Genomic DNA, 121,896 nt, shown 5'->3' with positions numbered 1-121,896 from the left:
AGCCTCAGACACTTGACACTTACTAGCTGTGTGACTCTGGGCAAGTCACTTAACCCTCATTGCCCCACAAAAAAACCAAACCAAAACAAAAACCAAAAAACTTTTTGGGGCAGCTAGGTGGCGCAGTGGATAAAAGCACTGGCCCTGGATTCAGAAGGACCTGAGTTCAAATCCGACCTCAGACACTTGACACTTACTAGTTGTGTGATCCTGGGCAAGTCACTTAACTCTCATTGCCCCACCAAAAAAACCCAACAACAACAACAAACAATAACAACAAAAAAAAAACCCAAAAATATTTATAGCAGCTCTTTCGGTGGTGGCAAAGAATTGGAAATTGAGGGGATGCCCATCAACTGGGGAATGGCTGAATAAGTTGTAGTATATGATTTTGATGGAATACTATTGAGCTATAAGAAATGATGAGCAGGACGCTTTCAGAAAAACCTGGGAAGACATATGAAAACACATACATGTACATATATGCATATACACATACATGGTTATATAGTATAATTATATATGTGTGTACATATATAAACATGTATATATGTATATATTTATAATATATAATTATGCAGGGATTTGTTTTGCTTGACTATGAGTATTTGTAACAAGGGGATGACTTTCTTGCCTAATGGGGGTAATGGGGAAGGTGGGAAGGAGAGAAGGAAATTTTCTTTTGAAAAAAAAATTTAATAAAAATAAAGTTTAAAGAACAAAAATAAAAATAAAGTTAAAACAATTCAAATACAAGAATTTGAAGGAGGACAAAGATCTTAGAGAAGATAGTGCTAAATCTTACCAAGTAAGAGATTCTCTTAAAAAAAGATAAAAGAGGGGCAGTTAGATGGCGCAGTGGATAGAGCACAGGCCCTGTAATCAGGAGGACCTGAGTTCAAATCCGGCCTCAGACACTTAACACTTACTGGCTGTGTGACCCTGGGCAAGTCACTTAACCCCAATTGCCACACACACACACACACACACACATACACACACACAAGAAGAGGAGGGCCATTGAAACATTTTTTTTTTTTTTAAGTTCAGGGGTACTGAAAGAAGGAAGTCTGGAAAGAAGGAAGCCCAGAAAAGAACCATTTTGAAAATGCCTGGTTAACTTTCTTGTATACCTCTTTAAAAAGTGGTATGAACTAGAGATGGACGGTTATAAATGCAATCCTCTTTTAGTGCTCTATTTTGTTTGTGGAAATGCTCATTCTAGGGTGCTTAAGTTCAGATTTTTGTAAAAAGTAAAGATATAATGAGTAGAGAAAGAGATAAGAACAGAGATAGAGTTAGAGACAGGGCTGATCATGTGGTAGAGAAGCGTCAGCACATGAGGCAAAGAACCTTGTGGACTTTAAGTGATCCTTCACCTTTCTTTCTGGTTGTTTGGTCCTCTCCTTTCCCTTTTTTCCTCTTCTTTTTCTTTTGTTTATTAATTCATATATCGTTGTTGTTGTTGTTGTTGTTGTTGTTGTTTGTCCTTCATTCTCAAAGAGGACCATGACATTAAGGTGATGTCATTACTTGCAGTGATTTGGATTGAAGTGAGGGAGGGCTGTGCAAAGTCACCAACCTCATTCTCTCCTCCAGAGTCATCTGGGACCAGTGGCAAGACATATATCAGGATGACTGGAAAGGATCCCGGATGTTTGAGGCAATTGGGGTTAAGTGACCTGTCCAGGGTCACACAGCTAGTAAGTATCTCAGGTAAGATTTAAATTTAGTATTTTATTTTTTCCCCAAAATTACATGTAAAAACAAATTTTGACATCACTTTTAAAAAAATTTGTGTTCCAAATTCTCTTCCTCCCTTCCTCCCCCCTGCTAAGAACTCAAGCAATTCAATATAAGCTGCACATGAGCAGTCATACAAAACATCTGAGGTAAGATTTGAATTCAGTTCCTCCCAACTTTAGGGCCAGTGCTCTATCCACTGTGCCACCTAGCTACCCCAAAATTAATATGTCAAACAGCCAGAAGAAAACCATCTATTAGATGACCCCTGAGGTCTCTTCTCATTCTCAACCTACCATCTGTTCCAAAGTATATTCAGAGAAAGAGGAAGATTGTTAGAATTTAAGGGGTAGGTGGAGGTTGGGCTGGCTTTCTGGGAGAGGTGGAATTTGAGATGGACTTTTAAGTGATGGATGGGAAATCAGTCCATGAAGAAGGGCAGGGGCAGGGAGAGCAGGTATTGCAGGCATTGAAAACAGTGTAAGGGAAGACCAAGGGGTGAAAACTTTAGGGGAGGACGATGGTGGGAGAGTGGCTGTTTGGCTAGACTACAATGTGTGTTCATATTAGGCACAAGTAAGGTTGAACAAAGCAACAAAGCTACTGCATAAATTTAAGGGTGGGGAGGGGTATGGGACAGGGAGGAGAGGGGGAGGGCAAGGAAGCAGTCCTTTAGAATGCTTGCCCCTAAAGTCCTGCCTCTTTGAAGCCTAATATGTAGGGTCTTGTCTTCCCAAACTCTACCCCATATCCTAGCATTCCCCCAAAGTGCCCATCCCGATCTGGAGAAGAAATCCAACCAAGATTACATTTTTATTTACAGAAAATGACCATACTCGGTCATCTTTTCCATAGAGACTAGAAAATGAGCTGAAAAGCAGTTCCTAAGTCCCCAAGATCCCCTGTGATTTCATCCTGACAGTTAGCCCAGAACTGTGCCATCCAATTTACTTTCAATCCCTTCAGTTACAGGACCTTTTAAAGAGGAGTTTGGGGAGAGGGGACCGTATCCAAGTATCTTAATTGGATTTTGTCACCCCTTGAATCTACCAGCTCCTGAGCAAAAATCAATGGCTTTAACATGAGGCTTAGGACAGGACACGCCGAAGAAGTAAGGGGAGTCAAGCAGCCCCCAAGACAGAGATAACTCCAGAAGTCAGGACCACCATCCCTCATTCAAGCCTCACCACCTATTTCCCCAGTGACAGCTTCAATGAGAAACCAGCTCCAGACTTACCTCTGGGGTGAGTGGGCAAATGCTCTGACCTCTCTTGGATTCACAGGCAGCTCCCTTTTGTGACCCAGAGCTTCTGCTGCTCAAATGAGACATGTGATTTCAGGACTCATTCCAGATTCAGTTCCCACTCATACAGTGTGGTTTGTGTATCCAGAGATAAAGCTTTCAGTTTCATTTTCCCAGAAAAGACAAAATTCTTATAAAGGGATAATATGAAAGATGGGTAAGAAGGTTTTGAGATCACCGACCAATTCCTAAGTGAACAAGCAGGTGTTCTCTTTCTCCTCTCTGTTCAAAGTTTTTAAAATGACTTCATTAAGCACCTACCACATGTAAGGCACTGTGCTTTGTTCAAAGAGCAAGGGTTCCTGACTTCAGGGGACTTTGGATGTGCAGAAAGAGACACAGGCAACTCTCATAAGCCACAGGAGTTGCAGACAAAGTGTTGGGAGATAAGTGGGGTCCCTTCTACTGGAAGGATCAGGGGAGGCTTCATGGAAGAGGCTCCTTAGCTGGGCCTTGACAAGTGACCAAGCTAAGATAACAAACATTTGGGGAATGGCGAGTTGGTCCATTTGGGAGGATTATGAAATAAAGTTGATAGAGGAATGTCAAGGTGAGCCTCTTTGATGCGGCAGCAAAGAAAGGACAAGGACAGGGATAAGGAGATAATGATAATAGCCAGCATTTATGTCACCCTCTAAGGTACACAAAGGGCTTCACCAATATTGTCTCATTTGATCCTCACAACAATGCTGAGAGGTAGGTACTATTATTTTCCTCATTGTGTAGATGGGGAAGGGCAGCTAGGTGGCACAGTGCATAGGGCTCAGCTTAGAATCAGGAAGACTCTCTTCATGAGTTCAAATCTGGATTCAAACACTTACCAGCTGTATGACCTTGGACAAGTCACTTCACCCTGTTTGCCTTAGTTTCCTCATCTATAAAATGAGAGGGAGAAGGAAATGGCCAATCACTCCAGTATTTTTGTCAAGAAAACCCCCAAATGGGGTCATAGAGAGTTGAAGATGACCGAATAACAATATATGGGGAAACTGAGGCTTACAGGGGTTTTGACTTGCCCAGTATCATACAGCTAGTGTCTGAGGTAGGATTTGAATTCAGGCCTTCCTGACTCCATGTCCAGCATTATGTCCACTGTGTCCCCTCCTGGCCATGTATTAAGCTGAGGTGGTAAGGAGAGTCCCTTTCCAGTGGGATTGAATCCTTGTATACTTTGCCAAAGATCTAAAGGTCTGAGTAGCTCATTGACATATGAAAGGGTAGGAATAGATTTGGCCTCAGAAGATAGATTTTTCCTTATCTTTTTTCTGTTCATTTAATCATTTGCGTAGACCAGCAGAAAAACCTTGGAGTAGGAGTTGGGGGGAGGGGGACAGGAAGTGTAGAATCCTGAAGCCTTGAGCTGTTCAGTAATGATTGGATATATAACCATTACAAGGTTATCATCTAGCTGGGAGAGGTATTGGATGTCTCCTAGTGATGAGAATGGGGTCACTGGTAGAGAGAACTCAACTCTGGACCTAGCAGAGTTATCAAAGCCAAATCAGTGTTCTCCCACCCCTGATCTGGGGGGTGGAAATCCCCAGAGCTCCTGAGGAAGCAGAACTGAAGAGGCTACTGCTAACCCACAGTAGTAGTTCCTACCTCAAATTCCAGGCTGCATATTTAAGTGAAAGTAAAAGCAGTTGCCCCAGAAAGGGTATGTTGCTCTGAATTAACAGTAACCATATTATGTACTCCTGTATGAGTCTGCTCCTAATACTGTAGCTCATGAGCCCCCACTGGTGTGTTTCCCACTACTAATCAATCAGTGGAATTAACTAGCTCTTGGAAGAAACGTTTTATCTGCATGGCATGGGAAAAAAAACTGACAAAAACACTATCCCCCCCCCCCAAAACTGGAGTGGACTCTTCCACAAACACACACTTAAAGAGAGTGGACACAAACTTAAAGGCAAATGATGATAAGGCACATATGTAAAGAGAATATGTAGCCAAAACAACTCTCAAGTTCTGGTGCTTAGGGGCATTGATGTCCTTTTTTCCCATAAATTCAGGACCATGATGTACTTTGGAAAGTGTTCATGAGGTTCTCTGCTTCGCTTGGCATTTGTGCTAGGCAGGTCTCCCTGATGGCATCTGTGTTTCCTCCTTACTGGGCTCAACATCTCCACTCAACTAGTCACTCATCTGAGCTTGTTCCTCACAAAACTCAGCATTGTTCCTGGACAGGGTAATCAATTCAACTCCCTGGGCTTGCTCCTCAATGGGTAGCTATCATCTTCACTTCCTATAACTTCAAACAGTAATGCTGTCTTGTTTTATTCTTTGATGAAATGATCTATTGTTTCTGGGATTTATATTTGTTCCACCTATTCTTGGAATCTGAATTATTTAGTTTCCATTTAAATCATATGATAAATATATTAAAAGAACATGGAAGGAGATATTTTACATAACAATTGGTAGGGGAAGAATTCTTGATCATGGAGGATCACAGGAGCTTAAATGGGACATTTTGATTACATAAAATTTTAAAGCTTCTGCACAAACAAAATAAATGCAGGCAAAAGTGCAATCAGGAAAAAATTTTGTGGCAATCTTTTCTGGTAAAGGTCAAATGTTCTAGACCTAAAGAACTGGTTAATAGCTAATTCTATTATATATTTTTAAATTTCCAAATTAATAAATGCTTAAAGAATATTAAAAGGAAGCTTTGAAGGGAAGAAATACAAGGAATCAATAGCCAACTGAAAAAAATGCTGCAAATCACTATTAAAGAAATTTAAAATAAACTCTGAATTTCTCATCACAAACATCTGATTAGTAAAGATGACAAACTCAAACCCACTTAAGAGATGATGGTTAACATTTTTACTGAGAGCATTTATACCTCAGAAAGGCGGCAGTAGCTACAAGTTTGGGCTTGATTTATTGTTTTGTTGACTGTCTACACTTAACAAAATGTTAATGATGCAGAATGAACTTAAAAGTGTGTGTATGTATACATTTCCTCCCCAGGGAGATGGTTGTTAAACATTAGCCAGCTCCCCACTGTACTGCTCTATCACCTGTAAGAAATTAATTGTTATTTGGGTTTTCATAACCCTATCTTTGCTTTATTATGAAAAAACATAAGCTTAAAAGCCTAAGAGAAGATGGGTGTGTACTTTGAGAGAACTGAACAAACAAGAGGAACTCTGACCACAGGGAACATTTATTGAAACTAAGTAACTAAAGTCTTCTCTAATAACTTCCCCACGCACATGGGTCTGGCAAGATTATAATGGGGACAGCCCATGTGGGTGTGCTGAGCCGATTGTCCCTCCCCTTCCTGTGGGGGAGTCAGTTAGATTTAGTTAGATACAGTTAAAGAGGCGGTTAGAGAGGGAGCTGAGGGAAACTGGGAAGGAAGGAAGGAAGGCAGACAATTAGAGGAGCTGCTGGTGTTTGACTGTTAGACAAAACCAGAAGAGACTATGCAGCTAATTCTCCTTAGAGCTACAGATTTTGGGTATTGGTGAGTTTGTAGGTTTTTTTAGGCAGAGCTAGCTGGGCTGGAGGCAGGTTCGGGTGCCTGGGGCCTTTTTACCCAGGGATTTATACATTGTTTCTAGTTCTATTAATCTCACTTGTGTTTTAAACTTGTTACCATTAATAAACCTGTGTTCTGTGTTTTTGAAAGAGGCTGTTTCTTTTCTTACCCCAATATTAAGGTGAGCCATCCAATGAACTCTTCTCATACTAAATTTGGCCCTTATAGACCATTGAAAAGCTCAGACAAGGAAGTTTCAACCAGACTGGAGGCCTGGGGGCTGAAGGCTAATAATAATATAATAATTTGTATTGCACTTTAAGGCTGACAAAGTGCTTTACATTCATTAGCTCATCAGACCCTTACCCCTGCCACCCAGGCTCTGCCAATGAGCCAAAAGTCCATGAATCACTTGGGCTGGGAATTATTTTTTAAGGTAATCTTGGTATCTTCTGATCTGCTCCAACCAGGGTCAAGGTCTACTTGCAGCCCATGCCCAACTTCAAACTTCTATTAAGAAACACTTGAGGGGCAGCTAGGTGGCACAGTGGATAGAGCACTGGCCCTGGATTCAGGAGTACCTGAGTTCAAATCCGGCCTCAGACACTTAACACTTACTAGCTGTGTGACCTTGGGCAAGTCACTTAACCCCAATTGCCTCACTAAACAAACAAACAAACAAAAAACAACAACAAAAAAAATGTTCTGGATTCTTCTCACCAATACAATGGTACAAGAGAGTTCCAGGGGACTCATGATGGAAAAGGCTCTCCAAATCCAGAAGAAAAAAAAAGAACTATGGAATATGGATGCTGATTGAACCATACTATTTCTTTTGTTTTTGGTGCTGTTGTTTTTCTATTTTGATGTTTTTCCTTATTGCTCTGATTCTTCTCTTATTGCATGACTGATGCAGAAATATGTTTAATGTTGTTATGTATGTGTATATGTGTATATATGTATATGTGCACATACATACATACACATACACATATATACATATATATGTATGTGTATATATATATGTGTGTGTATATATATATATATATATATATATATATATATATATATAAAACCTATATCAAATTGCCTGCTGTCTGAGGGAGGGGAGGGATGGAGGGAAATTGGAAATTGGAAATCTTATGTAAACAAATGCTGAAAGCTATCTCTACATGTAACTGGAAAATAATAAAATACTTTTATTTTTAAAAAATGCTCTAAATCAGCACCTATTAGAGAAATGTAAATTAAAACAACTCTGAGGTACCACCTCACACCTATCAGACTAATTAATATGACAGAAAGAGAAGATGATAAATGCTGGAGCGGATGTAAAAAAATTGGGACACTAAGGCACTATTGGTGGAGTTGTGAACTAGTTCAACCATTCTGGAGAACAATTTGGAAAGTACTCCAAAAAAGCTATAAAACTATGTATACCTTTGACCCAGTAATACTAGGTCTGTATCCCAAAGAGATCAAAGAAAATAGGAAAAGACTTATTTGTACAAAAATATTGGGCAGCTAGGTGGCATAGTGGATAAAGCACAAATCCCTGGATTCAGGAGGACCTGAGTTCAAATCCAGCCTCAGACACTTGACACTTACTAGCTGTGTGACTCTGGGCAAGTCACTTAACCCTCATTGCCCCACAAAAAAACCAAACCAAAACAAAAACCAAAAAACTTTTTGGGGCAGCTAGGTGGCGCAGTGGATAAAAGCACTGGCCCTGGATTCAGAAGGACCTGAGTTCAAATCCGACCTCAGACACTTGACACTTACTAGTTGTGTGATCCTGGGCAAGTCACTTAACTCTCATTGCCCCACCAAAAAAACCCAACAACAACAACAAACAATAACAACAAAAAAAAAACCCAAAAATATTTATAGCAGCTCTTTCGGTGGTGGCAAAGAATTGGAAATTGAGGGGATGCCCATCAACTGGGGAATGGCTGAATAAGTTGTAGTATATGATTTTGATGGAATACTATTGAGCTATAAGAAATGATGAGCAGGACGCTTTCAGAAAAACCTGGGAAGACATATGAAAACACATACATGTACATATATGCATATACACATACATGGTTATATAGTATAATTATATATGTGTGTACATATATAAACATGTATATATGTATATATTTATAATATATAATTATGCAGGGATTTGTTTTGCTTGACTATGAGTATTTGTAACAAGGGGATGACTTTCTTGCCTAATGGGGGTAATGGGGAAGGTGGGAAGGAGAGAAGGAAATTTTCTTTTGAAAAAAAAATTTAATAAAAATAAAGTTTAAAGAACAAAAATAAAAATAAAGTTAAAACAATTCAAATACAAGAATTTGAAGGAGGACAAAGATCTTAGAGAAGATAGTGCTAAATCTTACCAAGTAAGAGATTCTCTTAAAAAAAGATAAAAGAGGGGCAGTTAGATGGCGCAGTGGATAGAGCACAGGCCCTGTAATCAGGAGGACCTGAGTTCAAATCCGGCCTCAGACACTTAACACTTACTGGCTGTGTGACCCTGGGCAAGTCACTTAACCCCAATTGCCACACACACACACACACACACACATACACACACACAAGAAGAGGAGGGCCATTGAAACATTTTTTTTTTTTTTAAGTTCAGGGGTACTGAAAGAAGGAAGTCTGGAAAGAAGGAAGCCCAGAAAAGAACCATTTTGAAAATGCCTGGTTAACTTTCTTGTATACCTCTTTAAAAAGTGGTATGAACTAGAGATGGACGGTTATAAATGCAATCCTCTTTTAGTGCTCTATTTTGTTTGTGGAAATGCTCATTCTAGGGTGCTTAAGTTCAGATTTTTGTAAAAAGTAAAGATATAATGAGTAGAGAAAGAGATAAGAACAGAGATAGAGTTAGAGACAGGGCTGATCATGTGGTAGAGAAGCGTCAGCACATGAGGCAAAGAACCTTGTGGACTTTAAGTGATCCTTCACCTTTCTTTCTGGTTGTTTGGTCCTCTCCTTTCCCTTTTTTCCTCTTCTTTTTCTTTTGTTTATTAATTCATATATCGTTGTTGTTGTTGTTGTTGTTGTTGTTGTTTGTCCTTCATTCTCAAAGAGGACCATGACATTAAGGTGATGTCATTACTTGCAGTGATTTGGATTGAAGTGAGGGAGGGCTGTGCAAAGTCACCAACCTCATTCTCTCCTCCAGAGTCATCTGGGACCAGTGGCAAGACATATATCAGGATGACTGGAAAGGATCCCGGATGTTTGAGGCAATTGGGGTTAAGTGACCTGTCCAGGGTCACACAGCTAGTAAGTATCTCAGGTAAGATTTAAATTTAGTATTTTATTTTTTCCCCAAAATTACATGTAAAAACAAATTTTGACATCACTTTTAAAAAAATTTGTGTTCCAAATTCTCTTCCTCCCTTCCTCCCCCCTGCTAAGAACTCAAGCAATTCAATATAAGCTGCACATGAGCAGTCATACAAAACATCTGAGGTAAGATTTGAATTCAGTTCCTCCCAACTTTAGGGCCAGTGCTCTATCCACTGTGCCACCTAGCTACCCCAAAATTAATATGTCAAACAGCCAGAAGAAAACCATCTATTAGATGACCCCTGAGGTCTCTTCTCATTCTCAACCTACCATCTGTTCCAAAGTATATTCAGAGAAAGAGGAAGATTGTTAGAATTTAAGGGGTAGGTGGAGGTTGGGCTGGCTTTCTGGGAGAGGTGGAATTTGAGATGGACTTTTAAGTGATGGATGGGAAATCAGTCCATGAAGAAGGGCAGGGGCAGGGAGAGCAGGTATTGCAGGCATTGAAAACAGTGTAAGGGAAGACCAAGGGGTGAAAACTTTAGGGGAGGACGATGGTGGGAGAGTGGCTGTTTGGCTAGACTACAATGTGTGTTCATATTAGGCACAAGTAAGGTTGAACAAAGCAACAAAGCTACTGCATAAATTTAAGGGTGGGGAGGGGTATGGGACAGGGAGGAGAGGGGGAGGGCAAGGAAGCAGTCCTTTAGAATGCTTGCCCCTAAAGTCCTGCCTCTTTGAAGCCTAATATGTAGGGTCTTGTCTTCCCAAACTCTACCCCATATCCTAGCATTCCCCCAAAGTGCCCATCCCGATCTGGAGAAGAAATCCAACCAAGATTACATTTTTATTTACAGAAAATGACCATACTCGGTCATCTTTTCCATAGAGACTAGAAAATGAGCTGAAAAGCAGTTCCTAAGTCCCCAAGATCCCCTGTGATTTCATCCTGACAGTTAGCCCAGAACTGTGCCATCCAATTTACTTTCAATCCCTTCAGTTACAGGACCTTTTAAAGAGGAGTTTGGGGAGAGGGGACCGTATCCAAGTATCTTAATTGGATTTTGTCACCCCTTGAATCTACCAGCTCCTGAGCAAAAATCAATGGCTTTAACATGAGGCTTAGGACAGGACACGCCGAAGAAGTAAGGGGAGTCAAGCAGCCCCCAAGACAGAGATAACTCCAGAAGTCAGGACCACCATCCCTCATTCAAGCCTCACCACCTATTTCCCCAGTGACAGCTTCAATGAGAAACCAGCTCCAGACTTACCTCTGGGGTGAGTGGGCAAATGCTCTGACCTCTCTTGGATTCACAGGCAGCTCCCTTTTGTGACCCAGAGCTTCTGCTGCTCAAATGAGACATGTGATTTCAGGACTCATTCCAGATTCAGTTCCCACTCATACAGTGTGGTTTGTGTATCCAGAGATAAAGCTTTCAGTTTCATTTTCCCAGAAAAGACAAAATTCTTATAAAGGGATAATATGAAAGATGGGTAAGAAGGTTTTGAGATCACCGACCAATTCCTAAGTGAACAAGCAGGTGTTCTCTTTCTCCTCTCTGTTCAAAGTTTTTAAAATGACTTCATTAAGCACCTACCACATGTAAGGCACTGTGCTTTGTTCAAAGAGCAAGGGTTCCTGACTTCAGGGGACTTTGGATGTGCAGAAAGAGACACAGGCAACTCTCATAAGCCACAGGAGTTGCAGACAAAGTGTTGGGAGATAAGTGGGGTCCCTTCTACTGGAAGGATCAGGGGAGGCTTCATGGAAGAGGCTCCTTAGCTGGGCCTTGACAAGTGACCAAGCTAAGATAACAAACATTTGGGGAATGGCGAGTTGGTCCATTTGGGAGGATTATGAAATAAAGTTGATAGAGGAATGTCAAGGTGAGCCTCTTTGATGCGGCAGCAAAGAAAGGACAAGGACAGGGATAAGGAGATAATGATAATAGCCAGCATTTATGTCACCCTCTAAGGTACACAAAGGGCTTCACCAATATTGTCTCATTTGATCCTCACAACAATGCTGAGAGGTAGGTACTATTATTTTCCTCATTGTGTAGATGGGGAAGGGCAGCTAGGTGGCACAGTGCATAGGGCTCAGCTTAGAATCAGGAAGACTCTCTTCATGAGTTCAAATCTGGATTCAAACACTTACCAGCTGTATGACCTTGGACAAGTCACTTCACCCTGTTTGCCTTAGTTTCCTCATCTATAAAATGAGAGGGAGAAGGAAATGGCCAATCACTCCAGTATTTTTGTCAAGAAAACCCCCAAATGGGGTCATAGAGAGTTGAAGATGACCGAATAACAATATATGGGGAAACTGAGGCTTACAGGGGTTTTGACTTGCCCAGTATCATACAGCTAGTGTCTGAGGTAGGATTTGAATTCAGGCCTTCCTGACTCCATGTCCAGCATTATGTCCACTGTGTCCCCTCCTGGCCATGTATTAAGCTGAGGTGGTAAGGAGAGTCCCTTTCCAGTGGGATTGAATCCTTGTATACTTTGCCAAAGATCTAAAGGTCTGAGTAGCTCATTGACATATGAAAGGGTAGGAATAGATTTGGCCTCAGAAGATAGATTTTTCCTTATCTTTTTTCTGTTCATTTAATCATTTGCGTAGACCAGCAGAAAAACCTTGGAGTAGGAGTTGGGGGGAGGGGGACAGGAAGTGTAGAATCCTGAAGCCTTGAGCTGTTCAGTAATGATTGGATATATAACCATTACAAGGTTATCATCTAGCTGGGAGAGGTATTGGATGTCTCCTAGTGATGAGAATGGGGTCACTGGTAGAGAGAACTCAACTCTGGACCTAGCAGAGTTATCAAAGCCAAATCAGTGTTCTCCCACCCCTGATCTGGGGGGTGGAAATCCCCAGAGCTCCTGAGGAAGCAGAACTGAAGAGGCTACTGCTAACCCACAGTAGTAGTTCCTACCTCAAATTCCAGGCTGCATATTTAAGTGAAAGTAAAAGCAGTTGCCCCAGAAAGGGTATGTTGCTCTGAATTAACAGTAACCATATTATGTACTCCTGTATGAGTCTGCTCCTAATACTGTAGCTCATGAGCCCCCACTGGTGTGTTTCCCACTACTAATCAATCAGTGGAATTAACTAGCTCTTGGAAGAAACGTTTTATCTGCATGGCATGGGAAAAAAAACTGACAAAAACACTATCCCCCCCCCCCAAAACTGGAGTGGACTCTTCCACAAACACACACTTAAAGAGAGTGGACACAAACTTAAAGGCAAATGATGATAAGGCACATATGTAAAGAGAATATGTAGCCAAAACAACTCTCAAGTTCTGGTGCTTAGGGGCATTGATGTCCTTTTTTCCCATAAATTCAGGACCATGATGTACTTTGGAAAGTGTTCATGAGGTTCTCTGCTTCGCTTGGCATTTGTGCTAGGCAGGTCTCCCTGATGGCATCTGTGTTTCCTCCTTACTGGGCTCAACATCTCCACTCAACTAGTCACTCATCTGAGCTTGTTCCTCACAAAACTCAGCATTGTTCCTGGACAGGGTAATCAATTCAACTCCCTGGGCTTGCTCCTCAATGGGTAGCTATCATCTTCACTTCCTATAACTTCAAACAGTAATGCTGTCTTGTTTTATTCTTTGATGAAATGATCTATTGTTTCTGGGATTTATATTTGTTCCACCTATTCTTGGAATCTGAATTATTTAGTTTCCATTTAAATCATATGATAAATATATTAAAAGAACATGGAAGGAGATATTTTACATAACAATTGGTAGGGGAAGAATTCTTGATCATGGAGGATCACAGGAGCTTAAATGGGACATTTTGATTACATAAAATTTTAAAGCTTCTGCACAAACAAAATAAATGCAGGCAAAAGTGCAATCAGGAAAAAATTTTGTGGCAATCTTTTCTGGTAAAGGTCAAATGTTCTAGACCTAAAGAACTGGTTAATAGCTAATTCTATTATATATTTTTAAATTTCCAAATTAATAAATGCTTAAAGAATATTAAAAGGAAGCTTTGAAGGGAAGAAATACAAGGAATCAATAGCCAACTGAAAAAAATGCTGCAAATCACTATTAAAGAAATTTAAAATAAACTCTGAATTTCTCATCACAAACATCTGATTAGTAAAGATGACAAACTCAAACCCACTTAAGAGATGATGGTTAACATTTTTACTGAGAGCATTTATACCTCAGAAAGGCGGCAGTAGCTACAAGTTTGGGCTTGATTTATTGTTTTGTTGACTGTCTACACTTAACAAAATGTTAATGATGCAGAATGAACTTAAAAGTGTGTGTATGTATACATTTCCTCCCCAGGGAGATGGTTGTTAAACATTAGCCAGCTCCCCACTGTACTGCTCTATCACCTGTAAGAAATTAATTGTTATTTGGGTTTTCATAACCCTATCTTTGCTTTATTATGAAAAAACATAAGCTTAAAAGCCTAAGAGAAGATGGGTGTGTACTTTGAGAGAACTGAACAAACAAGAGGAACTCTGACCACAGGGAACATTTATTGAAACTAAGTAACTAAAGTCTTCTCTAATAACTTCCCCACGCACATGGGTCTGGCAAGATTATAATGGGGACAGCCCATGTGGGTGTGCTGAGCCGATTGTCCCTCCCCTTCCTGTGGGGGAGTCAGTTAGATTTAGTTAGATACAGTTAAAGAGGCGGTTAGAGAGGGAGCTGAGGGAAACTGGGAAGGAAGGAAGGAAGGCAGACAATTAGAGGAGCTGCTGGTGTTTGACTGTTAGACAAAACCAGAAGAGACTATGCAGCTAATTCTCCTTAGAGCTACAGATTTTGGGTATTGGTGAGTTTGTAGGTTTTTTTAGGCAGAGCTAGCTGGGCTGGAGGCAGGTTCGGGTGCCTGGGGCCTTTTTACCCAGGGATTTATACATTGTTTCTAGTTCTATTAATCTCACTTGTGTTTTAAACTTGTTACCATTAATAAACCTGTGTTCTGTGTTTTTGAAAGAGGCTGTTTCTTTTCTTACCCCAATATTAAGGTGAGCCATCCAATGAACTCTTCTCATACTAAATTTGGCCCTTATAGACCATTGAAAAGCTCAGACAAGGAAGTTTCAACCAGACTGGAGGCCTGGGGGCTGAAGGCTAATAATAATATAATAATTTGTATTGCACTTTAAGGCTGACAAAGTGCTTTACATTCATTAGCTCATCAGACCCTTACCCCTGCCACCCAGGCTCTGCCAATGAGCCAAAAGTCCATGAATCACTTGGGCTGGGAATTATTTTTTAAGGTAATCTTGGTATCTTCTGATCTGCTCCAACCAGGGTCAAGGTCTACTTGCAGCCCATGCCCAACTTCAAACTCCTATTAAGAAACACTTGAGGGGCAGCTAGGTGGCACAGTGGATAGAGCACTGGCCCTGGAGTCAGGAGGACTGGAATTCAAATTCAGCCTCAGACACTTAACACTAGCTGTGTGACCCTGGCCAAGTAACTTAACCCCAATTGCCTCACCAAAACCAAAACCAAAGAAAAAAACACTTAAGGTCTCAGTAAGACCAAATGAGAGACAGACAGATACAAAGACAGACAGACACGCAGAGAGAGACAGAGAGAGAGACACAGAGAGACAGAGGTAGAAAGAAAGACAGAGAGATTCAGAGATTGAAAGATATATATATATATATATATATATATATATATATATATATATATATATATATAGAGAGAGAGAGAGAGAGAGAGAGAGAGAGAGAAAGCCAGAGAGATTCAGAGTCAGAGATTCAGAGAGAGAGAGATTCAAAGAGAGAGACAGACAGAGACACAGACAGGTAGACAGAGACAGAGAGAGATTGAGACAGAAACAAAGAGAGAGAGAGACAACGGGAGAAAGAGAAACAGTAACAGAGACAGAAGCAGAGAGACACAAACAAAGGCAAAGAAACACAAAGACACACAGAGAGACAAAGAGAAACACAGAGACAAATACAGAAAGGCAGACACAGTGACACAAAGAGAAGCACACAGACACGGAAAAAGAGAAACATAAACACAGAGGATGGAGAGACAGAGAAGACAGAGACACAGAGTGAGTAGGCTCTTGACTGACTGCCCAATTCAGCTTCTAGCTCCATGCCCAGCATTCCCAACATCTCTACCATGAAGGTGGAGGCTGAGGCCATGAGTGACCTCATGAAGATTTTTCAAGTTGCCAAAGACTTGAAACAACTTTTCTTGCACAAAGTACCATACACTCTCCTGTTAACTGGAGAGTCCTTTTTTACCTTCCCTCTCCCAAAGTCTGTTCATTCCTCTAGTAAGATGTTGCTTTAGCTAGTTTAAAAGGTTTCCTAATAGTTTTCATATGTGAGTCTGCAAGGTGACATGATATTCTGGGATGTGAACTTAGAGAATCCCAAAGCCTGCCGGCATGCAAATATATCCTGTCTGTTGAAATGTGCTCAGAAAACTGTGCAGATCTCTACTGGTGTCCGACCCTCACATCTACCTTTGCAAACTTTCATTGATTTCTGTTTTGTAGGCTGTCAAGAATTTCAGAACAAAGAATTCAGTTAGGAAAACCAAAATAAAACATTTGAGGACTCATCCATGTTTACAACCAGCAAGAAAAAACAGAGAACAGACTACACTTCTCTAAGGTCAACAGATATTCACCTCATCTTCTAAGCCCACTGCTGCTGCTGACCTAATTTCTGACTGGATATTGGGTGGCAGCCAATGTGCCTCGACCCAAAGCACTGGCTGGCTCTTTTCTGTGTTCACATCTCAACATGAATTTAGCTCCTATTTTGCCTTGCTCTTAAATGTCTGCCAGCCCTGTCCTTCCTCACTGTATCCCCGACTGGCCAAGCTACCCATGATCCAGTGTGACCCAATCCTATTTCACTGTGGACTCCCCCTCAAAACAATTTAGAAAAGTGTTGGGGCATGTCGGTCCTGGGGGATTCCACTGTGTATATACACTTCTCTAAACAAATATTTGCCTAATCACCCCTTATCTTTCTTCCTTCTCTCTAAGCCAAATTATCTAACAATCTCTTAATACCTTAAATAGTCCCTTGTCCTCAGATTCAACTTAAAAAAACTATTTTATTTATGCTTTTAAAAAATCACCATTGTTTCCGAGTCCCCCAAATTCAGATTCCTTTCTGGCTTCCAACAAGAAGCCTCCCTGATAACAAAGAAACAAGGTTAAGGAAAACAAACCAATATATTGGCCCTATCTGACAACATGTTCCTAATTCTGCACCCCTAGCCCACTTCCTCTCTACCAAGAAAAGGTAACCATGATTCACCCAGAATCCTCCAAAGCAAGTCTGGTGACCTCATAGATCTTTCTTTTCAAGGTCATTCTGTTTTATATTTTCAGAGTCTTTGTACAAATTGTTCTTCTGTCTTGGCTTATTTCACTCTGTACTACTTTATACACACCTTTATACATGCCATCATATTGTCCTTTCTGATAGGTTAGCTGTGTTTCTTCATGTTTATATAAGACCATTTATTCAGCCATTCCCCATTTAACAACTATTCACTGAGTTTCCTTTTATTTGTTATCACACAAAGGGCCGCCATGGATGTTTTTCTGTGTGTCAGCTCCTTTTCTGTTTTTGACCTTCTTCAGGCATATCCCCTGTAGATTTCATTTTAAAAAAATTAAATATAAATACATATGTGTGTATGTATATACATACACATCTATGTGTGTGCATGTGCATGTACGTGTGCATGTGTGTGTGCATGTGTGTGTGTGTGTGTGTGTAGTTAAGAGTAGGATCTTTCAAAATCACCATATATGACTAGCTCTGATAAATTTTCAAGTGAGAGAGAACACACCTGTACTGTTAACTAGACATGAACACATTTCTATTTTTTTTTTTTTTGGTGAGGCAATTGGGGTTAAGTGACTTGCCCAGGATCACATAGGTAGTAAGTGTCAAGTGTCTGAGGCTGGATTTGATCTCAGGTCCTCCTGACTCTAGGGCCAGTGCTCTATCCACTGTGCCACCTAGCTGCCCCTACACATCTCTATTTTTAACTAGGTTTGAACAAGGCCTAAACACCACTAGAATAGGTAGGGCTGGACTCTTCAGATTGGCTGAGGAACCTGGCCACACCCTCTGGGGCCTGTGTCAAACCTACTTGGGGTCTGAGATCCAAGCATCTGAAGGGAGAAAGGAAAGAGAGTTACCACTGAGACACTATGTCTTCAGAGGGAGGAGAGTACTTCAGGCTCTGTTTTCCTTCTCTCATTCTCCCATCTGATCAGAGGAGGACTTTATAAAACCTTTGAAATTCCACAGGATTTAGAATTTTTCCCATCTTGCCATCAGAGCCCTAATAGTATTCCTGAAATAGCCGTTGCTAGTGTTTGCATTAGACAAAGACCCAAAGCTCTACAAAGATGACAAGCAGACAAACTGCACCACACTTGAGAGGGACATCTTGGGCACTCAGCAAAGGGACTCTCTGGACCCATCCCTTGACTACAAGTGCCACTTAAGCTTTAGCCCACTTTCCACTTGACTCTGTATGTTCTTGGAGGAAAGTGTGCCATTTCCATCAGCTGTTTTTAGTACAATACCCTAGTAAATACCCCCTTCAAAAAAAAACCCCAACCAACAAGCATCCACCTCACTCACTGACATCAACTGATAACCATGGTGGAAAGTATACTGGTGGGGGCTTGTGACTCATAGTGCTAGAAAGATTATCCCCAATTCCTCAGGGCTCCTGCTGGACTTTGAAGAGACCCACCTCAGGCTTGCTCCGGGGAGCCAACCTGTCAGAGTATGTAGCCCCAGAACCTGAACTAGAGATTATCTTATGCTGTTACAAATGGTGCTATTAGGAATCTTTCATACAAATAAGTTTTGACAGGAAGAAAAGGCATATCTGTATAAAATGTTCATAGCAGCACCATATGTAATAGCAAAAGGTTGGAAATAAAGTCTTTGCCTGGTGATTAGGAGTAGGTTAACAATAGAAAAAATAATAATAGCACTTATATAGTACTTTAAGGTTTGAAAAGTCCTTTATAACTATTATTTCCAAAAAAATCCCAAAACCCATTATCTCCATTTGATCCTCACAATAACCCTGGGAGGTAAAGGCTATTATCTCTATTATTTATTTTTATTATTATTATTTTTTAATGGGGCAATGAGGGTTAAGTGACTTGCCCAGGATCACACAGCTAGTAAGTGTCAAGTGTCTGAGGCCAGATTTGAACTCAGGTACTCCTGAATTCAGGGCCGGTGCTTTATCCACTGTGCCACCTAGCTACCCAAGGCTATTTATTATTGAGCAGAGGATATTATTATCCTCATTTTACAGATGAGGAAACTGAGGCAAACATTAGGGGATTTGCACAGGGACACACAGTAAGTGTCCGAGGCTGGATTTGAACTCAGATCCTCCTGACCCCAGAGCTGATGCTCTTATCTATTGCACCACCTAGCTGCCTTAGCATATATCAGTGGGATATCATATAATGGGATATTTCTGACACATATCGGCAGTGATCAGATCTAAATCGCTGAAACTCTGAGGATCCCAGGCATTGCTCTTAGATTACATATTATAGATGAGAGATCGATTTACATTGGTACAGTGGGTATTCAATATGATAATAAAACCAAAAAGAAAATTCCCATTTAGTATTTTGGAAAGACAGTTATCCCAAGTAATCCATTTTTACTTGCAGGACTCCTAATGACATGAGGTGCAATGTTAGGGTTCTACAGAGGTGATGATGAACCTGGAAAAAGGAGTAGCTCATGTCCTTATGCCAAGGTGGGTAGAACCTCCTTCTTGGTGTCAAGAAGCATTTTATGAAACTCACAAAATGTGCTTATCAATTGCTTTATTTACAGCTGTGGTTTTGCCCACCAGACCAGTGGCATCAAGCCTCAGGTCCAAACCCACAAGCTCCCTCCATCACTCCATGATACGGCGGAAGGATTGAACAGCTGCACATGGGGAGCCCCAATCCACAGGCTTGCGGTATTCCTTCTTGTCCAAGAAGTACTGTCTGCCATGATAGTTGGGCTGCTCATAGAAGACCCAGACCCCATCCAGGACCTTACAGGACTGGATCTCACGGAGGTGGAACTGTTCCATGATGGAAGGGCAGTCCTCGGTCGTCTCATACATCTGGCCGTTGAAGTCTCCCCTCTCAAAGATCTGAAGTTTATACTGGCCTCCACTCGACTAGAAGACAGATGCAACAAGGAGTGCAGGCTGTTAGGGAAACCCTCATGCAGAAGAAGTGGCGGGGAGGTCAGTGACCACCATTGAGAAGCTAGATCGCCCACTGGATACTGACTCCCAAGCTTCACTGACTACAGGGTTGACTAGACAGAAGTGACTTAGCCTCCCTGAGGAAATGGTCCTGGTAATAAGAACTAGTTACCTTTAGAAAGACCAAGTCTGAGCCGAAAGAGATATGAGAACATGCCTTCTTCCCATTTTTGCAGAGGTGGGGTGCTAGGGGTGTGGAACACTGAATATAATGTTGGATTTGGTTAATGAATTGGTTAATTTTACTCAATTTCCTTATTTTTCTCTTTCTTTTGAATTCTTGGTGGTTCAGAGGCTAGAGGGTTGGACTTGGAGTCAGGAAACCTGAGTTCGAATTCTTGTCTCAGAAATTTACTAGCTGTGTGACCCTGGGCAAGGCACTTGGTCTCTCTCAGGCTGTCTCCTCATCTGTAAAATGCATATAATAATAGCATTTATGCCGCCCCACCATGGTTGTGAGGCTCAATGAGATAAAATGTTCACAAACATCAAAGTGTTAGATAAATGTTGGCCATCGTCTTCATCTTTGCTCTAAGAGATGACTCTTTGGGTGGGGGAAAGGTTAGAATACATTGGGAAATGGAAGGGCTGTGAAAATGAAAGATATCCATAAAATTTGGAAAAAAATATTCTCCATACTTGGCAACCCAAAAGGACAATGAAAATGTTTGTGAATAAGAACTTCCATCTCAGATTCAGGCCCAGAAGAGAAAGCCTAGTATAAAATGACTCAAAGATTTTCTTCAATTGAAGGCAACAAATATTTAGTAGGTTTCCACTCTGGGTAAAGTATTGTGTCAGGTTCTGAGGATAACAAAGACATTCTCTGCCCTCAGCTTGCTTATAGTCTACTGGGGAGGCAACAGTGGGTTTACAAGAATATATAAAGAATATACAAGGTAACCCAGAGTCATTTCCAGAGGAAGACAAGCTAATGACTTGAGGAATGCACAAAGGCTTTGTGTAGGAGTTAGTACCTTAGCTATGCTTTGGAAAGACTTAAGCATTCCTTCTATAAGGTGGAGGGGAAGGAACAAGTTCCAGAAAAACTGGGGCAAAGACATGGAATGTGTTTGCGTGACTGCAACTGAGAAAAGATACCCGCCCATGATAGCCTGTGATAAGAAGGCTTAGAGAATTGGGAACTCTGATAAACACATTGACCAACCCCAATTCCAAAGGTCTCATAAAAATGCAACCTCCTTCCTGATAGAGAGCTGGGGGGAGGCTCATATTCTCTTTCTAGCTTTTCCCTTATTTTTTTGTTTTCTTCCAGAATGTGGCTAATGTGGAATTTTGTTGTGCATGACTTCCGTTTGTATTGGGTGTTGTATTTCTTGCCTTCTCAATGGATAGAGGAGAGAGTCAAAGGAAGGGGAAACTTTGGAATTGAAAATAAGATAAAACTGAATTTAAAATGAAGAAGAAAAAGAAAAGGAGGAAGAGAAAGAAGAAGGAGGAGGAGACAAAGAAGACAAGAAGAAGAAGAAGAAGAGACTTATTATCAAGCCTTTTCCCCGAATGTCCTTGAGAATCATGGACTCACCAGATGGATGACCTTGCAGGAACTAAGTCGGTCATTGAGCCCCCTCCAATGGTGGTAATCGGGGTATTCACCCTGAGTTAAGATGTACATGTTCCCAGCAAAGTTGGGCCTCTCATAAACCACCCAGGCCCCGCCAGCCACTCGGATGGAGTTGCAGCAGCTCAGATAGGTGTGGAAATCGGCACAATCACTGTCACACTCATAGTGGTGACCTTGGAAATTCTTGTCATCGTAGAAAGTAATCTGAAACACAGGCCCACCAGGCCAAGAAGTAAGGGATGGAACTTTGCTCAACTATGTCACAGAAGAGTAATGGAAGTATTCTCCTTAACCATGCCTCTCTCCCTCTCTCTCTTGCAAATTCCTTTTCCTAAAAGGCAGCCAGGTAGCACAATGGGTGGAGAGCTGGAGTTGGGGTCAGGGAGATCTAAGTTCAAATACTGCCTTAGATACTTACTCCCTGTGTCTTTTTCATCCTCAGTTTCCTTCTCTGTAGAATGGGAATAAAATAGCACCTACCTCCCAGAGTTGTGAGAATCACAGGAGATATTTGTAAAGTGCTTTGCAATGCCCTAAGAGCCATTTAAACAATAGCTACTATTATGGTTGCGAGGAAAAGATAACAGATTACTTCTCTATGCAATTTACTTCCCTGGGCAACTTCCCTATGTGTCAATAACATCCAAAGTTCTTCTGGAGGCTGGCCCAGAATAGTCCAAGCAAGCAAGGATAAAACTGGGATCTCCAATCCAATTCTAGAAGGGTTTAGAACAGGGAGCCTAAATCTGGGTTCCAAGGGGTTCTATGAAGCTGGGTTGGGGGGAAGATGACATATTTATTTTCGTTAATGTCTAAATGAAATTTATCATTTCCTTCAATAACTTAAAAACCTGATTCTGAGGAGGGATCCCCAGGCTTCCCCAGATACTGCCCAAGGGACCCAGGACACAAAAATGAAGGTTATAGACTCCTGGTCTGTAGCACAGAACATTGATGGTAGGTCTAGAGCTGAAAAGAATCATTCGTGATGTGTCTGAGAGAGGGGCAGAGAGAAGAAGCATGGTGAACAAAGCCCATGGCCAGAAACCGGGGCTCAGAGTTAGAAAGGCTAGGCTTCTGGTCCCCACCTCTGACACATACCAGTGGTGTGATCCTGGGCCAGTCACTTAACCCCTGAGAGTCCCAGGAAACTCCCTATATTCTCTTATTGGGCACTGTTTACAATCATGGTCAGTCATATGAGCATTTATTAATCACCCACTATGTTCCAGGCACTGTACTAAGGGCTTAAGTTACAAAGAAAAGGAAAAAAAAGAAAGGAAAAAGATTGATTTTAAGGAATTTACACTCTAATTGGGAGCAGGGAACAGCCTGCAAAAGATGAGGTACAAACAAGATCAATTGGTGATATAAGAAGGAAGCACTAAGGAGGAGTAGGAAAGGCATCTTCCAGACAGGTAAGGGTAGCACAGGTCTGGCAACAACAACAACAATAAAAACTTAATATGGCATGGGGCATAAAAAGACAGTACCTTTGTCCACAAGTTTACATTTTACTCCAGGGATTAAAAAAAACCAAATCTGTGATTTCAGTGGGGCAAGAAATAACACAGATGAGCACCTTCTCTGCAGCTTGTGGTCTTGGGTCTGACTGCCTGGGGGCACTCAGGGGGGAAGTGACTTGCCCAGAGTCACACAGCCCGGATGGGTCCAAGGTGGGACTTGAACCCGGATCTATCTGAGTCAGTGGCCAGATTGGTATCCATAATGCCCAGCTGTCTCTGCTGAAGAGATGGGCACTGATGATTTAGGGAGGAATGAGAGGGAAGGGCCAGCTAACTGGAGGAGGAAAGGCTTTTTGCAGGAGATGCCAGACTTCATAGGCTCAGAGATCTAGGGCTGGAAGGATGGAGGCTATCTGACCCAACTCCCTCATTTTACAAATGATGAAACTGAGAGAGGCCTAGGTCACAGGTTGCAGGCTTAAACATCCGCCATTTACTGAATGCCTGCCCTCGTGTGCAGACAAGTGCATGCATCATGGATCTAGAGAGCATCCAGGGCAAGCCCCTAATGTCAAATAAAGGATTTGAATCCAGGTCCTCTGACTCCTGGGTTGATGTTTTTGACCTTATACCAAACTCTTAGGATCCATACAAGGGAAGGGAATAAGCATCGATGAAGCACCCACTGTGTGCTAAGCACGTTGCAAATATCATCTCATTTGGTCCTCACAACAGCAGCTGGTTTTATCATCCCCATTTCACAGGTGAGAAAACTGAAGCAGAGTCATGCAGCTAGTAAATGTGAGTATGGCTAGGAACTCAGCTTTTCCTGACCCTAGATCTGTATCCACTCCACCATCTAGCTGCCTCTAACGAGCATTTGTTAAGTGCTTCCTATGCACCAGGCATAGGAGACAGGAGGAGCGGCCCAAACTGCGCTTGCTCTCATGAGCTTACACTCCAATGGAGGAGACAACGGTGGCAAACAGCTGCACACATACCCGGTAGAAGCAGGGTAGGTTGGAGGTCATCTCAGAGGGTAGACACCAGCATTGAGGGGAAGTGGGAAAGGCCAAGACTTAGAGGAAGCCAGGGAAGGCAGGAGGACGTTCTGGACATGGGGGACAATCTGGGGAAATGCATGGAGGTGGGGGGGGGGCTTGCATGGAGTTGGGGGGGGGGGCTGGGGAGGGAAGAGGAGGAGCAGCAAAGAAGCCGGTGTCCCTGGATTTTCAAGTACGTGGATGTCACAGGCTTAAAATTTCAAGCAGAGAGTTTTGTTTGATCCTGCAATTGATAGGGAGCTAGTGTCCTGGTTAGACCTGAATTTGAGAAAGATGGCTTTGGAGCAGCCAGGTGGTGTAGTGGATAGAGCACTGACTCTGGAGTCAGGAGGACCTGAGTTCAAATTCAGCCTTGGGCTGTTACTGGCTGTGTGACCCTGGACAGGTCACTTAACCCGGATTGCCTAAAAAACAAACCAAAAACTCCAAGAAAGATGGTTTTGGCAGCTGAGTGGAGGAGGCACTAAGGGGAGGAGAGAACAGGCTAGGTAATGAAGGTCTGCACCAAGGTGGTGGGCCATGTCTGTCAGTAGGGAAAAGGGGATGTATCCACAAGATGTTACAAAGGGAGAAAGAGCAGGAGCTGGCCAGAGATTGGCTATGGTAGGGGGGGGGGTGAGAGTGAGGAGCCAGGAATGGCACCTAGGTTGGGAGCCTGGATGAGGATGGTGGTGCCCTTGACAGTAAGAGGGAAGTCTGGGAGAGGGGAAGGTTTGGGGAGAAAGATAATGAGTTCTGGTCTGGACATGCTGAGTTTAAGATGTCTACAGGAAATCCAGTTGGAGATGTCCCATAGGAAGTTGGAGATGGGAGGCTGGAGGTCAAGAGAGAGGTTAGGACTGGATCAATAGATCTGAGAGTCACCAGCATAGAGGTGACAGCTGGTTCCTTGGGATCGACAAGAGAACCAGTCCAGAGGAAGAAGAGGAGAGGGCTCAGGATAGAGCTAGGAAAATGACGCGGTACTTTTTTTTTTTTTTTGCGGGGCAATGGGGGTTAAGTGACTTGCCCAGGGTCACACAGCTAGTAAGTGTCAAGTGTCTGAGGCCAGATTTGAACTCAGGTACTCCTGAATCCAGGGCCGGTGCTTTATCTACTGCGCCACCTAGCCGCCCCCTGACGTGGTACATTTTGAGAAACACACTAGATTTGAAGTCAGAGCTTCGGGGTTCTGAGAAAACCGTTATAGGAAAAGAACCCCCAAGCTCTCTCCTGGCCTTAGGTCTGTGAGCCTCAGTAATTCCTCTCTGGGGGACTCAGCTTCTGGATCAGTAAGAATTCTGAGCTCAGCTCAGACTGCTCATTTGCATTTCTAGTGCTATCACCCCCCCCCCCCCCCCCCCCCCGTGGAAAGCTTTGCTTCATTTAAAGCAGGGACAGTTGTCCTTGGTCATTTACATTCACTAGCAGCCTCAAAATAGGCTTATTGTCCACTGGGGACAAAGCCGAGCTCTGGGGCTCCCTCTGAGCACCAGGAGAGGCTGGGGAAGCCAGAGTACAAAACTTGGGAGGGCCTGGGAGATCAAAGCAGAGAGAAAATGAGAAGAGACTCATTTTAAAGGACAATTTCTTTTTAATTGAGACAAGGCACTAGACTTGAAAGAGGCTGTGGTGCAGTGGAAAGAATGCTGGACTTGGAGGCAGAGGACTTGAGTTCAAATCCTTGCTTGGCTGCTTATTGCCTATGTGACATTGGGCAAATTGCTTTATCTTTCTGGGCATTTCCCCATTTCTAAATGAAGAGATTAGATGACAGCCTCTGAGGTTCTTTCAAGATCTAGAACCCTGTGAGTCTATACTCTGTGTGACTCTAGGAAAGTGGCTTCCCTTCTCTGAGCCAGCTCTAAATCTTAGGATCTGTAAAAACTCTCCTCCCCTCCCCCAAATTAGGAAAAAGGTCAACGACAAGAAAGCAAATAAAGGAGGTAATAACCATGAAAGCCTGACCCGACAATACATGTGTCTGGGAATAATAGTAATAATAATGAAGGAGGAGTGACCCTGGGCAAGTCACTTAACCTGTTTGCCTCAGTTTCCTCATCTGTAAAATGGGGGTAATAACAACATCTACCTCTCCTTGGGTTGTTTTGGGGACCAAATGAGATAGCATGTAGCACAGTGCCTGGCTCATAGTAAATGCTTATGTGAACGTTAGCTATTAGCTATGAGCCTAAGTCACTCTCTGAGACTAATTTGCAAAGCAGGTGACCATGTAAATTGGTAGAAGGGGTTTACTCACTGGGAGGAACCTATACAATGAAATCACAGACCTAGTACTTAATTTTAAAAAATAAATAAATCCAGTCCAAGAGTTCTGCTTAATTATTTTAATTGAATGAGAGAGGCAGGATGGCTTTACGGTCAGAAGCTGATCTTGAAGCCATCAAGATCTGGGTTCCAGTCCTGCTGTCACATCTTAGTTATGTGACTCTGGGTGAGCAGTTTAACCTCTCGATGCCTCAGGCAACTCACCGAGTCTATATCTTCGAAGTCAGCTTCTAAACTCAGAGTTAACCCTCACTAACAAAAGAGTACGATGGAATAAGAAGACACTACTTAACGATAACAGCAACAATAATGATAGAAAGCACTGATGGAGCACTTTGAGACTTGAAAAGCTCTTGAATATTACCTCATTTGATTCTCACAACCACCCTGGGAGAGATAGATGCTATTTTACAGATGAGGAAACTGAGGCTTTGAGAGGTTAAAGTGCCTTGCCCAGGGTTGCATAGCCAGAGTCTGAGGCTGCATTTGAACCCAGGCCTTCTTGATTTCCGGAGCTCTAGCCACTGCAGAAATACAGAAGAGTTTTCGCTGCTGAAAACTGCACTAAGAATTTGGGGACGCCCCATCTAGCTGGGCAGGACAGAATCGCTGTGGCTATTTATCGGTTCCAAGATTTTGTCAAGGGGAGGCAGCTCCCAAGCTGTGGATGATACAGACGGTCAGCAGACAGTCAGAATGGAAACCTTTGTTTGTTTATCAGGGTTTGGGAAGAGCAACTAAGTGGAAGGGTTTAAGATAATAAGCTTGAGGAGAAAGGTGACTAAGTGGGGCAGAGAGAAACTGGAAGATTCAGCTTCCAGTTTTCAGCTCAGGGGACTGAGTTCCCTAAAATAACAACGGGTCTTTGAGAAAGAAAGAGGAAATTGACCCTCTCTTACCGTCTCTCAGAGCTGTCAGTAAAAGGATGCACCAATGAGAATGACGGGAGTTTGGCTGAAGAGGAGATGAGAAAATTGCAGGTCCTTCCCTTCTTAGCAGAGGTGGGGGGACATGGGGGTGGAACTTTGCATATGCCGGCAGATGCAGTGCATGCGTTGGCTGTTTTTGCTAAATGGGTTTCTCTTTTCTCTTTTGTATTTTTGTTATAAGAAATGACTTTCTGGGTGGGGAGGGGGGTATATACAGTAAAGATGATGTTCAAGCAAAAGATACCAATAAAATGAAACTTGACATTTAAAAAAAGAGGAGATAGATTTCCATTCATCTGGGATGCTTTCAGTGAGAAGAGAGGGACCTTTGCTAGCATAGGAGTCTGTGACCCTGAATTCTCTGGGACGAAAGTTTCTACAAAATCTCTCTCCTAGGAACTGGAGGGCACTTCTTAACCCCTTATATTGTCCCTCCCGCTGTCCCTGGAAACCGAGTTACGTCTACGGTGATTATTTTCATATTATAGATGGCAACAACCAAGTGCTCAAAATTGGTGACTTTGTCTGCCACTCCCTACCATTTCAGTAGGAGCACACTGCCAGCTAGCTAAGTAACCATGTGGAGCCAGAGGGCCCTAACTCAACTGATTCCAGCCTCAAAGTCACCTACTCTCCCTCGGACTCAGTTTCTCATCTGAGAAAATGAGAGAACTGGCAAACTAGATGTTCTCTATCTAGCTCAAAATCTGTGTTCCTATGAACCCCTATGCCTCCATTTCTTCTTCTGTAAAATAAAAGGGTTCTACCACATGCTCTCGAAGGTTCCTGCCAATTCTAAATGTTAGGATACCATGAAAACAACATCTCTTAAGCGACACTTTACATAGGAGGCTGAGGCAGGGGCAGGAGTGTTGGGATGTCTCACCAAATGCATTGGGCCAGTCTCTCTTTACCCAATCATATCTTTTTGGAAAGTTAATGGTCCCAGTCAAGAAGTCATTCCAAAATGTAATATTCCAAACTTACCAGTCCGTACAAATTTTAACTATCTTGTCTTCTCCCCTTTGGAAATATCTAAGTACGAGTCTACATTAATTAGAATACCCAATCTGGGCCCGGGAAACAGAGGACAGAAGCAGCGGCCATTTATGTCTCTTTTTCTGAGTACTAAGTAAGGCCAGCAGTGAATCAAATCAGCCTTATTTATTCCCAGTCTCAGCAGAAAGTACTAATCACACTAAGCCAAGTGGGCAAAGAGAGCAGGGACAGATAAGCGAGAGTAATTAGTATCATCATCTGTCTGTCTGGGCGCCATCGAGAAGGAGAAGCGGGTGAGTCAGAGGGCAGGTCTGCCTGTTCACTTACCTTGGCTACACTTTTAGACATAGTGGTGGCCCAGGTTGGTTTTTCCCAGAACGAACAGAAATTCGGAAACAGCTACAGTCGGCCAGGGCCACCGAAATGTTTTATACTGGGCTGGATTCAAACCAAACATTTGCTTGGTCATGAGAATGGGAGGCAAATATTGAGTCAGTTGTTTGGAGGCTACAGATACTTTCTAGAAAAACGCCTGGGATTATGAAATAAAGCAAGGCTTCAGCGCCTGCTTTATTGCTTACTAAGGCCTGATGCATTATGGGTTGTGCTGAGTCAGGGCACTGAGTCGGGGGGCCATCCCCCCCAAAATGAAAATTGAAAGACTGAGCTCTCCCTCCCTTGGGATTGGAGGGGGATCATAGAAACTTCTCCCCCCTAATTTTAGAGATGAGGAAACAGGCCCAGAGAGATTAAGTGACACCAGAGTCAGAGCCTGTTCCACTGTGATACAAGGTCTCTCTCCTGAGGAAGGTCCCATACTCCTAGAATGGTAAATTCCACAAAGCTCTCCCCGATGCCCCATCCCACTGTGTGGGCGGCCCTGGGCTCTCAGAAAATGTTCGAGGTCTAGCAAGGTCTAGCAATGTTCAAAGTCTTCTAGCAAGGCACCAGGATTGCAAGGATGCCTGTCATATAAGGACCAGGCCCAAGTAACTGCAGAAATGCTCGCTAATAGGGTTGGCTGAAGGGCAGCTGGGGGCCACAGCAGACCTCAAAGACCTTTGGCTAAGTTAGAAAGGGACTGGGATCCACAGTGGTGGAGAAAGTGATGGATTTGCCAGGACAAGATTGAGGATCCACGGAATTGCAGCATTTGGGAGTCGGCAGCAGGTGTCAGTAGCCAATGAGTCCAACCCATGCACAAAAGCACTGGGATTTAAGATGGCAATGGATTCTTTTTCTGGCATCCTTGGGTCTTCCCTTCTGAAACTGTCCACAGAGTTAGCTGCCTTTGGACATGTCATGACACATGCAGGAAAATGTCCCTCCATTTGCATCTCAAATGTTGCTGTTTCCTGGTGAACTGTTTAGGTTTGGAAACAGGCTAGACTTCCTGTCTGTTCTCCCCACCCTCCCAATGCCCAATCTCTCTCTCTCTCTCTCTCTCTCTCTCTCTCTCTCTCTCTCTCTCTCTCTCTCTCCCTTACGCACACACATGCATTTACACATACATGCACTACACACATACATGCACATGCATACACACATACACATACATAGTTACACACATATACATGCACACACACACACACACACACTCTACCATAACCTAAATCTAAACTATATAAAATTTGATCATAGCTTTTCATTTGTGTCATTTTCAACGTGCATTTGTCCGTGTTTTTTTCCTTTCAAAGAGACCGAATTGAAGAGTGGTCTCTCGGGGGGCCTGGCCCCTCTTTGGACCTCTGGGGTCAGATGCGGAATGATGCTGATATTTGGGGTGCAGCCATGAAGGAGACGGGGCCCACCTTTGCTCTCTCTCCTTTGGTTGGAAGAGAAGGGGGACTCTTTAGACCTCCTCCCCTTCACAAAGGCATTGTGGCTGCCTGGTTATTCTTTCTCTCAGATGTTCCTTGATTTGGCAAAGTGAAATGTCCAGGTGGAAATCAGTGGTTTCACTGTCTGGATGGAAGAACTGAGAAAAGAAAAGAAAGAGGAGCTGTCCTTGGTACCTATAGCCAACCACCCCATGTGAGAACGAGGACTGGGTTCTTAACAGGGGCCTTGGAGTCACAGATTCAGAAAAGGAAGGTCCCTTCCTTTTGACCTATGAGGCCAATTAGTCCAACCCTGCAGTTGAGAAAACTGAGGCTGAGAGGTAAAGACACTTCCCCAAAGTCACACAGGTAGTGAGGGGCACAACAAGGATTTGAACCCAGGTCCTCTGACCTGGTGCTCTTAGTCTCATTAAAACAAAAACCCAAAGGCAAAGTAAAATTGCTTGTAATGTGTGTGAGGGAGGAACCCCTTACGACACCCAGACCGAGGAGGGACCAGACTTATTTCATGGAAGGAAGGAGCTCTGGGGGAGGAAAGGGCTCCTGGGAATGCAGACTGACTCCTCCCCTGCCAGGGCCTCAGAGAGTTGCCCCGGGTCACTGATCCTCAAGTGACCCTGTCCAGTCTTCTTGGCTCCAGCACCGGCTCTCCGCCTGCTCAGCCACTGCCCCTTGACTTGGAAAAATAGTCTCCCGTTCACATTTTTGTACAAAGAAAACAAACAGAAGATCCTCATGCCTTGGTCCCCTCCCTGTGCCTTATTGTCTTGGAGAGAGAAGCAAGCAAACCAAAGTCAGAGCAGAGCTGGTCTCTGATCTGATGCAAACACATGTCAGCCAATCAGTTATATAACTGCTCCCCAGACTTTTGCTGCCCAAGTCCTCCTCTCCTTCCACCCTTGTCTAACACACTAAGCCATCCCCATTGTCACTTCTGTCCTGGGTAGGGCCCAGCTCAGATCATCTGGTCTGAAGGTCCCAATCTGGGCCCTTGGCGAGCCGGACTATCCTCATATTTGGGATAAGAGCATGAAATATCCTCGTTCTCCCTGAGCATTGTCGTTTCCATAGCCAACTGTACTCCTTTCAAAACACCAAATCCTCTCTTCCCTCCACCGACACAAACAGGGCATCCCGCAAACCATTTTTATTAGAATACGAGGAAAACAAGCATCTACAGAGTGTCCTGGGTGACTGGCCCTATGGAGTCTGTGGAGATCGGAAGCCAAAAGCAAAGCTATCACAGGGTCCTGGATTCAGAACAGGAAGGGCCTGAGAACACTCATTTAACAGATGCAGAAGTGGAGGCAGAGAGATTGTGACTCCCTGGATCATACAGCTGGTGGCTGAGGTGGGGATCCGAACCCAGGTTTGCCTGACGCCAATTGCAGCATCTCATCTACTATACCAGGCCACTTGGCTCTTCTTATCCCGCACTGGCTGCACGTTGTAAGTATCAAGGGTTCCATGTAATGAGAACGATCAGATGGGGAAAGACTGAAGGCAAAAGGAGAAGGGGATGCTGGAGGAGGAGATGGATGGATGGTGTCAAGGAAGCAACAGACATGAGCTTGGACAGTCTTTGGGAGATGGGAGGACAGGAGGGCCTGGCCTGCCGTGGTCCACGGGGTCACGAAGAGTGCGACATGACCCAGGGACTGAGCAGCCGCCTCCCCCTCCAAGCTGAGCCTGTCTGTCACCTCTCTGTCAGGAGGCGGGCCGCATACAAGGTGGGCTTTCCAACCACACCCCAGAATCATTCTCACAGCTTCTCACTCCAGCCCAGTCTGTTAAATTTGGTCTGCAATGCCACTCACCAGCTGATGTGCAACCTCAAACAGAAAGGTTCACTTGACAATACCTTGTTAAAAACCTCGCCCAGAAAGTGATGAGCCCACGTTTTGCCACTCCTTTTATTCGCTGAGGCACAAACAACAGGCCTGTCTATGTCATCACCCAACCCTGAGTTTTGCAAGACAGTTCCAGGGCATTTGTGCCTACCTCTAAATCTCACTACTTTGGGGAGATTACAGTAATCTATTGCAGAGACCATGTTATGACCAGGTGGGATTTATACCAGGAATGCAGGGCTAGTTCAGTATTAGGAAAACTCTATGCAGAACTGACTATATCAGTAAGAAAAATAACAAAATTCCTATGATTATATAATAGATGCATACAAGCTTTAGACAAAACACAATCCCGATTCCTGTTAACAACTCTAGAAAGCAGAAGAACCAATGGAACCCTTCTTAAAATGATAAGTAGTATCTATTTAAAACCAAGATCAAGCATTATCTGTAATGGGGATAAACTAGAAGCCTTCCCAGTAAGATCAAAGGTGAAGCGAGGATGTCCAGGGTCACCGGGATAATGTTTTGGAAATGCTAACCATAACAACAATCAACATAGCATTCCAAGACAATGCCAAAGGACTGATAATGAAAAATGCTACCCACATCCAGAGAAAGATCTGATTAACTCTGAGAGCTGATAGAAGCATAATTTTTTCCCTTTTGTCATTTCTTGCTTATTAGTGTTTTTTACAATATGGCTAATATGGAAATATATTTTGCTTGATTTCACACTTATAATTGAAATCACATTTCTTGTCTTCTCAATGGGGAGGAGAAAGGGGCAGGAATGGGGCAGGAGGGAAAGAGAGAACTTGGAACTCAAAACATTTTTTAAATGAATGTTTAAAAATAAATAAAGAGGGGCAGCTAGATGGTGCAGTGGATAGAGCACAGGCCCTGGAGTCAGGAGTACCTGAGTTCAAATCCGGCCTCAGACACTCAACACTTACTAGCTGTGTGACCATGGGCAAGTCACTTAACCCCAATTGCCTCACTAAAGAAGAAAGAAAGAAAGAAAGAAAGAAAGAAAGAAAGAAAGAAAGAAAGAAAGAAAGAAAGAAAGAAAGGAAGAAAGGAAGAAAGGAAGAAAGAAGGAAAAATGGAAAAAGAACACTAAAAAAAGAAGTGCTAGGTATAGCAATGAAACAAGAAAAAGAAATCAAAGGAATCAAATCTATCACTTTGCATAAGATATGATGGTGTGTACTGAGTGAGGGGGAGAGAATTAACCAAAAAACTAAAACAATTAACAAAGTTACAGGATATAAAATAAACACAAACAAATCATTCTATATACTACCAAGAAAACCCAGAGGAAGAGACAGAAAGAGAAATTCCATTTAAACTAACTGTAGACAATACCAAATACTGCCACCTGCCTAGGCACACACAGGAAGTATATAAATATAAACATAAACATGGTTACAAGATAATTTTCATACAACTAACAAAAACTGAGCTAAACAATTGGAGAAATATTAATTTCTCACAGGTAGGCTGAACTAATATAATAAAAATAGTATTACCTAAATAAATTCACAAAACCACTTTATAGAGCTAGAAAAAATAATTTTAAAATTCATCTGGAGGAACAAAAAGTCAAGAATATGAAAGGAAATCAATGAAAAAAATGTACAGAAAGGAAATCTATCAGCATTAGATCTCAAATTATATGACAAAGCGGTAATCATGAAACCAACTTGGTACTGGATAAAAAAGAGATTGATCAATGTACTAGATTAGGTAGACAACACACAGAAGCAACTGAGCACAGTTGCCTGGTGCTTGATAAATGAAGAACCAAGGGATTGGGAGTAAGAACTCACTATTTGACCAGAATTGGAAAGCAGCCTGGCAAAAACAAGGAACAGACCAACACCTCACACCATATATCAAGATGAGCTCAGAATGATTACATGATGTAGATATAAAGGGTGACATAAGCAAATTAGGGGAGCATGGGAAAAATTACCTGTCAGACTTAGATAGGGGAAGTTTATGACCAAACAAGAGACAGAAAGGATCACGGGAAGTAAAATGGATAATTTGGATTACATTAAATAAAAAGTTGTTTCAGAAACAAAACCAATGCTGCTAAATTTAGAAGGAAAGCAAAAAACTGAGAAAAAAAAATTATAGCAAGTTTTCCTGATAAATGCCTCATTTCTCTAATGTGTAAGGAATTGAGCCTAAAGTTATAAAAATAAAAGCTCCCCAGTTGATAAATGGTCAAAGGATATGAACAGGCAATTTTCAGAAGAAGAAATCAAAGCTATTAACAATCGTATAGAGGGGCAGCTAGGTGGCACAGTGGATAAAGCACTGGCCCTGGATTCAGGAGGATCTGAATTCAAATTTGGTCTCAGGCACTTGACACTTACTAGCTGTGTGACCCTGGGCAAGTTAAACTCCATTCCCCATTGCCCTGCAAAACCAAACCAAAACCAAACCAAACAAAACCAACCCCCCCCCCAAAAAAAACCCAATCATATGGAAAAACACACTAAATCATTACTGATTAGAGAAATGCAAATTAAAACATCTCTGAGGTACCACTGCATACCAAGAAAATGGACTAAGATGGCAGAAAAGGAAAATGACTAATGCTAGAGGGAATGTGGAAAAATTGGTGGTGGAATTCTGAACTGACTCAACTATTCTGGAGAATAATTTGAAATTATTCCCCAAAAACAATAAAACTGCATACCTTTTGACCCAGCAATACCACTACCAGGTATGTATCCCAAAGAAAGAGAAAAAGACCTATTTGTACAAATACTTACAGCAGCTCTTTTTGTGGTGGCAGAGAATGGAAATTGAGGGGCTGCCCATCAATTGGAGAATAGCTGAACAAGTTGTGGTATATGAATGTGATGGTACACTATTGTGCTATAAGAAATAATGAACAGGATGCTTTCAGAAAGACCTGGGAAGACTAACATGAACTGATGCAAAGTGAAGTGAGCAGAACCAGAACACTGCACACAGTAACAGTAATACTGTAACAATAATCAATACTGAAACTTGGCTACTCTGATCAATACAGTAATCCATAACAATTTCAAAGAACTCATGATAAAAAATGTTATCCACTTTCAGGGAGAGAACTGATGGATTCAAAGTGAAGACTGAAGCATATTTTTTCTTTATTTTTCTTACAACATGACTAAGGTGGAAATGTTATGCATTACTTCATATGTATTTCTTGCCTTTTCAATGGGTGAGGGAGAGGGAAATTTTGGAACTGAAAATAAACATAAAAACAATTTTTAAAAAATCTTGCATTTGGGGCAGCTAGGTGGTACAGTGGATAAAGCACTGGCCCTGGATTCAGGAGGACCTGAGTTCAAATCTGACCTCAGACATTTGACACTGTGGTGAATAAAACTATATGTGTGGTCACCTTATTCCTGTCTCAAGTATAGGGAAAGCTAACTAGGGTTTACTTATAAATTAGAAGCTTTAGCATTACAAATGATAAATTAGAAGCTTTGGGCATTAAGCATTTATTAAAGCATACCAGGTATTAGGGAAAAGAGAACACCTGGGTCAGAAAGTTAAGAAAAGGCCTATCAAGCCTAGAGCTCCAGCCTGGTCTGCTTCTTCCTCAAGTCCTCCACCAGAAGTCTGTCTGAGCACCAAACTGCTGAGTAACTGTGTGTGGAAGCTTTTTATGGAAATGGAGGAGAGGCAGTCCTTACACGCTGCTTCAAGCTAATTGGCTAGCATCAAACATATCTATTGGTTCACAGGACTTGAGTGTGGTCCCGTGTTGAGGTCAGAGTTCACACCCTCTGAGAACACACCTTCTTGAGGGCCAGGAAGGTGTGTTGTTTTAATTGAATTAACTTTAAGTGAGTTAATCAGTGAAGCCAGTCAATCCAATCAATCTTAATCCAATCAATCCCAGCAGGGGCCTTTGGGAGTTGGCAAAGCCCATTATTTTCTTACAACACTCACTAGCTGTGTGACTCTGGGCAAATCACTTAACCCTCATTGCCTTGCCTCCTCCCCCCCAAAAAATCTTGCATCTCCCTCCCCCACTTCTTTAAATGAAGGAAATAAGCTTCTCTAACAAAATGTAAACTTTATTTTGACATCACAGAATAGCTCTACTTGAAAATCTCAAGCATAAAGGTAGAAGCTCTATATTCTTACAAGGAAGCAAAATTACCAATTACAATTTCCAACAGATAAGTAATAAACATTATTTTTTTTAAATTTCATTGTTTCACAGATGAAAGGCTAGAACAATCTCTATACAAAAATATTTCTTCTGACTTTTGTACACCAAGAAATAACAACATTATCTATAGCTATATGTATATATATATATATATATATATGCATATTTCCATCAAAAAAGTTTTAAAGGCATACCAAATTTCAGTAGACATATAAAAATATCTTTCTTTAGCTCTACAAGGGGCAGCATCTATTTGCTTCCAGATAAAGGCTGTTCATTTCTAACCCAATAGCCTGACACTTCAGTATAAAAATAATAACATGGTACTGTTGTCACCAACTTTTCCATCTTCAAAATTATAAAAACTGGCATTCTTTGGTTTGTGAGACCCCTTGTTTATATGGCAGATTTTGTCTCCAATTCCTTTAATTCTATAAGAAGAGAGTAAGGGACTAAATCAAGCCAAAGTCTCCCATAGGATAAACCCAATGGATTCCAGTGCTAACAGCTGCCCCGATAATTCCTTTAACTTAGCCTTGAGGTACTAAAATTCTTCAATATGTTGTCATGTCTCCTGCACCCTGCTAGTAACAGAACAGATCACACACATTTCCTTAGAAAGGACAGGAACGTGCCAGAATCATTACAATTGGTTTTCTGTGTTAAAATTCGCGATAAATTTTATTCTGAGGTGTGTGGAGAAAGAGGCAGGGCTCACGTGCAAGTCTTTTTCCTGCTGGGATCCTCCATTCTCCTGCGCTGCCTTGTCCATTGACATCAGACATCCCTCTCTTGACACCTAACAGAATGAGACAAAATTGTGTGATGAGTAAGCCCACTTCCAAGCCCTCTTCCCTGTGTGTTAGCAGGAAAGGTCCGCCTGTGTTTCTGTCTCCACCAGTGTGGTCCTTCATTTCGCCCGTAAGCCGTGGGGAAGCAGAAATCAAGTGCTCTGTGGGGCTAAGTCTGGAAATGTACTAGGCACATATGTGTCCCTCAGAAGCCATCGCTCTGGAGCAGCTAAGGAGAAGAGGGTCAGAAAAAGAGTCATAAAGGTTTAGAAACGGAATGTAGTGGGCGTGTCAGCTATGAGTGGGGACGGGAGCTCAAGAAGACAGTTCTGCTGTGATGGCTGGCCTTCATCTCTCTGGCTTCACTGCAGTGTTTTTTGTTGGGTTATTCCTTGCTAACATGTAGAAAGTGTTTAAAAACATCCCAGACCTACCATGGCTTTGTCTGACGTCTTATCCTGCGGCCTGTTTGGAACCTGCTGCGGGAGGCACAAGACTGTCAAGCTGCTGGCTCTGTCCTGTGTTAATCAACCATTCATAAAACTTGTTCTCAACCAGCACCTGGAACTGCTTCCTTTGATCCCTAAAATGTGGAAGAGGGAAGAAAAAACAATCCGGGTATGATTAGCTCCTAGGATAACAACCTTTTTTACTCCAGATCATCACAAGTTACATGGATATCGCTATCCGCTGAGGAGTTTCTCGCCCCCCCAAGCAGCCCCCATGCCTGGGACATCTACACTACCAGAAGACAAAGACAAAATTCCAGCACGTTACAGCTATTTCTTCTTCCTCATTCACAAGACTCATGACTTGTTTACCAAAAGGAAACAGATTGGTCAGAGAGAGTTCTCTTTACAAAGAGACCTGAGTGTTACTGTTCCTCGTTCTGCTATTGGTCTGCAGGAAGATCACAGTCTAGCATCTCTCCAAACAAGGCACTGCTTTGTCTCCTCACTTCCAGTTTCACTTGGGACCGATCAAGACACAAAAGTCTTGTCCAAGAAAAGGCATCCAAAGAGCCTTTTCTGGCCTTACTCTGGACTTGGCAACCACGCCTCAGCTGCCTTCTCCCTCCATCCCCACAGAGCCTGCTTCTCGAATGCGTGCCCAGGAGATGCCTCAAACTTGACACATGCACAACAGAACTTATCATCTTCTCCCCTAAACCCTCTCCCCATTTACCTTCCCTCCATCACCCCAGGGGTCATCCTGGCTTCCTCACTCTCTCACCCCCCACATCCAATATGGTGCCAAGGCCTGCCAATCCCACCTCTGCAGAATCTCTTAAACATGCCCCCCTTTTCTCTCTGGCACTGCGCTCATCAGCTCATGCCTGGAGTCCGGCAATACCTGCTGGGGGAGGGAGGTGGGGGTCTGCCTGCTTCAAGTCTCTCCCCACTCCAATCCATCCTTCATTCAGCCACTAAAGGGATTTTGATTATGTCACCCTCCCCCCCCCCCAATAAACTGCATCGGCTCCTATTGCCACTAGAAGCAAATAAAACCCTCGGACTACACCCCCAGGTCCCTACACAGGGTCCTTGTCTTGGCCTTTCTTTGCCTCTCCAGTGCTCAGCACCGTGTGGCACGGGCGAGCTGTCAATGAATGCCTGCTGACTGATGGCCGACCAACGACAACTTCAGGCTGCTGGAATCAGCAAAAAGAAGGAGCAGACGCGGACTGAGCGGCCGCCAATGGCTTGGCAATGTCACCCAAACTTGCCAAGGTTACCAATCACCAAATAATAGAAATGGATACAAAGAGGCACATTCCTCGGGGATTAGGGACCCAGTGCAAACTCTCAGTGGCTGAAAGCTGAAGTCCTCCGACAACTGGCCCCACCGACCTGATTTCAGCTTCTCTCTCTCCTCCCCCACTCGCGCTTGCTTGTGCTCCTGTCCCCCTCCCTGGTCACACCTTTTTTCACTGCCTGCTGGCATCCGTACCCCCAGCACTCCACGCAGAGCCTGGCATGCAGCACATTAATCAATGCTCTTTCAGGAGTGCCCCCAAGTCTTACAGCTCCCGCTCATTCGAGCTCGGCCTCTACCAGATGACATCTCTGATGATTAGGCTAATTTCTTTTGCTGAATTCATCAGCTGTTACCGTCTAACAACCCAGCACTTGACTTTCTATTGTTTTGTATAATTCCCGGGTTGCTTCTTGGGTGCCAGCCTTATTTCCCCACCCACATCACCAACCACTTAAGGTCAGGCCTGGGCCTGGCACTGCCGTGGTGTTCCACACAGCACTCAGGGGAGGTGCTACACTGAAACAAATGGACACAGAGAAGTCTGAACTCCAGAACTTGAGGGGAGATGCGGGTCCTCTGAACAGGAAGATTACAGTGTTGACGGTTTGCAAAAGTGTTGGCTTTTGGCCATATTTTAGGCAGCAAATATATTTCTGTCACTAGGAATGACTCACTCACTTTGTCAAGCCTGCCTCCTTCACCGTCTTCTGCCAGATCTGTATCTTTTGTTCTCGCTGGCCCAGGGCCTTCTGATAGGCTGGGGGGAGACCCCCTGGAATATCTGTGGTGTCCCCTTCCATCTCAAATGGGATCACAAACACATAGAACTCACAGGGGGGCAAGAGCCGGAAGACCCTTGCATCATTATTCTCCCTGCACACAATCATTGGCTTGTCCCAGTAGTTGGGCACTGTGGCCAGTCCGGTCCTGGCCATGTGGTCTTCAAGCATTGGGTAATGAGTGTGGAAAGGTGCAAATGTCACCATCTGGTTTCCAGAGAGGAGAAGAGGGCGTGTAGGTGTCAAAATGTGAAAGGTGCAGCCTGTGGTGGAAGAGATCGATAAACGATGGCAAACAGCAATGACCTTCACGTTGTCACAGCTGTGGAGGTGGAGCGCTGTTTGTATGGGTCCCAGGACAAGAGTGCTGCTCCTGCACTTCTCGACTGTCACAGACCTGAAAAGGAGAAGGCAGGGAGTCAGTGGGGATGCTTTCCTGAACTGGACGGCCCTGCTTTGTGAAGGCAGAGCTGGGGATGATGTAAAATGTCATAAACGAAGAGAACCCTCCTGGTTCCAAGGAGCTGCTTACCGTAAAGGTGACAGCAGGTATATGAAAGACTCGTTGCATCGGTGAATCTTCACGTGGGCACCAACTAAGGTCTCAGAGCTCTTGGCCAATGTCTGCTTGTACACCTGGGTCATCACCACAATGCGGTGAATCTTGGGGGCCACGTGCGTATTGCAAGCAATCTTGGCTCTCTTGGTAGTTCCTTCAACTGCAAATACACACATGCATGCACATAGACGTACACATAGACACATGCACACATACACAGAAACACATGCAAACAAGAATTAAATACAATTTAATGAAATTAATGGAACATTAGTATCGAGAGACATTCACGTATGTGCGACAAGCACACTTGACAGTTAGGTGAAACAAGGTCACCAAATGTGACCCTGAGCCCACCAGAAACCATATTTCATTTCCCGACAGAGGCCCTGGGGTTCTTCTTAGAGCCCTACAGTCTCTAGTTCCTGGAGGTCCACTCTCCCCAAGGCCAATCTGACCAGTGGGGTCACCATCTGCTCTCCCTGTTATTGGGCTGTTTGGCATTGCTGGAAAAAGCCACAAAATCACATGGATTTGGCACATGAAAAATTCATGAGCCTATGCTGAAGTGGGCCTTCCCCACTGCCAAGCAGTGCTTTTGAACAGCTGCTGCACTCTCCCAAACATTTTCTTTATTCCTACTCTCACCTCCAACTTTACGGAGCTGCTTCTCCTCTAAACTTGAGACTCTCGCTCAATAATCATCAAATGAACATACTATGATGGGAAATGAATCTATCGACTTTAACATGCTTGCTAAAAACAAGACCAGAAGACCAAAGTGAGCGGTAATTAGACAGTGTGGCCCACAGGTTCTCTTTGCAGGGGCAAACTAGGGCGCTGGGCTGATCCTGCCTGAGGGCCACCAGAAGCATAAGTTCCTGGGACTTGTTGATTCTTGCGCACTGCAGGGCTCCTGGTAAGCGCTGTGAAGGGACCCCATGAGAACAGCTGCCCAGATCACCGCGCGGGCTATGGGGGGGGCTTGCCTGACTCAAGTCTCTGCCCACTCCAGGCACTCTCCATTTGGCCACTACAGGGATTTTCCGCAAGCACAAGTCAGTGAACTCCAGGGACTCCCTCGGGCTTCCAGAAGTGAGCAGAAAACCCTTTGTTTGGCATTCAAAGCCCTTCACAACCTAGCTTCCTCCGGCCTTTCCATTCTTTGTACATGACTCCCCAGCACGTACTCCTGGGTGCAATGACGCTGGCCTCCCGGCTGCTTCACCAGTGAGACTCTCTAGCTCTCAGCTCTGAGCCTTTTCACTGGCTGCCCCCCAAGCCTGGAACACTCGCCCTCCTGCTCTGACTACTGAGCCTCCTGCCTTCCTTTAAGTCCCAAGTAAGGCCCTGCCTTCCACAGGAAGCCCTTCCAAGCCCTCTTATTTCCTATTTGTCCAGGATATTGCTGCTTCTGCTTCTATTTGCTGGCATGTTCTCTTCCTCAATAGATTGAAAGCTCCTTGAGGGCAGGGACTGTCTTTTGCCTCTCTTTGTATCTCCAGGGCTTGCCACAGTGCCCAGCACACAGGAGGTGCTTCATAAATGCTTACTGATTGATTATGTACATACACCCAAAGAAGCAGATGAAAAAGCGGAGAAATTATGCACAGACTCTGAGAAGAACATCCAGATTAAATCAACCCACATTGTGATACTCGGTAACATCCGTATGAACAAAAGTGGATAAAAGCAATGACTGAGAAACAGCGAGTTGGGAAATCTTAGTCATGAGTATGGCAGGGGAGAGGCCACTGTATCAAAGCCCCGGTCCAGACACCATGAAGATGTTCTGTAAAAAAAAGCTTTGCCAAAAATCAATATTGATTATGTGAAATGATTCATTATTCCTGTGGGTATCATCCTAAAATCAGCTATCTGTGTACAGTCAGACTCCTGACTTGTTAGAGAAAAGATCAAAATTAATATGGAAGGAGAAGCATAAAAATGAGAAAAATATGAGGTAATGAAGGCACTTGCAGCTTGACCTATTTAACCAGGTCACTGACACTTAAAATGGGAAATGGATGAAAGACAGGATATAGACATCGATTAAAAGTTTCAAACAAAAATTTATCCAATATAAATCAAAAGTCACAAAGAGCCTAAAATTGGCTTCCATTGACAAAAATCATGAACTACCTGCCAGATCAAGAAATACAGCATCCAATGACACCAGTTTAGAACAGAAACTTTTTTGCAAAATCTCAGAAAAGGATGATGGAGGACACTGAACATGATTACTTCATAAAGTAGGAAGAAGCAATTGGAGGTGATAAGCAATATTGCTTCAAAAGAAGGAAGAAACAGGGAAGATAAGAGAAAAAATTAGTTGAAATAAAGGTTGATGAGATAACCAAATAGCAAAATCATCCCAAGGGCATTTAAAGATGAAACTGGAAAAGATCAATACTAAATTAAAAAAATTAGTCAATTCCTTTCAGCATCAAAGGCAAAGCAGAATGTTATCTCATTTGAACTCTAGCATCACTGTCCCAGATAAGTTTCTGGAGGCAATAGAAATGGAATTGAACGAACAAAAATAGGAAGAGCAGAATAACATACATCTATTTAAATACCTTCGACCATCTCTTTGAGGTTGGTGTCACTTTAAGACAAAAGAAGAATATAGTCCTCTTCATTGTCTCTCCTGAGTTTCTTTCTTTTTTAAGGTTAGACACAGAAGAAGCAAGGTCATTCAGACCCCAGAAACAACAAGTCATTCCACTGGGGATGCTCCAGAAATTAGAACTTACCTTGCTGGGCCCAAGCCAACTTCTTTCCGGTCTTGAGGCAAGCAGATGTGCCAAAGGGGTTGGCAGTCAAACAGCATCTGAGCCAGGCTTCCAGCTTCGGGAAGGAGAAGGTTTTGGAAATCTTTGAGAAGCCGCTCTCTGAATGCAGAGGCTGCCACAACGCAAGCTCATGGAGCGGATAGACCTTCCTGGCTTTGCTGACTGTGCCTTCAATGAGAAAGCTGAGGGCCTGGACAGCTTCGGGAGAGACCAAGCTTTTATGGGTGGAGTGGGAGGAATCAGTGAGCTGCTCTGGGTCCAAAAGAAGCTCCAGTAGATAGGACAGGTGATTATAGACAAAGGCTTGGTGGCTGTAATCATTCCAGGTCTGAGAAGTCAAAAGAAAGCAGTCTTAGTGAAGAGCTTTCCTAAGACATAAACATTGGATTGGAGGCATCTTGGTGCCAGCTTTAGAGTCAGGAAAACCTGAGTTCAACTCCAGCACCAGAGCTGTGTGACCTTGGGCAAGTTCCTTAACCCTGTTTACCTCAGTTTCCTCATCTGTAAAATGAGCTAGAGAAGGAAATGGCAAAAGTACTCTAGTATTTTTCCCAAGAAAATCCCATAGACAGTATGGTTCACGGGGTCATGAAGAGTCAAACATGATCAAATGACTCAGCAATAACAACAACAAAACATTGGATCAAATAAATTCTTTCCAAAGAGTATCTGCAAGACAGGGAGGAAAAGTCAGAAGATGGATTTTCTCTTTACCTTGGCTTTTCAAGGCACCCTTAGTCTCAGATCAAATATACCACAGATGTGATCACATCAGACATTTGGCTAGCTTAGATCGTCTAAGAACAGATACTTTACCATCCTTTGGAGGAAACCATGCAGCATGTAGATTAAAAGGGCAAGTTACCCCTGAACAAAAGAATGCTTTTGAGAGGAAGTCATAACAAAACAGCATCTCTTGTTTCTAAGAACACTTCCAAACACTACGATAGTTCTACCTGACACATCCCTGCATTTTCTTTCTCAGGGGGATCTAGACCACTAACATCATCATGCTGATGCAGATTGGGACTTCATAGGGAAGCCGTATTCTGAGAGGACCATCTATGTCACTGGGAGGATGTGATTTATTCAGAATGACACAGGTAGGACGTGTTAGAATTAAGATTTGAAACCAGGTATTCCTGACTCCAAAGCTGGCACCACGCTGCTTTTCATATGACCATAAAATGAAGGATTATATGCTTTATTGGAGGTCATCAGGATCTCTCAGACATCTACAAAAATAGGAATTATGCACAAGAGATAATGCCATTTTGTCTGTCTCTGTGGCAACATCTGGGCCAATCACCTGAAGACTGACATCACTCAGTCTATCCCAGTGCCTAGCATACAGTAGGTGCTTAATAAATACTTCTTGATTGACTAATTGATAGTAAATGTATTGAGTGGCATTCAAAGCATTTTGCAAATATCACAATACTTTTATCAAATATGTAAATGGCAGGTATTCATATATTTTTAAAGGATGGGAAAGTTAAATGCATGGGAGCGTGGGCGGCTACTTCACAAAGTAAGCACAGGAACACTAGGGACTTACAGTCTTCTTCCTCTGTCACCGGCAGATTACTGACTCACAAAGGAATCCCAGACTAATGGATCAGTCTGAGAGATGTGATCCCTTCACAAGGGAATTGTGATGTCTGGACCACAGTACCTTATTATGACAGATGGATTTTCCAGTCAAGTCAGGGGATGGAGATCTGTTTCTGGGACTTGGCCACTCTTCTCCAATCAAAGATGTTCTTAGGGAGACCTTGTTTAACTGCTGTATATATAAAAATAGCAGGAACTGGAGGGTATCTACTGAAAGCTGTCCAAAAAGAAAATAGGAAACTTCAAAATGTTGATCAACAAAATCAACGACCAGGCTGCGAATAAATAGAGCACAGCTACATTTCATTTTACCAGAAGATAAAGAACCCAAGCGTGAGAATCATTCACCAGGTGTATTTTGGTTAAAAAGCTGCAGCACTTTCAAAAATTGAACCAATTATCTAAAAACCATGTATATAAACGGCTGAGGAGCTTCCATGGCCACTCCCTTAAATGACAATAAAATGTTCTATTTAGTACATTTTCAAAAACTTCTTCGTTTTAAAAGTTATAAACAGAAATCCCTCTAACAAAAGCTGATTATCATTTTAAAATCAAATTCTATATTATGCATAATTCATAGGCCCCATTAACAGTTAAATTTAACCACAATTGAAAAATACAAAGAAAAAATAAAGGAAAAATGCAAGGAAGTCTGAATTTTCTGAGAAGCCTGTCAAGATTCTGGTAGAACAGAAACAAACAAAAAAAAAAACCAAAAGAAGATGAGCTGGCCAAAAGGCCAGATTTTTATGATCCATTCAAATTTGGTTAGTCAGATGATAAAGCCAAATTTGCATTCGTACATAATACTTTGGCCATTATTTGCTTTATCAGATGCCCTGGAAAATGGAGCACACATTTTCACAATTTCATGGTCCCTGGTCTGCTCTTCCAGGGTATGTATCCATCCCTTTTGATTTGGTTTTCCAGAAATGGTGACAGGTTCGTACAAAGTCATTCCCAAAGGTGCCTGATGCCCCCTAGAGACCAAAGGCTGATACCTGCCCATGTAGCTGATACCTGTAGAGAACAGTCCCTTCCTGAAAGTTTAAAGGGAACAAAAGGTTGATTCTAAAAAGAAGAAATCGAGCATTCTTGCCATGAGACAACCAAGTTATGGAGTAATCCTGAAAAGTCAAGAGGTATTTGGGAAATGGGACTTTTAAAAATGTGAGTATCTCTAAGCTCACCTGCTATACAGACTAGCAAATACCTGACATAAATCCACAGCATCTGGGTGGTACCTGACTCTAGGGTACTCCCATTTCCTCCTCAGGAGTTTTCTTCATTTCAGTTTCCTAGTCCAAATTCTAAGCTGGCATCCTGTTCTCTTTTTTGTAGCTCACCACAAGGTAGCAAAGGTACCTTCACCCAAAGCTTCTTAAACTCTGGGTCTTGACCCTATATGGGGTCACGAAAAATTTGGCAGGAAATGTTTGATTGGTATACCTATTTTTAATATCTATATACCCAGAGCTGCATAACAATTTCTCAGGTGAAAAGGGGTCATGAATGGAAAAAATGTAAGAAGCCCTGCTTTAGGTGAATTCCCAGTGTAAATTATTCCATATTTGGCACGTTGCAAAAATAGGGCATATTAATTTTGTGTGCGTGAGGAAACACGAATTCTAAGCTCAGCCTGGCCTTTTTGGGAGGCCTTGGCTGGTTACTTTACCTTGCCCACAGAATCTCCAAGGCCCCTTCAACCTGACAAGCTGGTCGTGCCACTACCAGCACTAGCCTAACGCTTTCTGCCTTTTATCCACCCTAAAGACTGAGAAGTGCGCAGAAGTGTGGACAGAGCCTGCCTCGGAGTCAGAAAGCCGGGACCTGACCTGATCTGGGCATCGAAGTTTCAGTTCAGACACATATTTGCTCCTTCAGGGAAATCCACGTCTCGGTGCCCCCGGAAACTCCTGAAGACAAGGAGCAGCACCCAAGTTTCTTCTATCAGTGAAAGCACAGCTAGGGCTGGCCACGCTCCCAAGGATTAAGCTTTTAGAACAGTGTGATTTGAAAAAGGTTAACTAGTTCTTCAGCCTCCTCACTTCACAGAAAGAATGGCCAGTCTTCCCTCCTGGGCTAAGAGGCTGCTTCCCTTCTCTGTGGGATTGCTGCGGTGCTTCTGCTGGAGGGGCTGAGGCTAATTCAGAACCACAGACACTGGCTCTCTGAGGCCACAAGGGGCCTCCCTAAGCTCTCCAATGCCACTGCACAAACCATGGCTTCTACCCCATCTGAACCACCAAGGCCTACCTTACTCCTCTGTTTCTCCACATCCTCCTCACACGTGCAGCTCGATACCAACTCTGCCCACTCCAGACGTTCCTCTGGGGTTCTTGCCACCAGGCTATCAAAGATCTCAAAGTAAAGCCATGCAATATCCTTGGCCAACTGCAGCTTCCCGCAGGCAATATGTCTCCACACAGGCCAGAAGAGGCGTGGGTAACCTCCTTCCCTGGCGCGGGTTCGAACATAAGTGGATATCTTTCTGAGATAGTGAAGGCTGAATTTGGCTGGAGGAGGTAGAGGCAGAGTGCCCACTATAAACGGTTCTGTTCTCACCCACAGGTGGACCGCTGACTGTTCCATTTTAATTCAGACACCATCTGTGTCTTAAGAGGCTCCTCTGCAAATCTAGGAAACAAAGTGTCTGTATAAATTAACTAGAAACAAAAACATGCATACATTTACCAGTGAGGCACTGACAACATATTGAAATGAACAACAGACTGAAGTAGCACCCAGAGGCCTGCAGAGTTTTGGCAATATGGAATTAGAAGCAGCTGGTACTTCTTAACAAAACAATTCCTACCTGTACGGTTCTGCTCGATGTTTTAGAAGAAGCAAGTGCAAGAAGTATGAGTTTGTGCTTGTCTGTTGACTTTTTAAAAGTATGTGATTTGGGGGCAGCTGGGTGGCACAGTAGATAGAGCACCAGCCCTGGAGTCAGGAGGACCCGAGTTCAAATCCGACCTCAGACACTTAACACTTACTAGCTGTGTGACCCTGGGCAAGTCACTTAACCCCCATTGCCTCTCAAAAAAACAAAAACAAAAACAAAATAAAATAAAATGATCCTAACAGCACCTCTGGGGCCTGTCTCCTGGTGGCATCGGAAGGATCAGATGAGACCTGGTGCTTTAACAATCTTCTAGCATCTTACAAACGTTAGTTGTAAACACGGAAACTCCCAAATCATGATTGAGCCTGGCCTACTTTACCAGATCCAGAACATCCACTATGCTAAGACTAACCATTGGGCTCCATTTTAAAAGGGGCCCTGAAAAGAAAGGGCAATCTGTGACCTCTTCTGGTCATGACGCAGGGTCACCTGGCTGTCTGGAGAATCATGACCTTGTTCCAAGACCAAGTGCATCACCAGGACTATGAAGGTGTAACAAAGTCATGCGGAAGGGGCCTTGAGGGAGCTCCAACAGACACCCTCACTGAGGACATGGCAGTGATACTAGGGAAAGCCGTGTCACTGCCAACAGAGAGAAATCTAGCAGACCGTCGGCATATCTACAAAATGGAAACGGCCTGAATGATGCACGTGGAAAGTCACTGATGCCAACGAAAGTGATCCAGAGTCAGCTCCACAGATTTCTTCTAAGAATTTAAGGCACAGGGAGTTTGTTTCTCCTTTTCCCAGCCCTGCTTTATCTCGCCACCTCCACGATCTCTATATATTCGAATAGAGGCATGTTAGCATTTACCTGCGTGGGTGCTGTCCATAAAAGTGTTTCTCCTTGCTACTGTGTCTCCTGGATAAATGAAAAATGCCACAGGGCTGTATTGATCATTCTGAGGAAACTGGGGGCCAGAAAAACTTCAAAAACCACCCATAGAATGTTATGGACCCTTTCTTCTTTCCCTGTGGGAAAAAGTAAGAACCATAGTGTGTGTGTGTGTGTGTGTGTGTGTGTGTGTGTGTGTGTGTGTGTGTGTGTGTGCGCGCCTGTGCGTGCTTTTAAAGTCCCTAGTATTATTTTGAAAAAGTCATCTCTTCCTTTTCACTGAATAATTCCCCAAACTGTTAATAAAAAGAAATCAGGTGAAATTCATGCAGTTGGAATAAATTCTTCCTCTGAAGTACACATCAAAAAGACCATTGTGCTGAAATCTTTCCCCACTGGAATCCTTGGGAAACAAGCCAACTTAACAATAAGGAGAGTAAAGGAACTGGAAACTATGTCTGTCACATGAGGCTGGATTGAAGAAACCAGAGATGTTTATTTTGGAGAAGAAAAAACATAATGGGAACAAGACAATTGTCTGCAAATACTTTAAAGGCTTTCATGCAGAAAAGGGATGAAACTTGTTTAGTTTGGTTCCCGAGGGCACAATTTTGACAAGTGGGTGAAAGTAGAAGCAGATTTCAGGTTCCATATAATAAAAGAGTTCCCTAATTAGTTTCTCCTGGCTTTCAAGCACAGGCTCCCCTGAATGTGAGGTTTGACCAGCTAAGGTCTGGGGTCCCCAAAACTCCAAACTTTCCTCCTTTTGTTTTGTTTTGCTTTTTAAAATCTTCCTGGAAATCAAAAGGAGGTGGGTTTGGGGGCTGAAGAAGCAAGTGGTGCAATCAAAGCATCCTCTGGGGACCCCCAGCTTCCCACCAGTCCTCCCTCTCCCCCTGCCTTTAGGATCCAGCATCTGCTTCACCCTCCAGACCCCTGGGGTCACAGGATTCCAACCCGTATTAAGCCCGGGGCCACAACTCCCAGGGCAGACAGAGCTGGGTTCAGTGTTTGGGTGGCACTCACTGGGACCCTCCCCATTCCAGTAGGCCATGTGACACCGCCCCCCCACCCCCCATCCAGAGAGTAGGCCATGAACCTTCTAAGGAAGCACTGAACCCCCTCCCGCCAAAAAAGGGGAGGCCTTGGGATCCCCTCCAGCAAGATGGCATTCACTGCACCCCAGACCTTTCGACCTTTCCCACTGGGGAGGCTGCATGACCCCCCCCAACTTTACAAGGGGAGAAGCTGTGATGCCCCAGCAAATGAGGCCATACGACCCCCTCCCCAAATGGGCACAATCTGGGACCCTCAAATGGATAGACCCTCGGATTCCCCTCAAAAGGGGAGGCCGGAGGACCGCCCCCCCTTAAATTGGAGGGCATGGAATGATCCCCCCCAATACATGGGGGGAACCTGAGACCCCTCTCAAATGGGGAGCCCTAAAGCTCTCCTCTCTTAAATGGGGGGAGGTGTCAGGGGTCAACCTTTGGCTTCCAAAGGCGTGTGTGCCCCCCCTCCTCCCACTAGCCCTGGCCGTTACCTGCAGTCAGCGCCCGGTCAGAGCAGGGGGCGGGACCCGAGCGGCTTCCCTGACACACGCTTGCGCCTGCGCAGAGTCTTTCTCTGCGGATGCTTGAGGTGAGCCACTGCGCAGGCGCGCAGACACAGCGGGAGAGATTCGAGTCCGCCGGGAGGCCTAGAGCGGCCGCAAGAGCCTCCTTCAAGGGGCTGCTAGAGATTCGGACCGCCCGGGCGCTAGATCATGTGGTGCTTCTCGGCGTTCACGTTGACAACCCCCGCCTTGGAAGTATAACACTGAATTTCATTTAGTTAAAATCAATGGTGAGGGGTCGGTAAAAGATCCAGTTGCAGTTGACCTCCGATTTTGAAAAAACCTAACCCTTCACTTCCCCAAGCAAGGCCTGCTGTAAAACTCCCGGTGATTGGTTCGGGATTAGGGCAGAGGAGCCACCGCTTCTAGGGATTGGCAAAGCAAGGCAGGAGGCGAGGCTCACAAAAAGCGCTACTGCCCGCTATTGGCCAGTAGTCCGTCATTTTGCTCCAATCAGAGTGCCGCGTATAGCTATCGGGAAAGGGAGGGGCCGCTGCGACGCCGGTGACGCTAAGGCCTGTGATTGGTCGGCCTCAGGATGCCGCTCTCCCGGTCCGTCCCTCACGGGAACGCGATCTAGGCGTTGAAGTGTCCGTCGGTGATTGGCCGCAGCGCCGGCACGGGCTGATGCCCAGGGTGCTGATTGGTCTAGAGCTGCATGGGCCCCGCCTCCCGCGGGGAGCGGGGACTCCCGGGATAGGGGAAGAAGGTGCGGGCTGTCGCTGAGGAGACGGACCATGGCCCCGCACAGGCTGGGTGGCCTGTGCCTCCTGCTCCTCTACATGCTCGGAGCCGTGATCGCGGGGTGAGGAGAGCGGGGCCTCGGCGGGGAGGGCGTGAGGAGGCGGGGGCGGAAGGGTCGGGGAGGATGAGGCGGGGAGGGAGGGAAGCGCCGCCGGTGCTGGGGGGTAATGGGGGAGGGGACGAGGGGGGCTGAGGACCGAGGGGAGGCAGCGCCGTCTGTGAGCGGGACGCAGGTGTGCGGGGGGCGGGGAGGCGGTGCTGGTGGCGGAGATTGGGGGGCAGTGTAAGGGGGGGAGTCCGAGGAGTGAGGGGTAAGACTGTCCGTGCTGGGGGGCTGATGGGGGAGGGGGTGAGGGGCACGGAGCTTGGCGTGGGGCGAGGACTGAGAGGCCAGCGCTGTCTGTGATGGGGAAGGGGACGAAGGGGCTGTCTTGCTGGGGGGCCGGGGGGGGGGGTGCCAGGAGGAAGTGAAGGGGCTGGGAGAGAGTGATGGAGGGAGGGGGCGAGAGGGGCAAGACCGTCTGATGGCGGGGTGATGGAGGAAGGAACGTCTGTGCTTGGGGCGTCTGATGGGGAGATGGGGCTCCTGCAGAGGACATTGCATAAGGGAGGAGATGGAGGGCACCTGGGGGTGGGGGGAGCTGTGCCGAGGGTCAGCCTGGGGACAGGACTGGGCAGGTTGGGTGGATGAGGGAGAAGGCATCGAGCAGGGCCTTGGGGGGAGGTGGGGGTGAAGGGGCGAAAGGGGAACCCTGATGGGGCGGGGGGGGGGCGGAGGGGAGCAGGGCTCCTCTGAGAAGGGGTCGGGGACTGGGGAGCGTCTGGAGAAGCTGATCAGGGATGGACGATGACCATCCCTCAGGTGCGAGGGGAAGATCTGTTTTGCTTGGCCCCAGAGCAGCGGATTAGGAGCCAGCAGGTGGAAGTGGCAAAGTGGCCGCTTTAGCCCTGAGGAGAAAGGGGGAAAACACGAATCAGAACCTCATAATTAGATCCTCCAGAAGTGGTGTGGGCTGGCTCGGGATGTAGAGGATTGCACACAGCGGGTCTTCAAGAAAAAGCCCAATAACCAGATTTGTAAGTTAATGTTGCAAAAGAGAGAAGGGTTCTCATTCAGTGGTGGGTTAGACTGGACCAGGGCTTTCTCAAACTTTTTACACTCATGACCCCTCTTGGCTCAAGAAATTTTTACTGGACCCTGGGTACCCTGGTATAGATATATAAAATAGGTGTATGATATAGGTGGTCATAACCTTTTACTGTAGGAGTGTCTTGCAACCCCCCACATTCTGTTACATGACCCTATGGGCTCGAGACCCACAGTTTAAGAAGCTTTGGACCAGATGACCTCTGAGCCTGTCTATAGATAGCCCTTCCAACTCCTGCTCTGTGATTCTGAGGGAGGGGGGAGCAAGACCAGTAGAAGAGAGTGTACAGTGAGACTAGGTAATTGATGGGAGTGTCAGAGATCAATAGTGCTTTATTGGAGGAGTGTGGGCCGACTGAATGAATGAAGACTTGTGGTGTGGGAGAGGGAAATGGAGAGAAGAATCAATGTCATGCTTCACCACTGATTGAATGCCTTTTAAAAAAACTGAGTGAGGGGTGGACTTTGTCAAGTATGACCGGGGTGTAAGACTGTACTGAGGCAAGGGAAGTGAGAACCCCTGGGAGTCCTTGTTCTTTCCAAACCCAATGGAGTTTGTTGGACATCATCAACATCTTGTGTTCCTTGTGTCCCTGTCTAGGGTACCTCCTTGAGTACCAGTGTGAAGTAGTGGAAAAAGCACAGTTGGAGGAGAAGACCTGGGTTCTAGTCCTCCATCATTTATTAACTGTGTGTCTTTCTAGATGTTACCTAACCTCTCTGGCCCTCAAATTTATCTTCAAAATGAAGATAATAAGGTATCTGAATGAAGACAGGGGACTGGACAATATGATCTATGAAGGGCTCCTACAGCTTTAGGATTCTGTGAGAAGATTAGCGGTCATAGGCAGTCATTTCTTTGGTATTATGATGCAATTTCCTCCCAAGTGCTTTATTTTTCAACTCAACTAGCACTTAAGAAATGCCTGTGCTGTGTGAAAAGTGCTCTGCACTGGGAGTTAAGAAAAACAACAACCTGCTCCCAAGGACTTTACATTCTCTTGGGGAATAAAAAATGCAAAGAGAAGTAAAAATGGATAATTTGAGAAAGAAGAGAATATGAAAAACTAAAGGATTCTAGGAAAGGCTTTTGGAAAGAGATGGTGCCTGAGCACCTTGAAATTTCGTCACTAAGGCTTCTTGTCTTTATGAGGAAATATAATCTCACTACTACTTAGAAGTAAAACATTGATATATCTTGAGGCTCATGTCATTGACATATTGTGGACGTGTCTAGAAACTGGGTGTTTCTTGCACTTTATGTCAGTCATACCTAACACAGTAGTTAATGTTCTATCCTACCTGCTGTCTCATAATTGAATTTTTTGAAGTGTTACTGCCAAAACAGATCATGTGAGAATACTTTACACTTGCTTTATTCTGAATAATTTTTATTGGCATGTTCTGGTCAAACTTGGTTCTAAAATAGGATTAAGATTTGTGTTAGTTATAACTATACTTTTATAGTTCCTGTAGTTGACCACCTGCAAATACTTTTATAGATTTTCAAACAGACTACTCATTAATATTATAAACACCTTTGTGTTTGTGAGACTGATTCAGTTCTTTTACTTAGAGTCTACTGGGCAAGGGAGTCTTAGAACTCCTAGGTTTCAGGTGTTCTGTACCATATGTCCTGGGATACAGCAATTTTATCTACCTTCACACCTTCATTTCTACTTTTCCAGTATTATTGTCACCTACAGCTGTCAAGAACGACCTGACCCTTCCATAGAGATGAGATAGGGAGGTATTTAGAACTTATTCAGAATAATTTGTACCTGGGAGAGGAAGTCGTTCTAGGAGGAAGAACTCAGCCCTAAAGTATCTTTCCTTCCCAGCAGTGAGGTCCCTGTGACTTTAGCAGCCACTCTTTGCCGAAGCCCTAGACTATCCGTAGACTTTTACCAATTCTTGTGAGCTGCATTTGGTCTACTAGGAGTAAGTTAAAATGTACCTTTTTATAAAGCTGTAAGGCTTACATAACCCTTTTCTCACAAGGCAGGAATTGTATTAGGCTCATTTTATAGATGAAATTTAGGTGATCCAGGTCCTCTGTAGGCCACATGTTGACTTAGAAAACCACAAATTAATGTTGCCTATGCTGTATTGTATTTTTATTTATTTCCTTTCCCAGTTATATTTTAATCTGGTTTTGGCCAGCACTGAGAAGTTTTGTGGGCTGCTTGCAGTGACATCTTTGGTTTAGATGATTTGCCCAAGGTCACACAACTAATCAGTGTCAGAGTTATTGAACCCAGGGTTCTCTTCACCCTGAATCTAGAACACTTAATCACCTTGTTATAGACTGAACATGCCAACAAGCAGCCAGTATTACTCAAGAGGTATGATAATGATCCTGTTGTTTTTTCCATTATACAAGAACGTCAGAATTCAAAAATTATAAAAAATGAATGTTGTTCCATTCAGAGTAGTCAAGTCACGCTGGGAAGCTCCATATGGATTCCAGTGCTAAAAGGGGTTGGAACCTTCTCTCTAGGACTCACTAAGTAACATTTGAACAAAAGTAGAATTCAGGGGATCATAAGCAGCAGTGGAAATAGTCCTAATGATAAGTGTCTTATATAGGGTTTTATTTTCCATTTTTATTTGATCTCACAACAACCATTGAAGGTAGATAGTACAACTCTTTTTGTCCCCCGTTTTACAGATGAGGAAACTGAGGCTCAGAGAGATGACATGAAGTGCCATATAGCTAGGAAGTGGCAAAGCTGGGGTACAGACCCAGGGCTCCTCATTCTATTCCCAGTGTTCTTTCCACTACCTGAGACCGCCTCTCCAAGTGTGTAGCCTCTCAAGGTGACTATTTTAAAGGGGACAACATTTATTTGTATGTGTAAGTTCTGGTTTGTTAAAAATTAAATCTTCTAGTCACGCCTCTGGTACAGTCTTCCTCTCCATCACTCAGGCACAAATATGAGAAAAGGTTTAGGGAGTATTTTCCCACAAAATAGTCTAAAACTCTTATAACCAAGTGATTTCTTCTCCCCAGGCGAGATTTCTATAAGATCCTAGGGGTACCCCGGAGTGCATCTGTAAAAGATATTAAAAAGGCCTATCGGAAACTGGCTCTCCAGCTTCATCCTGACCGGAACCCTGATGACCCGAAAGCCCAAGAGAAGTTCCAAGATCTAGGAGCTGCCTATGAGGTCAGTCAAGAAAATGCATGTGTCACAGTTGTGAATAGGCCCACACAGCTGTTGAGAAAGCTGTCTGACGTTGAGAAAGGCTTGATCTCTTTGCTTAGGGGGCTTCCATTTTAAATAGGTGAGCTCGAAACATAAGGAGGATTTAATGCCAAATCAAGTGTGGCCACCATACTCATCTTCCTAATAGCTAACTTACTCATTCTTTCTTTTCCTTCATCTCCTTTGGGGAGATGAAGGTGAAGAAATGAATGGGGCCTAGGTACACATCTTTAGGGAGCTGGAGCTAGAAAGAATGGAAACACCTTTTCCTCTAATGAAGTTATAGTGCTGGTCAAATGTGCCACCTCACAGTGTTGTCACTACTCTCAGGGGTCCTTTTTCTCTTTTAGCAAAATGGCCTAGGTGGAAAGTAAGTGAGCTGAACAAGTGGTAGAGTGAGAATTTTTAAATAATTCTCCCTTCTTTTTGCTAAAGGAAAGAATGGAAATCAAACATGAAAACTGACCTTGGTGGTAGAAGATGCTTCAAAGGGGAAGGTCTTGGTAGCCACCAGTCTTTTTTTTTGTGTGTGTGTGCGGCAGTGATAGTTAAGTGACTTGCCCAGGGTCACACAGATAGTAAGTGCCAAGTGTCTGAGGCTGGACTTGAACTCAGGTCCTGAATCCAGGGCCAGTACTTTCTCCACTGTGCCACCTAGCTGCCCCCCTACCACCAATCTTTTTGATGCTTATGCTTCTCTCTAGCTTAAGAGAGGGTTCTTGTATTACCTTCTTGGTTGTAAAAGCACATCCCAAGTAACCAAGCATCTGTACATGCTTGAAATAATGGTTTGCTCCTCAGTGAAACTCAGGGCAGATCTGGTTCCTTTAGTACTGCCTTCCTTAACTTAAGGACCCAGGTGCAAGTGAAACTTTACAAAAGGCATCCGCAGTGCATGGCACTATCTACATTTGAGGGTCCAAATCCTGGCCCTGCCCCGTACTAGCTGTGTATGACCTTGGGCAAGTCACTTTTGGGCCTTGGGTTTAAAATTTGTAAAGATGAATTGGACATGCAGATTTCCAAGGTCTCTTCCACTTCTTAAAATTCTGTAATCTTCCTTTTTTTCTTTTTTTTCTTTTTAGGGCAGTGAGGGTTAAGTGACTTGCCCAGGGTCACACAGCTAGCAAGTGTCAAGTGTCTGAGGCTGAACTTGAACTCAGGTCCTCCTGCATCCAGGGCTGGTGCTTTATCCACTGAGCCACCTAGTTGCCCCTCTGTAATCTTCCTTTTACACATAGTTCAAGGAAATTCTATGAGTTATCTGTTGAAATAAGCACTTTTGCCCTTCTCTGCAACCCTGTTTACCTTACCTCAAGGCTAGAAATCAGTTGGATGAGTATCTTTCCAAAGAAGAATTGCATAGAAGCCCCCCATCAGCTCTTCTCCTAATGACAATCTACACTTAGGCTGTTCACACCTTTCTTCCAGGAGCATTAAGTTACCTATGTTAGTAACACATAGGATTCCATTAACACCGCATTTCCCCCAATTCAGTGCATGACATCATTGTTTCCCATGAAAATAAAGAGGGTCTTTTCTAAGAAGTCGCTGGGTGTCAGCAGCTTTAGGGCAGTACAGCCCTCTGGTCCTTAGGCAAAGGGGTTCCCCATAAGTTCATGGACCCATAGGGTTTTAGAGCTGGCAGAGACCTTGTGGATCCCTTCCTTCAGCCCTCTCCTTTTGCAAATGAGAAAACATGTTGAAATGTTAAGTAACTTTCCTTGGCATCATCACATATAGGATTTGATCCAGTTGAATTCTGTGTCCTCATCTCCTAAATTTAATCAAATTTATAGGATGCTCTTCCCCTGGCCAAAGCTCTAAGCCATTATTATCTTAATAATCTCAGGGTCCACATATTTGACTCTTTATTCATTAAAACTTAGGCATTTATTCCTCTTTAAGACCTTCTTGGTCCTTAACCCCTTTGTCCCTAAAGTGAACACCTATATTCTTTAATTATGTAGGGGCCAAATTTTAATTGGGGAGTGTTAGTTAGGCAGCTGGCCGCAATATTGGGGCAAGGAAGGAGATTTAACAGCCTCTTTCAAAAACAGAACAGGGTTTATTAACAAGAGCGAACTTAAAAACACAAGTAGGATTAGTAGAATTAAGGGAAAGGAAAAAAAAAAGAAATGGGGGAAGGATAACAATACAACCTGAATCACACCACCACCCAGGGCTCAGCAGAACACACAGCTGCGTCCTGTCTCTTTCCAGCTCCAATGCCAGAATGTTGAAATTCCTCCTTTCTCCTTACCAGCAACCTCCGGGGCTCCCAGGAAACGGGGCAGACAGACACACAGCCCCTGGCAGCCCTGATTGACAGAATTAACCAGCCCCTCTGCGACTTCCAGCCCCCCTTTAGCTTCCTGATGCTGGAGATCACCTGACTGCCTTCACCCAGCTTCCAGTCATGGCAGGGCTGCCCTCATTATAATTTGGCCAGGCCCATGCAGGCACACGGGTGTGCCGGAGCGAGGTCAGGGCGCACAGGCGCACGCCAGGGTCAGAGTGCACGGGGTTTCTAATTTTAGGCAAAAATGGGGTCATAGAAACCTCAAATCACAATTCTTTACAATTAGAATCTTCTGGAATAGATACATCATCTTGGACTAGGAGCATCTAGTTTTTGAAATTTGACATAAAAAACTTGTTGTCCGTTCTCTTTCAGTTAGATTTTATCCAGCCATGATTCTCTTTCATTCTTAGAAAGTTTGCCGGAAAGGAATGTTACAGAGTCCCAATAAATGAATATCTAACTCTTGGATCTGCCACAAGCAAGAGTAGCTTTTTCCTTGAGAAGATGTTACTTAAGCTACGTTAGTCCATGCTGGTCACGTTTATCAGTATTATTATTGAAGATGCAAAAATGCAACAATTGATATTCTAGTGACTCATTTGCTTCTAGCATTCATAGGCCAGGTAAGTACTCATTCCTTTGTGAAGGGAGGGAGTTGGCCTAAAAAATAGCTGCTTTTAGTATTGTACAGTTTCCAAGCACTTTCCTTACAACCTTGTGATGCCATAGCTTTATAGAGATAGAAGGCCTTCTGAGCCCTTCAAATAAAACCTCCTTATTTTAGATTATGGGAACTGAGCCCAGAGAGGTTTAGCACCTGGCCTAGCATCACACAGATAATAGGTATCAGTGGCAGGATTTAAATCCAGGTCTTCTTGACTCCAAGCCTAGCAAGTTAGATACATTTCACTGTGTCTCCCCATGTCTTTAGATCCCTTAATTTTAGACATATTGGTGGATTTAGGAAACACAGACAAAGCTCAAGGGATAAGTTAAGGGAAACTGGGACCACCTAAGGCTTGAGCAGGTGTTTGATCAACAGGCTACTTGGGCTAGCCCATCCACTAAGTTAGAAACGTAACAGGAGGAATCAAAAAACCCAGAGGGAAAGGAAAGGAAAGAAGTGTCTAGGCACAGATTCCCTAGTAGTCAGAATAGGAAGGTGGCTGTGACAGCTGAGGTGGCCATCATTTTACATACGGGAAGTGGGGCTGAGGATAGGCCACCAGCGGGGTAGCAGGAGAGCTCTCCAGGTCTGGGCCCTGCTCGGAAGTGCTGTGATTCTGTTATAGAACTGAAAACTAAATGTACTCTAGTACAAACTTCTCTTGTTTATTGAAGTGGGATCGGAGATAATATTTTAGGGAGTTGAGTATTTGTGGTTTGCTTGCCCAACCTGTGAACAAACCATTCTGGTGACTTTTCCCTTTTTTCTTTCCATAATAATAGTAATAAAGCATTTTTAAGACTCACTATTAAGAAGTAGCATGGCCTTAAAGTTAGGAAGACTTGGATAGACAGTCTGTCAATGGCTCGACAGCTGGCCAAAGAGTTAGGAAGACCTGGGTTCGAGTCTTGCCTCTGATCCATCCTGGCACTGTCACCCTGGACAGAACAATTTACCTCTAACTCAGTTCCCTCTGGGCTACTCTGTAAGACTGAAAGTTGTAGCCTGCTAAGCAGTCTACATTAGTAGAAGTCTTTTCCTCTTTGGAAATCTCTTATCTCTCAAGTTGTTATTACTGATAACAACACAGATAATTTACTCATGATAGCAAGTTGTAGTGTTTGTCCAGTTCTAGCTCTTCCTTCACCTCTTCCCCTATCAAATGGAGGTGAGTGTTCTGGCCCTGCCAACCTCGAAGCCCTGTAGAAAGAGAGACACCGATACTGAATTCACTTCATTGCCATGAACAAGACCACAGAAAGTAGACTGGAAGGTAAAAATCTGAACAAAGTAGATTGCTTCAGCTCTTCTGAGGATTCTGAGACTTCACTGGGGCCACTATAGACTGCAGTTTTCAGATCACAGCCTGTCTGGGTCTTCGTGAGGTGCTATGGGCAGAATACTTATGTGGCTGATTCCCCCTCAGTCACCTTCTAGTGATGAGCCTCGATGACCTTAGGATGGCAGACAAAGAATATGGCTAGTCCATGCCCCTAATCCAGGTGTGGTAGGGACCACTCGTTTCTGTTTCTTCTCCTCGATTCAGTTCACGTTCCATAAGCCTTTGAAAACCAAGGCGCTGGAGTAGGATTTTGGTGGTGATTGTCCAGAAAATTGATTGTTAAAAACAACGCTGAGTGCTACACTTTCCCCAAGATCTGCTGCCAGCAGATTTCCTTTTGCTCCTGGTGGTTTTGGCTGGCATCTGTCTTGTGATACAGGCCTGCTTTTCCTCTCTCAGGATGCTTATGGACCTCATTTATCCCTCTGTATGCATGTGCAATATTTACGGTTGCCATGGTTCCTTTCTTCCCCATCTCACACCACCTCTTTCTGACACACCACACAATGTACCATTTGAATCTTCCTTCAGTTCTGCTGGTGCAGCTTTTCCCTTTTTTGGGGGGGTCACTGAAAGAAAAGATTGGGCATAGTTTTCCCCTTCATTAATCACGTTAAAATGAGAAGATTATATAACACATTACTTTCAGAAACATCTGTAATAAAAAGCAAATACTCGTTAGCAGTAGGAAGAATTTTCAGGAGTTTATGAAACCATCAAGGGATTCATTCTAGCTGACATTTGTAAAGATCTCAAATTTCAAGGTGCTTCATGTCCATTATCTCATTTAAGGAATTGTAAGTAGATAGTGTTACACGGGGACCAAAAGAATTAGAGAAGACCTCTATTGTAAGAAACCCATCTTCTGAGGGGCTTTCAGTGGAAGACCAGGGACCACAGTGCTCCAGAATGAGGAAGCAGGAGTTCACCGGGTGCTGCAGCTTTAGAAGGAAGGAGCTGCACTAATGAGAGCTCTTGACTTAAAAATAGGGCTCATGATCACAGTGAGAAAGTACAATAATGGCCAGAAAGGGAGCTAGAATCTACCTCTGATGTGCCAAGGAGGTGGCCTCCACAGTGATAGGGACCTTAGGGAAAGGGGGGAGGGAACCAAAAACGTCATACTCTTTGACTCAATAATCCAGTCGTTGGGGGGTAAAGTACCTTGACCCTTTCTGTCTCTAATTCTCTATTAACCTTTGACCGTTCATTCTGATTCATTTTTCCTCACATGCTCATTGGCAGTGTATGCGCCATTCTTCTGGTTTTGCTTTTTTTTTTTTTTAAAGTCTTTCCAGTTTATTTGTATTCCTCATACTTGGCTACTTTAATTGGATTATTCTATTCTCTTACATTAATATTTCTCAATTTTTTTAAACCATTTCCCTACTGTTTGAAAGAATATTTTTAAATGACTAGTTTAATTTGGGGGCTAATCTGATTGGGGTGACTAATTCTGGGACTGTTGACTACCTGGCTATCTGACTGCTGTTAATTGAATGCAGGCCGTTTATAAAATTCCACCACACTGCTCCACTCCCAACTTGATAAACTAAAGATTAAGAAGGCTCTTAACTAAATAATCAAAGCAGAGTTTATTTATGAGATACTATTTCAAATTAAGAATACAGGGAAATAAAATGTACAACCTGACTGCATTGTGGTGCATCTCTTTCCACTGTGTCTCTTTCCCACCTGCTGTGCCTGGAACTTTTTTAATACAATAAGGGCCTTAGCTGCCTCTGGCCTCAGGGCACGTTACACTTTAGTCTAACTCCCCTTTCACTTTGTAAATCCCCCTGCTTCTAACTTTCCTCTCCTTACTGCCACTGCTGAACCCCTGTGTTTCTCTCTCACCAACCTTTTGTCTGTCTGCTCCATCAGTCTGCCCTCTGCCACCTTTGCTGCCCCTCTAATCTTGTCTGCCTCTCTTAATCTTGTCCGCCGGCCTTTCCTCCTTGCTCCTGGTCCTGCATTATGGTTCGTCTCATCCCCCGTCTCCTTGTCCAAACCTCTCTAATCTCCTCAGCCCCCCCCACCCCCCCAGTCTAACTCCCAGGTCTATATATACCTTTTCTTCTCTCCACTCAAATCTCGGGGCTTCCTGCGCCCCCACAGACCAAGCTAATCCTCCAGCCAGAGCTGCGTCTGGTGGGGGGCAGGGGGTGCGCTCCAGCTTCATGTGCCTCAGCACAGGCTATCCGGGATCTTTCGGATAGCTCCACTCAGGTCGGAGAGAGCTGGGGGCTTTTTCCCCCCAGCTGTCTGACCTGGTGTCTTGTACAGCCCATGGGGCTTTTTGACTCAGCTGAAGCTGAGGAGGAGGGGCACCAGCCCCTCCCACACAGAAGAGACCCTGAGGGCCTAAGGCTTTCCAATCTCAGCCCAAAGGTAGGGTCCCCAAATCAAAATAAATTTCCTCATGTTGGACATTTAAGTTGTTTTTTTGGTTTGATGTTTTTTGTTTGTTTGCAATTACATATACTATTGCTCTTCTGAAAAATTTTCAACAGATAGCTCCAAAAAACCCCAAACACCATGAGGGATATTCCCAGCAGTTGAATTATTGAGCCAAAGGGTAGGATTATTTTTTGTACCTTTCCCCGTCAGACTCTCCCCCTTTTATAATTTCCCTGTTACTGTGGAGGCCATCTGGGCTCACAGGCTGGGTTTCATTCTCTACTCCTCACTCTGTCCAGAGCCAATCAGTTGCCAAGTGCTGTCATTTCTAAATTTACAGTATCTTCCATATATTTTCCCCCTTTTCTCTGACACTGCCACCCCCTGGTCCAGGCTTTCATCATCTCATGCCTAAACTATTGCAGGAGCCTGCTGGTTGGTCTTCCCCCTTTAAGTCTCCCCTCATTCTAGTCCATTCTCCATTAAACTGTCAAACTGATCTGGCTTTGTAAGTCCCCTTGCCCCATTCATTCAATTCCAGTGATTTCCTCTTGTCTCCAGGATCAGATACAGAACCTTGTGTTTGGTTTTCAAAGCCCTCCATAACCTTGCCCCTTCCTGCCTTTGCAATCTTTTTTCTTCCCTGTGTACTCTGCAGTCTGGTGACACTGATCTTCTAGAGAGTCCAACTTCTAATTCCAGATATTTTCACTTGCTTTCTCTCACATTTGGGACACTCTCCCCTCATTTCTGCCTCCTAATTTATCTGTCTTCCTTCAAGTCCCAGCCCAAATTTCACCTTCTGCAAGAAGCCTTTCCCCTGATTCTCCTTAATGCTAGTGCCTTCCCTCTCTTTATCACCTCCTGTTTATCTTGTCTATATCTTGTTCATTTGTCGTTGTTTGCATGTTCTCTTCCCCATTAGACTGTGGGTTCCTGGAGATCAGGGACTGCCCACCTTTCTTTGTATCCCCAGGGCTTATCACAGTGCCTGGCACATAATCAGCATTCAATAAATGCTTGTTGACTGACTGGCTGCTACATACCACTGTATACCAGGTGATTCCACCATAGCTCCTCATCCTTGCCAAAACTGAGTTTCATTGTTGTTAAATACTTTTGCCAATTTGAGTGGGAAGTGACACCTCAAAACTGGCATCGATCTCTTTGATTATTAGTGACTTTGGCGTTTTTTGAGTGACTTAATTCGTGTTTCCTATTTTGAAAATTCCTCGTTTATAGCCATCGACCATTTCTCCATTGTGGTCTGGGAATGACTACAGTTCCCTAAATATGTCGGACATCAAGGGTTTTTGTCATTCAGGATATGCCATTATGTCTAATCTGAGTGATTTGGACGCTGCCTCCAACAACACAAATTATAACCCACTTGTGCCTGTCCATCTCATGCGACTCTTTTCTGTGTCCTCCCATAAGTCCACCCCTGCAGTTCACCCAGTATACTGAAGCCTCGGGGCCTCACTTGCGTCTTTCTGATACTGTAATCATACTAGTGGAGCACATGGGCTGTTCATCAGTTGTGGCTCACCCTCGTCATGTGACTAATGCCATTTTAATTTTCCTCATACTTTTCTTGGATGATAAATCTTCCTCCAGTTCTTCTCCATCCTTTACTTGTTCTATGTTGCAGCCTTCTTTTTGTGCCCACCATGCACATCTCTACTTTGCTTTGAGTGATAGTAGTTTTCATTTTGTTGGAGACTGTTGCTATGTGACTCATCCATATAATATATTTGCCATAATTTTTTTTCTTAAATATTAGATTAACTTTTCATTTTCACCACCCAAGAATACAAAGGGTATAAGTTGTTTGTTTGTTTTTGCTTCAAAGATATTTCCAGGGGTTAAAGTTATTCTAGACTTCCTCTGCTTCCCTAGAATTACCTCCTTTATCCCATAAGCCCTGTCCAGTGAAGCCCATTGCTTGTGGTTATTTTAGATTTCTGGTACATGACATCTTGTATATCATGTGCATGAGGAATTGGGATCTAATATGGGTGTAGTAGATAGACATCCACTTGGGTTACTCAGTTTGCTTGGGATAGCTTTGAAAGTATTAACAGAGAGGGCCTGGGAGGAATTACATATCAGCCATTCCCCCTTCCTCCTTTTCTTAGCCTCTGTCCCTGTCCTTGCCGTTCTTGCTGGTCAACTCTTTCCATTCTTTTTAGTCTCTAGGAACTCAGTTCTTTTCTGTTGGGTTTCTGTCACCTCTGGCTTGTCTGAAGCTACCATCCGCAGGACCAAACACCTCACTTATATAGGTAGAGGGATGGTTTTCTAACTTGTCTGCTCTATTTTATTACACTCAGAGCTTGTGGTCCTGATGGGTTTTTGTCTGTTTGTTTGAAGGTCCCCAGTTCAATTCAGCCAGCATTCATTAAATGTTTGGTATGTTCCGGGCACTATGCTAGGAGCTGGGCATAACAGATATAAAAAGGAAAATGGCCCTGACCCTAAGGAGCTGCTCTTATGTTGGAGGGAAGCATGAAAGTGCTACTTCCTTTAAGAGGCGGCACTTGAGCTGAGCCTTTAGAGGAGGTAGGGATTCCAGGAAGCACGGATGAGGAGGATGTGCTCCTGAGCAGGAGACCTTGCCTTACAGGCACCCAGGCAGGAGATGCTGTGGCAGAGATGGGTCCCTGCGAGTGTGCACAGGAGGGAGGCCAAGGGAAACAAACCAAGCTAGAAACCTAAGTCGGAGCCAGATTTTGAAAGGATTTAGATGTCAGACAGTGGTGGTTGTATTGTATCTCCGGAGCCATCGGGAGCCACTCCTGAATGGGAATGAGGGGGTCAGACTCCTGCTTAGGAACATCAGTTTGGCAGCTGGGGGATGGACACATTGGAGAGGGAAGGCTGGAGGCTATTTGTTGTCTAAATGAGAATAGATAAGGCCCTGAATCAGGTGCTTTGTGAGCAGAGGGCAGACAGATGTGGGAGAGAACTTGGGGACTGCAGTCAGTACCATCAAGCATTTCTATAGTACTTTAAGGCTGGCAGAGCACTTTATAGGCATGATCTCATTGGATCTCACAACAACCCGGGGAGGGAGGTGCTTTTATTATCTCCATCTTACAGATTAGAAAGATGAAATAGACAAGTGAAGTGACTCACATAGCCAGTGAACATCTGAGGTCAGATGTAAACTCAGATCTTCCTAACTCTAGCTGGCAATCAAACATGAGGATTATTTTGTTTATGGGAAAAGAGGGAGTGGAAAGTAGGACTCCTTGTCTCTGAAGTTGCAAATATGGATGACTTAAAAGGTGCTGGTACCCATGACAGGAACAAGGAGGTTAGGAAAGGGGTTGGGTTTGGAAAGATGTGAGTTTTGGATATGCCAAATCCGAGCTGCCTGCCTGTCTCAGTGGAGCTAACAAGGAGTCAATGGGGGATTGGAGCACAAGAGAGAGGTTCTTTATCTGTTTCTAATGACTGATAGAAACATGCCATTATGTAAAATATGAACCATTGCAGATAATTAGAAAGTCATCAGAGTCATCTGAAAAGAGAACTCCTTGCTCATTTTAAAAAATTGGTCATTCCCACCCCCTCCCCCCCAAAAAAGAAAGAAACCACAGCTCCCATTCACAGCCTTGTTGTTCCAGGGTCCCAGAGACTTTGTATAACTGTGAGGGCCAAAATTTGATATATGGAGCGTTATTTGGGTGACTTGCCTTAATATTAGGGTCCTGGAAATATGAGGGACCTTTTAGGTTTATCCTCCCCTCTGAACTGCCCTTTTTAGATATTTCTCCCAGATCAATAAGAAGGAGCCTTTAAACTTTAATTCACAAAAGGATCAGATTTTATTACTTGGGAATTAATTAAACAACAAAGGTGAAACTAATAAAAAACAAATCAAAGATAAGGAAATAGGAAAATAGAAATACAGAGAAATGCTCTTAACTCTAAACTTAACCTATGTGATCCTCAGACCATTCCCAATTAAGCTAGTTCAAAGGAATTTAGGTTTTTCCGTAATTAACTCACCCAACCTGAAGAACACGCACCACACACCACCACCACAAGGACCAAGTACCAAAAGACCGAGTTCTGGAAGACGCCTAGCGTTCCATCTCTCTTCAGGGAGCATTCACTCTTTCCTTCCCCAAAAGGGGAGGTCCTTCAAAAGCTGCCTATGGAGAGTCTAATTTTTTTTAACCACATTTCCCTGCTTTGTTTCTTTGGAAAACCTGTATGGGTTTGCCGATGAAACAGCCAAAAATAACAGAATATAATACCCTATGCTAGTAAACAATATGTTAATATCAATATAAAAAGGGGAGAGAGGAAAGTTTTGTCCAGAGGGGAGGTCCCTTATGAACCGGCGCTTTGACACTGGCCTTGCAGAGGGAGGGCCTCTGAAGAGAGTACATGTTACAGATGGTGTATATAATAACAGAAAAAAAACCCAACAAAACAAAACTGTTCATTTAAAGTCTCTGAGCTCTTGTCTTCTTGGAGTGGTAAGATGTCATCAGGAGAACTGGACTCTGATCTAAAAAGCTTGACTCTGGTCTGGACTCTGGTTGTCTCTGGACTTACTTCTTTAGCTGTTTGAACTGCTGGATTTTTACTAATCCTTAGCATAGCATTGTCAGTGATCAAATTAAACAGTGAGAGTTCTTCAAAATATAACTCACTCAAACTGGATATATATATACATTCCCCTTCTTTATATAATGCAGGGTTGAGGTAGTTATGCAATCTATAACATTTCTTACCACCATGTGTCTGGATCAAAGCCAAATTTAGTAATGTGTCCACAACACCTGAAAATGTTATGGAGGGACAGCTAGGTGGCACAGTGGATAGAGCACCGACGCTGGATTCAGGAGGACCGGAGTTCAAATCTGACCTCAGACACTTAACACTTACTAGCTGTGTGATCCTGGGCAAGTCACTTAACCCCAATTGCCTCACCAAAAAAAAAAAAAGTTATGGAAAGGTTACCATCCCACATCTCATGGTTCCGAGACATCTGACAATTGTGCTAGGCCACAGGTGGATGGATTCTGACCATGCCATCAGACTGAGTGAAAGAAAAAAAAAACTTTTAGGAGGGAGAGAGGAAGAAACTGGACTGTGTCCAGCAGTTGTGGTCTACATAGTCGCCATTATAAGCAAACTACGGACTTACGTGTACCCGTCTCTCCTCCTCTTGTACATATATTCTCTCTAGGGCCTGTATCAAACTCACTGTAAGAGCAGTTAGTCTCTGAAATGATAAGTTTCCATAATTCATAAATCTCACATTAATTTCACCAAAGACAGTATGATGTTAAAAATGCATGTTACCACTGCATAACTGAGGATGTACTTGTAATATATACAATAATTCCAAACCATACCCAGAGTATAATGACATATAAATGATAAATGAATGTAAAAGAATAGCTGATAATATTAAACATTATTACATAATCTTTGAGCAAGTAAATACATCATCTTATACATGAATTCTCTATCTAGTATGACAATAACAGATACTTAAAGTGATAATCAATTTATCAAAAAGAAATAAGACTTCAGTCAGCAAGTCTCAGTATTCAATATGTTCATTGATAAATAAAGCAATAGGTTTCAATAACCCTTTTTTTTTTTAAAACATAATCCCATAAACAAACTCATTAAACCCATGGTTCTTTCAAAAATAAAAAAAAAATTGTGATAGCTTCTGAGGCCCAGTGACCCCACAGCATATACTTAAAATGTCTTTGAAAATTCACTTAGTTTACAAAATTGAGTTAAAAGAAAACAAAAGAAACAAAAGTCAAAAACAAACCCAAAAACAAAAAAGCAAAAGATTTGCTAAGCACCCTTTTGTGCTCGGGAGGAAACTTAAAGGATGTGATGAATTCCAGGCCTTTCCTTCAATGCCTTTCAAAAACAAAAGAAAGTAGGGGGAAGGGAAAAGGGGTGGGGGGAGATTGAGGTAGGTCAGAAAACAAGGCCATGTGCTTCAGTGGTTTACCTGCAGAAGGAAAAGCTTGTTAAAGTTAAGTTATTATGCTGCTAGAGTTTTGGGGTATACCACATCGTTTTAACTGGTTCCCCAGTTCTCTGCACGCCAAAGTGGCAGGGATTTCTGAATTGTCATTGATTTTTCTAATGCTATGGCTTTGTGCCACGAATTTGCCATGGGGTTTATTCAACTGGTGAATGATTACATTCAGCTGGGGATTCAGGGTCAGGTTTGCTCACTAGGAATTACATTCAGCTGGTTATCCAGGGTCTGGTTTACTTACTAGCAGACAATCATAATACACGTCTTTAACTTTGAGGGTCACATGAGGTTCGTTACTCTGGGGAGGGGAGCATTCAAAAAATCTGGATCTGGGAATATGCGGCTTTCAGTATCTATTTTCCATCCTTCCCCTTCATCTCGTCAATCCTGTGCCCCCCTCTGAGGGAGACTGGTTACTTTGATTCTGGTTCTCTTTCTGTACCTTCCTGATAGGGTCTGCGGTTATTCTGATACTGTCTCTCTGTATTCCCCTGAAAAGATCTATTTCCATTTTGATTTCGCCTGTAATATGGCCTATCAATACCTTGGTCCTCGTACATTATCTGTCTAAGTACTCTTCTCCAAGTCCCTCAATGAATGTCCTTCTTTATCACAGTAACCACACATATTAGTGTCCTTGTGTTGGCTCTTATATGGCTGACCAGAGAATGCTGTTGCAAGGATACTCTGTTTAGTCTTAACTCTCCTCACGTGAGTCAAAAACAGGTCACAAATTCCTTAAGTCTATCTATTGTCAGAGTTCTCCAATCTGGACATTGTGTGAGAAAATATTTGCGAATTTCTGGTGACGAATTATGAACAAATGTGTTGAGTACAATATAGGAATCTCTCAACTCTAATGGATCCAGTCTGGTGTACTGTCTAGCGGCCTCACAATGTCTATCGTAAAACCTGTTTGGTCTTTCGTTAGTCTCCTAATCTAGGTTTAAGAATTTCTGCCAGTTTTCAGGTTTTCTAGAGCAAGATTCCAGTCCCTTCAGAAGTGTTCCCTAGCATCTTTTAATTCTTGGAGTGGTCAGTCATTATTATAGTTCCAATTTGGGTCCCTAAGAGGCCATGTGGCAGTGGCCTGGCCTTTTTCCACAAGGGCATTTCTGGCTGAGATAATATCTATAATCTCACTCGGGGATAGTAAAGTTTCCATAAGACAAGTAACATTGGCCCAAGGGGGTTGATATGCATTAAATATAGTCCTTAACTGTGAAATTACAGTGTTTGGATTTTTATCAAAACTAGGGATGATTGATTTCCATGCACTCAAGTCACTTGGTCTAAAGGGACTATGTTTTCTAACTTGAATTTGCACTTCTTTTTTTGGTATGTTCTATAGCTTCCTGCAGGGGGAGCAGTTTCTGCTGATCTGATTCTAAAGATTGGTCAAGATCTGTTCCTGAACTCAGATCATCTCCAGCAGAGGGAGCTGTCTTGGCGTCTCTCTCGCCACGTGGCCCCCTATCCTTCCACTTTACAACAATGATAATAGCGACAATGAAATTTATAGTCATTTGAACGATCATGAATATGGTATTAGAATTTATTTTAACTGCAGGTATGAAATTCCTACTAACATTAAACACGTGCTCAGTGGAGACAGTCACACCCATGCCATTATACCAAAAATTTTTTGCTGTGTGAATGAGGAGGAAACAAATAACGTTATGAAGGAACATTGAAGCTAGTTGTCTAAGTTGGGACATTATGCTGTCCCAATACATTCCAATGAGAAAACTCAAGAGGATCACAAAATATTCAATCATGTTGCCCTTTAAACCAGACCAGCTTTTAACTTTAAAGCAAGGCTTTTAAAGGGAGAGTAGTCAAATGAGGGAAAGTTAGTGGGGGGGTGGGGGGTGGGGCGGTTAAGAGAAAGTCTACCAGACTTGTTGGCTTGTGGCCGAGCTAGGGGTGGGTGGGTGGGTTCATAAGCTCCTGGCTTAAGACTCCAAAACTGTGAGGACCAAAATTTGATATACGGAGCATTATTTGGGTGACTCGTCTTAATACTGGGGTCCTGGAAATATGAGGGACCTGTTAGGTTTATCCTCCCCTCTGAAATGCCCTTTTTAGATATTTCTGCCAGGCCAATAAGAAGGAGCCTTTAAACTTTAATTCACAAAAGGATCAGATTTTATTACTTGGGAATTAATTAAACAACAAAGGTGAAACTAATAAAAAAAAAGATACGGAAATAGGAAAATAGAAATACAGAGAAGTGCTCTTAACTCTAAACTTAACCTATGTGATCCTCAGACCATTCCCAATTAAGCTAGTTCAAAGGAATTTAGAGTTTTCTGTAATTAACTCACCAAACCTGAAGAACATGTACCACACACCACCACCACAAGGGCCAAGTACCAAAAGACCAAGTCCCCGAAGACACCTAGCATTCTGGAAGTAGCCTAATGTTCTGCCTTCCTTCAGGGAGCATTTAATCTTTCCTTCCCCAAAAGGGGAGGTCCTTCAAAAGCTGCCTATGGAGAGTCTCACAAAATCATGGAACTGAACAGCTAGACATGACCTTGGAGATTTTTATAGATGAGAAAACTGAGGCTTATGAGGAGCTTGACTTGCCCACAGCCTCACAGTTTGTGAGTTGAAGAGCCCAGGGTAGAATGAAGTCCCCTTCTTGTCCAGCATTCTTGCTGCTCCATCCTATTGCTTCATCCTTTGTCTAAGTTCTCTGTTCTTATTGTGTTTAAACTCATCACTTGTCAGCAGAAACTTAAAATGACTTCTGGTAGCCCTTCATCTATTTGCAGGTGGTAAAGGTCTCCATGAACCTCCCATTTTCTAGGTCAAGTAAGTCTGGCTTTGTTAGCCTTTACTCAGAGAAGAAACTGGCTTCCTGTAAGCCTTAGTGCAAAAGGGAGCTGAGTGACCATGTGCTCCACTGCCAGCAGGATCTTGAAAGAAGCCCTGCAGGGCAAATGAGTCCTAAGACAATCCATTCTACTTTCTTCTAAAATCACATCAACCCTGCAGCTAACTGGGTTTTCCCTGGGGTGGTTAGGTAAGTGATTTCTCCTGGGGTATATATGAGAAGTTTAGATGAAGGTTCTTTTTCTTCTTTTTTCTGTTTTTTTGTTTGTTTATTTAGAATTTTATTTTCCCCAATTACATCTAGAAACAATTTTTAACACTCATTTTTAAAACTTTGTGTTCCAAATTCTCTTCCTCCCTCCTTCCCCTTTAAGAAGGCAAACAGTTCAATATAAGTTAAATGTGTAGTCTTTCAAAACATTTACATATTGGGTTGTGAAAGGAAACAAAAAAACTCAAGAAAAATAAAGTTTAAGAAAATTATGCTTCAATCTGTATTCAGACACCATCACTTCTTTCTCTGGGGATAGATCACATTTTTCATCATAAGTCCTTCAGAGTTGTCTTGGATCATTGCACTGCTGAGAATAGCCAAGTCATTCCCAGCGAATCATCTTACAATCTTGCTGTTACTTCTTACACAGTACATTTCATTTTTCATCGGCTCTTTCCGGGTTTTTCTGAGAGCATCTTGCTCATCATTTCTTATAGCACAATACTATTCCATCATAATCGCATACTACAGTTTGTGCAGCCATAACCCAGCTGATGGGGGATCCCCTCAGTTTTGAATTCTTTGCCACCAGAAAAGAGCTGCTGTGAATATTTTTCTACATATAGGTTGAAAGTTCTTTTTCATCAGAAGTCTTGACTGTGTCAGGTCCAATAAATATCACTGTGGATATAACTAAGGCTGGCTGTTTCTAACTTCCCGTCTTGTGTCTTTTCCTTAGGTGCTATCAGATGAGGAGAAACGAAAGCAGTATGATGCTTATGGTGAAGAGGGACTGAAGGATGGTCACCAGAGCTCCCATGGGGATATCTTCTCACAGTAAGAAATTTACCTGTCTCCAAACCAGCCTGCCTGTAGGAATGATTCACTTATTCGTGACACTGGGAAATGATTTTCACTGTTAGCTTCTGGAATGTGTGCTGTCTCTAAAACATGAACCTTATAAAATAGAGAAGGAAATTCCACCTCCAGACACTGATCACTTCTTCCTCCATCCTTACTCTCATTCTGTGCTCTCTGTAAGGGGCTAAAATTCTAGCTATGCTATCTAAAATCTAATGAGTGGTCGCCAATAAATTATAAGCTTTAGCAAGAGTATTTAAGTGTTTAAATATTTATTAAAGAGCATTAGGATCAGAGAGAAAGGTAAAAATCGAACTATTTCTAAGAGACCCCATCATCTGACCCCACCATGATGAGGTCAGGAACCAAAAGAGGAAAAAGCCCTCCGCCAGCATCTACTTCCTACTTTGTGTTCTCCTCCCAGAAATGGGAGGCTCCTCAAGTTGATTGGCTGGTAGCTTTGATAGACGGCACCCATGAGCAAATGTCACGTCCTGATGCCAAGGAACTGACCACATGGCTTGCCCTCAGACACCTTCTCCTCATGGCAGAGCTTTCCTACAGCAGTTCTCCAGCAGGTGGTGTCATTCTAGTTGTTACATCTCCCTGTTAGAAGTGTCAGGGCAGTGATTATAGCCAGTAGTGGGGAGTAGAGACCCTTATAGTCCAGCATTTACTGCATTCTCCATGGCCGGGGTGTGTGAAGGGCTGAGCAAAACACCATTCCTGTTGAGCAGTAGAACTGTCACATTCCATGACAAGATTAAAGTGTCCCCTTCATAATCTCTGAAAACTGCAATATATGCCAGAATCATCTAGTGAGGCCAGAGAGATGCACCTTCATACAGAGCATCAGATCTGCCTGTCTACCCTTTGACTGTGGGAGATAGACTGTTGGATTGAAAGTTTTTTAAGAGGTGCAGTGACTCTGGTCACCCAAAGTGGCCACAGCTACCTCTGGAGCGTTTTAACTTTGAAAGCTAGCACTGAGGCTGATAGAGAGGTGTGTGTGTGTGTGTGTGTGTGTGTGTGTGTGTGTGTGTGTGTGTGTGTGTGTAAAATCCAAAGTGATACCCCTTTTAAATATATGTTACTTTTGCTTATAGATTTGCCTTTTAAAGGCTTCCATTTCAGTGGAGACATTATCTTTAGGTTTTGGCTTATATAATGACACACATAAGGGGAAAATGTGACATTCACAAAATTCAGTCACCTCAGAGCATGTGAGCAGCATAAAGGATAAAAATGTTATTACCATCTCAAAGACACCATGTATGTCTCTATCTGGAATTACAGATCTAACGTTTGTCTATAAGAAGTCTTTGCTTGTCTTCCTTAATTTCATTGCCTCCTCTTTGAAATTATCTGCAATTTATCTTGTATATAAATTTTGTTCGTGTAGAATTGTTTGCATGTTATCTCTCCCATTAGACTGTGAACAGAGCAGGAATTGTGTTTTGCCTGTCTTTGTATCCCCAGCGATTAGTACAGTAATTGACACATCGTAGGCGTTTAAGAAGTGCTTGGTGGCTGGCTGTAGTTGGTCAAAACTTGGATTTTTCCTCCCACCCTAATGATTCCTTGATTCCTTACAGTTTCTTTGGAGATTTTGGCTTCATGTTCGGAGGAAGCCCACGCCAGCAGGACAGGAACATTCCAAGAGGAAGTGATATTGTTGTGGACCTGGAAGTCACTTTAGAAGAAGTATATTCAGGAAATTTTGTGGAAGTGAGTTGAAAAGAATGGCTACCATAAATACAGGCCTAATGGCTGCCCATACATGCTAAGGAGACCAAAAAAAGATTCTTAAACACTTTCTTGTCCTCACGTCTTTCTTAAGAAAAAAAAGGTTGGTGGGTTAAGAAAAGCCTTGATTGGCAAATGTATAGCTCTTGTGTCTGTGAGGGAAGAGAGCCATTAGGATCATCATTCTGGTGACAAGGATGGGCTGCTGTGTCATAGGTATCTAACTGGGGGGCAAGGATTTCTTTTCATGGCAGCCTTGAGAAACAGGAGGCACCATGACACCCCTTAGGTTTGGGAGGAGGCCTGTCTGTCATCAGGGAGTAGGCAGATGGACCTCACCGAAATGGAGGATCAGATCCTGGTTTTAAATACTCTAGGGGAGTGTGTGGCTTAAGTGATCATATTCTCATCCTTTTGGAAAGGAAATAATTTTCTTGGGACAATGAGACTTTTTCACAAACCTAGGTTTTCACATGTTGGGGCTGCCTGCAAATAGCCAGTTTCTCCAGGCATTTATGTCACCATTCTGCTTGAGCCTATGCCTTTCAGTTGAGTATTTTAACTAATTGTTTTTAACTTAATAAGAATGAAGCTCTGCAAATGAACTTATGACCACATCCTTGAGGGGATTTGGATGTTTGGTTCTACTCCCTCCTCAAAGAAATCGGCCTTTTATTTCTTCTTACATATTAAAAGTTTGGGCCTGGAGATTGTGAGGAGGAAAGAATTCCATACCCAGATTTCTGAGACAAGTCATTTCATGAGAATAACCTTGAGGTTAGGTCAGAGCTTTGACCGTAGCCTTGTGACAGTTGTCATTGATCTCCAGGGTGGAGCCTGTACGCCCTCATGCTGAGGCCTTTTCAGATTTTAAAGGTCTTTCATATCCATTGCTTCATCACGGTCTCCTAGTCCTATTCTGTAGCAGCCCGGTTTAAGAGAGGAGGAAACTGAGGCTCTGAGGTGCTCAACTTACCTCAAGCTACTTATCCAGGCGGAGCAGAGACAGCACCAGAAATGAAGACTTCTGACTTTTACCCCATGTTCTTCTGACTGTCTCGCACTGGTTCCCTTCCTAACATTAGCTCTTAGAGAAAGTATCTCTGCAGCTTAAAATTGCAGATACTAGTTCTCTTTCAAAATGAGCCCCTTTGCTTTGTACCTTCCTCACACTTTGACACTTGTGATGTTTGAGCCTCTGTTTGCTTCATTTCTCTTTCAAGAGATAAAGTTCTGAGGGCTTTGTGCTTCATAAAGGACTATGATGGTAGAAATTAGGGTTTGGATTAGGTGGTATTAAGGATGTAGCACTAGGCTTGGATTCAGAAAGACATAAGTTCAAATCTACCCTCAGACAATTAACTTCTAACTGTATGACCCTGAGCAAGTCACTTAATCTTTGCTTGCCTCAGTTCTTCAACTGTGAATAATGAAGCATCTCCCTCCTGGGGTTATTGTGAGGATCAAATGAAATAATCTTTACCTGGCACTTTGTAGGGGCTTAATAAATGCTTATTTCCTTCCTTCTCTGATTAATCACTGAGGCAGCTAACTATTCTTTTATTTGGTGTGTGAAACCCAGGAGCAGTGGGCTAAAACAGGGAATCTGAAGATCTGCTTGACCCCTCCTTTGTCTTCCTTTTGTAGGTGGTTAGAAATAAACCTGTGGCCCGGCAGGCACCTGGCAAACGGAAATGCAATTGCCGGCAAGAGATGAGGACAACACAGCTGGGGCCAGGGCGCTTCCAGATGACCCAGGAAGTGGTCTGCGACGAATGTCCCAACGTCAAGTAAGAGCTTAGCCTTGGGTCCACTCTGAATTTCAGTTATTGATACTTTGGGGTTTTACCCCCTCTTCGTCTCAGAATCGATCCCTGCTCACTGAGTCATTCCTTGTAATAAAGATTTTTAAAACCCCCAGCTGATCAACATATCGCCCAGTTCTGACAGTGAAGGCGGCGCTCCACACTGATAGTCCTGTCAATCACCAAACATTTGTTGATTGCTTACTGTACGCCGCGCAAACAGCAATGTCTGGGTGAGATGTGCAGTTTGTGGAGACAAGGGGATCTCCCAGGGAAGGTGCTGTGTGTGTGTGGGGGGGGGGCTCTGGGACCGCCTCTCAGAAGAGGAGACTTGAGTGGGGTCTTGGAGGAATCCAGGAGGCAGAATTGAGGACAGAGAGCCCTCTAGGAACAGGGGAGAACCAGGGGAGGCTGGACTGTTGTACGGGAGGAGAGTGCAAGGAGGCCGGTGGTGTTTGGTTCTAGAGTAGGTCATGGTGAGGACGGCGTCTAGGGAGAGGCCAGGCTGCGAAGGGCTATAAGAGACAAGCAGGTGTGCATGGCGTTGATCCTACAGGCAATGGGGAGCCATTGGAGCTTTTTGGAAAGGGGGTTGACATGGTCAGATTTGTACTTTAGGAAGGTCACATTGACAGCTGAACAGACTGGATGGGGAAGGGACTTGAGGCAGGGAGACCTCCCAAAAGGCATGAGTTGAGAACCTGCACAAGAGTGGGGAAAGGGGAACAGACAAGAGATGTGAAGCTAGAAACAACAGGACTTAGCCACAGATTGAGTTTATGGAATGAGAGTAGAGAGGATTGGAGAATGACACTTAGATTGTGAAACTTAAGACTAAGAGGGAAGAAAAAAGGATTTTGAGGGGAAAGATAGTAAGTTTTGTTTTGAACATTGTAGAGTTTGAAATGCCTGTAGGATATCTATTTTGAAGTGTCTGTTAATTAATGTGAGACTGGAAGTCAGGAGAGATGGGAGAGCTGGAAATATGGATTTGGGAATTACCTGTGTAGATGAGATCATCAAAGAAGTGAGCCTTGGGTAACACTCCAGTTAGTGGACACAAAGTAGAGGGGAAAAAAATTCAACCAGAGAAACTGAGGAAGCCCTCAGAGAGGCAGGAAGAGAACCAGGAGACAGCTGAACACCTAAAGAGGAGAGAAAGGAAGGTGATGGACAGTGTCAGAGGTTAACCTAGAGGTTAAGAAGGGTGAAATGGAGAAAAGGCCATTGGATTTGGCAATTATTTGGTAACTTTGGAGAGGGTAGTTTCAGTTAAATGGTGAGGTAGGAAGCCAGATTGCATAGTTTAGAGTGGAGCGAGAGGAGAGGATGTGAAGGTGTAGGTTGTAGAGAGCTTTCTTCAGGAATATATCCAAGAAGGGGAAGAGAGTTAGAAGATGATGGGTAGGGGCAGCTAGGTGGCTCAGTGGATAGAGCACTGGCCCTGGATTCAGGAGGACCTGAGTTCAAATCTGGCCTCAGACCCTTGACACTTACTAGCTGTGTGACCCTGGGCAAGTCACTTAACCCCCATTGCCTCACTAAAAAAAAAAATTAAAAAAAAAAAGATGATGATGGGTAACAGGGATTGAAGGATCAAAGGAGTGGACAGAGTAGGTAAGGTACCCACAGATGAAGACACCCTCCCCCAACCCCCCCCCCCACACATGTACATGCGTGCGTGTGTGCGCGTGCGCGTGCACACACACACACACACACACACACACACACAGAGTCTCTGCCTGCATTCAAACTGAAGTCAGTTGACAGGGGTGAATTTTTGGTTCTGTTTCGTTGATAACTTGATTGTAACTCTTCTTTAAATACACTTGTATAGTGCCTCATTTTTATTCTGTCCATCTTTCTTTTTTTGGGTATAAGCAAAATATATAAAGGTTTTGTTTTCTTCCGTAGTCTGTTACTTTTTCATGTTATTGGACTGTTTAGGCCATTTTCATTTACTTATGAGTTAGGCTTATATTTTCCTCCATTTGTCTCTATTGTTGTTCACCCCCACCCCAAGGATAGGCCTTTATCTATTCACTTATTTTAGCTTAATCTACTTTAAGGTAACCCTCTTGCCACTGGATTTTTTTCCTGTCATCTACAAGCCCTTTTCCCTTTCTGTTTATTACTCTTTTGCCTAGTTTTAGAGTTTTGCTTCACTTACTAGTTCCTTTCTATCTTCCTTTTATTTAGTTATCTAATTCTTCCCCTCTTTTTATTTTCACTTGGTTAAGCAGTCAAATGAGATCTCCTTTCATCTCTTCCACTTCAGCTTGTTATTTTAAATTTCATTTTCTGTGCTTTTTTCTAAAAAGGATTTCTTTTTCTTGTTCTCTTCATTATTTCTCTTCTCTTTCTGTCTACTCTAGACTTGTTTTCTTTGATTCATGGCCCTTATACTTATTTATTCCTTCTTTAATGTCTTTTCCTCATAGAATTTTAGCATCTAATTTTGTGTTCCCTCTTATAAACAGTTTCTGTGTTATTACCTTGTAGATCTTGCCCCTAGATCACCTTTTTCTGTTGAGTTTCATTCAGAAAAAACAATTCCTGCAGGTGATAGAGAAGATAAAAATATTGCCCAATAGTAGAATGGTCATGATTGTATTATGCATCACTCTCCTTTGTCTTCCTCATGTTCTTCTCTTTTCCCATGTCATGAAATCTCCTTGCATCCATGCCCTCCTACTCTTCTTTGCTCCCAGGAGCTCTGACTCCCCTTTTCTGAGACAGAAAAATCCCTGCAGATTATATCCACTTTAAGATCTGTGTCTTCCATTACAGATTATTTCTTTTCCCTCATGGAAGGGTTCTTCAGTGGAAAGTTCTCCCACCACCGAAATAAGATTTTCCTTTTCCTCTTATTTCAGTCCCTCCATTTGTTTCCTCACCCATTCTCTTGTAGGTCCTCTTCTCCCTGAGAGATTACAGGAGTTATTTTTCCCTTCATTGTTAACTTTTGAATTGATTAAGGCACATTACATATTTCCCCCTATCTTCTAATATCCCTCTTGCCCTTGTATTCTGCAATTTTGTCCTACAAAAAAACAGTGATTCAACCATAGGCATGCCATTGTAAGATTTAGTCCTGCTATTTCAGGTATAATTCCTCCACCATCTCTTTTATTTTACTTGTGCTTTCAACTTTATTTCCTTGTGTGATTTTAGAAAAAAAAAAGCTTTATTGGTCTCTCTGTTGTTCTTAGTAGCTGTATTTATTTACCTTGTATTTCTGTTGTCTATGGTGTTTAAATAACAAATAGGGTTTTTTTCAGGTCTGGTTTTCTTTGTAGGAATGCTTTGAACATCTCTTTTTCATTAAACAGCTATCTTATCATTTATGGTTAGGCTTAGGTTTGCAGGATATATCACCAGGGGTTGTATATTGAGTTCCTTTGCTCTTTTGAATACATTCCATTCCCTCCTACAGTTTCTGGTGGGTACAGAATAGTCATGTGTTATTAGAATTTCCTTTCCTTTATATTTGAAGGTCTTTTTCCTGGTCATTTGCAAAAATTGTTTGTAATTAGAATTGTTTAATCTAGTCACTATGAGGCATAAATTTTTTCCCCCCTTGAAGAGAACTGTGGCACTTTATTTTCTATTTAGAAGTTCTGGGCAATTTTCTTGTCTGATTTATTACATTATGGTGTTGAGGTTTTTTGGCTTGTTGTGTTCCTCTGGGAGACCTATAATTCTTAAGTTATCCCTACACATAGTATTTTCAAGATTAATGTATTTCGCTTGAGGGGGCAGCTAGATGGCGCAGTGGATAGAGCACCTGCCCTGGAGTCAGGAGGACCTGAGTTCAAATCCGGCCTCAGACACTTAACACTTACTAGCTGTGTGACCCTGGGCAAGTCACTTAACCCCCATTGCCCTGCAAAAAAAAAATATATATATATATATTTCACTTGTAAGAAGAGCATGTTGTCTTCTAACTTCATTGCTTTTTAAAACTTGGCTTCTCTTCTCCCAGATGGTCCTTTATTTCCGTGTGTTTGCACCCCGATCAGTCACTCTTATTTCTTTGGTGAAACTTGCTACTAGAGATGCAAATTCTTATATTTTGCCAGTTATTTCTGCGACATAGGCCATAAATTCTGCTTTCACAATTCTTGTTTCTCTTTTAAAGCATCCGTTCTTGGGAGTCCATGAGGTCCTCTGCTTCCTCAGGTGTTGATTCATTTTTCTTTGTCTTACAGTATTTATTCAGAGATATCTGAATTTGTTTCATACATCTGTAGGTCCTAGTACTTTCTGTTATAAATATCTTCATTGTATGCCAAATGTCAATTTTTTTCCACTTGAGGTCTTTAATAAATTCAGCAATTTTTTCCCTTATCTTCCTGTATTCCTCTCAGACTCCTCCCCCCTTAATGGTGTTTTCTTTGGGAGCTGGACCTCAAGCCTATCTCAGCCTTCCCACTGGGCAATTTACATCTCACTGGCCTCTGCTCCTGTCCCAAGTGGCTTCTGGGGAGACAAAACTGGTCCCAGCTAGATACCAGTTCCCTTGGCCCAGACTGGTATCTTGTTCCACTTCCTTCTGCTCCTCAGTTTTCTGAGTATGATTGGAGCCCAGAGTGCTACCGCACTATAGTCCTGGCCAGAGCAAGCATGTGGGTTGGTTAGTGCATCCTTGTTAGAGAGTGGATCACTAGTGGTTGAGGGAATGTTGAATGAGCCTCCTCAAGAGGCAAGAAACAATGGGTGTAAAGAATTCTGAGAAGCCCAAGAAGTCTAAAGTCTGTGGACTGTGGCAGAATGAAATAAAAACCTGAAAATCAGTACCCACAATGACAATACTGTAAACAGGAAACAAGAAATGGAATTCTGGGTAATAACTAGTGTTGTTCAAGAGAAAACTAGAAATCACATACTTCATGCCTTGACAAAGGTCAGGGAAATTCTCTGTGTGGTTAGCGCATATGCTGTCTGACATGATTACTGGGTTTGGTTTTGTGGGACTGCTATTAGTCTTTTTTAAAAATCATGGTTCTAAGGTTTGTTTTTGCTGTGTGGGGAAGGAGGAGAGATATATGTTCTGGTGATATAAAAACATCAGATTAAAAAGAAAGGTTGGCAGTGCCTAATTTTTGCAACTCTATCACCAGAATAACATTTATATTATGAGGTAGGTCTTTGTGCTGAGGAACATTCTGGATCATTTAAAGCTCTATGTATGCTTTCCCAAATACAGTCTAGCTCACTCTCTTCCTTTTGTTCAATTTTGGATACAACTCACAGTGTCTGCCTAGTGTGCCTGTCTCCAGTATGTATGCTAAGACTATCTATACCATAGGCAGTTTTAAATTCACCTGGTTTTTTCTGCATGGATTGCTAAACTGACTTGTTGAGTAATCCTGTATCTCATCAAGGAGTTCTTTTAATTTTCTGGGTTTAATGCTATCAGTGAGGCACAGTAGATAGTGAGGCCTGAAGTCAAGAAAACTCATCTCTCCTTGTGTTTTTTTTTTAATTTCATATTTTCCTACCACTTACATGTAAAGACACTTAACATTCTTTTTTTTTTTCAAATTTTGAGTTCCAAATTCTCTTCCTCCCTCATTGAGAAAAAGTATCTTTGATCTTCATTCAGACTTCCACCACTTCTTTCTTTGGAGGTAGTACCTTTCATCATAAGTGCTTCAAATTATCTTGGATCACAAAATTGCTGAGAAGAGCTAAGTCATTCACAATTGATCATCATACAATATTGATGATACGGTATACAATGTTCTTCTGGTTCTACTCATTTCATTTTGCATCAGTTCATATAAATCTTTCCAGGCTTTTCTGAGAGCATCCTGCTCATCCTTTCTTAGAATACAATAGTATTCCATTACATTCATGTACCACAACTTGTTCAGCCATTCCCCAATTGATGGGCATCCCCTCAATTTCCAATTCTTTACATATAGGTCCTTTTTCTTTTCTTTCTTTCTTTTTTTTTTTAATCTCTTTGGAATACAGACCTAATAGTGGTGTTGCTTGGTAAAGGGTATGCATGGTTTTATAGCCCTTTGGGCATAGTTCCAAATGTTTCCCAAGAATGGATCAATCAGTATACAATTTCACCAGCAGTTCTTTAATGTTTTCATTTTCCCACATCCCCTCCAACATTTGTCATTTTCCTTTTTTGTCATATTAGTCAATCTGATAGGTGTGTGATGATAGCTCAGAGTTGTTTTAATTTGTATTTCTCTAATCAATAGTGATTTAGAGCATTTTTTTGTATGATTATAGATAGCTTTGATTACTTTGTCTAAAAGCTGCCTGTTCATATTCTTTTGACCATTTATCAATTGAGGAATGGCTCTTACATCTATAAATTTTACTCATTTTTCTATATATTTGAAAAATTAGTTTTTGGTGGGGCAGTGAGGGTTAAGTGACTTGCCCAAGGTCACACACCTAGTAAGTGTCAAGTGTCTAAGGTTGTATTTGAACTCAGGTCCTCTTGAATCCAGGGCTGGTGCTTTATCTACTGCACCACCTAGCTTCCCCCAAGAGAAATAGTTCTTTATCAGAAATTTGCTGTAAATTTTTTTCCACAGTAATGATTACTGATTTTGTTTTTCCCTCCATCCTGATTTCCCCTGTTTATCCTGCTTGCTCTCTTTCCTTTCAACCTCTCCATTCTCAAAAGTGAAAAATGTATTTTTGTGAGTTCAAATCCAGCCTCAGACACTTCCTAGCTATGTGATCCTGGGCAAGTCACTTGACTCTGCTTGCCTCCCTTTCTTCATCTGTGAGCTAGAGAAGAAAATGGCAAACCACTCCAGTATCTTTACCAAGAAAACCCCCAAAATGGGATTATCAAGAGTCAGACACAACTGAAAAACGGCTGAACGTTGCTATCAACACAATATCACCCATAACTGGGACATGCTATAGGCCTTCTGTGTCTTAGATTCAGCCAAGGACATTCTCCATGAAATTGGCAAACACTTTGGCAAATTATATATCCTTATCATATGATGCTTGGCATTAGTAATTAGAGGATCATTTAGCAGTTTTCTCTATGGTTGCATTTATTATGAGATATCATAAGATCTTAAAGTATACATGAAAAACTCCTTGTTAAAGGAAGTCACCAAAGCCATATCTGTCACTATACTTTCAAATACCATCTCTTTTGGTAATCACCAATCAGGAAGGACACTCAGGATTTCATTATCTGTTCCTTTCAGTCAGTCATTCAACAGTTATTGATTGTGTGACTATAGAGATATGATCTGCTATAGAAAATTATTTGCAAAAGCCCACCTATTTTCTGCTGTTTTTATCAAGAATAGCTTTAAAAAGTTTAGGTCATTCTCATTAAAAAAGCATAAAAAAGTTTGAAGAAGAGAAAAGCCTATGGATTGGTAGTTATTGATGTCCTCTGTCACCTTTTCTGAGCAATAATATTCTGCTAATTTTTGCATTCTTGTTGTATCTTCATCTCCCCAAGACATCTTATAATAGGACCCCATGGGGCTATTAAGATTGTGTCTTCTCTAGCACAGATTTCCTTGGTAGGTACAGGCTCTGGTCATGCATATCTTTGTGATATCCTTTTCCTATGTGTTATTTCTTCTTACGGGATTGTCATGAGACTCAACTGAGATAATCTTTGTAAAGCTGAAAGCAGCACATCAATGGCAATTGTCATGTCCTCATGTGGTGGTAGATTGGGAACTGAAGTGTTTGCCTGAATTGGGAGACTCCATCAATGAGCAAAACTGATTATTCCAGAAATGTAGAAAAATCTGCTTCAGGGACAGGATACATACATACCCCCGTGGAGGTTTCAGAAAAATTGATTTTTGCAGTTGTTTGAATGAATGAGATGGAGTGGTTTTGTGCCACCTTGATGCAGTTCTTTGAGAGGCTGCGAATTGAGGCCGTGTAATTAATTCCAAAAGTCGAATGTGGAGGTGACAGACGGCTTCTTGGAAGGCTGACAGAATGGTGTGTATTTGAGAGCTTTCTCTCTGAGCACGTATCCTCAGGCATGTACATGTAGGGCAGGCATGCCCATGCTTGCTGAGCAAGGGTCAGAAACAATGTTTCTCTAGTAGACAAGCTTCAGCTCTTCCCTGTTTGATCGCTCATCTTGGTCATTTTTTAATTCTTTTCCGTTTCAGGTTGGTGAATGAAGAACGTACTCTGGAGGTGGAAATAGAGCCAGGGGTGAGAGATGGCATGGAGTATCCCTTCATTGGAGAAGGTGAAGCATCACTGTCCTATTTTCTTGGGGCTCTCTTCTCTCCCTCCCCCACCCCCATTATTTATCCTCACGGCTCCATCGCGGTGCTTGTAAATGTCTTGCTCGCGTCAACCCTGCTAGTCATTGGTACTCTAAGCAGTAGTCTGGGTATTCATTCTTTTAGTGTGATGGACAAAAAGAGCCCTTGTCTATCACTGAAGACTTTCCGGATTTAGGGCTTGGAAAACATGAATTCTAATTAGAGTTTGTTTGTTTTTTTTGTTGTTGTTGTTTTCAGTGAGGCAATTGGGGTTAAGTGACTTGCCCAGGGTCACACAGCTAGTAAGTGTCAAGTGTCTGAGGCCGGATTTGAACTCAGGCCCTCCTGACTCCAGGGCCGGTGCTCTATCCATTGCGCCACCTAGCTGCCCCTAATTAGAGTTTTTTTTAAGACACATAGCCACGGTTGATATCAATACAGCTGTGCTTTTGGACCACACTGCTGGTGTTGATGTTAAATGAAAAACCCTAAAAGAGACAAAAATGTTTGTGATGGCATTTATATTTTTTCAAGTCAGTGAATTTACTTCTCAAACTCTTTAAGAAACTAGAAAAATCAATAATTTGCTTGGAGCCTCCAGTATACATGTATTCAAGAGTTTCAAGCTTGATGTACCCAGGTCTGTACATCTAGCTTCTCAGCTATACCTTGAAGATGCTAGTCAGTGCTTGCATAGAGGCTGTCTTCTGCCAAATGCTTTGCAGTTGCTTAGATTGGGACATACATTAATCTGTAACTTTCTGACCTAGGTGAGCCACATGTGGATGGGGAGCCAGGAGATTTGCGTTTCCGGATCAAAGTTCTCAAGTAAGTGGCGTGGTCTCAATCATGTTGAAATTTCTTTTTCTTTTTCTTTTTTTTTTTGTGGGGCAATGGGGGTTAAGTGACTTGCCCAGGGTCACACAGCTAGTAAGTGTCAAGTGTCTGAGGCCGGATTTGAACTCAGGTAATCCTGAATACAGAGCTGGTGCTTTATCCACTGCGCCACCTAGCCGCCCCATGTTGAAATTTCTTTAACAGAGAGCAGATTAAAGTTCCACCAGAATAGATTCAGGATGTAGAGGCCATGTCCTCTGCCTTTCCCAAGAGCTCAGGGGACCAATTTCATGACATTGTTCTTCTTAAGCCTCATTGCTAATACTTTAAGAAGGGCTAAACATATAAACATTGATCAGACATTTCAGAAGTAAGTAAAGGGGGCAGCTAGGTGGCGCAGTGGATAGAGCACCGGCCCTGGAGTCAGGAGGACCTGAGTTCAAATCCGGCCTCAGACACTTGACACTTACTAGCTGTGTGACCCTGGGCAAGTCACTTAACCCCCATTGCCTCACTAAAAATTAAAAAAAAAAAGAAGAAGAAGAAGAAGTAAGTAAGTAAATAAATGAGGACTGAACTAGATAAATAAATCGCTGTTCTTTGAAGTCCTGAGCTGGAGGAAAGTTGTGCCTTGATAGCAATGAGGTGTAGAGGTAAGGGACCTGTGTCACACAGGAACCTCCAGGGCTGCCAGGACAGTCATTGAGCCAGCAAGGTCACATAACTCCACATCCAGTTCTTGATGGGCAGCAGGTAAAACTAGACGAGGCAAAGACAAGCCTGGATCAAAGGGCCTCTGGGAATAGAATTATTCCGAGTTTCCTGATCCCATCTTGGTATTGCTCTTCCTGTTTTGAGGAAGGGATGGTGACTCAGACTAAAGCCCCATCCCTGATCTTGTTTGCTCTACAGACACCCTGTGTTTGAAAGGCGTGGAGATGATCTATACACAAATGTGACGATCTCCCTGGTGGAGTCACTGATAGGCTTTGAGATGGATATCCAGCACCTGGATGGCCACAAGGTAAGGTCAGCAGCCTGAGAGGGCTGCCTCTTCCCATAGCCACCCAAAAAGAGCAAACCATTGGAAAATCTTATTGGTGGCATTGTCTAATGCTTCTTGATATGATGAGCTAATCCATTGCTTAGAGAATCGTTGGTCAGTGATGACAGCTGCTGAGAGCCGGTATTTTTCTCCTTAATTTGGAGATATTCTCCTTTCGATTTACCTCCACTTGGTGATTTTTCATGCTTTTTCACCTTTCCCCCATCCTGCATGATGGACTTGGGCAGGAGCTGCCTGCGGTCTGGGCAGCTGCAGGGCAGGTCTTCTTGGACAATAGTCCTGCCCTCTCATAGCCCCTCTTGTTTTCTAGGTTCATGTTGCCCGGGATAAGATCACCAGACCAGGGGCTAAGCTGTGGAAAAAAGGAGAAGGGCTGCCCAGCTTTGACAACAACAACATCAGGGGCTCTCTCATAATCACCTTTGATGTTGAATTTCCAAAGGAGCAGTTTACAGAGCAACAGAGAGAAGGTATGTGCTCTCCACATAGAAATTTGACCAGTAACAGCTACCAACCCCTGGAGGAGTGGGCAGGCCCTCAAATGAGGGCCCTGTGGGGGAAGGGTCACCTGCCTGTGAGTGATCCACTTCCCCACTTGGTCTGTTCCTTCTTCAGTAAAATATGGGTACTGTTTGCACCCGGGCATGTTGAGAAGGAAATACTTCAGGAACTTTTTAAAGAGCTATAGAAAGGGGGCAGCTAGGTGGCACAGTGGATAAAGCACCGGCCCTGGATTCAGGAGTACCTGAGTTCAAATCCGGCCTCAGTCACTTGACACTTAACTAGCTGTGTGACCCTGGGCAAGTCACTTAACCCCCATTGCCCCGCAAAAAAAAAAAAGAATACTTTGTTGGAAAAAAAGAAAAAGAAAAGAAAAAAAAAAGAGCTATAGAAAGATGAGCCCTGTCCACAGGTGTCCTCTCTCTCTGTCTCTCCCTCGGGCGTGTTACCCACACAGGCCACTTATCGGGGAAGGGGGACCAGGCTTGTCCTCGTTCTGAATGGTTCTTGGCCCTTTCTCTTTCCAAGAGTTGGAGATGTGTTGAGCATGGTCCAGTAACTGATGGGGGCGTGTAAATGGCACTGAGATAGACCTGTTTGTCACCCCTCCAGCAGGTGAGTATGAGCTCGTCACCAGAAGTGTGACCATTCCTTGTTCTTTCTTGCTCTCAGGTATCAAACAGCTACTGGAGCAAGAATCAGTGCAAAAAATCTACAATGGACTGCAAGGATATTAAGTGGATACAATTGGACCTTGTTTAACATGATAAGTGGATCAGAGATATTTATTATCTGCAGGTGTGCTTTTTGTAAAAGACATACAAGATTTTTTTTCTAATGACCTTCATGGAGTGAATGAGAAGGTTTGCGTTTGTCCATTTATGATCAGAAAAGGCGTATGGAGACTGATTGACCGAAAGATTAACCCTTACCTCTCCTTTTGAGGAGCTAATGCCTGGTGCTCTCTGTAGAGTTCTTGAAACTGAAACTGAAACAGTAATGGCACACAGCGACTTCCCAAGCCAAGGAAAAGCATCTTCAGGACATGGGGTGGTGGTTAGCTGTTTCACTCAAAGTATCAAGTGGAGAGGTCTGTTTTTAAATACATTTGGCTGTTACTTTTTCTCGTCTCTTGTGTCTTGTTTTAGTAATACAGTTGTCTTCCCTATTTTCCCTTGGTCTGCCCTTACACACTTGAGAACCATTTGGATTTTTTCCTTGTCAGAAGAATGAAGGAAACAAACATTCTAGAGAATGATGGGAATTCATTTTTTGCACCCACCTCAGGTGAGCTAAGTTAGAAATGGGTTTGAAGTTCCTGACTAAACTGGAAATCTGAAAATAAGGTTCGGGTGGCACCAGGAGGTCACCTGCCATAGGCCATCGAGGAGCAATGGGCTTCCATCGAGTGAATTTGACAGCAAACCACAAGAAATCATTTTCTTTACTTTTTACATTAGAAATGGTCTTTCCTGTCTTCTACAATTTGCTCAGGTTTGTATTAGAGAATTAACTCCAGCTGATCCACTTAGCTGGGAGGTGTATTTAAAATGCATGGTTCATATGTGAGGGTTGAGCATTTCTAAGAAGTTCTTGTATCGACACTTGAGCATTTCAGACCAACCTTGAGGATTGTTTCCATTTGCCATCTGCGAATTTAAAAGAGACCAGTTGTGTGCAGGAGTTGAGAGATGGTTGTAGGGGTCCAGCCGTAAATTCCTGCCCAGATGAGATTCCTCTACCAACGGGGTTGCAGTTTTCCCCTTTGCCACCAGGGGGCTCCCACGGTGGCCAGGGCTGAGCAGTCAGTCCTGTGGCTGCTGCCCAGAGCCAGGGGCAGAGGCTTGGTCTTCGGCCTTCTTTTCATAAAATAGGCTCTGTGGATTAGTAGTGACCAGGAAGGAAGCTGGGCTGGGGGAAAAAGATGTGGGTTTCCATGGAGATGAAGTATTTACATTTATTTGCACATTTCCCTTGACTGTGCCTTTCATCCGTGAAGACATGTTCAGAATTCAGTTGAAAGGGGACAGTAGTCCCCCCGTCACTGCGGTCTGGAGAGGGGTTTAGCCAACTGATCAGGCTAGTGCAGGGCTTTTATCTTTTGTATCTTTTTACCAGACCTGTTCCCTCCTGGGTATCCAGGGACCTGGTTACGAAACTCTATCCCCCAGTATTCCTGGCTCTGCCACTTAATAATTGATAAGCATTTGTTAAGCACCATCTGTATGTTAGGTACTGATAAAAATGGAATGTTCTCTGTCCTCAGGGGCCTTCTGTTCTCTTGGTGTGGATACAGCACATCAATAGATAAGTAGTGTGCTGTAGCCAGCTCCTACTGGCTCAGGAAAGCTGATTGTTAGGAAAGCAGCAAATACTACAAATCAAAGCTTGATTTGTTATTTTACTGGTTGTCTAGACTTAAGAAAGTGATAGAGAAAATGTTAATGGGACAGATCAAACGTAAAAGTGTATTCTGCTTTGGAGAGCTGGTTGTTAAATATTTACCAGCACACCCCTGTATCTAAGTCTATACAGAGTTAAGAGAGGCAGAGTATGGAGTATTGAATAGAGAACTGACCTTGAACCTGGTTTCTGAAATTTGTCCTGGCTCTGATAAAGATAGTTGTGCCAGACCTAGGCTCTCAGTGCTCCAGGCAGTTCACTAAGACTAAAGGTTTCCGGGAAGGTGTTGATGATCTAAACTGATAAGAGGGGAGCTTCCTCAGCCTGGAGCCCTTTTTTCCTGGGAGGAGGTCAAGGATCAGGAAAGATTTCATGGAGAAGTTGGAGCTTGATCTCAATCTTGAAAGGAAGTAATGGGGTCTTGGGGAGGGCAGGGGGGGCTGCCGAGGAAGAATGTGTTACAGGCATGAGGGGAGGGGAGGGGCGGGGGCAGCCAGTGCAAAAGTGAAGAAATACAGGGAGGGAGTGAGGGAACAGCAAGAGGACCAGATTGGGGGTGGGGGGGGCGTCAGTGGGAGAGACAGTGGTGTCTAGTAGGCTGGCAGTTGGCAGAGCACTTTAAAAGCCAAGCAGAGGCATTAGATCTGATTCTAGCGGTAATGGTGAGCCCTATGTTACTCCAGTGTAACGAATGGAAGAGTGATACAGTCAGGTCTACACTTAAGAAGAATTACTTCTACCTCTGCATAGGGGATGGGTTAGCATGGAGAGAGACAAGGCAAGAAAACCCATTAGGCAAGGCTTTGCATTCTTCTGCACCTCGAGGTTGTCGTTAAGTGACCTGGCCAGGGTCATATGGATGATACATATGTGTCAGGAGGCAGGACTTGAACCTGGGTCCCCCTACCCTGGAAACCAGCTCTCACTCCGTTAAGCCAGGCTGCCTCTCTATTCTTACTTTCCAGTTGTCCTGTCTTGGTGTTTGCAGTGAGTAGAGCGGCAGCTTTACTCTGCTCTTCCCTGTAGTTCTCCATAACTGCCAGTCAATGCTTCCACTCACGATGTCTCCCAGCACAGGCTCTCTGCTTGCCATTCTTTTTCCTTTGATTTACAAGCTTTCCCCAATAAAAAAGAAAAAAAGGACATTTGTCACAGTGTCTAAAACGGGTCTGGCAGAGGGCAGCCTTCTTCATGGCTGGGCCTCCAGGCTCTGCCACCCAGCTTTTCAGTACATGGCAGTTGTCCTGTGTTCTGGTCAGAGACCCACCTGGAGCTGCAGAAGACAATTGCATGGCTCCCATTTCTTGGCAGAAACACCCCATTTGCAGCCATATAAAGCCCCTTGCTTCCTATTTCTTCCTTGTGCTGTGTTCTGATAGCCTCTGGCCACCATCAAAGTGTGTCCCACAGTTCAGAACTTAGGAGCAGATATCTATCCCAGTACTAGGCAGAGTAGGGCTCATTCTACAGCCCAATGTCTGTCGGCTGGTAATAGCACCAGCCATGGTCTAGAGCAGATTATGTTTTTGTACCCTGGACCCTGTCTCAGAAGAACATTTTTTTCAGTTAAGTGTCAGTTAAGAGGTTAATGCAAATAAAGATGAATTTTCCCCCCATCCAATCCATGGATCTCCTGAAATCCATCCATGATCCTTGGACCCCAGTTAGGAAATCCTCATTTGGAGACTCAGTGTACGCATACTCTCCACATCCTGGTTTCTTCAGTCTTGCAAGTTATTCGGGAGCAGTTACACAAAAACAACCAAAGAGAAGGAAACTGCCTTTTCTGAGCAGCTTGACTAATGGGAAAGGCTTGATGGCTATTGACTAAAGAACTACAGCAAGCCCCTGCAGGGAGGGAAGTGGCTACCGACCAGCCTCATTAATGGTGACTAGAGCTGCCACCAGCCCTGAGGAAAATGCCTCACTCAGTGGAAGCTTTGTCAGACCCAACAGGAGATGAACACGATTGCAAAGAGGTGTAGTCCTCCCCTGAAAGAGAGAGGCTTCCTGACTGGCATCCCCTGGTGGGCAGCTGACGGAGCGAGGTGACCAGGGGGGTTCTGAAAACCATCCAAAGCGGACGCTAGTTATGCCTGACAGGGGGCAGCCCCACAGGGGCATCACCAGGGTCCATCAGTAGCTCTGCCACACAGGAAGTGTGAGCTGCTGTCCATTCCCCCTCCCCTCCACCCCGTGCATGTGTTCTGTCTTCATGTTTCTCTCTCATGTGTGATCCCTATTCATATCTACTCTTCCCTCTGAGGTGATGTTTCTATTTGGAAGAGTGACCTCCAGGCTCATGGGGAGAATGATCTGTATTATATCTTTTCATTAAATGATTTTGTTTTCATCTCTGCGGTCTCTGGATGATTAGTATAATATTTCAGGGTGGATCGGATCTGTGAGATGTCTCGGGAGCACTGGGAAAAGTCATGGGGTAAGGATGGAGGCCTTGTCAGGACGCCTGGTTCTGGGGCTGACAAATGGCTCCCTGGGAAATAACTGGACTGACAAGATGGCCACCTGGGGGCGTCTAGATTTAGGGATGATGCAGGGTAGAAAATAGCAAAGGAGTAGGAACAGACCATTCCAATTATAACTAACAAACTAATCCCAATCCCTTGATTTTATCACATTCCTGTCAAAAAGAGGAAACATGATAATAAAATAGGGTGGGAAAGCACACCTAACAGTCATAACCATGAAAGTGAGTGGGATGAGCTCACCCCAAAAAGAGGGGAAGGTGACAGAATCATCTATGAAGCAGAATCTGACAATACATTGTTTACAAGAAACACACTTGAAGCTAAAAGTGAAGAGCTAGAGTTGCATTTACTATATAACAAGTGAATGGTGGCATCACTAGAATGCAAATAATCAGGGGTGGTAGTCATAATTTCAGAAAAGTAAAAATAGTTAAAAGAGATAAGGAACATATATTGACACAATAGCTAATATACCAGTACTAAATATACATACACTGAAAATCAGCACCTGAATACCTAAAAGAACAGGTCATTGAACTTTGGGAAAAAATAGAAAAAAATATTTGGGGGATCTTAGTATGTTCTCTTGAGACTTAGATAAATCTTACAAAAAGATGAACAGGAAGTTAAAATGAACAAAATTTTAGAAAGGTTAGATATATGATACACCCCCCTTTTTTGTGGGGCAGTAGGGGTTAAGTGACTTGCCCAGGCCACACAGCTAAGTAATATGATACACCTCTTTTTTTTTTTCTTTCAAGTGAGGCAATTGGGGTTAAGTGACTTGCCCAGGGTCACACAGCTAGTAAGTGTTAAGTGTCTGAGTCTGGATTTGAACTCAGGTCCTCCTGACTCCAGGGCCCCGAGCTCTATCCACTGCGCCACCTAGCTGCCCCATGATACACCTCTTAATGGAAATCATAACCAAGTGTACCTATTTCTCAGCTTTGCAAAGCAAACTTTATAAAAAAAAATACCTATTGTAAAATCCATCTTTACAAAGATTAACCATTTACTAGGACAAAGAGCAGAAATTAAGCAATACAGAATATAATGAAAGAATTCATGAGTCAAAGAACAAATCATCTGAACAAAAGATAATCTTAGCAAATTGGCTAGGTGGCGCAGTGGATAGAGCACCGGCCCTGGATTCAGAAGTACCTGAGTTCAAATCCGGCCTCAGACACTTACTAGCTGTGTGACCCTGGGCAAGTCACTTAACCCCCATTGCCCCGCAAAAAAAACCCAAAAAAACAAAAACCAATGAGATAACATACCTAGAGTTGTGGGTTATAGGTAAAGTGATACTTAAAGGAAAATCCCTCTAAACGTGTTCATCAAAAACAGATCAAAGATCTATTGGGTGTGCTGCTGGGGCAGGGGCAGGATGAACAGCTACAAACCTTTTAAAAAGTAAATCCTAAAATTTTGAAAATAGGATAAAAAATATTTCAAACTCATTGAATTAATAAAACTTGGAGTGAGCTTTTTGAAAAAAACTAATAGTGAAATCACTATCTAACAACGTAGAGGAATACCAATAAGAAAAATCCCAACAAATGAAGAAGAAATAAATCATTGTCAGAAGCCCTTCTGCTCAATTGTAAGCAGCTCCCCACCCCCAAATTGATAAGCTTTAAGTACTAGATGGATACTGACCAGATCATGTAACAGAATAAGAAACAGAATTGTTGTAGCAAAAGCCTGAAAACAAAAGAAGTGGCTGTCAATTGGGCATGACTAAACAAACAACTTAGGGTTATGGGTGGAAAGGGAAGTGAGTGAATCATGTCTTGTGCAGTACCAGACAGATGGGAGCCAGTTACTGACCATGATTGAGATCCCACAAGAGACCAAGAACTAAAGTTACTTACAAATGAAAAAAAGAATTTTGTGTTCTCACAGCTATACACCAAATGTCCACCATTAATTAACACCCATGCTAGATCTTGTTAGGCCCTTATAAGGTCTATATATAAAAAGAATATTGTGTGAGAATCTAGGATTGTGAGCAAATAAATACAAGCTCGGAGCGGGGCAGGGACTGTCCTATTTTTTTTTTCCTTTCCTTCTATCCCCGGCATTCAGAAATGTGCCTGGTATATAATAAATACTTGGAAAATGTTTGGTGAATTAAACGGAATAAAGGGCAAGGAAAAAGGTGGGCTAAGGGGGGTGTTGGTAGATATTTTACATCCAGCTCTTTGAAAAGCATGACTTTTTCTTCATTGCTTTCTTAAGTCTAGACAATCAACAGAAAAATAAATTAAGAGCTGAGTCCTTTCTGTCCTTGAATAAGAAACTCCTCTACAACAGCCCCAGTGAGAGGTTGTGGCCTTTGCTCGAATACCCCCAGTGATTCAGGTCTTCTGATTCCAAATCCAGTAAGCTTGGTTACTGTGCTGCTGCTGCCTTCTCTAGGATTCTGCAAGGCTTTGTTGTGGCTGTTTCAAAAAGAAATCTAATTAGAGGCAGTGCCTCACTTCTTTCTAAGCCAATCAAATAATCAACAAGCATTTATTAAGTGCCCACCATGTGCCAGGCATTATACTAAGCGATTCATTCCTCTTGTGCTCTTAGACCTAGCATCTAGGCCTCATTGAGATGGTCCAGACCAGAAATCCAGGTATTCTTGTGTAGTTGGACGGTGTTTGCTTATCTGAGTAGAGGTGTTCAGAAAAGAGAACATAACCCTACAGACAAAATCCAAGTATATAAGTCATGACCAGACGTCTAAAACCAGAAGCAGAGGAAGTCTAGCAAAGCTGGAAGGATCTACTATTGCAGAAAGGAAATCATAAGTGAGCCTACACCACTAAGGAAGAGTTGGTTGGGTTAGGTCAAGGTCCTGGGAAGCTGCTTTGCAAGGGTAGTGATATAGCTGTTGGGAAGTGAGGGAATCAAGGCTGCACTCAGATCAGAGGCAAAGCTGACAATGCTGTCCAATAGAATTTCATCTACCCCCATTGCCTAGAGTCAAGATTCTTCCCAGAGGCTAAAGTCAGGTGGGGGGTAAATAGCCACAGGACAGGAGAAAGGCAATTATCTTGATTTGCAAAAAAGGAAAGTGAATGGAATCTGCAAACTATAGATCAGTGAGCTTGATTTTTCAAAACCTGAATTGTTCAGGAACCTATTATTTAATTCTCTCTCTCTCTCTCTCTCTCTCTCAAGTGACTTGCCCAGGGTCACACAGCTAGTAAGTGTCAAGTGTCTGAGGCCAGATTTGAACTCAAGTCCTCCTTAATCCAAGGCCAGTGCTTTATCCACTGCACCACCTAGCTGCCCCCTGGGAACCTATTATTTAAAGAATGGTTAGAGAACCTCTAGAAAAAGGGAGTAATCACAGTGGTCCAGCCTGGCTGCGGCAAGCACAGGGTATTTCAGATTCTACTTGTTTCCTTTTTGGCATTGTCTCTACACTGGGTCAGTGGAATACTATAGATATTGTTTACCTCTTAATTTTAGTTAAATTAAGTTTAAGAATTCAGAAAAACACATTTGGCAGTTTCTCGTGCTATTCTTGTGAACAGGATGAAAACTTGTAGGTTCGACAGTGATATAGTTTAGTGAAGTTGGAACTGGGTGAATGGTCAGACCCAAAGGATGGCTATCAATGTTTCAGTGCCATCCTGGAAGGGGGTCTCCAGGGGAGTGCTTGCAAGGATCTGTGCTTGTCCCTCAGGTGCTGGGCCTTTTAACTTGGGGTGCATGGACTTGGTTTTAGCCCCCTAGGACTAGTGTTTCCCCTATTCTGATTACCTCCAGTTTATCCTGCCTAGATGTCCTACATCATTCCTACATCGTCGAGAGCGGGGATTGAGTTTTGTTTGTTTCTTTGTCTTGCTTTTCTTTCTGTTACAAAAGCTTAGCACAGTGCCTGGCACATAGGGCACTTAACAAATGCTTGTTGACTTGATAGGGATGTCAGCTATTAACTATAAACTATCTATCATTCCTAGGATAGTTTGAATTTTGAGGCAAACTGTGGGGCAAGTACCCAGGGGAAAAATGAATCCCTGGAGAAGGAAATGACAAACCAAGCTAGTATCTTTGCCAAGGAAACCCCAAATGAGGTCGTGAGGAATCGGACATCACTGAACAACATGCTATGAGATTCCTGAAATTTCCTTCCCCCACCACCAAGAAACTGAGTGCCGCCTCTCCTCCTCTTCCTCCTGCTGCCTGCCCAGTTTTCAGTGGCAAAGGGAGTCAGGTCTGCCTACTCTCCAAATAATGGCCATGGGCATCGTTGGTCATCTATGCCTACTTTCCCCCTCTGTGAGCAAAAGATGGCTCAGAAGGGAGGTGGAATCAGGTGAGTGTTTGGGGAATGTTGGGGAAAGGAGGGGTTCACTGGCCAGCTCTTGAAGGAAGTGAATTCCTGGAAGACACAGGCCACCTGGAGTCAGTAACTTCTCTGCAACATTAGTTTTCAATAGCTACCTAGAACCAAGGCAGTTTCTGTGGCTTGTCCAGGGTGACTTAACCAGCGCACATCTTCCTGGCGTCATAGCAGACTCTATGGACTGCACTATGCTGCCTTTCATATTTTTCATTTATGATATTTTTATCCGTATTATCACTTGCCCCGATAGAAGAATTACCCACATCCCCAAGATCTAGATTTAGTGAAATGCTGGCCTCCCAAGGTTTGGTTTATCCTTATATTTCTGCTGGCTGTTTTCTAGATTCGTATGATGTGGCCCACTCTGCACACCCAGCAAGGTGGCAATAAGGACAGCTGATGTTATGTTGGGTTTTAAGGTTCACAAGGAGGGAAGATGGGATTTCAAATCCAGCATTCTTTTTCCTACACAATTTTGCCTCCAACTTACAGAAGACTTCTGGGATTGGCTAATACTGTCAAATCAGTTTCCATGTAAAAGAGTACTTGCTCTGGATGCTGAGGTTCTGGATTCAAATCCCACTTCTAATGCTTACTTTAAGCTCCCACTGCCTCAGTTTCTTTCTCTGTAAAATGAGGGGTCAGACTAGAGGGTCTCTGAGGTCCCTTCCAGATACAGGGCCGTGGTCCCATGAATCTAGATCCATATTCCTGCTTTATTAACCTTGGACCAGAGAATGTATATTAATGAAGGTTTATTGAACGAGAGATAAGGGGAAATCAGGCCCTTGATGTACCCAAGCCAATTCTCCCATTAGAGGTTGGAGAGCAGATAAACAAATCCCCACTAACTACTTCCAGGATAAATCCCCATTTACCTGTAACATCATCTTTTCACTGAACAAACGTCATCCCGGCCAGGGGTGCGGGTGGGGGTGGTCCACAGAGTAGTGGAAAGGGTGGCCGGGTCTCAGGGAGTAGGAGACCAGAGAAAAGTGTTATGACTTGGCTAGGCCAGGGGCCAAATGGGTGGGTGGGAAGAGATCCTTGTGTCCTAAGGAAGGTAAATAAATGTCCTTTGTGTTATGGAAGTCCTTGCTTTTATCTTGGCTGCCCGGGAAGGTGAGTGTTTCCTTTCTTGGGAGAATATTTGAGAAAGGAAGTCACTTGGGACGGGGGGCGGGGGGGGGGCTGGAGATAGCCATAGAAGGTAGAGACACACCAGGAATGTTTGTATTATTGAATTCGAACATTGGGTGGACATTTCCCATTCCTAGTTTCTAGGTATTTGTCTTTCTGGAGATACTTGACTATACCTTTAAACCCAAATCACACTCTGGCTCTCAGTGATTGGTCAATAATGCATCCCAGTCTTAGCCTCAGCTGCTCATGGTTTGGGTTTTGATGGTTCCAAGTGAGTGTAAATAACAATCGTTTCTGTTCTGGCTAGAAACTCTGAGGGTCTTCCCCTCCCAGACTGATTCTTTTGTGAAGTCAAACTAGTCCATCTTTGGTCTCCATTCTTAAAGTAGGTGTTATCTCAGACAAAATGAGACACAGGAAAGACCTTAGCTTAAAAAGGCCAAAGTTGGGGCAGCTAGGTGGCACAGTGGATAAAGCACCGGCCCTGGATTCAGGAGTACCTGAGTTCAAATCCGGCCTCAGACACTTGACACTTACTAGCTGTGTGACCCTGGGCAAGTCACTTAATCCACATAGCCCTGCCAAAAAAACCCAAAAAACCCCAAAAAGGCCAAAGTCTCCCACTGCATCCAAGGTCATCGCCAGTCAGCCTGACCTGGATCTTACCAGCAGATTCCTTTCGATCTTTGTCACAACCCAATTTTCCTTTTCATGACTGAGGCAATCCCACCAACCATGTAACCCAGGGTTGCCTGTGAATTGCTAAAAAGAGCAAAGCTGTCCAAAGAAATCACAGCACAAAAAGGAAGAGAACAGGGCAACCATAGCCATCTTTCAGTTTCAAATTTTCTTCCTATTCCAGGCAACAGCAGAACCAGGGGTCCCTAAGTGAGCAGGAGGAGCAAAGAGAAAAGAACTTGGCTCCCTAAGAGAAGACCCTTGGGGAGAGGAGAGAACTCTCTCAAGAAAACTTTTTGCCTGCCATTACCTCCCTAGTCAATCTGATCTTTCATCTTTTATGTTTATTTAATGCTTTATTGTTTATACAAAAGTTTTGGAAACATCTTTTATTTTGATCCCCACAATGACCCTGTGAGGTAGACCAGCAAGCTCTTTTGTCTGCAGCTGGGGATTTCCAACCTCCATGTTTTGTTCAGGTTCCTTTTTCTCTTGTTGAATTTTCTCAGGGCTAGAATTAAGAACCACCACCAATAGAAATCATGAATGGGTCATGAAGGATATGTTCTCTCTTTGGCCTTTGTGGTTTCATGTTTTTATACAGATTTGGCTGAAGCCCTACATGTCACTCTTGTCAAACCACTCAAGACACAAAGCTGGGGGAGGGAGCAGGGATAGCTGACACATTGGGTGAAAGTCAAGAATCAGAAATGACTCAATATGTTACTATAATGGGAGGAATCTAATAAGAAGCAAAGTAATGAGATTAATACCTTGTTTATTGTCTTTCCTTCTCAAAGAAGGCCAGTGACATTACAGAGTAATGTCTTGACTCGTGTGTCTATTGGATTTAAGTGAGGCTGAGCTGCACAGCCATCAACTTCACTCTCTCTTCCACAGTCATTGACGTCCAGTCGAAAGACCAAAGTCAAGACAACCAGCTATGCCCTGGGCTGTAGTGGATGACCTTGGAGCCTTTGATGTCTAACCAAGTTCTAAGCACTCTACGATTCTTGTTTTGGCCCCCTTTGTGGACATCGAAACAAATTATTCTCCACCCATTTCATCAGGGGAAGTCTTCACATGGTTAGAGTAGGCATCCCCCTAAAACACCAAAGGGGATGAGACCTGTCAGTTACCCCAAACCTGGCTGACCCCATCTGCCAAGACAGTCTAATAGGCTGTGTCTCCACGTGCTATAGCTCCTTAGAGCTACAGGTGAGAGTCGAATGCCAGGTGGACAACCAAAGTGGATGAGCAACCCTGAAAAGGAGTCGGCAAGCCCTCACACCAGAGGTGCTAGTCCTCTTTGAACCCTCACACACCCCAGATATATAAATACATAGTTCACAGTTGTTCCTCTCCACCAGAGCTTCCAATTTGCTGTTACACAAAACACCTGCCTCCTAATAGACAGGGCTAGACTAGCTACTCAGGGTGCATTCTCTACATGCACCACCAGATGGCTCTCAAAGCTTGAACTAGATGGCCAAGGTCCATTTCAATCCCTCTGGGCAGACAAGAAGTGGGTAATTTTCTCCTGCCTCAGCCCAGGTTTTCTGTCTCAGCTGTGAGTATGGAAATCATACCTTATTCGACTCCTTTATGCCTTCACATCACTTGAAATTTTGATCTTCTTTCCAATTTCAAGAGACCTGAAAGGCGGGTTAGGGTTAACCCTAACCCTAACCCTAACCCTAATGTTTACATTGTGTATTAAAGTATATTTATGGGAAGGAACCAAAAGCAAAGGACGCAATATTAAAATTCCCAAGAGAGGAGACCTTCAAAGATGTGGAATTCTCATCCTTCTGAGGTAGTCCGTTTGTTTTAGATATCTCTGATTGATAAAAAGTTATTGCCTGGCATAACAAGTCTAAATATGCCTCTTTGCAATTTGCATCATTGCTCCCACATCTGTCCCCTGTGGACTAATAATGATACTTGCTAACACTTTACCAATATTACCATGTGCCAGGCACTGTGCTGAGCACTGTGCAATTATTATCTTATTTGATCCTTACAACAGCATTGGATGCTAGATGCTATTATCACCCTCATTTTACATAGAAGGAAACTGAGGCAAACAAAACTTAAGTGACTTGCCCAAGGTAATACGGCTAGCATGAGTCTGGGGTCAAATTTGAACTCAGGTCTTCCTGACTCAGGTCTGGTACTTTATCCACCGTGCCACCTACCTGCCCAAATCTAACAGAACAAATTTATTCCCTCTTCCATGTAATGCCATCCAAATATTTAAAGACAACTATATTACTCCACTGCCAAGTCTTTCCTTCTCCAGGCTAATCATTCCCAATTCCTCCGACTGGTCCTCATGTGACATGGACTTATGACTCTTCACCAGCCTGGTTGCTTTGCTCTGAGCACTACCAGAGTCTGAGCTCATCCATGTCGCTCCTTCACTGTGCATAATTCTCCAGATGTATTCCACCAGAGCAGGAGACAATGGAATGTCCACCTCCTTCTCCCCAAGAAGCTCTGCCTCTTTAATTTTTAAAAATTTACTTGGGGGGGGGGCAATGAGGGTTAAGTGACTTGCCCAGAGTCACACAGTTAGTGTCAAGTGTCTGAGGTCGGATTTGAACTCAGGACCTTCTGAATCCAGGGCCACTGTGCCCCCTAGCTTCCTTCCTCTGCCTTTTTTAACACAGCCCAAACACTCAGATTTTTTTATGTTGCTCTACTCCCACATGGGCCCATATAGAGCTTAAAGTCCACCACAGCCCCCAAATCCTTTTCATATAACCTGAGTTCTCCCCAAGCCTTCCTCATCTCACACATGTGAAGTTGACTTTTTAAAAACTCAAACATAAGATTTTTTTTGTTTTGTTTTGTTTTTGCAGGGCAATGGGGGTTAAGTGACTTGCCCAGGGTCACACAGCTAATAAGTGTCAAGTGTCTGAGGCCGGATTTGAACTCAGGTCCTCCTGAATCCAGGGCCGGTGCTCTATCCACTGCACCTCCTAGCCGCCCCCTCAAACATAAGATTTTAAAATGATCTCTTTCAGATTTTGTCCTTTTCAATTTGAACCAAAGTGCTAGCATGTCAAGCTCTTTCAGAATCCTGGCTCTGTCATCCAGTGTTAGCCAAATCATCCAAAATATTTGTTGAAGTATAAATTTGTTTTTTACTTTACTGCAAAAATTTACCAGAAACCGCAACTTACTGAAAACATGTGGGGCGGGGTACATGTTAGCTATCTTCAAATAGCTAAATAAATGGGAAAAAAGTGTTAAAATTTGCCAAACACAGTGCTAAACATTTTGAATTGAATTTTGAATTCAAATTTGAATTCAAAAGCAAAAACAGTCCCTGTTCTCAAATAGCTTACATTCTGATAGTAGCAGACACTACATAGAAGGTTAGAAAATGTCAAAGAGGAGTATCTGGGGTTGGAAAACTTAAAGGAATATCAAGAGAAGCATTGGGAAGGAGGACATACCCTTTCCAGTGGAGCTATCACCACATTGACTTGATTATGGTTCTAGAGCTGGAAACTGGGGAAAGGAGAGGGAGAGGGTATGTGCATGGGAGCAAAGCAACTGACAAAGTGATGGCCAGGGAATATAATGAAGCATGGGGGGAGTTGGCACTGACCAATCTCAGCAGGAGTCCCAGGGCAGGTGTTCTCAATTAAAAGGATTAAAAAAATGCTATAGGATTATCTCAGCTGGGAGAGTGGGGGGGGGGGGCAGGGAGGTAGACTTGTTCTATTTTGATCCCAAAGGGTAGAAGTAGAGACAATGATGAAAGAGACAAATGTAGGTTTGACATCAAGAGTTAGTGGAATGGCTTGCCTTGGGGAGTGTGTGTGAATTTCCCTTCATTAGAGATCTTCAATCAAAGCCTGGATGGGTGATGACCCATCAGACATGACATAGAAGGCATTTTTGGTCAGGGAAGCATCGGACTACTTAGCTCCACTTCCAACTAAGATTTTTCCAATTCCGTCATTCTATGATTCTTATTTCTGTAATATCTTCCCTAGCAACAGAACCTACCTTTGGCTGAGACAGAACCAGATGAGAGTGGCAAAAGTAGACGTGACAATTTCATTCAATAAAGAGCTATAGACCAAGGGAAGGATGCAGAACTAGCAATGAATCATCATGAAACCCAGAAGCATATCTCACCGCCATCTTGGGAAGACAAGGGAAGCCTCTGGAGAGTAAGTTACCATGACTCAGAGTCAGTTACTAAAGAAGGAAACAATTAGAAGGAATGACAAGGAAAACCACTCATCCAGAGACCACATAGAGCCTCCCTGGCCAGGGCAGATCAGGAAGTCACAATGAAGGCTGCAAGGACATTATTGTCCATAAAAGGATTTAGGTATTTCCCTTGAGCTCTGTTTGAGCCATATGTGTTTTCTTAATAACCTTATTCATTCATACAGTTTGTGTTAGTAATTCAGAGTGTCAGACAGTGAGGCTCTGTTTATCTGTATCTTTTCTGTCGTTGTTGTCCTGGATAGACTTTATGGTTGGGTTGACCGTTGGCTCCGGGGTCCTGGGGCAGGTAGTCCCCCAGGGCAAGGGAGGCAAGTAAGGAAATAACCAGGATTGTTTAGATCAGAGCCAGAGGCAGCTGAGATAGCTATAGCAGTGGTTGGGTTGGGTGGTATTGGCAAGGTCAGCCATTTGTTGCTGCTGCTGCCCCTGTTCTAATTGAGTCTGCTACTGTCTGAAGGCCTCCAGCTAGGACCTGGGCTGGAGGTGGGATGGCAACCCAGGTTTCTCTGGCTTCAATGCTACCTCTCTGTCTACTCCTCATTTCTGCCTTTCTACAGATTTTAAATACTTAATAAGCTTTAATTGATTTGTTTCACAAATAGGACATTGCGGAACATTTTTAATTATTCCAAGAGTCTCCCTTTGACAAAAACCCATCTTGTTAATATCTTTATTCTCAAGGTTATGCTTTACACCTGCCAATAATGGAACAGAACCCACCTCTCAGGGACAGCCCCTCCAGCGTATTAATACATATCTGTTTGTTGTTGTTCAGTCATTTTCAGACATAGCTGAGTCTTTCCGACCCTATTTGGTATTTTCTTGGCAGAGATAATGAAGTGGCTTGCCATTTCCTTCTCTAGCTAATTTTATAGATGAGGAAACTGAGGCAAACAGGGTGAAGTAACTTGCCTAGAGTCACACAGCCAGTAAGTGTCTGAGGCCTGATTTGAACTCAGTTCTTCCTGACTCCAGGCCCAGTGCTTGACCCACTGCGACACCCAGATGCCTTGCATGTAGTAGGTACTTAATAAATCTTTATTGCCTCTTGTTAATCAACCACTGACTATTGTGTCACATTCATGGAAGAATGTGATCTGGGTTTATATGTTTATTATGATATATTTGACTATTTATGTGCTACATTGCTATCTATAATAGTAATATATTTTGCCTTACTATTAAGCAAATTGTTATGTTTAGGATATAAAACTGTCATTTTTGCAAATGTCTGATTGTAAAAAACATCATGCAATGAATGGATGCATCATCTTGTTATGTGGCTGGTTATGTAAATGAAACTCACATTGGATGGGAACTCAATAAGTAAAGTGCTGAGTAGGGGAAATATACTTCCTATGCACAGAGTTACCCACAGGACCCTGACAGAGGTGAACGGAATCGTGTGGTGGTGGTCTCTTTCTGGGACCTTAGACCTGCTAGTGTGGGAGCAAGTTGAAGGGAATGACCCAAGCCCAGAGAGTATCTCCCATATCTCAGTGAGAGGCCCCAAGTGGGGCATTCTGTGGGGTTTGTAGCACATTTTTTCTGTAGGCCCCACTGTCTCACTCTATTCGTGTTACATTTTTCTGGTACCAGAAGAGACCAAACATCACTGCTGTTATGCCATCAACTGCACCAACAAGGGATGGCTTTTAACAGGACCTGATCACTGCCATGAAGACAACTTCAGGCAAACTTCCCCGTGTAAATCCCAACCACAGTAACCAAAAGGACAAAAACATTAGCAGGTGTTCAGATGCATATAGACACTGGCATCCTACTATAACTTCTCTGCCCCCGGGGAAGAGACTGGGCAAACCCACAAGCCCTGGGGAATTCCCTTAGCTGTATGTGAGAGTTTCAGTTCTACCTCTGATTGGTGGGTTCATTTGCAGGTGGGTTGTCTGGGGTTGTTTGTAACCCTTCCTGGCTGTGCCCAGAGCCCTGGGGTCTCTCTCTTACTAGGTACCCATCAGGCAGCAGCTTTCATAGCTCTAAGTAGAAACTGACAAAAGGCGTAATGTAACCCCCCCAAAATCCAGAGTTCAGCAGATCTACTCCCCTTTTGCTTGCACTGCCCCTGCCACAAGACAATGATTACATCCAAGACACCACCCTGGTGTTAATGTGTGAAGGCAGTGTGTGTGGACAAGAGACAGAATTTGAAGTTAGGAAGCCATAAATCCAAGTCCTAACTCAGATTCTTATAGCTGTATGACCCTGGATGTTACTGAACCTCTTATACTTCTTTTTCCTCATCTATAAAATGAGTGTCAGTGGCCTCTAAGGGGCCTTCCAATCCTACATCTGTGATCCTTCTCTCATCTCCTTGGCTGGTGTGGACTCATTTCCCTCACTATGATCAATCTGAGAGACAGAACCCTGGAACAGAGCCCTCGCGTTCTACCTAGAATGACCTCTGATGCCAGGTTGATCAGCAATGCTCTCGGCCCGGTCTGGTTATTGCTCTCATTTAATTCTTCATCCTAGTTTGGATGAGAACTCGGACTTGATCCCCAGCAGGCCCACTTGTCTATTCAACAAGTGTCTTTTAAGCATGCGTAGAGTCATGCATAGTGCTACTGCTGGGAATAAAACAAAGAATGAAAGGTCCCCTGCCCATAAGGAGCTCATGCTCCACTGTGGAGGGAAAATATCCAATAAGTAGGATTCTAGATTTGGAGTGGGAAGGCATATTAGAGTCCAACCCCCTTATTTTACAGATGGGCTGGTCAACTAGTTTTCATTAAGTATCTGCTATGGATCAGACACCATAGTAAGCACTTGGGATCCAAAGGCCAAAAATAGTCCCTGCTCTCAAGAGTTCACATTTGGATGGGACGAGGAAACTGAGGCACAGAAAGTTGGGGTCACACAATTGTCAAGTGTCTGAGGTGGCATTTGAATCTTGGTCTTCCTAACTCCAAGTCTAGAAGTCTATTCGCTCTGCCTTGCTGCTGCCTACAAATGAACTTCAATCAATTTATTAAAGTCCAGCTATGTGACAGGCACTGTGCTAAGCACTGTGAGCACAAAAGGAAAAAAGTAATCTCTCTCCTCAAGGAGCTCATATTTTTTGGACTTAAGGAAACAAAACAAAAGATTCCCTGGGCATCCTTCTCTAGGGCTCCAGCTCAGCCTCACTCAGTTGTGTCAGTGCCATTTTCTTCCTTCTATTCCCAACTTCCCCTTTCTTCACATCTCCGCCATCTCTATGTAAGAAATGTGTTTATGAGCTGTATTAACTAGATAAACATAGCCTATGGTTGGCATAGATAGATATAATTTGAGGTCTGGTCCATTTCTGTAGAAAGTATGAAGAAAACTATGTTGGTTCCATTAATAGCCCTGGGGGAGAGGAAGGTAATGTTGGTGGGTAGAAGCAAACAGGATGTAGGACCACCAGAAATCCAATTATATTCTCCTGTCTCCAAGAAGGGTATTTGAATTATATTTATCTGCCACACCTCAAATATCTCTATTCTAAGGGTATGGGTGGGTTCAGAAGGAAAGCTGCTTCCCGGATCACTCCCAAGAGTGAAAATAGCCCTTGGCTTATACTGGGCAACTTCTTCCTTCACAGTGAATTCTGCTTACACAAAATACCATCACAAATAGGGAATAAAAAGTAAATCCACTTCTCCAAGCAAAATGGTAAAGAGCAATCTGAGAAGTTCTAGACATTATGCCAATGTCTACACAAGAATAAATAAGCTCTTCAGCTGGGATAGAGATAAAATCTCAGCTCAAACAAGAAGAGAGAATGAATGATCTCACCCAGGGCAGCTCCACTCTCAGCTGAATCAAGAATTGCAAACCCTGAAAGTCAAGGAACGTGATGGGGCTGGGGCTCCAAGGAATCCCTTCTGTCATTCCCTTGACTCTCTCGAGGACCAGTGTGCCCTACTAACTGAACCAAGCCCCTTATGTCAAGTCCACAGCATCATGATGATCATTCTGTCCCTCAGCCATCAGGACTCACACCTCCCTCTATGTGCATAGTTCATGTCATGTGACTTCCCCCATCTTGCCTGGGGGACAATGGATGTTATAATGAACAAAGTTGCGTCTGTCTCTGGATTGGATGCTGCTGCACTTTGAAAACCACAATCAAGCTTTAAGAGAACAGTGTGTTGACTGATTGGTTACATCTTCCTCTTCATTTTGGTTATATGGAAGTAGTACTTCACCCACCCCTTCAGCATTGCAAAGGGGTGAGTGCCTATGAGAAGAGCATGCATGGAGAAGCAGGATAGAAAGGATAATGCCCGGGGTAGATGGGGAAGTAACATGTTTGGGCGTGATGCACTAGTGAATTGAGTGACTTTGTGCCACTCACCAATATAGACAGTTCATCCCCAAAACAGAAAACCAAAGCTGAGTGGGTTAACTCCTCATGATCTCTGAAAGTCTGGTACAGAGAACTGTTCCAGCAAGCACCTACTATGTGCAGGGAAGCTAAGTGCTGAAGTAGAGAAAGCACTGTGCTTGGAATCAGGAACACTCATGTTCGTGAATTCAAATCTAGTCACAGATATTTACCAGCTGCATGACCCTGGGCAAGTCACTTAACCCTGTTTGCCTCAGTTCCTCATCTATTAAATGAGTTGGAAAAGGAAATGGCAAACCACTACAGTATCTTTGCCAAGAAAATTCTAAATGGGATCATGAAGAGCTGGGCATGACTGAAAAAAAATATGGCCAGTTCCACAGCAAGAGCCCACCAGAAACAGCCTTTCCTGAGTACCCACTAAATGGAAGGAGGCAAGATCCTCATTTGAAGGATCTTGAGAATATTGACTCTCAGAGGGCTGTACTTTGTCAGCGACTAGACCTGAGGTGATCTCTCAATGGCAGCAAATCCCAGGGCAGGAGAAACCTATGGATGGGGAAAGGGGAAAGAGGAATAGTGGCCCAGCAATCAGACTTTTGATCAACAGGCACTTAAAAAGCACTTACTATGTGCCAGGGACTGTGTGGGGACCACCTTGGGAAGCACTTTTTGGAAAAGTCTTTAAGGCCATGTTTTGCTTCAGGGAGGTAAGAGTCTGTTTATTAAATATAGCAAGATAGGGGCAGCTAGGTGGTGCAATGGATAGAGCACCAGCCCTGGATTCAGGAAGACCTGAGTTCAAATCTGACCTCAGACACTTAACACTTACTAGCTGTGTGGCCCTGGGCAAATCACTTAACCCCAATTGCCTCACCAGAAAAAACAAAAACAAAAAAACAACAACAAAAAGATATAGCAAGATCTTAAATTCTTTTTCTCCACCCCTTAGTCAATGGTGAGTCTGTGAAGATATCACAGAATCATAAATTGGAAAATGGAAGGGACCTTAGTAGCCATCTACTACAACCCCCTCATTTTACAATCGAGGAAAGTAAGACCAGGGGAGTAAGTAAGTTACCTGAAGATGCTAGGTAATTTCTAGGTGAAGATGCAGAGGGCTTAGGTGTCAGTTGGATTCAATAGAATCTGAGGCCACTTCCAATTCAGAGATCCAGTGATCATTACAGTCTGCCCTGCTGATCTTCATTCACACCCTTGCTAAAGCTCTCATGTAGTAAGGCAAGAGACTCAAGTTCTCATATAGCAATACTTGTGGCTTAATAAATCTCCCTTTCTTGACTTCTTAAGTAGACTCTCTCAGTCCTAGAAATATTCATGCAATTGTCTCCCCTACTTACCAATGGCAAGTTCATCTACCAAAAACTGCTTTCTGTCATATCAAAAACAGTATGTTCTAGCCAAAAAGAGAAAAACACAGGATTGGATTTATGACTGCAAGATATGAGATCAGATCTCAGCTCTTTTAGTAACTAGTTATTTGATCACAAAGAAGTCTCTTCCAGCTCAGTCTATGAGTCATGTCCTTTCCACACACCTTGTAAAAATATCCTTTTTGCAGAAAACTATTAACAACCACATGAAATATTGCCCCAAATTACTCATCAGAGAAATGAAAATCAAAACAACTATGAGGTTTCACACTCAGAAATTGGCAAAGATTAAAGAAAAGGATAGGAATAGTTAATGTTGAAGGGTCCATGGGAAGGTAGATACACTCATACATTGCTAGTGGAGCTGTGGATTAGTCCAACCGTTTTGAAAAGCAATTTGAAATTATGCTTTAAAATAAGACTAATATTTCCATACCCTGTAATCCCACAGCTAGGCATATGCCTTAAGTAGCTTGAAGACAGAAAAAAGCCCCATTTCACCAAAATATTCATAGTAGTACTTTATGTAGTAGCAAAGAACCGGAAACACAGTAATTCCCATAGACTGGGGAATGACTAAACAAAGTCTGGTACAGGAATATAATGGAATATTATTATACTGCATGAAAAATTCAGAAAAGCATGATGAAATATATGAAATGAGGCAAAGTAAGCAGAAACAGGATAACAATATACCCAACAATGACAAAAATGAATCGGTAACAAAAAATAAAATTGAACACGATGTGATTTTAGGTTCTTTCTTGCCATTGCACTAGCACAGTGGAAAGAACACCAGCTCTAGAGACCAAGGACCTGGGTTCAAATCCCACCTCTGACATATAACATATGTCTGGCCTTGAGCAGATTTAACTTCTTCAGTTTCTTGATTTGTAAGATAGATTAGACGGCATCTGAGGTACCTTCGAGAGTTATGACTGTGATTACAACTAATTACATAATTCAGAAACTTTTTAAAAAGTTATTGAATATATTTCCCCTTATTTGGGGGAAAAGCAGACTCTTTTTTCACTTTGTTTAATTTTTGGTAGAGAGAAGGCTTTCTTCCCTCACTTTTTTCCTCTTCTATCCCCCACCAAGATTAGCAGATGTCTGAGCAAATACATTCAGTCATCTCTCCAGTTACCATAACAAACAGCCAATTTCTCAAAAGCTCAGTTTCAGGACCAAGTGAGCTCATTCCCTGGAGTCAGATTCCCAACAATCACTGGCAAAGCAACAGAACCAAATGAGAAGGTGAGGTCGGAGGAGAGAGGTGGGAAGATGGATTAATCATAAACTCCCAAAAGGTCAGAACTGGAAGTGAACACCACATCGGACTGGGGAAAGGGAAGTGGGGAGAGAGACAGGACTGGAGACAGCTTACAGTGGCCTCCCTGCATCTTGGGACATCTATGACCACAACAGGGATCATGGCCACTGAGGCAGAAATGGAGACTGGCTGCTCACATTCCTCCTCGGCATTATAGAATTTCCCAGTCTGAATGGACCTTAGAGGTCATAAGACCACAGCATCATAGATGAACCTGGGAGGGACCTTAGAGTCGGCTTACTCCACCTCCACTTTCCAGAGGAGGAAACTGAGGCCTAGGGAGGTCAGGTGACTTGCCTGGAGTTTCACAGCATATGGAACAGAACAAATAAAGTGACCAGTTGTGACTCTAGAAAAATTTCTGGTGGGCAGCTAGGTGGTGCAGTGGATAAAGTACCAACCCTGGATTCAGGAGGACCCGAGTTCAAATATGGCCTCAGACACTTGACATTTACTAGCTGTGTGACCCTGGGCAAGTCACTTAACCCTCATTGCCCTGCCAAAAAAAAAAAAAACCAACAAAAAAAACCCCAAACAACTTCTGATGAAGCCTGCTCCCTCCCCCCACCTCTTGGAAGTGAGGGTACTAGAGGTACACAAGGAAATACCAAATCTCAGATATAGCCAATGGGTCGATGTATTTTGCTGGTTTGCACTTATTACTTACAAGGTGGAGCTTCTATGGAGGTGGGGACAGGTTTTTAGTGGGTAGATACATGCCCAGAAAATGAGCACTTAATAAAATATTTTTAAAATGCACAGAGGAATGCAAAAATGAAGTTAAGGAGATGCACACAGGGGAATGTTGTTACTGCCTTGTTCAATTTAATAGTTTACGTTTCATAGTTAATAGGTTCATAGACAATCCTCTTTTTTTACTCTTCTTGGAATAGTAGAACATTTATATTTTTTATTGTTTAATTAAGGTTTTAAAAATCAAGTTCATTTTTTATTAAGTTCATTTCAAAAAGATGTTTTAAAAACACCAGGCATCTGCTATCCCCACTGTCCTCACCAGCCCTCAGTCTCAACAGACTCATTTTAAGGTTTTGTTTTCCAATATTACCGTAATGTTAAAAGCCTGGGGGTGGGGGGTCAGCCTAGCCATGTCAGCACAACAGACAGGGGCCCTTGCCGCCAATGGAAATCTATGTGAATGCTTTGTAAATCTCTGTCTCTCAATGTGTAGATTCAAGTGCATGGTTAATAAACTTTCCACAGCATATACAATTCAGAGAACAGGGTTTGTAAATCTAGATGGGGCTTTTATATCTAGGTAGGTTGTCAAGAAGCTGGAGTATGTGACTTGAGAATTGATAACGTGCAGTTTACAAGCCTTTTTTGATATTTAAATTAATGGGCATAGGTTATAAGTTTGTGTGCGGTTTATAAAAAAAGGTAGATGGCCTCCGAGGTTCCTTTGGGATTCTTTGATATGGTTACTAAATTAGTGCATGTGGTTCATGAAATATGGTTTACAAAGCAAATATAGCTTAGAAATGAGTGTCCCAAAAAGTGCACATGGGAATGGAAAATGACATCTGCAGACTTACCGCAGCTGAGTTTCAGAGGCCCTATGTGGGACTGGTTCTAACATCTGTCCCTACTCTCTTCTGTGTTGGTGTACAATTGTCAAAGAGTCCCACTGTCTAGGAGGTCGCCTCACTCTCTCACACATACTGACTTTCAGATCTCACAAAAGGTGGACCACTTTGACAACAGTACACCACTCCGAATGTAAGAAGCTCCAGAAAACTCAGAACTCATGATGGCAGACTGAAGTTCCTTCCCACTTTCCCTTATGGTTCTGTTTGTGTCGACCCAACTGCAAAACTTTTTTTTTCCTGAACAGTAAAGGAGTTCAGGTGGAACATCCATATTCCCTCCCAGGTATCTGCAGGGGGCCTTGGTGGACCCTGTGCTGCCTCTAAGCCAGGACAAAGTACATCCCCAAAAGTGAGGGTGTGTCTTTCAGTCTTGACCCAAATGCTGCATGCAATATCTGGTCTCCCCTCACTGAAATTCAGTCCTTATCTCCTGCAAAGATGTCCAGAAGGTGACATCTGCCATGTATATAGTTCATTAATAATTTAGGGGGTGGGGCTTAGAAATCGGGAGACATTTTTAACAAGATCATTGCATATCCTTGCAATCATTCCATTCCACATCCTGATTGGTGTATGATGGCTGACAAAAATGTCGATGTGGTTCACAAATCACTGTGAGGTACAATAAGGGATTGTAGCTATGAAAGTAGATCTTTGGATAATCAGACCAACTTCCCCTCTGGCCACAGATTGAAAGGAAGCTGGGAACTATTACCCTTTACTGAACTCAAATCCTTACAATTTGGCTTCCAACGTTATCATTCCACCAAAACTGTTCTCTCCAAAGTTCCCAGTGATCATTTAGTTGCCAAGTCCAATGGCCTTTTGTGAATCCTCATTTTCTTTGACCTCTCTGCAACCTTTGACACTGTTCCCTCATACACACACCAGGTTAGCCCTTTTAATGTGTCTTAAGAGAGGCTGCAGAAACAGGAACCATGAGAAAACATTTGCTTTTTTTTTTTCTTTATAGCCAAAAAAGGAAATAAAAATGAAACAAAGAAACCCAATACAGGTGTTTGCAGAGGTAAATGGTTTTGTACATGGCTTTAACATTATAAACTCAAGACAACTCATAGACAAAAAGGTGAACTCCCATAGCTATCACCCATCTGCCAAAAAAAAAAAAAAGTTTATATGGAACATCTGTCCAGTCAAAACCAATCCACTCTGTCCCTTGAAATTTCATCCAGGTTTTTTCCAAGACCTCTAAAAGGCCTGTTTGTCTTGAAGTGTCCTCAGAAGGCTCCGCCAGTGATTAGATAACAGGATAAAACCCCTGTATTCCATTCAAATAGAAGGTGAAAAGAAAATGGGGGAAAAGCTATTCAAACTATTTTCTTTCTTTGTGGTTTGCTGTCTCCTCTTCCTCAGCCTCCTTAGAAACCACCCTGACCTCCAAGTTTCTTTGGCCTCTGCCACCAAACTCCCCTTGACTTCCTCTATTGCTTCCTTGGCCACCAAATTCTCCACAACCACCCCCACCCCAACAGCCATCACAGCCTCTGAAATGATTGGGCTTGGCCCAGAGTTAGTTACTTTGCTTCCATCAATTTCCCTGTCTTCCATGGCTTCTTCACAGCTTTAGCATCTTCAGAAGTGAACCCTGTATGTGACTCTCCTGGCACTAACATAGGCATGAACTGACCCTTCAATGTTTCTTCTGTCACATCTTTGGACAGACCTTTGACGAACAAAATTTTGTGGGCCTGGTTCCTCAAGGCTGCATTGTCTTCTATCCCTTTGGCTTCAACCTGATCACTGCGTTCAGTTTCTATATTGTTATAAGAACTCAAAGTTTCTTCTGTATCTTCCACAGAGGCAAACTCAAGGAATATACATGCTTTAGGTCATAAGCAAGGTTATTCAGTATTTAGGTCTTTGGGTATGCCATCTTGCTCTTATTCTCACTCCAGGAATTAATCCTTTCCACCTCGTGAATGCTTTTGCCTTTGCTTCTTGCCTTTTCTCCCCTGCGTAATTTAGAATGAGTGACCAACCATCAATCTCAGTTTCCTGTTTCTCTTACAAGGCCTTGTTCATATCTGTTTCTGTCTTAAATTCAATATAAGAAATTCCTTCAGGTGTTTCATCTTGGTGCAAACCTCAATAGCATCTTCAAACACTTCTTTGAGTTCTTCCTGAGTTACTTTATAAGACAGATTCTTCTTAAATTAAAAAAAAATGATCACTTATTCATCTTTAATAGTTTTTTAAAAATTGAATTCTGAATTCTCTCCCTCCCTCCAGTGTCTTCCCCACCCATTGAGCAATATGATAGAAATTATGTGCGTGAAATCATGAAGGACATATTTCTCTACTAAAAAAGGAAGAAAAATAAAGTGAGAAAATTATACTTTGATCTATAGTCAGAGAGCATCAGTTCACTCTCTGAAGATTGATAGCATTTTCATCAGAAATTCTTAAGAATTATCTTGGATTATTGTATTGCTGAGAATAGCTGTCTTTCATAGTTGATCATCGGACGATATTGCTGTTAACTGTGCACAATGTTCTCCTGGTTCTGCTCACTTTGCATCAGCCCATATAAGCCTTCCTAGGTTTCTCTGAAACCACCCACTTCTTATTTCTTATAACACAACCATATTCCATCACAACCCTATACCACAAATTCTTCAGACATTCCCCAATTGATGAGCATCCTCTCAATTTGCAATTCCTTGCTACCACAAAAAGAGCTGCTATATTTTTGTACATGTAGATCACAAGGTAGATTATTGATTTATTTATCTATCTGTCTATTTATTTATTCGCAGGGCAATGAGGGTTAAGTGACTTGCCCAGGGTCACACAGCTAGTAAGTGTCAAGTGTCTGAGGTCACATTTGAACTCAGGTCCTCCTGAATCCAAGGCCAGTGCTTTAGCCACTGCACCACCTAGCTGCCCCCACAAGGTAGATTCTTGATGAAGAGTATCCTTGTAATTTGATCTTCTTTTCTTTTGTCTTTTCCAGTTCCATTCCAGAGCCAAGGACTTTAGGGTCAGAGTTCCAGAGCTTTTTCCATGTCCTCAGAGGATTCAAATCCAATATAAGTGATGCCAATGCAGACAACCACAGCCATAAGGACCTTTTCTGCAAAGAAGTCCATGATGCCAATTTTTAGCTCAGAAATGGTTTTGTTCACATTCAGGTTACTACTGAAGAGACTGAAATGTGTACCTGCTTCCGCTTCCAGTGTCTGTTTCTTGTTTTCAGAGGCTTTCGATTTGCCCATTTCCTTCTTCCTCTTACCTGGTGCTCCTTTGATGGGCACTTCCTCTTCTTCCTCCTCCACAGATTCCTTGGCTTTTCTAGCTTTCCCAAGAGCAGCTTTCATAGAAGTGGTTTTGCTTTTGGCAGCTGTGGTATCCATATCTCTTTTAGTCATCTCATCTTCTTCATCCTCATGTGATAAAATAATAGGATTTAGCAGACACCCTGGGGCCCCACCTGAAGATTGATTTGGAATTGATTGAATTGGGTGAGACTGAGAAATTGACTGAGAACCTACTTAAGAATGATTAAATCGAGACCACACCTGGCTGGCCCTGAGTGGCATGTTGTTTTCAGAGGCTGTGGACTACGACACCAACAGGAGACCACCCTCAGCCAATCAACTTGAAGGACTTCCCCTTTCAGGGAGGGAGACAGGAAGTAGGAAGGTGAGGGTGGCTCACTGGATTGGTCTCTTTTTCGTTTAGACTTAGGCTTGGCGGCAGAGAGAGAAAAAGGAGAGGGTCCCTCTTTTTGTCCGGGACATTGGTTTAGTGGCAGAACTTCACATGGGCTATGAGGTAAAGGAAGGTTTTCTCTCTGGCTATCCTGCATAGATCTAAGCTAGGGTTTTCCACCCTATCTCTCTTCACTAATTTCTAATGCACTTTAATAAATACTTAAAAGCCTAAACTCTTGCTGAATTTATCAGTAAATTTTAGCCAGTTTCCCCCCAAAACTGGGGGGGGGCAGGTTAGGACCCACATTAGATTTTAAACATCACACTCATCATTATCTTCTTTCCCCTCATCCTAAGTTACTTGTTTCTCCAGACCTGCTCCCATTTTCATGGCTTTGGGAAGCTCAAATACTCCACCCTCCTCACTTTCACTGTCCTCTTTGTTGGTATTCTTCCCATTTTTTGTACCTTAGGCCAAAGGTGCTGCTGCTTTTGCTAGGCTGGCTCTCTTCCTGGTGTGATCGACAACTTTGGATGAGGTAGCTGCCTTCTTGGCTGGGGCCACAGCTGCCCTCTTACCAGGAGTCATGGCTGCTTTCTTGGAAGGTGTGGTGGCAACAATGGCTTTTTTTGGCTGGTGGTACCTTCTTTGCTGGAATAGCCACAGCCTTCTTGCCCTTCTTCTGAGGGGCCACAACCCCCTCTTTATTGCTTTCTTCATCTTGTGACGTGCTCGTCCTCACTGTCTTCTGTCTCTTGGGGGGGGGGGACATTTTCTTTGACTCACCTTGATTTTTAGTAACCTTCCCAAGCTTCACCATGGTGGTGACATGTGACAAACAAGGTGGAGGGTGCAGATCCATTGGCAGAGGCCCAACCTTTGATACCTCTCATCACAATCTCCTCCTTGAGTCTCTCTAGTTCTTGGGACACCACTCTCTTCTAGATTTCCTCCTTCCTTGCATCCTCTAGCCATGGGTGTCCCTCAGAGTTCTGTCCTAGAAGTTCATCTCTTCTCTCTCAATACTTCTTCACTCAGGGATCTCATCAGATACCGTGGATTTAATTACCCTTTCTATGCTAATCATTCTCAAATCTACCTTTCCCCGCCAATGTCTTTACTGAACTCTGACAGCTCTCCTGCTTATTCTCCTACCTGATTACTCCTTCTCAGTGTCCTTTGCCAGATGCTCAAATACGCCTGTCCTGCCCCAGTCTTTCTGCTGCCCTCCAATATCACATCTCCAATTGCTTTTCAGACATCTCAGTAGACATCTTAAACTCAACATGTCCAAAGCCAAACTCATTACCTCTCCCCCTAAACCATGCCCACTCCTACCCTCCTGGTTACTACAGAAGGCAACACCATCCTCCCAGTCTCTTAGATTCACAACCTAGGTGTCATCTTGGCTTCTTCACTATCTTCACTCCCCCATATCCAAGCTGTTGCCAAGAACTGTTGATTTCATCTTTGCAACATCTTTTGGATCTGCTCCCTTCTCTCCTCTGACACTGCCACCACTCTAGTGCAAGCCCTCCTCACATCACATCTTAACTATTGCAACAGCTGCTGATGGGTCCACCTGCTTCAAGTCTCTTTCCCACTCCAATCCATCCTCCATTCAGCCACCAAAGCGATTTTCCTAAAGTGCAGGTCTGATCACGTCACTCTCCTACTCAATAAACTCCAGCGGCTCCCTATTACCTTCAGAAGCAAATGCAAAATGTTTTGTTTGGCATTCAAAGTCCTTGGTACATTCCTACCTTTTCAGTCTTTGTACCCCTTACTCCCCTCTTTGATCCAGTGACACCAGCCTCCTTGCCTTCCACCTCTCCACTCTGAAGATTTTTTCTGTCTGTCCCCCATACCTGGAATGCTCTTTCTTCTCCACTCCCACTACTGACCTCTCTGACTTCCTTTAAGTACCAACTCAAATCCCACCTTCTACAGCAAGCCTTCCCCAAACCCACTTAATTCCAGTGCATTTCTTCTGTTCCTTAGGTCCTATTTATCTTATTTTTAGCTTGCTCTGTGTATAATTGTTTGCATGTTTTCTCCCCCATTAGATTGTGAGCTGCCTGAAAACAGGAACTTGCTTTTGCTTCTTTTTACCTCCATCACTTAGCACAGTGTCTGACACGTGGTTAATAAATGTTTATTGATTGTTGTGTGTGTATATGTAGATATCTATATCTACATATACACATCTATAAAACTTAACAAAATAGTATCAAAATTAGTCTTCTACCCCTTCCCTGCACTTTTTGTTTTCTTCGATGTATTTTTAAAATGTTTTGTCCCCCATATTAGAATGTATCTTTTTTTTTTTTGGCGAGGCTATGGGAGTTAAGTGACTTGCCCAGGGTCACACAACTAGTAAGTGTAAAGTGTCTGAGGCTGGATTTGAACCCAGGTACTCCTGAATCCAGAGCCAGTGCTTTATCCACTGCACCACCTAGCTGCCCCCAAGAATGTATCTTGAGGGTAAACTCTATCAATTTTTAATATTTGTTTCAATTTTTATATTTGTATTTGTCTATTTTATATTTGTATTGAATTTTATTTTTATATTTGTATCCTTTATTTGTATCCATTTTTAAAATTTGTATTTGAACAATGCCTGGAACAGAGTATTTAATAAGGGCTTCATTCATTCATTCATCCATCCATTCATCCATTCATCCATTCATTTCTTCACTCTCAAAGTCTTTTGCCCCTTAGAAGCCTTAGTTTCCTTCAGAACTTAGTTAAGGGGCAGTTAGGTGGTGCAGTGGATAAAACACTGGCCCTGGATTCAGTAGGACCTGAGTTCAAATCCAGCCTCAGACACTTGACACTTACTAGCTGTGTGACCCTGGGAAAGTCACAACCCTCATTGCCCCACAAAAACAAAAACAAAAACAAAAACAACCCAACAACAACAACCAAAACTTAGTTAAAGCATCACCTCTCAGTAGTTGGTGCTTCCCCTGAAATCGTCTTGTATTAAGAAGAATAAAAAATTGGGATACACAATAAGGGAAGGGGGCAATTTTCCAGCATAAGAGGACAGAGGCAATTTCAAAGTGTGCTTAGTGGAGTGGAGAGGACTCTCTCGAGGATAAGTGTTATTTTTCATTTCGTCTTTGTACCACTAACGCATAGGGGGTGTTTAATAAATGTTCCTTGGATTGGATTGGAATTTTTTTTAATCAATTCTCTTGTATTTAGACTTTCATTTGACATAGATTTTATGCAGACCTCAGACCTCACCATGTGTGCCTGCTGTCTCCTCTGCAGAATGGAAACTACTGGAGGGCAAGGAAAGCTCCATTTTTGTCTTTGTAACCTCAGCGCCAGGCACAGCGGGAGGAGGAAGTACCAGAAAGGTGGAGGAGGCAGCGCCCGGGCCGCCAAGAGCCACCTCCTGCTGCCACGGTTTTGCTACTTGTTTCTTCTCTTGTTCTCTCTCTCCCTCTCCCCCCCCTGCACCCCCTCCCCCCATGTCTCTTTCTCTCTGTCTCTCGCTCACACTCTCTCTCTCTGTCTCTGTCTCTGTCTGTCTCTTGTTCAGGGGAGGGGCCACAGACACCACTGCCCAGCTCCCCTCAGTGGATAGGTCTCACTACCCAAGCTCTGAGCGCCTTGGGGGTGGGGGGGTGGGCATAAGGGCCACGAAGGATTTAAGTGAGGAAGGGCTAAGGTCACCAGCCTCACTCTCTCCTCCAGAGCCATCTGGGTCCAGTGGCAAGATATACATCAGGACAACTGGAGATGGCCCTGGATGTTTGAGGCAATTGGGGTTAAATGACTTGCCCAGTGTCTGAGGTGAATTTTGAATTCGGGTCGTCCCGACTTCAGGGTGTCGCTGTGGATAGAGCACTAGCCCTGAAGTGGGGAGGACCTAAGTTTAAATCTCACCTCAGACACTAACTAGACGTAAGTGTCTGAGGTCAGATTTGAACTCAGGTCTTCCTGAATCCAGGGCTGGTGCTTTATCCACTGTGCCACCGAGTTGCCCCCAATCAACAAGCATTTATTGAGTGCCTGTTGTGTACCAGGAATTGTGCAAGGTGCCGAAAACACAAAGACAAAAATGATGCTTTAAGAAGCTATTAAAGCTTCAAATTGCACTGAGATTTTGGGACATCCTATATACGCCCAATGTATGCATAACTACAGGATCGTTTGTATTAAAGGACTTGAAATTCCAGACTGAGCAATTTGTATTTAAGCTTAGGGGTAATAGGGAGCAAGTTGCAAAGCGGGAGAAGTTCCCACATCAGTCAATGCAAGTATCCAGGCAATACTGAAGTTTGGAGAAAAAAAAGATATCAACTTTTACAAAACAAAATTTATTAAAAATTGTACAATTTCTTTGGCTATTCCCAGTTCATTTGCACAACTTTCTCAGGCCTTCTGGAACCCAGAAGTTTCTGAGTCTGCTATTGCAACTCTAAGCCAACCCTAGAAGCTTACACGATTAGTTGAAAGGATCAGAACCATATGCTGTGGGATGACAGTTTTCAACATGGGAATTAAGACAACAAATCATTCAAATATAAGACCTGCCTGCAGCACCAAGTCATGGAAATGTTATAGTCATCATTGGCTCTCTCATGACACCAACACTGTACAAATAATTATATTTCAATCGTATTTCACCTTATTTCTCCATATAGAGAATATAGGTTTCAAAATATTACATCCTCAAGAATATCCCTTAAATTAATTGGAACATCTGGATAGAAGACTGGTTTCTGAGCATCAGAGTTACTATCCCAGTTTCCTCACTGAATACCTTGATGATCTCAATTCATTGCATTTCCTATCTGAGAATCAAAGATCAGAACAATTTTGCCAGTGAGTTAGAGAGCAGAGCAGGAAATTCCCATGGTTCGGAGGATTTCTTTCTTTTTTAAAAGAAATTTTAAAAGCCCAGAAGGTGACATAGATTCAATAGCAATATCATATCTGAGCTGGAGGCATCAGAGTGTTGGGAGATTGAGTCTTGGAATCGGAAGATTAAGAGTTTGGAAGAGATCTTTGAAGTCAAATATAATATGGCCTCCACCATTCTTCACAACTATAGACTTTGCAAGAGCGTGTTACCTGTAGTAATTCCATTTAATTACCCTTCGATGAGCTCTCTTGTTCTTGAATTATACACTGTGCTTGAATTTATTTCATTGCCCTTAATGAGCCCTCTGGTACTTAAATCATACACTGCCTTGCTGCAGTTGTCATAGGTATGTATATATATATACTCCATCTCACTCTAGCTTGAGTAACCATATCCCCACCTCTCCTCTCCTAGACAGGGGTGGGCTGGGAGCAAAGCAGGTGATTGGGAAAAACCAGCAGTGTCTTGGAAAACAAGCTGGATCTGTATCAGAAGACTATAATGCAAATTGCAACTTGGCTATTTTCTGCCTGCATAAAGTTGGGAAAAAATCACTTAACTGCTCTAGAACTCACCCCAAATAATCTGTAAGACACGATTTGAACTAGATTGGGGGTTCTTTGCCTCTTCTGTGCCCTGGAGCCTTTCAAAAGTCTGATGAGACTTGTGGCTCCTTTCTCAGGATCATGTTCTCTTGCCTACATTCATAATAAAAAGGAATGCAAAATTTCAGGGAAAGGTTAGTGAAAACAAAGCTGCCCCTTCTTTCTCCTCCAAGGTCATAGACCGCTGGAAGTCTAACCCTGGAGCCCTGGGGTTCGGCAAACACCTGGGCTAGGCAGTCACATTAGTCTTTTCCAGTTCTGTCTTATGAGCCTATGACTCCATGTCGACCCAACACTGCAAGTTTAAAAGTACACATTGCTGCCCTCCAGGGGTAGACTTTAGAGAACATGGGCAATCAGCTATATAGAAAAAGAAACCATTAACAAGGTCCATTCACATTCAGAAAACACTTTACAGTTACTAAGCACTTTACAGACATCCTCTCATTGGAGCCCCACAACAACCCTGTGAGGTAGGTAGCTTTATTAGTCCCATTTTACAGATGGGGAAACTGAGGCTCAGAGAGATGATGTGATCTGCCCAACATTCCCCAAGCAGAAAGAGGCAGAGCTAGGGCCCAACCCCAAGAGAGGAAACGTGGAAAGAGAGCAACCCAGTGGCACCAACACTGCTTTCTCTGTGCCCAGATAGCACAGGCCCACTGGAGATCAGCCTTCAGAGTGGGGAGACTACATCTCACCAATGGCTGGAGGGCTGGGGATGGGGCTTGGGAAATGAGATTGTTACCAGCTTACTTCCCTAAAGGAAAAAAACTGAGACAGAAAAGAATGCTTTCTTGGCATGGTGTACCCAGATGGGCACCATTTAACCCAAGAAGGATGTCATAAAATCCATCAGGACTCTGGCGACTTTCAAGATAAGAATGTGGATCCCACACCATGATTCTTCCTCATGGACGGCACCATCCATAGAGTGTGGCACCATGTGGGTTGGGGAGAGAATTAGGGATTGTTTCTAGCTTTAGGGACTGAAGCTGACAGGAAAGTGGGCCTTACGGCAGCCCTGGGAAAGGCCTATTGGAGGAGGAGCCCTTTGTGTATCTGGGTTTGACCCTCAGGTTCCCACAATCCCTCAGCTCTGCACCAGGAGGAGGGATGTATCCGTCTTCTCTGACCTCAGCCTGCTGTACCTGATCAGCTTCCAGCTTCCCCGTGGCCACTAGACATGATGGAAGCAACAGGGTGCAATCACAATGAAGGAACTGGCTTCCCCAGAGGTGGAGTGGCAGAGGGGAACCTTATGGGCATGTAAGTGTGCTTCGAAAAAGGCCTTTTGGACAGCAGGTGGAGAGGCAGGTGAGGGTGAAGCAGACGAGGGACCCACCCAATCGCTAGCAGTGGATGTTCCGGAATCCCGACACCGTCACCTTCCCTTTCAGGTAAATATCCTCGTCTGTCCCTTGGTTGAGGTGTTTCACCATGTTTTTCTCAAAGAGCAGTGGATGGTAGGCACCCATAGTGCAGGCGCTGTCAAAGAAGCGCTGGTAGTAGTAACAAACGTCTGTTTTGCGCTTTGAGGGCAAAAATTCATATATATCCACCTTGTCACAGAAGCTCATCATGATCACAATGCCTGAGGAGAGGGAGAGAGATGGAGAGAAAGATGGAGAGAGAGAAGGAGAGGGGGGCAGAGGAAGGGAGGGAGAGAGAGAGAGAAGTGTTAATCCTCCATCACAGAGAAACGGTTTGTCACAGTAGAAAGAACATGAATTTGAAGACATGATATCATGGGAGTCAGACAGGAGGAACACAAGAATCACTCTAATCCAATCCTCCTCATTTTGGGGAGGAAACTGAGGCCCAGGGTGGTGAAGCTACTTGTCCAAGGTGACACAGCTAGTAAGATTCTATGGCAGGATTTCAAAGCCAGGCCTTCCTGATTCCATGTCCAGCATGCTAACCACTCTACCAGACAGTGAAAGGATGGGCAGAGATTGGGCAACACCTGGAAAATGGTGGTGGAATTAGGGGCAAGTGTTTTCAAGAGAGAGGAGCCCCAAGAGTATTTGAAGGCAGAAGGGAAGGAGGCAGTGAAGAAGCTGAGTGTGCTGGGGCTGAAAAGAGAAGACAGTAGGGGTGGGGTGCTCCCAAGTCCTCAGTCTTATCTTCCCAAAGACCTAAGCACAGGCACTTGGATCTTTTCTCCTGTCTCCAAAAGCATGCCTAACTCGGGACCCGATACCTAGGGATTGATGGACAAGTCACACTCCCAAGATCTGAGGGTAAATTCCTAATTACTTCCAACCCAGGGATAGCCAGGAATTCATGCACTAGAGCATTAAAGAAAAGCATGAGAGGGGCAGCTAGGTGGCACAGTGGATAAAGCACCAGTCCTGGATTCAGGAGGACCTGAGTTCAAAGCCAACCTCAGACACTTGACATTTACTAGCTGTGTGACCCTGGGCAAGTCACTTAACCCTCAATGCCCTGCAAAAAAAAAGAAAGAGAGAGAGAGAGAGAGAGAGAGAGAGAGAGAGAGAGAGAGAGAAAGAAAGAAAGAAAGAAAGAAAGAAAGAAAGAAAGAAAGAAAGAAAGAAAGAAAGAAAGAAAGAAAGAAAGAAAGAAAGAAAGAAAGAAAGAAAAGCATGAGAGAAAACCACCATGGGTGTGACTGCAATCTCTCTCATGAAATTCTCTTAGCATCTCTACAACATCAAAGATGCTACAGTTGAATCATGGGAATCATTCAAATTTTTAGAAGAATCTGAGGAAAGAAGGACAATAATAGCAAAAAGAGAGGTGGGACAAGTTTGACAACTAAGGACAAATTAATTAATTTGGCTTTCATGG

At 43.3% G+C, this 121,896-nt stretch overlaps 4 protein-coding genes and 1 pseudogene across 7 annotated transcripts in view; 1 reads left to right on the top strand and 4 right to left on the bottom strand.

Moving 5' to 3' along the window:
- Positions 1 to 19,768: 19,768 nt before the first annotated feature.
- Positions 19,769 to 28,829, bottom strand: CRYGS (crystallin gamma S). Its single transcript, XM_044000076.1, has 3 exons — positions 28,770 to 28,829; positions 21,678 to 21,920; positions 19,769 to 20,041 (listed from the first exon to the last, which is right to left on the bottom strand). The coding sequence occupies exons 1-3, from the start codon at positions 28,788 to 28,790 to the stop codon at positions 19,769 to 19,771; spliced, it is 537 nt and encodes a 178-aa protein (XP_043856011.1). The 5' UTR covers positions 28,791 to 28,829.
- Positions 28,830 to 36,235: 7,406 nt separating this feature from the next.
- On the bottom strand, positions 36,236 to 50,253 carry TBCCD1 (TBCC domain containing 1). The gene is made up of 8 exons (XM_043999347.1): positions 49,908 to 50,253; positions 46,881 to 47,261; positions 44,683 to 44,838; positions 42,969 to 43,335; positions 40,186 to 40,372; positions 39,553 to 40,050; positions 37,551 to 37,699; positions 36,236 to 37,124 (listed from the first exon to the last, which is right to left on the bottom strand). Exons 2-7 carry the CDS (start codon positions 47,214 to 47,216, stop codon positions 37,570 to 37,572), a joined length of 1,674 nt encoding a protein of 557 aa, XP_043855282.1. The 5' UTR covers positions 47,217 to 47,261; positions 49,908 to 50,253; the 3' UTR covers positions 36,236 to 37,124; positions 37,551 to 37,569.
- Positions 50,254 to 50,648: 395 nt separating this feature from the next.
- On the top strand, positions 50,649 to 87,064 carry DNAJB11 (DnaJ heat shock protein family (Hsp40) member B11). Its single transcript, XM_043963985.1, has 10 exons — positions 50,649 to 50,784; positions 54,884 to 55,040; positions 71,622 to 71,719; positions 73,339 to 73,471; positions 75,137 to 75,279; positions 83,436 to 83,518; positions 84,308 to 84,365; positions 85,287 to 85,398; positions 85,751 to 85,910; positions 86,614 to 87,064. The coding sequence occupies exons 1-10, from the start codon at positions 50,717 to 50,719 to the stop codon at positions 86,676 to 86,678; spliced, it is 1,077 nt and encodes a 358-aa protein (XP_043819920.1). The 5' UTR covers positions 50,649 to 50,716; the 3' UTR covers positions 86,679 to 87,064.
- A 23,991-nt stretch (positions 87,065 to 111,055) lies between these two features.
- Positions 111,056 to 115,230, bottom strand: LOC122755312 (annotated as a pseudogene).
- A 2,686-nt stretch (positions 115,231 to 117,916) lies between these two features.
- ST6GAL1 (ST6 beta-galactoside alpha-2,6-sialyltransferase 1) overlaps positions 117,917 to 121,896 on the bottom strand; it is a 128,252-nt gene continuing 124,272 nt past the window's right edge. For all 4 annotated transcript variants that reach the window (XM_044002103.1, XM_044002104.1, XM_044002106.1 and 1 more), the window contains one exon: positions 117,917 to 120,679. In XM_044002103.1, the coding sequence (XP_043858038.1) occupies positions 120,438 to 120,679 (242 nt within the window). In that variant the 3' untranslated portion in view covers positions 117,917 to 120,437. The remainder of the gene's footprint in view (positions 120,680 to 121,896) is intronic.

Source organism: Dromiciops gliroides, chromosome 4 (assembly GCF_019393635.1).
Source record: "Dromiciops gliroides isolate mDroGli1 chromosome 4, mDroGli1.pri, whole genome shotgun sequence".
NCBI lineage: Eukaryota > Metazoa > Chordata > Mammalia > Microbiotheria > Microbiotheriidae > Dromiciops > Dromiciops gliroides.
This window is presented reverse-complemented; position numbering and strand designations above follow the sequence as displayed.

What these genes read in the sequence shown, in the direction of transcription:
- CRYGS (XM_044000076.1), bottom strand. Translation starts at nt 28,790, where the DNA reads ATGTCTAAAAGTGTAGCCAAG. An exon ending in TGTCTAAAAGTGTAGCCAAG is followed by an intron (nt 21,921 to 28,769) that starts GTAAGTGAACAG and finishes CCTGTGTTTCAG; the next exon opens with ATTACTTTCTACGATGACAA. An exon ending in CCTGCAAGGTCATCCATCTG is followed by an intron (nt 20,042 to 21,677) that starts GTGAGTCCATGA and finishes TCTGTCTTCTAG; the next exon opens with TCGAGTGGAGGCCAGTATAA.
- TBCCD1 (XM_043999347.1), bottom strand. Translation starts at nt 47,216, where the DNA reads ATGGAACAGTCAGCGGTCCACCTGTGGGTGAGAACAGAACCGTTTATA. An exon ending in GTTGGCTTGGGCCCAGCAAG is followed by an intron (nt 40,373 to 42,968) that starts GTAAGTTCTAAT and finishes GTGTATTTGCAG; the next exon opens with TTGAAGGAACTACCAAGAGA. An exon ending in TACCTGCTGTCACCTTTACG is followed by an intron (nt 40,051 to 40,185) that starts GTAAGCAGCTCC and finishes TCTCCTTTTCAG; the next exon opens with GTCTGTGACAGTCGAGAAGT.
- DNAJB11 (XM_043963985.1), top strand. Translation starts at nt 50,717, where the DNA reads ATGGCCCCGCACAGGCTGGGTGGCCTGTGCCTCCTGCTCCTCTACATG. An exon ending in CTCGGAGCCGTGATCGCGGG is followed by an intron (nt 50,785 to 54,883) that starts GTGAGGAGAGCG and finishes TCTTCTCCCCAG; the next exon opens with GCGAGATTTCTATAAGATCC. An exon ending in ATTCAGGAAATTTTGTGGAA is followed by an intron (nt 73,472 to 75,136) that starts GTGAGTTGAAAA and finishes TTCCTTTTGTAG; the next exon opens with GTGGTTAGAAATAAACCTGT.